Source organism: Panthera onca, chromosome E1, assembly GCF_046562875.1.
Source record: "Panthera onca isolate mPanOnc1 chromosome E1, mPanOnc1 haplotype 2, whole genome shotgun sequence".
Classification (NCBI taxonomy): domain Eukaryota; kingdom Metazoa; phylum Chordata; class Mammalia; order Carnivora; family Felidae; genus Panthera; species Panthera onca.
The window spans coordinates 40,734,502-40,856,397 of record NC_138352.1 but is presented as its reverse complement, the minus strand read 5'-3'; the positions used below and the strand labels follow the sequence as shown (position 1 = coordinate 40,856,397).

General features: G+C 39.3%; 3 protein-coding genes and 1 long non-coding RNA gene across 19 annotated transcripts in view; 2 read left to right on the top strand and 2 right to left on the bottom strand.

Annotated features, from left to right (window-relative positions):
- Positions 1 to 8,279: 8,279 nt before the first annotated feature.
- SYNRG (synergin gamma) lies at positions 8,280 to 101,901 on the bottom strand. 15 transcript variants are annotated; one of them, XM_078437434.2, is made up of 23 exons: positions 101,731 to 101,899; positions 94,665 to 94,705; positions 90,998 to 91,119; positions 77,127 to 77,257; positions 76,378 to 76,483; positions 75,730 to 75,841; positions 67,750 to 68,052; positions 66,609 to 66,842; positions 65,620 to 65,697; positions 62,709 to 62,905; positions 61,621 to 61,869; positions 59,355 to 59,488; positions 54,081 to 54,199; positions 53,820 to 53,882; positions 49,012 to 49,959; positions 38,836 to 39,429; positions 36,904 to 37,067; positions 36,052 to 36,105; positions 35,102 to 35,198; positions 33,134 to 33,282; positions 19,340 to 19,450; positions 18,947 to 18,982; positions 8,280 to 17,935 (listed from the first exon to the last, which is right to left on the bottom strand). In XM_078437434.2, exons 1-23 carry the CDS (start codon positions 101,805 to 101,807, stop codon positions 17,804 to 17,806), a joined length of 4,251 nt encoding a protein of 1,416 aa, XP_078293560.2. In that variant the 5' UTR covers positions 101,808 to 101,899; the 3' UTR covers positions 8,280 to 17,803. The 15 variants fall into 15 exon arrangements, with proteins under 15 accessions (XP_078293560.2, XP_078293565.2, XP_078293566.2 ...); XM_078437439.2 differs by having other exon boundaries at positions 38,836 to 39,294; XM_078437440.2 differs by having other exon boundaries at positions 38,836 to 39,291.
- Positions 12,670 to 13,266, top strand: DUSP14 (dual specificity phosphatase 14). Its single transcript, XM_060628367.2, has one exon. The coding sequence runs from the start codon at positions 12,670 to 12,672 to the stop codon at positions 13,264 to 13,266; it is 597 nt and encodes a 198-aa protein (XP_060484350.1).
- LOC132675940 (uncharacterized) lies at positions 22,286 to 28,552 on the top strand. The gene is made up of 3 exons (XR_009608905.3): positions 22,286 to 22,766; positions 27,428 to 27,504; positions 28,330 to 28,552. It is a non-coding gene; the product is annotated as an uncharacterized LOC132675940 (long non-coding RNA).
- A 3,683-nt stretch (positions 101,902 to 105,584) lies between the features above and the next one.
- DDX52 (DExD-box helicase 52) overlaps positions 105,585 to 121,896 on the bottom strand; it is a 21,668-nt gene continuing 5,356 nt past the window's right edge. For both annotated transcript variants that reach the window (XM_060646639.3, XM_060646640.3), the window contains exons 3-15: positions 121,138 to 121,265; positions 120,012 to 120,197; positions 118,074 to 118,217; positions 117,303 to 117,414; positions 116,379 to 116,451; positions 115,671 to 115,874; positions 113,935 to 114,025; positions 111,332 to 111,454; positions 111,048 to 111,198; positions 110,781 to 110,856; positions 109,363 to 109,434; positions 108,693 to 108,785; positions 105,585 to 106,174 (exon numbers count right to left, since the gene is read on the bottom strand). In XM_060646639.3, the coding sequence (XP_060502622.1) occupies positions 106,117 to 106,174; positions 108,693 to 108,785; positions 109,363 to 109,434; positions 110,781 to 110,856; positions 111,048 to 111,198; positions 111,332 to 111,454; positions 113,935 to 114,025; positions 115,671 to 115,874; positions 116,379 to 116,451; positions 117,303 to 117,414; positions 118,074 to 118,217; positions 120,012 to 120,197; positions 121,138 to 121,265 (1,511 nt within the window). In that variant the 3' untranslated portion in view covers positions 105,585 to 106,116. The remainder of the gene's footprint in view (positions 106,175 to 108,692; positions 108,786 to 109,362; positions 109,435 to 110,780; positions 110,857 to 111,047; positions 111,199 to 111,331; positions 111,455 to 113,934; positions 114,026 to 115,670; positions 115,875 to 116,378; positions 116,452 to 117,302; positions 117,415 to 118,073; positions 118,218 to 120,011; positions 120,198 to 121,137; positions 121,266 to 121,896) is intronic.

Sequence of the window (121,896 nt, the reverse complement as noted above, 5' to 3'; positions counted from 1 at the left end):
TGGGGGCTAGAATCATCAATTTGTCTTTACTCACATATTTCATAGCTGATCCTGGCTATCAGCTGGGCCACTGGCTAGAAGACCTATGTATGACCTCTGCACATGGTAACCCTGTTGAGCATAGCAGCTGGGTCCTAAGAGCAAGTCCCAAGACAACAAGGTAGAAGTGTGTGCCACGTTTATAATCTAGCTTCAGAAGGGTTATTCCTGCTGTACTCTTCAGGGTGAGTTGGTCACACAGTAAGAAGTTCAAGTGGGATGGGGGAGATACTGTCATTTGTGGCAAAGACATCTTGCCACAATCCTCACAACACTTAGAATAGTGTTGAACACATGACTTGAACTCAGTAAATACTGTTATGTAAATGAGTGACAAGTAATTTAAACACCTAAGTGGATGAAGACTAAATTAAAAGATTCAGTTCCAAATATGAACAGATTACCCCAGGATACCAAAATAAGTATGTGTTCTCACTTTTTATAGTTATTGACAGTCTCTTCTCCATACACGGGAATAATCTCTGAATTTACAGAGCTGAACTTTTTTTTTTTTTTAGAGAGTGTGCAAGTTGGGGAGAGGGCAGAGGGAAAACCAGAGAATTTTAAGCAGGCTCCATGCTCAGCACAGAGCTTGACATGGGGCTTGATCCCATGACCTTGGGATTATGACCTGAGCCAAGAAATCAAGAGTTGGGCGTTCAACTAACTGAGTCACTCAGGCGCCCCTGGAGCTAAACTTCATAAACCTGCTCTCTTCAGGTGGACTGCCCATGTCATTCTTTGGAGTGTGGTATATTCTCCATCCAGCAGCTGGTTACAGCCTTAAAATGATTGGCCTTTTAGTTCTTGGGATGGTGGTCCACATGAGGACATTGAGATGGCCAGTCAGATCACTACACAGGCAGTTGCCGTACAGCACATTACATGTGCTCTGTGTGTCACACTGGGACAATATCTGTGGCCAAACCAGAATGGTGTCTCTGTTGTTAGCTTTGTATGTATTACGGATATTTATCCTCATTCCAACACACCTTCCTATCAGTTAATTTATGTAGTGGGAAAAGCAAAAACAACCCTTCCTCCAGAAGTAAGATGTTGAGGTGGTTTAGCCAAATTACTAAAGCTTGACAGATGAGCAAGAACAGATTGTGAGTATCTTTTATTTCATTTATTTTTTTTTAATGTTTATATTTGAGAGACAGAGTGCAAGTGGGGAAAGGGAAGAGACAGGGAGACACAGAATCCGAAGGAGGTTCCAGGCTCCTTGCTGTCAGCACAGAGCCTGATGGGGGGGGGGGGGGGGGGTTGAACCCATGAACCATGAGATCATGACCTGAGCCAAAGTCGAATGCTTAACTGACTGAGCCATCCAGGTGCCCCTCATTTTATTTTAATACAAATCTAACTCAGCATTTGTTTGAATTTTATTCTTAGTGTGCTATCAGAAGGGTTGAAAGATTGCTACATTATGATTTTTATTTGTAAGAGTATTTTAATTTTTCCCCCAATGGAACACATTTCCAATTTAATCATGAAAATTAATGAGAAGAGTAACATTTATTTATTTATGGCAATGGAGGCTAACATGCTTCTATTTTAAAAAGGGTGACTTTATCTAGTTCTTAAAAAAACAAAAAATACCTTGAACATTTAACTGAAGGAGAAAATGTGATTACATACGCTTTTCAGGTATTAAAAAAATAACACTGTAGGCCTCCAGTATATACTATGCCCTTCTGAAATTCCTAAAGTTAAAATAATTTAGATCATTTTACACAGTCATTTCTAGCATCATTATGGCCATTTTCTGCTTATTCAATGTGAGAAGAGAGAAGGCAGTAGATACAATTTCAGTTTTAAATTGCTAATTCTAGTGGTTATTTGCTATGACTTAAAAAAAAGAAAAGAAGAAGAAGAAGAAGGAAAACTAGCCCCTATGGCCTGGGGATGGATGCTCTGAGTAGATTGTGACTCCAGGTAGCTCCAGGTATGGATACCCAGTGCTAACTCCAGGCTGGTGCCCCAGGAGTTCTCCAGTGCAGGGAGCTATCAGGTGTTAATAGCTTATGCACTGAGATTACAGGCCACCTGGACAGACACTAATTCTGCATTTTGCTTAGCACTTTAGTGCTTTGATGGTTATTATTCAGACCAGCAAGATGTTTCTTGTAACTTGTAAACAAAGAAGTACCTTTCTGGGGTTGGCTTAGGACAGCTCCTCCTTTTTGTCTTGCATCACACACCCCTCCCACCCCCTTTCCCCTTGCCAGGAAAGCATTTTTTCCCTCCAAGAAGTAAATGCAGCTGCCACAGCAACTTGGAAGAACTTAGTTGAACACCATGGACAGCGACATGGCCATTCCTTGGCGAGCCCTCTGGTCATCTCAGAGACAAGTGTGCTGCAGGGGGAGTGGTATGTTCACTCAGTACCTTGCAGTCTTTGATCCCTCAACCATGGCTCAGTCTCTTACTCCGCTCGCTAATAGATGCCCTTCCTCTGTCTTCCAGTACACATTTACTAAGTTGATTTTGACAAAGCTGTGATGGAATACACATGTATCCTTCATGATCAGACTCTCCTGAGCTTGGCACTGACACTAGGGCTTCTTGTTGTGGAGCTGCTCCTTGGTGAGGTCCCTCTGCTGTCAGGGAGCTTTCTGTGTCCTGAAGGGTATCTGGGTCTGCAGCAGTATGTCTGTCCCTCTTCTGGGCGATAGGAGAAACTGGAGTAGCTCAGCCCATCTGGGCATTTCTGTAAGTAGCACTTACGCACATTCTTCGTAGGCAGATCCAAGACCCTTTGGACGCACTGAAGGCGTCGGCTGGTGGTGTTGGGAGTGCTGTAAGGCAGGTGCTGAGCCACTCCCCACAGTCTCACAGAAAGGCGGTGTGTGGGCTTGAGCTAGGAGCCCGGAACCTTGGTTCTCTTCCTGGTTCTGTTATGTATCTTCTCTGAGTTGAAATCATCTCACCCTTTCTGAGCCTTCTATTTTCTGATCTGTAAAACGGGTCAGGAGTGTTTGTCAGAGGAGCATCAGTTATATTTGTGCCCTCTGAGTGCTCTTTGGCAGACGTTGTTTTTCTAAACCTTGGACCTAGCTTTAGCATTTTATGCAGGTTTGTTGGCACAAGACTGACTAGCAGCAGCAGGGAGGGAGCATCATGTCTGTCTCACTTGGATTCTGCCCTGAGGACTCACAATCTGTTGTCTCTGCAGTACCAAGTGGCTTAGCACTGCCCAACAAAGGAGAGTTAACAGAGTAAGTTAGGCTTCCAGGCCACCCATTACTTATCCTTGATGAAAAGACCAGCAAGTCTGGAACCCTTTCCTCAGGAGGGCAAGTGACTTCCCAAACAGAATGATGATTTGGGAGACCATAAGACTGAGTCACTATTAATTAGACAGTAACCAAGTAACCTGGTTGGAAATTTGATTAGCATCTTCCAGATTTTCCACATTCAGGAAGGGAGTGATCACCAGCAGTTTGAGAGCCTAATTCTGTGTTTGTTACTGCAGTGACTTTGCTTTTTAAATCACTAGGATTGTGCCAGGGAAAAACTTGGAAGTGGCACGAGACTGTGTTCTGCGGCAGGACAGGATGTTCTCATAAAAGTTCTGCCCATTTCCATTTACAACTAACACACACATCTGTACACATTTCCTTATGCAACTATTTCTTGTTTCTCTTCAGGATGCGATCTCACCTATACACTTCATGTGTGCCGCCATCAGAAGGGGTCCCCAAGAAAGTTGTAATCTTGGGTGGGGCAGGACCCTTCAGACAAGGGCTCTTTCTGGGGAGGGACTTAGGATCTCTGTGTTCCAGCACTCTGAGTGCCCCAGTCTTGAAGCAGGGAATCTGGGTGGCTCACTGCAACATTGACCTCTACAGGATGACCTCTACAGGATGTGTCCTCTGACTGGCAGCATCACCTACAAAATGCCAGTTACTGAGTTCCAGCTCCACTCTGGAACTACTGAAGTGGAAACTCTTGGGGTGTGGTTCAGCAGTCTGTGTTTTAACAAGATTCTGATGCATGTTAAAGTTTGAGAACCACTCCATTATGAAGCTATAACTTTTATTATTTTTTTTATTGAGGTATAATTGATATATAACATGTTTCAGGTGTACAACATAATGATTTAAAAAAAATTGTTTTTAAGTTTATTTTTAGAGAGACAGAGACAGTGTGAGCAGGGGAGGGCAGAGTAAGAGGTGGGGGGAGAGAGAGAATCCCAAGCAGGCTCCACACTGTCACTGCAGAGCCCAGTGTGGGGTTTGAATTCATGAACCGTGAGATCATGACCTGAGCTGAAATTAAGAGTCGGATGCTTAACTGACTGAGCTACCCAGGTGCCCCCAACATAATGTGATACTTCTTTTTTTTCAAGTTATTAAAAAAAATTTTTTTTTTAACGTTTATTCATTTTTGGAGACAGAGTATGAGTGGGGGAGGGGCAGAGAGAGAGGGGCACACAGAATCTGAAGCAGGCTCCAGGCTCTGAGCTGTCAGCACTGAGCCTGATGTGGGGCTCAAACTCACAGACTTCAAGATCATAACCTGAGCTGAAGTTAGACGCTTAACCAAGCCACCTAGGTGCCCCTGATTTGATATTTCTATTAGTACAAAATGATGATCACAATAAGTCTAGTTAATATGCATCACTATACATAGTTATAAGTTTTTTGTGTGTGATGAGAATTTTAAGGATTTACTCTTAGCAACTGTCAAATATGCTATACAGTATTATTAACTTGTACATTACATCCCCATGATTTATTTATACCTGGAAGTGTATCTTTAAACGCCCTTCACCCATCTAGTGCTCCTTCCCCCCACTTCTGGCAATGATCAGTCTGCTTTCTGTATCTGTGAGCTCCAGTTTTTGTTTTCTTTTTTGATTCCACATACAACTGATACAGTATTTGTCTTTTTCTGACTTATTTCACTTAGCAAATCTCCCTCAAGATGTGTTCATGTTATCTCAAATGTAAGATTTTCTTTATGGCTGAATAATACTCCACTGTGTATTTATACCACATTTTCTTTGTCTCTTCAATCTGTCAGTGGATCTTCAGGTTGTTTCTGTGTCTTGGCAATGAACATGGGGGTGCATATGTTTTTTCAAGTTAGTGTTTTCATTTTCTTAAGATAAATACCTGCAAGTGGACTGCTGGATCATATGGTACTCCTTTTTTTTTTTTTTTTTTTTTTAAAGTAACCTCTGCCCCCAATGAGGGGCTCGAACTCATGACCCCAAGATCAAGAGTCACATGCTCTGGGGCGCCTGGTTGCCTCAGTTGGTTGAGCGTCTGACTTTGGCTCAGGTCACGATCTCATAGCTTGTGGGTTCGAGCCCTGCCTTGGGCTTTGTGCTGACAGCTCAGAGCCTGGAGCCTGCTTCGGGTTCTGTGTCTCCTTCTCTCTCTGCCCCTCCCCTGCTTGTGCTCTGTCTCTCAAAAATTAATAAACATACAAAATTTTTTTAAAAAAGAAAGAGTCACATGCTCTACCAACTGAACCAGCCAGGTGCCCCTGGGAGTTCTATTTTTAATTTCTTGAGGCGCCTCCATACTGTTTTCCATGGTGTCTGCACCAGTTTCCATTCTCACCAACAGTGTACACAGGTTCCTTTTTCTCCACATTCTTGCCAACACCTGTTATTTCTTGTCTTTTTGATAATAGTCATTCTAACTATAACTATGAGATATCTAATGATATCTCATTGTGATATATCACATTGTTTTACAGATGTTGAACCATCCATGCATCCCTGGAACGAATCCCACTTGAGTGTGATGTATTGTTCTTTTAATGCATTGAGTTTAGTTTGCTGATACTTTGTTGAGGATTTTTGTATTATGTTCATTAGGGATATTGGCCTGTAATTTTCTTGTGATGTCCTTGTCTGGTTTTAGTATCAACATAATCCTGACCTTGTAAAATGAGTTTGGAAGTGTTCCTTCTTTTTGTATGTTTTGGAAGTTTGAGAAGAGTGGTATTAATTCTTCTTTAAATGTTTGGTAGAATTCACCAGTGAAGCTCTGTGGTCCTGGACTTTTGTTTGTTGGAAAGTTTTTGTTTTTGTTTTTGTTTTTGTTTTTGTTTTTGTTTTCGTTTTTTATTTATTTTTGGGACAGAGAGAGACAGAGCATGAACGGGGGAGGGGCAGAGAGAGAGGGAGACACAGAATCGGAAACAGGCTCCAGGCTCCGAGCCATCAGCCCAGAGCCTGACGCGGGGCTCGAACTCACAGACCGCGAGATCGTGACCTGGCTGAAGTCGGACGCTTAACCGACTGCACCACCCAGGCGCCCCGGAAAGTTTTTGATTACTGATTCAATCTCCTTACTAGTTACTGGTCCATTCATATTTTCTACTTCATGATTCATTCTTGGCAGGTTGTATGTTTCTATGAATTTGTCCATTTAAGTTGTCCAGTTTGTTGGGATATAATTATTTATAATAGTCTCTTATGATCTTTGGTATTTCTGTGGTATCATCATAACTTCTTGCATTTCTGATTTTATCGAGTCCTCTTTTTTTCTTAGCCTAGCTGAAGGCTTGCAATTTTATTATCCTTTTAAAGAACGAGCTTTCAGTTTCATTGATCTTTTCTATTGTCTTTTTAGTCTCTATTTCATTTATTTTCGCTTTGACCTTTGTTATTTCCCTCCTTCTACTAATTTTGGGCTTTTTTAAAAATCTAGTTCCTCGAGGTGTAAAGTTAGATATTTTTTGAGAGCTCTCTTGATTCTTGATGTAGGTATTTGTCATTATGAACTTCCTTCTCAGAACTGCTTTTGCTGTATCCCATAAGTTTTGGTATGCCAGATTTCCATTTTCATTTGTCTCAAGGTAGTTTTTTATTTTTTATGACCCATTAGTTCAGTAGCATGTTGTTTAATCTCCACATATTTGTTAATTTTATAGTGTTCTTCCTGTAATTGATTTTTAGTTTCATACCATTGTGGTCAGAAAAGATGCTAGATATCATTTCAGTCTTCTTTATTAAGACTTGTTTTATGGCCTAATGTATAATCCATCCTGGAGAACGTTCCATGTGCTCTTGATAATATGTTTTCTCTTGCTTTTGGGTTTAAGTCCATCTGGTCTAAGGTGTTGTTTAAGGCCAATGTTTCCTTATTGATTTTCTAACTTGGATCATCTATCCATTATTGAAAGTGGGGTGTTAAAGTCCCCTACTACTATTGCTGTCTATTTCTTCCTTTGGGTTTATTAATATTGTTTTATATCCTTGGGTGTCTCTATGTTAGGTACATAACTACTTTTCATATTTTTAAAAAGTAATCTCTAAGCCCAACATGGGACTTGAACTCACAGCCCTGAGATCAAGAGATGCATACTCCACCGACGGAGTCTGCCAGGCACCCCTGTATCATTATGTCATGCCCTTCTTGTCTCTTATTACAGCTTTTGTTTTAAAGTGTTTTTTGTCTGGTGTAAATATAGTTATCCCAGCCTCCTTTTGGTTTCCATTTACATGTAATGTCTTTTTCTGTCCCTTCACTTTCAGTATGCTTGTGTCCTTACATCTGAAGTCAGTCTTTTGTAGGCAACATGAGTCTTTTTTCATTCAGCCATTTTATCTTTTGATTGAAGAATTTAGTTCATTTATATCTAATTACTGACAGGTACATACTTATTGCCATTATTGTTCATTGTTTCCTGGCTGTTTGTAAATTCTGTTACTTTCGTCTTTGTGATTTGATGATTTTGTGGTATGCTTAGATTCCTTTACCTTTTGTGTACCTATTATAGGCTTTTGTTTTGTGGCTACCATGTGGCTTATTTGTAACAACTTACAAGAGTCTGTCTTAAGCTGATAACAACTTAAGTTTGAATACATGCTAAAGCTCTATGGTTTTACTCCCTCCCCCCCCCCACTTTATATATACATTTTTTCCATTCTATATTTTTGATGTCACATTTTACATCTTTTTTATCTTGTATATCCCTTAACTAATTATTGTATTTATAATTTTATTTGTTTTTTTAACCTTCATACTAGCTTTGTAAGTGATTAATCTACCACCTTTACATTGTTATTCTACATTTTACTATATTTACCTTCACCAGTGAGATTTATATTTTTACGTGTTTTCCCATTACTTTCTTTTTGGCTTAAAGAAGTCCTTTAATATTTCTTGCAAGGCTAGTTTAGTGGTAATGAACTCCTTCCTTTGCTTTTGCTTGTCTGGAAAACTCTCTCTCCTTTACTTCTGAATAACAGCTTTGCTGGGTATTCTTGGAAGTTTTTTTTTTTTTTTTTTTTTTTTTTTACTGCCCTATGTTGTGCCACACCCCTCTGGCCTGCAAAGTTTCTGTTAAAAAATCTGATACTCTTGGGGGGGGGGGGGGGTTCCCTTTTATGTAGCAAGTTGTTTTACTTTTATTCTCTCCTTGTCTTTTAACATTCAACAGCTTGATTATAATGTGTCTTAGTGTGAGTCCCTTTAGGTTCTTCTTTGGAATTCTCTGAGCTTCCTCAGTCTGGATATCTGTTTCCTTCTCCAGCCAGGTTAGGGGAAGTTTTCAGCCATCATTTCTCCAAATACATTTTGTGTTACTTTCTCTATAATGTGAATGTTGGTCCACTTGATGTTGTCCCATAAGTATCTTAAGCTGTCTTCACTTTTCTCATTCTTTAGCTGTTCTGATTGTGTCATATGGGTCTCCTGTTGAAACCCTCTAATATATTTCTAGTATGTTTTTCAGTTCAGTTAGTGTGTTCTTCAGTGCTATGATTTCTGTTTGGTACTTTCTTATATCATCTATCTGTTGAAGCTCTGTGTTCACTCTTCTCTCAAGTTTAGTGAGCATCTTTATGACCCTTATTTTGAAGTCTTTATTAGGTAAATCACTTCTCTCCAATCTCGTTTCCTGAGATTTTATCTTGTTCTTTCATTTGGAACGTATTCCTGTTTCTTTATTTTCCTCAACTCTGTGTTGATTTCTATGCATTAGATAAGACAGCCACCTCTCCCAGTCTTGAAGGAGTGGCCTCGTGCAGGAGATAAACCTGATTGTTCAATACTGCCTTAGTTTTGGTTTTCTCTCAAACCTTTGTGATTGTCCAAGCAGCCTATTTATTTTTAGTGGCTCCTAGTAGTTGGCCATGTGACAGGTGATGTTCTAAAGGGGAGGATCTCAGTCAGCAGCTTTTAGCATATGCAGATACACATAATAATCCTGTGGGACTGCAAAAGTTGTCCGTCCCACTGGCCAGCCAAGCCAGGTGGTCTAGAGGTGCCCCCCTGGGCAGCAGTCACAAAAATCAGGGCAGCAGACAGGTATACAAGTTCCTTTCCAGGAGATACTGGAGACCTAGAGTGGAGCAGAGGGAAAGCACAGAGACGGTATCCCCTGGCCTCCACCCAAGGCTCAAGCTCCAGAACAAGCAATAGCCTTTTTCACAGAAAGGCAGAGGGTTATGTTTCAGTTGGCTGTCTGTGCAGTGCCCTGGGGGTGGTAGCCAGCTGAAGTCTCTTCAGTTCCAACAATCTCATGGGGTGCAGAGGCGCAAGCCCTGCTGACCACCAGAGCTGGCAGGCAGTGGGTGTCCCCTGGTGGCAGCCACCAAAACCAGGACACCAGACACATGTCTGGGCACTTAACAGTTAATCCCAAGCTCCTCGCTGGGAAAGGAGGGAGAGGAGGGAGAGGATGACAGTGGATGCTTATTACATCCATGTGTGTTTAATTAGAAGCCTGCCCCTCAAGCCGCATGCTATAACTATTTTTAAAGCTTTTCAAAAATGTTAAATAGGAACCTTGTCAGATGATCCAGCCCTTCTAGTCCTAGGTATTTAACCAAGAGAAAGGAAGGCATACCTCCACAGATACCTATATATGAATGTTTTACACCATTTTATACATCAGCTTTGCTTGTAATAGCCTCAAGCTACAAACAACCCAGTTTCCATCTGTAAGTGAATAAACCATCTGTACCATGGAATACTACTCAGCAGTAAAAAGGAATGAACTGTTGATACATGCAACAACATAGAGGAATGTCAAACTATGCCGAGTGAGAAAGCCAGGCCAAACAAACAAAAAAACCTATATTATCATTCTGTTTTATAAACATCTAGGAAATGTAAAAATAATGACAGAAAACATCAGTGGTTGCTTGGGAATGGGGCTAGAGAGTGAGGGAGGAATGAATTATAAAGGAGCGTGAGGAAATTTGGAGGTGGTGATGGATCAGATTATCTTGAGGTCATGGTGTGTCGAATGTACACAGAATTCAAAACTCATTGGCGCCTTAGTGGCTCGGTCGGTTAAGCATCTGACTCTTGATTTCGGCTCAGGTCATGATCTCAGAGTCAAGGGATCAAGATCCATGCTGAGTGTGGATCCTGCTTGGGATGCTCTCCCTCCTTCTCTCCCTCCCCTGCACACATTCTCTCTTCCTCTCTCCAAAAATAAAAAAGAATTCAAAAATTCAAAACTCCTCAAGTTGTACACTTGGTCAAGTTGTGTATCAACTTGTATGTCAGTCATACCTCAACAGAGCTGTGGAAAAAGTTAAGTGTGATGGTTACCTGGGAAAAGCAGAGGGACAGGTAGGGGAGGAACCCATTTTTAACAATGCTTGTTGGTGGTCATCATACTGTTACATAAACAAAAAACTAAGATGTCCAATTTGGAAGAGAGAATGAGATTTCCGATGCTGTCCGCAGCACCAGCACCTCCTGCAGGTGGCATTTGTGAAGCTGGCCCCCTGCGCCTGGCTTAGCTGAGGGCATGTGGAAGAGACTCTAGCTTGTTCTGCCTCTCTTCTGGGCCCATTGAGCAGTGCCTTACATTTCCTTTCAAAAAACTTGTTGTGGCCCAAACTGCACTTAACGTTTGTCACACCGTGGGTTACATGTCATTCACAAAAAGCTGAGACTTAGATTGATACTTCCAAACTGGCACATCCTTTAAATGCACATCTAGATATATTTAGCGTGCTTTCCACTCCCTAGATTTATTCCAGTCAAACCCAATTTAGTAGTAAAAACCCAGGAGGAATTCTTTTGAACTTCCTGATTGGCTACATTGTTGCCTCTTTGTCTTTCTGCAGATCTGATTTGTATCCACTGTGATCAACACTCTGAATTAGGACTTTCCAGATCCTGACCCAGGACTGCAGAGTAACCAGATTCCGCACAAGTGAGTGGCTCCAGCACCACTTCTGTCCGTGGAACTGAAAGTGTTCTTATTCACCTGAAATCACTTTAGGTGCCCCTACCCTACCCTGGGTGGGGATGAACACACTTCCCAGTGGGCCCAGACTATAAAGCAGTGTGAGAAAGTGATGTGTCTGAAATCTCAGGAAACCAATATTTTCCATTTCTTTTGTTACTGGTTTACTCTATGGGCATTATATAATATTAAAGTCTTTTATATCAAATACTCTACTAATAAAAATGTAGATTTTCAAATATTAAACTACATTTTAATTTCAACACGCATCTGAAGCCAGTGGGATTCATCTTGCTGCTGAGAATTGTCTGAGGAAGGTGACGTTCTCATTTAACCACACCCAGGGTCAGGTCAGCCGAAATTGCTCATGAACTTAGACTGATGTATTTTTTTAATTATGTAACTCATCTAAGTAATCTCTATACCCAACTTGGGGGGGTCGAACTCACAACCCTGAGATCAAGAGTTGCATGCTCTGCTAAGAGCATGCAAGCTAGGGAGGGGGAGAGAGATGGGGACAGAGGATCCAAAGCAGACTCTGCTTTGATAGCAGTGACCCTGATGTGGGGCCCAAACTCTCGGACTGTGAGATCATGACCCCTGCTGAAGTCGGGCGCTTAACTGACTGAGACACCCAGGTGGCCCGAGACTATTGTATTTTTGAGATAATGGCCTTCAAAGTGCCTTGGGTTATTCCCATGGAGACACCACAGCACAAGTTACTATTTAGCTATTTTGTTTTTTAAATAACGAAGGGCTAAGGTGACCAAATGTCCTGGCTTTTCTGGAACTCATTCTGAATTCAGTATCTTTTTAGTTCATAAAGGCAGTTCCTTTAATAGATTACCTAATGTGATCATTTTTATACCTTTATAAGATTGCTATGTCTAGAACTAGGTTTAGGAAGATAATAGCAATCATAGCAGCATAAGTAGGCAAGAAGTGTATGAAAGAACATGGCTACAGGAGTGATCAGAATTTCTCGTTTCTTCCTAATTACCAAGGAACACCACTCCCTTCAGTTCGAGCAAGGCCCTGCAGGATTGCTGTTCAGGAACCAGTTGGGCATGTTTCTGAGTTTAGACTATTTCTAAAATAGAATGACTATTTCCATTTAGTGCCTCTTCTTTTTTTTTTTTTTAATAGAATCACCAGAGAGCTGGGTTTTAACCTTGATTTTAGGCTACTTTTCCTGTTAATCAATAGGAAATGATTTGTCTACATCCTTGAAAGAATGGAGTCTATTATAGAAAATGACCACTTCTAATCCTTTCACCTTCCCATTCCACAAAACTATAGAAGGCCGTGATGAATCAAGAATTGATAGCATTTAAAGTACTGACAGATACCTGTGTTTTGCAGGAAGAACACTGACTTTGGATTCCTTGGTGGAGGAACACAAAACCCTCTGGTCTTGCTGCCAACGATGCAAGTGTGATTGCTGGCATCTTCATGGGCTCCAGAGGTCACAGCACGCTCCCACGGACTCTCATGGCCCCTCGGATGATTTCTGAGGGAGACATAGGAGGCATCGCTCAAATTACCTCCTCTCTCTTCCTGGGCAGAGGCAGTGTGGCCTCCAACCGGCACCTCCTCCAAGCTCGTGGCATCACCTGCATCGTTAATGCTACCATTGAGATCCCCAATTTCAACTGGCCCCAATTTGAATATGTTAAAGTGCCTCTGGCTGACATGCCCCATGCCCCCATTGGACTGTACTTTGACACTGTGGCCGACAAGATCCACAGTGTGAGCAGGAAGCATGGGGCCACGTTGGTGCACTGTGCCGCGGGGGTGAGCCGCTCGGCCACTCTCTGCATCGCTTACCTGATGAAATTCCACAGTGTGTGCCTGCTGGAGGCGTACAACTGGGTGAAAGCCCGTAGGCCTGTCATCAGGCCCAACGTAGGTTTCTGGAGGCAGCTGATAGACTACGAGCGCCAGCTCTTTGGGAAGTCGACAGTTAAAATGGTACAGACACCTTATGGCATAGTTCCAGACGTTTATGAGAAAGAGTCCCGACACCTGATGCCTTACTGGGGGATATAATGCCACCAAAGCCTGCATCAGCAGCCCCTTGAGCAGTACCAGCATCTGCTACACACCGTCTGTTCCCCTCTTCACCTTTCTTTTCAAATGGTTGACTCCTGGCTCTCCCTGAAGTGTTTTTTACACTGGGTGTTCAGGTTTATTTTAAAAGATGGGGGGGGGGGGGGTGGAACATAAGGGGAATGCATACATTGCTAGTAACATTTTTAAAGCTAACATTTTGGAATAGTGTTTATGAAAATCTTTAACTGGCTTTTAATCATTTTTAACAATTTGAACAGTTTAATAAACTGTTTGGTTCTGCTATATTCTGAATCCCATGCCTTTAGGCATCATGGCAGGTGCCAGAGGAGCTCAGTGCAAAAATCACTTTGGGTCCTGATTAACCCTTTAGAGACAAGCTTTGCCCAAGGCTGCTGACCACACAAATGCTTAGGGAAGATTGATACCAGCTTCAGTCTCTACTGGATTAGCCCTACTCTTTCCTTTCCTATTTAGTGACTCTGTAAGTAAGTTAAAAAACAAAAACAAACAAAAAAAACACCTTTGTTATCTAGTTGTTAAGTAATTATAATGAAATCTGCTGCAAACACCCTCTTGGAATCATTGTGCCCCAGGACTATATTAGCGTTATTTTTAATAAATATATCTGCATAACCTATTAGAATTTTTACTAAGAACTCCAGGGTGTGTGTATGTGTGTGTTGATGCTGGAAGAAAGATGCTCTCCAGTAACTGCATTAAAATCTGGCTCCGGTGACAACTATGCCACTTAAAATAGACCTCTCGGCTGAACTGTGTCAACGTTTCACATCCTTGCAGATGGGCAGACGTTAATATCAGTCACAGTGCTAAAGCCGTGGAAAACAGCACAGAGTGTCCACTCTGATAAAAGATACAGTTTTCGGATGTCTTTGGCAACTGGAGTGCACTAAAGCAGTGAGTCCTCCATCAAAGAAATTGTTTTTTAACAAAAGCTATGCCTTTGCTCCACACAAAATGTCCTAAACCAAACCTCCACAGAAGTGACCATCAAACAACAATGACTTCTTTTGTTGAAACTTGGAACCATGTCATCCGGTTCACTGCTCCTAATAAATATGACAGCATAACTCATCAGGGACTTGGGAGAAGTTTAATTAGTTCTTCCCTATTCCACACTCCTCAAAAACTATTGGGAACCATCAGATTGCCCCTGCTCAGTCACAGTGCTGCTTTATCTTTCTTCATTTGCCACGTAGGTTGTAGCTCGCTTCTCTGTGGAATAATTTTCTAGGTTTTTGGCCCGTCTTGACAAGAAGCCATAAATATAATGCCGGTGGTTACGTATTTATATAAATTATATTTTCTAGATTTTTATCTGGTCCGTGGCAGTGGTTTCATCCAAATTCTACCTTTTATTCCCAGTCATTCACTTTTATAAACATGTACTACAGTCTAAATAGGAAAATTAAAATGAGGTTAATAGTTTGGGAAATCAGAGGAACCCATAAATGAATGCTGCATCAATTAGCACATGATCGAAAAGCAGTCAGAAGAACAACAAAGCAATTCGTGGCTGTGGAGGCTATGGCTTCTCTAGTATGAAGGCAAACTGTAAGTCCTGTAGTCTTTGGATAAGAGTCCAAAAATAACCACTGTACTACAGTAAGAGAACACTGGGTGACAGATGTTCTTGGTAGGAAAATTTCCGGCAGAAATCCCGGCCAACACCACTACTGGGATGTAACTAAGCATTCTTAGTACTTAAGAAGCCTAACACCTTTCTAATCTCAATGTCAGAGTTTATTAGCTGGTCACAAAAGGAAGGCGTGTGACCTAGAAGGTGTTTGTTAGGGGAATTTCTGTGGTGATCCCCAGTGCAGGGCAAGCATTTCAAGTTTCTATAATGTAGAGGCCCTATAATCTTACCAAAGCTTAGGATCACACAAGTTATCAAAAGGCAAGTAGAAGGCATCTTGAAACAAGACATAGGTACATGCATACAAAATATTCAAGTAATTTAGAATATGCAACCTATTTGGAGTGTTAACTAGTAGTCACAGGACAAATAAGGCATGGATAATAACATACCCTGTGCCGCCTCTACATTGAGCACGTCCAGACAAAAATTAAGTTACACGCTAAGCCATAAAACGTCTAAAAGCAAAACACAATACCAAAAGAGAAAAGCGCTTATTCACCGCCACTCAGGCAGCAGGGTGGGAGCTGCCGGCACCTCAAGCAGTACGGAAAGAAGTAACCTTGGTTACTGTTTCCAAGGACACTGGACTCTGGCGCGTCAGAGCCGAGATGCAGACGAGCGCAGTGTTGAGTCGTCTGAATAAACTTGCACACGTAAAGAAAGTGCAAGGGTATGGTTCCACACTCTGGAAATCCTTACTGGTGGTATGTGAGTGAACATTTCCACTACTAAACAGTATTTTTCATAGCAAAGCCTTTTTGTTGGTGTCTGCTGTATATGCCTCTAGCGCCTCCCATGGAGTGACCAGACCTGCCGTACCTGGTGAGGCCGGCAGTGATTATCCTTGCGCTCTGCAACCTCTCTAGGAATGGAACCATTCTGGTTAGCAGGTGAGCACACGTTAAAAATGTCATTGACACAGGCCACTGCGACAGAATAATAGCCCATATGGCATTTCCAGAAACTCTCAGCACTGTGAATCCTGTCAAACTGGGAGACATTCTTAGCTGCAAACAAAGGCAGATTCGGTCATCCTGCTCTACCATGGAATGTACCAGACGGGTCAGAGGCCCGCTTCAATCCTGGCGCCGTGATGAAACTCTAGGTGCTGCTCAGGCTGAAGTGGAGACAGAGGCCTCAGGGAAGCCTGAGGACCCAGCCTGATGCTGTGGGTACTAAGGTAGCCATGTGGAGGACAAAGGCCCTGAGGGTAATAACTCAGGCTGTGTCAGTCACCCAGCTGGAAGGGAGTCTGGAGAAAATGAGAAGCAGATTTACCTCGTCAACACTTCCCTGTGCATTCTGGGGCCCGGCAAGGTAAAGCAGAAGCCTCATCAACAGCTGTTTAACAAAAACGTCCTATACCTTCCTTGGAGAAGACACCACTAAGAGGGAACAGAACAGGATCCCCTCAAGTTTAGTGCCAGGAAGGGAAAACCACCTACTTAATTATGTAAAACGGCAATTTTATACCCAAAATGACCTTGTTCAGTTCACAAATAAAAACTGACTCGAGGTCAGAGAGCCTAAGTCACACAACTTGTGAAACACAAGAGTCAAAATCTCCTTGTAGAGCACAGAATTTACAAGTCAGAGACGTGTATGTCCTAGGTTGGCCTGTTCTTCCCAGGGCTTCACAGCTTCACAGTCCTTAGCCACTTCGCCTTTTTTTTTTTTTTTTTTTTTTTTTTTTCTGATTTTATGCATTCAGTTCTAAGCGGCAAATTCCCTACACCAGATAGCAAGCATGAGCCTTTTCCTTCCAGAATTCCATGCAGTTTTTGAACACTGTGCTTCCACTGTTTCTAAGTCATGTACCTCAACCATAAATATACATACATCTGTTTGCCTCAGTAGGCCAGGAACTCCACCTTCCAACTGTGAATGAATTTTCAGATCTCTCACATAATACTGTGAAGTCAGGCAGTACTGGTCCCTATGCAGTCAGTCATTTCTGGACATTTGGACAAAGGCCACTGCCAAGAGGTTTCATCCAGCTGCCTTTCCAAAACTTGTCTGCAAAAATACCATGTTCACAGTCTTTGAGGTAAAAGAAAGTTTTCAGTGAAGGCTCCGAAAGGGGAAGGGTGTTTATTCATCCTGATACACAAAGATTTGGGCCTCTGTCAAAATGAACATTCAATCCATTGCAAAGTGCCCAGGCGTGTTTTGAGAAAATACCTTCTTGAACGCTGATAGTTTGAGAAATGAACAAAAGAAGAACTGGTTCAGCTGTGACCACAAAGTCGGTAAATCTGCCCTCACCCACTTCCATCGTCTGATGGAGATGAGCAGAAGTTTTTCGATAAAAAGAACATCAGTTTAGTCACAATGTCCCCTTTTTATTCATTTCAGATATCAACAAGCTACATGTGGGTAAATGCATTCTACTTCACAGGACAGCAGGGTTCTAGATAGAAGCGAGCACTGGCTCAAAACGTTCTTGCCAATTCCAAACCTATTACAATTTATTTTTCTTCAAACGTCAAAATGTCAATTCTTCACAGTTTCAATATACGGCAGCAGCAAATGATTCCTTAAAGAAAACCGTGCCATATTTTAAAACATCTTAGCAGAACTAGAGAGAAGTTAGCAAACTTCTGGTGCCACATGCAGTTTGGGCAGGGCAATTTTACCTCAAATCCCTAAGACTTGCGGTGGGACCTAGGGGACAAATGTCTGCAGGAACGACTGGAGCTCGCAGCTTCTTTCTTGCCCCTGACCGTGCAGGGAACTCCTCCTATAGCTTCGTGGAAGCGAACTGCGCAGTCCTGCATTCTGTTCATTGGTCCCTGTCTCCTCCTGGGGTATGATGGGAAAACAGACCCAGTAGGTACTTCAAAGAGGTACTTTTCAGAGCAAATCAGGCAGGATGAGACCGGGAGGTTTTGGTTCAACACAGTTGATCCAGAAGTTGGCACAGCTGGCGTGATACTGGTGTCCTCCATATGCCAGCTTGAAGCTGTCCGTTTCGGAGTTGAATGCCTGCCAAAAATAAACAGATATGTGGGGCGAGTCAGGCTGCTTCTGCACCTAAGAGCTGGTCGGCACCCTGCACGCATCCCTCGCCAGGTCACAGAGGCTGAGGCCACACTGGCACACACACAAAAGCTGAGCAGGTGGCTACAGGGCTTCAAGTGAGAAAGTTTTTTGCTGCTAATTAAAGGCATAAAAAAATCTTTACCATTAAACCCAGTTTCAGCAAAAGAAGGCCGAATGGTTCATAGCAAAGGCAGACCGAGGCTACAGGGGGTTGTGTGTGGGGGTGTTCATGTTACGGGGAACTAAAATAGCTGTGGAGGATTTTTATCCCTTGTTGTGCCGAAGGGAGCCCTGCCCTCAGGCTGGCATTGAATGATACATACAGTCCCTTCCGTTTCTGGGGCTGATTACAGTCCTCTCATGGAAAAAAACAAAAGATTAAAAGCTCTCAGGGTCGAATGCCACTGGGACCTGATAACGGAATCCACGTAATTAAAAAGTCCAAATAGGTATAGGATTTGTAAAAATAAAGACATTGAACAGGTCAGAATTACTTCCAGATGACTAATGCTTACAGGTAAGTCACAGCCAGCCAGTCCTCACCTCAGTTCCCTGGAGGGTGTCCTAAAGCACTACAAGTAAACAAGTAACACAGAACTCTAAACCCCAATTTGTTTTTGATCACTGCCAAATCGTGATGCTCTCTGATCTCGCTCCGTGTCACAACTTCCAGTCTTCCAGAAGTTGCTCATTCTGTTACCTTGTTCATCACAGAGGGAAAAATGACTTGTAACACCGGAAGCCAATTACAAGAGCTACGAGCATGCAAACAAGACAAGTGGACCCACACAGACACACTAGCTGGTCAAATCAAACACTATGGGAACAGACATGACTCAGTAAAGGAAGGATTCATGGTCACAACAGTTCAGGATGGCAGTGGAATCATCTGATTGGCTTTCCACACTCAAAATTAAGATGGAGATGCTAAGATCGTGTATAACTGGTTCATACTTTTTTGGGATGTTCTTCTGCAGGCTTCTCTTCTTTCTGAAATAACGTTGAAACCATAAGGTCAACAAAATTCCCAGGACAGGGCCTCCTGCCCCCAAACAAAGCCTTACAGGCTTCACCTCTCTCTACCACCCCACTGTGCACAGGGCGGGGGCACAGTGCAGACAGCTTTCTGTTAGAGAGGGAGGAACTACCTCCATTCACTCAATGGCTTCCCCTACTGCCCTTTTGTAAGAGTACATGTACTTCCATGTCAGACTTCCGTGTCAGGCTTTATAAAAATCCCCACCTGTGGTCGTAGACCTTGCAGTGAAGTGGGCTGGATGGGGTCATCCCCAGGGGTCATGTCAGGGAAGCGCTGTGCCATCTGCAGGGGGAAGGTGTATCACTCACCCGGCTTCTGGAGTCCACATTTAAAAGGCACACCCCACAGGCAAGTTCCTGAGCATTTTTAATCCCAGGCCGTAGCATACAAGAGGAAAAATCCAGTGAATTCTCATCGGGCTAGGAGGACAAGACAAACGAGTAAGGACTCGGCAATTCCAAATGCTGCTGGCTTCACTCCCTGATCACTTATCCCCAGTAGGTCCAGCAGCAAGTGAAGTAACTTCTAATACCATCGATACAATTGTTCAATTTCCCAAACATTTACTGAGAGTTGCTGTGTTCTAGGTGCTCGGGACACTAGCATGAGCAAAACCTGGTACCGTCCTCTGAGAACTCACAGTCGAGGGTGGGGACAGGCGGGTAGCAGGCAGCACAGGGCCACAAGGACTACACCAGAGCACATGGGCTGGGCAGCACTTACTCCAACCCAAGGGGAAAAGAGCTGGATGACAGAAAAAGCTTCCTGGCACTTACAAACATCCTGAGTCTTGACAGGTAGATGCTAGGTGAGGGGACGGGGAAGGGCGAGGTAAGGGAGGGGATGGTATTTATTCTGTGTAGAACAAGCAACACAGGCAAGGGCAAGGCCTCTAAGCAGAAGATAGAGTGTGGGAAGAACACTCATAAGCATGTGGGAGCCGTGCTTATGAAAGGAGGGAGGAGATGGAACTCCAGCATGAAGGTCTTGGAAGGACTAGAAGAGACTGTATCTTGGGAAGCCATTAATGGTTCTGACTGGACCGGGACAGGATCAGGATTGTGTCACGGACAGATCCCTCTGGGTGAGGTGTGGGCAATGAACTGTGGATGGCAATCCTCAAGGCATGCACCTCAGTTACAACGCCACCGTAAGGGGTCCAGGAGACAGCGAGGAAAGTTAGAACTAGGGAAGTAACAGCGGGGGCCGGCCACCTGAAGAAGCCCGGGTCATGTGTGGGATGTGCAAGGAGGGGTGAGGCTTAGGCAGCTGGGAGGGCTTGACATAGTAGGCATGCGAAAGGAGACCCACATTTGGGGCTGAGGGCTGGGAGGAGTTCGGTTTGGTCTAAGCGGAGTTGGAGTTGTGTGAGGGACAGCCAAGTTCCGACATCAGAGAAGCAGGAAGACAGATACATGGGCCTACTGCTCAAGGATGGAAGAATGAGGCATTATCAGCTAGAGAGTACATACACATACAGCTATTATCAGTGAAGCCCTTACTTGCCAGGCACCACACTAAGCTCTTCAGGTGCATTATCTAATTTCTTCCTTACAACAAATCTGTGGAATATGGGGTAAGAGGGCAGCCCCCAACTTTGGAAAGCTATCAGTTTTTTTTTTTTAATTTTTAAAAGTTTTATTTATTTAAGTAATCTCTACGCCCACTGTGGGGCTTGAACTCACAGCCCCGAGATCAAGAGTCACACGCTCTACCAATGGAGCCAGCCAGGCACCTGTGGAAAGCTGTTCATTTCTTAAAATATGTATCTACTATATGAACTTATATGCAATTCCACTCCTTGGTATTTATCCAAGAGAAACGAAAACATGTTAACAAAAGTTTGCACAAAAAGTGCTCATGGTAGCTCTATTCACATAAGCCAAACTGGAAATAGCACCTATCTATAAATAAGAAAGTGGGTTAAAAACTCATGGTATATTAGTACAATGGAATATTACTCACTGATAAAAGGAACCAAATTGATACATGCAAAAATGTAGATGAATTCCCCCCACCCCTTCTTAAGTAAGTGCCATGCCCAACGTGGGGTTTCGAACTCACCCCCTTAAGATCAAGAGTCACATGCTCTACCAACTGAGCTGGCCAGGGGCGCCTTTTTTTTTTTTTGTTTTTAAATGAATTTTTTTCTTTTTAGATGAATTTTTAAAACATGTGAAGAAGCCAGACAGAAAAGCACATATATATTAATTTTATATAAAGTTCTAGAACAGGCAACTCTCTGATGACAGAAGTCTACGGAAAATGGTGGTTATTTCTGGAATCAGATCAGGACAAGAGGGAACTTTAGGAGGTGATGAAAATACTCCATACATTGCTGGGGGTGTGGGCTTACATGGCTAAATGCATTTGTCAAAACTGATCCAACTATATATTTAAGATCTATGCATTTCACTGTAAGTTATCCCTCAATTATGAAAAGCACTTGAATTACAAAACAAAAACAAAAAAAGGAAAAAAAAGTTTCAGAAGAGCTGTATATATTTTTTCAAGATTTTCTTTTTAAGTAATCTCTCTACACTCAACACGGGGCTCAAGGAACTCACAACCCCAACTTCAAGAATTGCATGTTCCACCAACGGAGCCAGCCAGGTGCCCCAGAAGAGTTACATTCTTAGTGTACAAAGTGTTAGATGTACCGAAACCAATTTGTTTTGCTTATATATGCCCTAGAGCAGAGGCTTCTCACACTTGGCACCATTGACATTCTAAACTGGATAATTCCTTGTTGTGGGGCCTGTCCTCTGCACTGTAGGATGTTTAGCAAGACCTGTGGACAATTTGGGGGCAAAATCATCCCCTTCTTCCACTTTCCAAAAAAAAAAAAAAAAAAAAAAAGACTTTCCAAAGAGAAAGAAACGTGCACACATACAAATACACACACACACACACACACACACACACACACACACACACACACGCGTACATGAGCTTATTATAAATTCTTATTGATATAAAGACTGAGTAGCACATAATTTACAAATAATAAATATACAATTATCTTTACTGAAAATTCCATATAATCCTTTGATTCTCACAATGCTTTCTCTGAAAATGTCTGCCCAATCCTGGGATCCACAGTCAGCCTGTGCTTGCTCTCACCAGAGTGTGTATGCTGTAAGTGCAGGCTGGTGTTTCTCAGTGAAGGGCTAAGACTGAAATGAGGCAGCACATTTCAGAATGTCCCCCTCTGTCAAATACGTGAGTGACTATGTTGAATTGGGTAACTGTTCTCAAATGCTGGAGAACATTCCCTCAGCTTTGTGATGTATTCACAATACAATGGCTATAGACACAGTATACTTTGATGTCTGATCTGCATTATTAACATCTGCTCGATAACCTTCATAAGTCTAGACAATCAACAGTACAACAAATTAAACACTGATCTGTAGCAGTTGCGGATTTCCATGGTATAAAAATACTCCCACCATGGCTGATGTCAAGGCACCAATGTGAGGTCACTGAACCTGGCACTGGGAAGGGATGCTGACCAGGGTGACCAACTTCCTAGTTTGCTCAAGACCGTCCCAGTTTCAGCTCTGAGAAAATCCCTCAGCAATAAGCAAACTGGCATCAGGGGTCGTCCAAGGACAGACACAAAGAACTGCTAAGGACTAAGCAGGTAGAAAGGAAGTGAGGATGGGAGTCGGTAGGAACGAAGTAAAAGGATCAAACAACTGTCCTATCTTGAGGACCTGAAACAAAAGCAGTGTAAGCCAAGCATAAGCAAGTTAGAGGGTTACCAATCTGGGTTCAGAACAGGTCTGAATTAAGAGGGCACAGGTACTGCGGTGTGATGTGATCACGTGAGTGGGTGGCCGAAGTGCCATGGAGACAAGGGTCCCGGAGTCCAGAGGTCAAGGATCTTAGAGCCCGGCATGTTGGCTGGTTTGTCCTAAAGGATACTGATGTGACCCAGGATGATGGCAAATTCCTGCCAAAATAATGGCCACATTTTCTATAATTAGTTGAGGCTGAACCACTGAGGAGTTATTATTTTGTATTTGAAAAACTGTATTATTTTTTCCCTAGGAGAAAAAAATGGGATTCTCCCTATAAAAGTGTATACATTATATATGATGTTTGTCCCTTTCTAATTTGAAATAATAAACCATGCATTAGGCCCACAAACCTTTCCTTTTTTTTTTTAAGAAACAGATGATATTGTTTACTTGTTTGTTTGTTTGTTTGTTTAGAAAGGGGGTGGGAATCTTTTTTTTTTTTTTTAAATGTTTATTTATTTTTGAGAGAGAGATAGAGCATGAACAGGGGAGGGGCAGAGAGAGAGGGAGACACAGAATCGGAAGCAGGCTCCAGGCTCTGAGCCATCAGCCCAGAGCCCGACGCGGGGCTCGAACTCACGGACCGTGAGATCGTGACCTGAGCTGAAGTCGGACGCTTAACCGACTGAGCCACCCAGGCGCCCCAAGGGGGTGGGAATCTTAAGCAGGCTCCATGCTCAGTGTGGAGCCCCACTTGGGGCTTGAACCCACGACCCTGGGATCATGACCTGAGCTGAAATCAAGAGCTGGATGTCAAAAGACTGAGCCACCCTGGTGCCCCCCCCCCCCACCCCCACCCCACAAACCTTTCTTAAACTAACTTGAGCTGCATTCAGATCACACCTAGGGAAGGAAGGACAGACAGTTCTCAAAGAAAAGAAGAGGCAGATGTTTCAACTATATGCATGAGGACTCTGACCTTGAAGTGAATCTACATGGTCTTAACCAATCCAGATGATAATCCACCCACCTCCCACACTTTTTCCCTTTTTTTCTTCTCTAGTGCAATCATGACCAAGTCTGGTCAACCCTAGAGGCAGCTGGTGCTATTATTTGTTTGCTGTCCCATTCTGTCACCTTTAAATGGTTAACAGTTTCATTGTCTTACCTGCCTTCCTCAGTTGCTGTTGGGACCTTCAGAGATATATAAAAAGTGCTCTGAGGGACGCCTGGGTGGCTCAGTCAGTTAAGCGTCTGACTTTGGCTCAGGTCATGATCTCGCGGTTTGTGAGTTCGAGCCCTGTGTCGGGCTCTGTGCTGACAGCTCAGAGCCTGGGCCTGTTCGGATTCTGTGTCTCCATCTCTCTCTGCCCCTCCCCTGCTTGCTCGTGCTCGCTCTCACTCTTGCTCTTTCTCAAAAATAAACATTAAAAAAAAAGTGCTCTGAAATGCCCTAAATGATAAAAATTACTCACTTTGACAAAATCTAAAAAGCTTTTTTAAGAGGTTAAAAACATAGCAGCACTTCCATAAACCTACGTTATAGATATTTGTCATGTTACTGAATAAGGACTATTTGAGAAATAACTAGAATCTAGGAAAACTCTGAATCTTGAAATCAATCCAATACCAGCCCTTTAGGTATCTGTTTGACCAAAGGCATAAGGAAAGCGAATGAAAAGGTCATTTTGTAATCTCCCATAAAAATCATAAGACTCTGCATAAACTATCCTGTGGTCAAATTAATCTTTGAAATGATAAAAATTAACCTTTATAAATACACTGCCATAACCCGGGGGGGGGGAGGGGGGGTTGGGGGAGGTTGCTATAGTACACAGTAACAATGTGACACCAATTCTCGGCCATAATTCTTTAAGAAGGTACGCCCTCTACAGGCCATTTTAAATTGAACATCATCTACATCAGCTAGCAAGTGTTTTATGCATTTAGTAAAGATTTCTAAAAGTAGTTGTATTACAAATGACCTGCATACACTCAGTCCCAGAGTCAGACTGGGATACATAATCCTGAATCTTTAGCCAATAATAAGCTGCTAAAATAGTGTCCGAGAAAATCATTATTGAAGAAGAAGAATTTGGTAGTAATTAGTGTTCTTTACAAACATCCTCATTATAATTCTTCTGGACAAATGGTAGGATGGGCCTTTCCGATCCCCTTAAATTGTGCAGAGCTGCATAATTTGCACATGTGGGTCACATGTGGCACTTCTGGGAGGAAGCCTTTAAAACTGATGTGCTCTTTGTCATGTTCCCTTGACCCTCTCACAGGAATCAGCTATGATGCACGTGGTAGAGGCTTTGTCAGCTAGGTTCCTGAGTGAAGGACCCGTCCACAGATGGACATGTAGCAGGAGCAATACAGCTCTACTGTGTTACATCACTAAAACGGGGTTGGGGGAGTTGTTACTGCAGCATAAGCCAGCCTAATCTGATACAAAAAAACTATCTGGACACAGGTTCCACAAGCAATTCTAGACTTTTGATTTAGATTGTAACCATCTGGATTCTTAGTTGCAATGTTTTGTCTAATTTTTCCTATAGCTGCTATAACAAAGTAGCAAAAATTTAGCAGCTTAAAACAACACATTCTCTTAGAGTTCTGCAGGTCAAAATTCTAAAATGGGCTGGAAATACAGCATACTTTCTGGAAATTCTATGGGAGAATCTGTTTCTTTACCTTGTCTAGCTCCTAGAGACTACCTGTACATTCCTTGAATCACGGTCCCACCTTCCATCTTCAAAGCCAATAGCGCAGAATGTGCCAGTCTTTCTCTTTGCTCTGTCATATCTCTATTTCTCATGTTCACTCTCCTGCCTTCCTCTTTGTGAGACACTGGGCCCACCCAGATAATCCAGGATAAATCCCCTATCAAAAGACCCTTAATTTCATCACATCTGTAAAGTCCCTTCTACCTAAGGTAACAAATTCAGGTTCCAGGGATTAGGATATGGTTATCTTTGGCGAGGGAGGGGCACATTATTCCATCTACCATATCACCTTCTGTCAACGAGGACAGCCATGCAGAAACACAATGAAGATTCTGTCTCGGGGTGCCTAGGTGGCTCTGTTGGTTAAGCATCCAACTCTGGATTTCAGCTCAGGTCATGCTCTCATGGTTCATGGGTTCAAGTCCTGTATCGAGCTCTGTGCTGGTGGTGCAGAGCCTGCTTGGGATTTTTTCTCTCCCCCTGCCCCTCCCCTGCACACACACCCTCTCTCTAAGTAAATAAACTTAAAAAAAAAAGAGATTCTGTCTCTAAAACATTGTGTGGCACTGGCAAGATGACAAAAATGTTATCATTACTAAAAATAAACTGATCTCCTAAAATGCCACAGCAACACGAAGTATATACTCTGAAACTCACTGTTTATTTCATGTTGAAAGGAAGTACAGGGGGCCTGGGTGACTGAGTAGGTTAAGTGTCTGATTCTTGGATTTTGGCTCAGGTCATGATCTCATGGTTCGGGAGTTCGAGCCCCATGTCAAGCTCTGGGCTGCCGGCGTGGAGCCTGTTTGGGATTCTCCCTCTCCCTCCCTCTCTGCCCCTCACCCAATTGTGAGTGCTCTCTCTCAAAATAAATAAACAAAAACAAAAAACAAAAAAGAAAGGAAATAAAGGATTATATTATACTGAGGATAACAGTGACATCAAAGCCTGTGTGATTTTCAGTCGACTAGAGGTCAGGAGAAGAAGATTGCAGTCTCTTTTTGGAGATTTTATATGGCAAAAGTGGATCAGTTTTGTTTTCCAGGGATGAATCTCTCTTTGTTCCAAACCTACTGAACTTCAACCCTTAGGCAACAATTCACTCATCTCCCTGAAACTGGTGATTCCCACCTCCCGAGAAACAACCAGTACCTTCAGTCTGTGCCCAGAGGAGATGTACTTGTACCACAAGGGGGGGTTTTCGTCCACGATGACATGCGTGCTGCAGGGAAAGGGAAGCAGGAAACTTTGCACTGTAACTTCTAGCTTCAATAAATATCAAGGAGCCACAGTTTGGAGTTTAGGATTGTGTACTTTGCTTTCCTTAGCCCAAGCATTACTACTGTGATGTAGCACTAATATTCTAGGACTTTTTCACTGAAGAGAGGCAATGCGGTCACTTTTTGATGGGAACAGTTTCATGATGTCTTCATGGAGGAAAAGCATCCTCGAAGCTGGCACTGACACAATAAGAAAAATGGACTTTTAAAACTACGATACACATTCAAATCCCTGCTCTGTCAGTTTCGGGCAAGTTTCATCTCTGAGCCCCAATTTCTTCACCCGTAAAAATGGGGATTATACTACTGACCTTACAGGATTGTTACCAGGATTAAATGAGAATGAATGTCAAGAATATGGCACAATGCCCGGCAGGATTCAGGTGCAAATAAACTATTATATTACTGGAATCAAAGAGCCTGGCACTGGCAATTTCGTTTATTAAGGAACTTTAAATTCTACCTAAAACGAAGCAGTGATATAAAGAGTTAAAAGCTTCCACCACAACATCAGCCACACCCCTCTCTAGTGACTTCTCGGCTCCCAGAGTCCCTGGGGCTTGCACAGTTTTGCTGCAACTAAGTGAACTCCACACATGTTGGTTTGTGTCATTTACATTCACACATCTATCTATTTTTAGGGTAAAAGCTTCTTTGTGACAAGACTTAGACTTCCTCTGGAGACTATATGCTATTCTTCAAGCAGCAGGCAATTCAAGTAAGTTTTATAGACCAAAGACCTATCAGTTATCAAGAGAAAATGACACGGTATAATTAGGAATAATATCTGAGCAGAGAATGGTTGTTCTTCTGTCACAGCTAATTCGGTGAAGAAAGGCACTTATAGCTGGAAACGTATGGGTAAATACAACAATGAATACTCAGCGGTGTTCATATACAATTTGAATGCATTCCTGTGTTGTGTAGTTGCAGACTAATTAATCTCTATACTGTAATCCAGTGTCTAAAAAAATGTCAGGTAAAATCACTTGCTAGACCCTGATGCTAGATATGAAAGTTCCTTAGGGGAGTTTGAATGAGAGGGCATGAATGCCTGGCAACTCTTCCCATTTACTGAGGGATTAAAATCACCATATGTGAACAGGGCAACACTTCCCAGGTTAGATGGGTAACCAGACCCAACAGGCTTTCTCCAAGATCACAAAAGCAAATTCTATGTTTGTTTGTTTGTTTGTTTAAGATTTTATCTTTAAGTAACCTCTATACTCCATGCGGGGCTCAAAGTTACAACCCCGAGATTGAGTTGCAGGCTCTAACGACTGAGCCAGCCAGGTGCCCCTCTATGGTTTCTTTAAAAAGGTCTGAACAAAACTAACCCTTGGTATAAAAAATCAGAATAGGGATCACCTCAGAGTGGAATGATGACGAAGAAGGAGCACAAGGAAACCTGGAATGATGGGATATCCTCTAACTTGTATAGGGGCATTGGTTATTGTTGGTTATTATTTGGGGTGTGCACTGAATGATTTAAGTAACAAAACTTACTGAATGATACAACTGAGCTTTTTGCATTTTCCTACAGGAAGGAAGGCAGGAAGGAAGGCCTGGAAGGGCAGAGTCCAGAAGGCAAGCCTTTCTCATGAGCAGCGGTGGCACTGTGGGGCGCTTGGATGTCTAAGAAGTTGTACAAGGATGAAACTGGCTTCCACCTCACCCAGTGGCAGCAGCTACCTCAAGAAGGAAATACAAGATAGCAAGCAACTCAAGCCAGGATTCTCCTCAATTATCCTTTGCCCCAAACTGAAAAGGATTAATACATAATGAATGAGCTTGGTTAGTGCGCTGGGTCTTTTGTGATAATTTTTCTTCAAAGAGCTCATGGCAAAGAAAGAAGCTTTGCTATCGTGGCCATTTTTTTTCTACCAGCGCTAGAAGAGAAGAGATGGGTGGCTGATTTGAGGGTCTGTATAGAAATCTAGTTTTCAAAGCATTGTACAATGAAAAAAAATTAAAAGCTTTAATTATAAAAAAAAAAAGAAAGAAAGAAAGAAAAAACAAAGAATCTTAAAATCCAAATGGAAAAGGGGAGGCTAATCTTAAGCTGGTTTTTAGTCCTGGGCTGTAACAACAGGGAGGAAATGTACAGAAAAGAACTTGACTCTTTCTATCAAGTTGCTGCCAGGAGAGATGCCTGGTGTTTCACCTCATCGACTAAGTAAGTAACAACCCTCTTTCCCCAGAAAGGCTTTTGCTCATCTCTGGTTTTACCCACCCAGCTTGCCCATTTCAAGGAGGCAACAGAGTATAGTGGGGGAGAAGCAGAGGTCTGACTTTTACATTGAATCCAGGTCTAATACCTTGGTGCCCCCATTTTCTTCATCTGTAAAACGTGAAGAATAATAGTATCTACCCTCAACACTTCCGTATTAAGTAAATTATACACATATAAAGAGTTAAGAATAGGGTACAGCACATGGTAAGCACTCAGTAAAAGTTGGCTAATCATGATGAAAATATTCAGGCTTCACCTGGTTCATACCAGCACAAAGTTAGGAAGCAAAAGATGGGTGAATCAGGAGAGAACCAGACACGTGCTGACCTCTAGACTGCTAATGCTTGGTCTTATACATCTTGTTGCCCTAAAAACATGCCACGAATGAGTTTTGAGGTAAGACCTCTGTAAGACTGGGTACAGAGGCTCTGATGAAGCAAAGGTAACAACACACTGAACTCTACGATCAACAACTGGTAACAGAGCCTCCTCTATTCCACAGCCACCCTTGAATATGTCATTAGTCAACCCACTTTATTTGTAGCTGGAGCTTAGAAATATTAAAAAACCCATGGTTTCATCATCCAAGCACAACCCTGTTGCCACTCTGGCACATTCCCTTCCAGCCCCATAGGAACAATTCTGTGTTATTTCAAACTCTGTGTTCCTTTAAAAAATGGCTGCACAACATCCGAATATATGATGCTTCACACAATTTACTTGATTGACCCTCTCGAGTTCTCACTTTTACAAAGAACAACTTGTGCATTTAACTTGCTTCTTTTTGTGAGCTTGTATTAGAACTGCTGCCTTAGGAAGTTATTCTATAAGTGAAGTTGCTGAGTTAACTACTCAGAATGTGAGTCCTTTTATTCATTCAACTTTCATTGGGTATTTATGCAGTGCCTGGCACTGTGATCAGACTGAGAATAAAACGTGGTCTTGGTCCTTGTCCTCAAGGACTTCACAGGTGGGGGTGGGTGTGGGAAGTATATTGCTAAATACCCTTTATATAGGGTGGTACCAATTTATGTTTTCTAATAAACAGTCCCCATTTTACCACATCAACACTATTAGGATTCCAATAAACAAGCCAAACAAAAACTGGGTTTACTATTAGGTAAAAAAATGAAGTCTTGCTTGAATTTGAATTAATGTTTACTGGTTAGCTGTGCCTCCTCTTGTATGAATCACTTCATGGTCTTGCTCAGCTTCTACTGGGATATTGGTGTATTTCTCATGGATTTGTTATGTTTTCTTTATGGAGCAAAGATGTGAGCCCACCATTAGGACGCACTGCCGTGCTATTTCCTAGTTTCCCGTTTAGTCTATTTTTCCACACTTGAATGACTCTCACTAATTTGTACTTGGAGCTCTGCAAATTGGCCTATACTGAGAAATTTCATAAGAAATGACTCAGTGAAACCTATTGCTTCATCTGCTGAAAGGATGTTGAGGATAACACAGGTTACATTAGTTTCCTCTTTACAAGAGCCCACAAAAGAAATTTCTTTCTGGTATCAGTACCAGGAATAATTATGTGTCTCCTGAGTAGTGGGTTTATTTTTATGTTATGAACACAGTGAATCATGGAACTCATCGTGTCTTCCTTACCCTTCCTAGAAAGGGTAAAGTCAACTAACTACCGCTCACCACTAGCAAATGTAAAGCACTTTAAAAGCACTTCATCTTCTCTCTCTTCCTTTCTTTTTCCCCCATTTCATTTTTCTTATGCATTTGTTTAAAAAATTTAAACCAGGGGGGCGCCTGGGTGGCTCAGTCGGTTAAGCATCCAACTTCGGCTCAGGTCATGATCTCACGGTTCGTGAGTTCGAGCCCCACGTCGGGGTCTGTGCTGTCAGTCCAGAGCCTGGAGCCTGCTTCAGATTCTGTGTCTCCCTCTCTCTCTGCCCCTCCCCCACTCACACTCTGTCTCTATCAAAAAAATGAATAAACGTTAAAAAAAAAATTAAAAAAAAAAAAAAAAGGACACAGTCTGGCTTTTAAGGGGCAGACAATCAGGCAAGAAGCAAGCACACGATTACCAATAAGCGCAGTAAGTGCGAGGACAGAGAGAGGCGCTGTGGACACACACCGGAAGGGCGTTGAATTCAGACTGAAGGGCTCTCTGGAATGACTTCTGGGGAAACGATGCAGAGGCCAGAGGGAAAAGCAGTCTAACAGAGAATGAGAGGCAAAGGCAATCCAGGGGATAGCAGAGGCCTTATACACTGACCTAAGGAGCTGAAACTTGATCCTGAAGACTATGGAGAGCCCACTGCGATTTTAAATGGGATTTGAATGACATGACCAGACTTGCATTTCAGAAAGAATGGGCTAGAAGGGCGTGCAGAATAGATTACGACAGGGGATAACAAAATGAACCAGCAACTCCAGCTATGCGGTCAGAAGTGATAAGGACTGGAGTGATTGAATGCATTAACAAAATAAGGTTCCCATTTTTATTACACTTTCTAGCTATTATTAATATGTAAAAATGCTATGAATTTTTGCCAAACTCAATAAATTTAACCTCTTGAATTCAGATTTCTATAAATATTTCATATCACCAAACAAGCATAATTTTATCTCTTATTTTCAAATATTTATATTCCTTATTGTACTGGCCAGAGCTGTATTTTTTTTAACAAATAATGACCCAAACTATAGAAACTGAAAAATAGTCCAAGGGAACAAAACAGAGAATTTGGCAATGATTTAAACTCTTTAAGAACTTAATACCGCAAACCAGAAACAATGAACACTGGGGAGACATGTGCTGGGACAGCTACTCCCTGCCTGGCTGTGGACACAGCTCAGGGACAACTGCTACCTACCACGTGGCCCCAGTCCTGCTCAGATGGGCCACCTAGTTATATGTAAGGAAAAAAAGAAAGAAAATGGAATAGCGTATTTCTTCCAGCTGTGGAAGGAAGATAAATTTCTGACTTTTGTGAAATAAAGGATATTATCAGAGAGACAAACTGAATGGTGTGAATATGTAAAAATAAAGTAGTTTTACCCAATGAAATGGAAAACGAAGGGAACAGGTGACGAAAATAACTGATATAAGCTTTCCCATAGACGTATGTGTGCGTGCGCGCGCGCGCGTGTGTGTACATCCATTACAAATGTGAAATACGTAAGGTCAATAACCATATCTCATTGAACATATGGTCAAATGGTCAAGACAGGTAACCAATTTACACGTAAAGGAAACAGAAAGAGTAAATTATCATTTGGAATACCGCACAGCTCCTACAAAATGAAAGACCTATAAAAACACCGTTAGGGACTCAATATACATTTGCTAAATGAAAAAGTGGACAAAGAAAGCTAGAACACAGTATAAAGAAAAGTATGCTTGCATGTTGCTGGCAGCACTGCCAACTAGCCCGAGCTCTCTGGAGAGCCACGCAATAAAAGAAACAGCTACATACGAATGCATGCACATCTGTGTGCAAACACACACTCTGACCTCTTAGGTCTTGGAGGAACTATATCCCTGAAAGGACACAGAGTCATTTGTTTAACGATATTCAGAGTAGAACCATTCAGAACAGGAAGAAGTGGAAATAATCCACAGACCTAAAAAACGGAAAAGGCGTTTAAGACAGTCACACTGAACAGTTTCTGAAAAGACACATGTAGGGTCATAAAGAACTAGAAGTGCGAACAGAGGAACTCACATCCATGCTTTGCAAACGTGCATATATGCATGTGACTTAAGAAGGATGCAGACAGGGAGCCTGGTTGACTCAGGCGGAAGAGCATGTGATTCTTGATCTTGGGGTTGTGAGTTTAAGCCCCACGTTGGGTGTAGAGATGACTAAATAAATGATCTCTAAAAGAAGAAAAAAGAAGAAGGATGTTGACAGAGTGAATGTCCTCCTACAGTCTTATTTTATGGAGGCCCACAGGCCTTTGTGCAATCCAGAAGCCGAGCTGGTGCTACTCAGTGAACCGCACAATTATCTCCTTCCTTTAACGTAACACGACCCAGCAGGCACCTCACCGTCACCCTTCAGTCAGGGCCACCACAAGAACGTACATTTTGCTTTACCACTGAGGTTTCTGGAAAGGAAAGCAAGTGCTGAACATCTAACGGACTTACCGTGAGTGTGGCCAGGGACATAAAGCCAATAAGGTTATTCCACACTTTATCGATGTCCTTCAGCAGCTGCTGGAGTTTCTCACTGCACACCGCGGTGGCTTTTATACCCAGCTCCACACGCTTGGTCACCCTGTACACCTCAACAACACCTACAGAGTGAGAGAGTGGAGTTGGGCGCGGGCAGTGCAGAAAGGTGGGCGGCACAAGGCGGCACTACTGCGTGCAGGTATCTTAGCTAGAAATATGGATTGTTTCTCAACAGAAGTGAACTTACCACTCCTTGGGACCAGTCCACCTCCAGTGCTGCAGGGTAACTTACTGGTAAGAGCACAGCCTATAGCTACACTACCTGGGTTCCAATCCCAGTTCTGCCGCTTACTAACTGTGTAACCCTGGGCCAGTCACATAACTTCTCTGAGCCTCACTTTCCTCATCTGTAAGATGGGAATACTAAAAGCACCTCACCAAAGAGGATTAAATGGGTTCATACTGTAAAAGGCTTAGAAGAGTGCCCATAGAACATTAGGCACTATGCAGTATTAGCTCATTTTCTTTCTGGCTTCTTTCTTTCTGGCTTTAAGTTTGGGAAATCCCATTTAACTGGCTGAAAATGGGAATATCAAAAGCTTAAAAGAATCTGAATGTCAATATCACCACAAAGTAATTAAGAAACAACTCACTTCTTCGAATGCCCAATGATTTACAAACCCTGTGGCTTCACGCATCATTTATAAACATAACAGAACACAGGACGGCTCTTTTCCCGTGGTCTCTGAATTGTGGCTGAGTTCGTCAAGCAAGGAGGACAGGTGCCAAGTATCTTCACATTCTAAGGATGGTCACCAGACACATCCCCAACCTTTACCCGAGCCTCTAGAAGCGAGGACTGGAGGAGTTGTCTGCAGAGCAGTACCTCATCAACCTGTGTACAGCCCACTGTGGCTTTTCCTCTTCTTTCCCCAGAGGAAGGGCAGGAGTCACTGCCTATCCTACACCAAGTGAGGGGACTTCTCAGACAACCCCTCACAGACACTAGGCGATGTGTGCAAGGAAAGACAGGCGCCCTACCACCTGGTGTGTTCCCGCAGTAGAGCCGTGGCTGTCTGAGCAGGAAGGAGGAACAAGAGTGCGGCAGTGGAACTGCAGGAGAGACCACGTCTCCCTCCCACCCACTCATCCAGCAGGTATTGGTGAGGGACTACTACGTGCCAGGCGCTCAGGTATAGTGCCTTACAGACATTCCCAGGGGACAAAACAGACCAAATCACTCCCTTCTTAGAGGTTCCTTGCAGGGGAGGGAGACAGATAACAAATAAGAAAAGGTAAAATATACAAGATATTAAAGCTGACGGGACAAAAGACAAATCAAGCAGAGAATGGGAGAGGAAGGATGAGGGTGGGGTGAGAGGGCACAGTTTTGAGAAAGAGAGGCCAGGGAAGACCTCCCTTAGCGGGTGACACCTGAGCAGAGATGTGAAAAAGACTAGGGTCCAGTGCATGTGGCTCTGGCCACGGGCCAAGCGGGAGCTTCAGGAGGAAAAGAACACCAGATTGGACAGAGACCGGAGTTTCAAGCTGGACTGGGACATTTAACAGCTGAAGGTAGTCAGGGAGGTAAGGAATCGGTGATGTCGTGAAGGGGTGGAGAGGAAGAATCGACAGAGCATGGTAAGGCATTAATTAGAGACCCAATGTTTTCATTCTAGTAAACCAGTAACACAGATGCAATTTTACATTGTTGCTGCTAGTATGTGTATAGTAAGGACTGAAAAACTTTGCCACAGATACTTTAAGTCAAATAGTGTGGTTTCTGTCTGTGACTTAAGCATCTCACCCACAAACACAGATACTACTTAGTGAAGTCATATGTAACTTGAAAGATCTAGATTAAAATACTTAATGTAAGGGAAAACTGAAAATACTATCAAGTGTCAGGATTTTGAATAAGTAAAACATAAATGAACATACCTAATAAATATTCCATGCCTTGGGCTGACTGAATTACTTCTGTGCACACAGAACTACTACTGATTCCATTTAAGGTATCATTTGCCTTCTTAATGACCTATAAGAAATGAAATCACATCACCTTATATAATTGAGAAAAGTCATTGCAAATCAATTTACTATTAGTAGAGAACCCAACAGAGAAGCCAGGAGGTGTGAAAAAGCATGACTGACTGATATATGTATATGATCATGCTGAAACAAATGTGAGAATTTAATTTTAACCTTGAAGAAACCATCCTCCATTTCTTTGGAAAAGACAGAGGTTCTTTAAGTTTAAATATTATTTTAATTTAGGCAGCATTAATGATATCATTTTGTTATTTTCTTTTTTCTTCTTTAGAGAGACAGAAAATGTGCTCGTGTGCATGTGAGAAGGGGAGAGGTGGGGGGGAGAGGGAGGGAGAGGGAAAGGGAGGGAGGGGGAGGGAGGGGGAGAGAGGGAGAGAGAGATAGAGAGAGAGAGAAAGAGGGAGGGAGGGAGGGGGCGAGAGAGAGAGAGAGAGAGAGAGAGAGAGAGAGAGAGAGAGAGAGAATCTTGAGCAAGCTCCATGCTCAGCATGGAGCCCGACAAAGGGCTCAATCCCATGACCCTGGGATCACGACCTGAGCCAAAATCAAGAGTCAGATGCTCAACCAACTGAGCCACCCAGGCGCCCCTCACTGTTATTTCTTAAACACAGTGACAGGTGAGGGCACAAGGGACAAATGAGCCACTTTTGCTATCATACACGTGAAAGAAGCCTCACTTAAGCCGTATGGCTTTCCCTCCAGCTTCCCTTTGCACAAGGCCATGGAGGAAGAGCTCTCCTCAAGTTTTCCTCTGTCCATTCAAAGGCACCACGGAGAGGGCAAAACGGCACAAGACAGCACTCACACATGTGAAAGCACCGCAAAAGTGACATACTCACATCTAGGGCGCTCCCCAGGCACCTCTGCCATTCATATGCATATCTCTCATTCTCCTGTGAAATTTGTAAAAACAACGGGGTTAAACAGGCAGGACTGGAGTCCTCTATGATTTCTGTCAATGTACAGAGCATTGGAAGGCTTTACTTTTTATTAAAAACACTCTACTTCAAGCATGGTTTATCTCTTGAAACCACTGATGACTCTTCACAATTACTAAGTGCACCTTCTCAGCACATGATCTGTGAGTCTGAGGGGAATGTTTTGTAGCAGCTTCCCTCTGCAAATGCTGGCTCACTGGTTCTAGGAATAGTTTAAGCTTCTCCAAAGGCACTCGCCACATAGGTGTCTAGTACAAGAGCTAATACTAAACCACCAGCTTCCCACTCCACAGTTATGACGCTGTGTGTGCGTGAGCATGTGTGAACGACAAGAAGGGCACAGAGGAGAGATAAGGGTATCGGCTGTAGGAGGAAGACAGCGTGGGACTAAGACGCAGCAAATGCAGACTTTCCTCATCTCCTCTATCCGGTGTTTTAACATTCACTAAGTCTAAAGTGATAAAGTCCAAGTGCTCAAAGAAAAACTCCCCCAAACACCCCTCCTCGTGAAGTCTCCTGAACAATTTCAATTTTAGGGCCGCTGACTCCTTTCAGCAGATGTCCCACCTGAGAAGTATTTTTATCCAGGGCTAATGCTGCCATTCTCTCACTTTAACTGAATATTTTGTGTCTGGTGCCTTGTGACTTTCTGTCCCTCGCTTCCCCACAGAAAGTTGAAAGCAGTTTTTCTTGAGGCCCTCAGTGATCAGTTGGTCTTTTCCCTGCCCCTCTGTAGAAAACTCCCCTGCTCACCTCCACCTCTCCTGTCAGATCTTTGTATTTGTCACGGATGACAGGCAGAGCCGGCTTCTCACTCAGAGTGTTGGAACGGTCCCTGAAAGGCTGCTCCAAAGCCGGAGAAGGAGAAGAACGGCTTATTTCTTTATCACCAAGGCTCAAACTCCTTTTGTGTGATCCTGGAGAAGTGGATGGCACAAAGGTTCTGATTACTCAGCTTAATTCAAGCCGAGGCTCTTCCTTGCTAACATGACCCTCTTCTTTAGATGCTTCTGTCATGAGGCATTCAGAAACATAATCCGTGTTCATTCTCCTCTGGCAAGCTATCCAGGCATATCTCGGAGATGTTGCGGGTTTGGCTCCCAACCACATCAATAAAGTGAGTATTGCAATAAAGTGAGTCAAATGAATTTTGGGGTTTCCCAGTCCAGATAAAAGTTATGTTTGCCCTACGCTATAGTCTACTAAGTGGGCAATAAATAGCATTATGTCCAAAAAAAAAATCAATGTGCAAAGATTAAAAAATACTTCATTGAAAAAAATCACAAGCTCAGCCATCATCTGAGCTTTCAGTGAGTTGTAATCACTGATCACAGATCACCATAACAATGTAATAATGAAAAAGTTTGAGATGTTGCAAGAATCACCAAAATGTGACACGGCGACACAAGTGAGCAAACGCTGTTGCAACAATGGCACTGACAGACTTGCTTGACTTAAGGCTGTTTCAAATCTTCAAACTGTAAAAAACACAGTACCCAGGAGGCGCAATAAAATGAAGTATGCCCTATGTTGAATCCTTCTGGTTGTTCACTTCTGCTTGGTTTCCCTGACTTTAATTTTCTCCATTACTCTTCCCTGATCTAGCACAAGTGCAAAGCCACTGGAGTCTGGAGGACAAAGTGTCTTTTTAAATATCAGTGCGTAAGAGTCGTGTTGCCTTTCCAGTCATTAGTCACGGATTTGCACTGAGCTCCTACATACTCTCGATCCAACAGAAATCAATGATGCCTTCTGTCAGGATGGGCTTAAAGCAGAAGGGGCAAACTCAAATGCTTTCAGAGAGCAGGCAGGTCAAGTGCATGGCTGAAGTGGGTCAGCCAGAGAGAAGAGGTGATGGGGACTGTGACAAGGAGGACAGCATACCCCATCTGTTAGAGGGGGCAGTGCCACTCAGCTCTACCTGATTGTCAAAAGGGGGAATACAGGCCTAGTATTGCCAGATATTACTTTTCAAGAAAAGCTAGAAATCCAGATTGTGAAATCTCATGATTCTTATTGGCTGGCAGCACATTAAAAAAACCTTCTGTGTGGCTCAATCAAAACAAGTCTGCAGAGGCAACCTGGCTGGCTCGGTCATTTAAGCGTCTAACTCTTGGTTTTAGTTCAGGCCATGTTTACACGGTTTCGTGAGTTCGAGCCCCTCATCAGGCTCTGTGCTGACAGTGCAGAGCTTACTTGGGATTCTCTGTCACCCCCCTCTCTGCCCCTCCTTCACTCGTGCTCGCTCTTTCAAAATAAATCAATAAACTTAAAAAAAAAAAAAAAAAAAAAAAAGTCTGCAGACTGGATCCAGACCCACGTTGCAGCCTCTGGATTAAAAAACACAGTCCATAGCCAGGGAATAAGAGCAGGGTTGACTTGTCCCCAAGTGCATCAAATCCATTTCTCTGGCTCTTTTAACACAGTACCCCTCTAGCCAACAAGCTAATGAACAGACTGTATGCTGTGCTTGTTTTTAGCCCAAAAAGCAATTATCTGAGGGATACTGCCTTGACTTCAGTTTAGCTGCAAACCCTTTTGTATACCCATCTATAATAGACCCTGATTTCAGAGGCTGCAAATCCATTTCCCACTAAACCAGAGACCAACTTTCTGTTAGAAAGAACACCTAATATCTCAGTGGAAGAAACCACCACAGTACAGTCGACACTGAAAGCAACTCACCTTGAACAGAAAGGTCAAAGGTCGCCAGCTCACTTTTGATCATTTCTTCACTGGATTTCATTTTGCTCTGTGAATTGGCCACCAAAAAGTCAAATTTGCTGATTTTGGGCTTTTCACTTTGAAACTCTCCAAAGTCATCTGCACATTCTTTGGGAGTGTCGTGAGAAGTGCCGCTGGAGGCCAGGCTTGGACAGGTGGCGTCCGGGCTTCGTTCGGCTGTAGGCAAGTCCTGTCTCGTGAAATCTTTATAGTCCCCACTTTCATATTCCTTTTGCTCACTGGTCTGAGGAATCACATCTTTAAAACTGGCAAAAGCTGGGAAGGTGGCCTCTGGAAGAGCATCTTCATTTGCGAAGGTTGTTACTCTGGAGAGAGAGGTCATGGTGATGTTTTCGGAACTGCCGAATGAAGTCTCTTTCTTTTGAAGAACCGAGGCAGCTGAGGAGGACCCGCTTCCTGCTGAGAGGACAAATGGAGAGAGTTTTCTGCCCTGAGACGCATCATCCCTGTCTGACCAGTCATAGCTCGTAAGTGTGCTCACTGCAAAATTGCTACTGTAGGTTCCAAAAGCAGCATATTTTAAGTCCTCTATATCTGAAAGGGAAATAAGACCCCACAATTAGAGGCAAGCTCATGATTTAGGCAAAATGCCCTAAACTCTGCAGAAGCAAAATGTCTAGCATATTTGATTAGTTTTATGCTATGCTGGAGTTAACTACATTTAGAGCTTGTACTAAAATTAAAGGAATTGGGCTATAAAATCTGATCTTTAAAAACCCACATTAGCTTTGAGTTGGCATTTATATTTAGTTACAGAGTTATTTTCTTTGCATATAAAGATTACTATAAAAGACAGGAGTATCATCTACCAACATATGACATGATTAGGGTTATTTGATAAACTGTTCACTTACAAGTTTTAAGATGTACTTACAATACCCCCTGCCTACAACTGGTGCCTTTTGTCCCAGCTTGGTTGGGAAATGTTCCTTTAACACACGGATGGACAGAATGTACATGACAAACTAGTGAAAAACTGACAATTTCTCAAAAGTAAAGTGCAAGTAATGTCACCTAACTTTTAGCCAGTTCTCAGGAGTCTCTGTCTCGCAAGATCGAACAATAGATTTTAATTAAGCAGTTACTTACCTAGTTGTTATTTTGGTCAATATGATGTCATACTGCTGTGATGGAGTATGAGGAAAGAAAAATCAACCTAATCTACTTTAGCCTCTAAAAAATAGAATCAAAGGTCTGGGTCCTGGTGGGCTCCTGTTTCTCCTTCAACTATGTATCAGCCCCTCATTAAAAAAAAAAAAAAAAAAAAAAAAGAAAGAAAAAAGAAAAGAAAGAAGAAAAAGAAGGAAACGCTGGGGCAGAAGACTCATTTCACAAAGCATTCTTAGTACACGTTTAGATCATCTGAGAGACAGCATAAAACACCAGAAAAAATGTAGGTTTTTGATTTAGACACATCAGGGTTCGACTCTAGTGCTGCCACCTACTACTTGTGTGACACTAGGCAAGTTATTTAACGTTTCTTAACCTTGTCCTGCTCACGGAAGGGCCTGTGTTGTGTCGACTCCCCAGTAATGTGTGGAAAGGGCCGCCCCGCTCGATGCCGGCTGAGCACTACATAATAGCAACATCTGTACAGCATAGTTGCCCCGGGCCTCCATTTGACATTTAGGTGCGGCTTTAGGGTCTACCATGGAGTTATCTCAGAGTGCAAATGAAGGGCCAACTCATCACTTTAATGGTCTGACAAGGGAAAGTTTCTTGCCCATTTTCAAAAAGCACACCCAGCTGAGGCCGAAAGCCGCTCGTGCGGAGTGCCCCGGTTTCAGCAGCGCGGTCTATGCAGCCTGGCTGGCGGGCTGAGTTTCATCCTGGTCGCTGTCTACGAGGCCGGAGGGCCAAAGGCAGACTCCCTCTCTCTGACGGCCACAAGTGTACTTTACAAGGCAAATGCTCACGAGTTTGGTGATCCAGGTTTTCCGAACTAAGTCAACAGGTGAACCACACTCGGTCATTTTCTCTTTTTTTCCTCTGAGGGTTAAGGGGCTCCTGTCATGTCCATGGCTCTCCTGACAGTATAAACCAAACCTCTCTCGCTTTAAACTCAAGTAGGAAAAGGGTACTAAATGAATAATAACAGTGGAAAACCCTAGATTACACAAAAGGCGAACCAGCCAAAAGCGGGTACCAGCTTTCATAGAACAGTATATTTTAAACCTCTGTGGTGCAAATGGTACCCTTTCAAATTTGGCTTATTGAACAAGAGGGAGACAAAGATTCAGGTGAAAACTGTACAGTTTAGAATGAATAAAACAAGGCTTCAGGCAAAATGCTTTCTTAATCTCCGGCTGTAGCGTTTTGTGCCTCCCACCCCAGCTACTACTATTTAAAGGGATCAGAAGGTGCCCTGACTCCAGTGAGGGAAACTTCAATCAAGGGGCAGACGCAGTGACACACGAGAGTGGTCTTCAACGTGTGTGTTCAGAAAAATGTCTCAGAATACGGATATTTTTATTATTGGACCCTACCAGAAAGCTTTTTGGGGAAGCTGTATTATGAACTGCTTTAAGAATCTCACCTCCTAAAAGGGTAGCAATTTTCCCAAAGACTGAAGGTAAATTTATTAGAAAGTTAGGCTCTAGTTCGAAAACCACAATCCAGTTGCTATGGTAATAAAAAGACCCTTTTGTGCACTTATGCAATAAGAAAAAAAGGGTTAAAAAAACAACCAGAAATGATTGCAATATAATGAGGTAAAAGGCATTATAAGCAATAAGGGATTACCTTAGCTGAAGAGCTTTTAAATATTTTTATAATACTACAGATCTTCAACAAATCTTATTTTTATTAAAAATGAGAGACATAACATTTTGCCTTTTGGAGCAACTCACAGAAATGACCAAATGAAAGATTTTTAAAAAATGAATTATGTAAAAAAAAAATCATATATAAAAAAAATGAAGTGTAAATATATAAGATATACCAAAATCCAGCTGATCAAGCTGGATACCAAAATCAAGGCTGGTTTTAAAAGTTTACTTTTGCTTATTTATTGGCCATTATTATGTAAAAAAAATTTACTGAAGTGCAATTCATTTGAACGCATAAGGAAATACTAAAACTGAATTACATAAGGAATATGAGAACATGGTATTCCTAAATCTTAGTATCTATAAATAATATTAAACTGAGTAGTATTTCCTGGCATGGTGAATATTAGTAAACCATTTTCTAAGAAAACTGTGGTAAATCAATTCACTGAGGGTAGGGTAAGCCAAGGAAATTTCTCATTGCCCATGATAACTGTTTTACATTTTCTAAGCAAATTACATGTATTATTGTATGACAGTCTTCAAAATATTAAAGATTCTGGGAGAACTACAACGTAAGTGATGGAAGCCCTGTCTACAAAAATTATATGGAATAACCCACACTTTGTAATCACTGAAGTTTCTATTGCTGGGTCTTCCATTCGATAGCTGAAGTTTGAAAATTGCAAAAGAAAAAGGAAAAAGAAAGCAGAAGGGCTGCAATAAAACGAACAGAGAATCACTACTGTATCTCCAAGTCTACAGGAGAACTCTTACTTAGGCTGTGCTAGGTTGAACTGCTATTGCACACAGATAATAGGCCAAATTGTGTGCTGTAATACAGGTATTTGTTTGCAACCAGGAATGTCCTATTACAGAGGCCAAAGGAATAAACTATGCTAGCTCCTTTCCATCATGGATCTTAAATCAAGACATGGATTTCTTGCTTATGCTGGCAAGTAACCCTATCAGTCTTTTCCATAACCTCTATTCAAATCCCTTCTGAACGGATGTTGAACACAAAAACAAGGTATTTCTTGGAACAAAGAATGTGAGCTGCCACAAGACACAAAGGCCATACCAATTCCCATGGACCTTTTCTAAAGCCGTAAGCATATGCCCAGATGATTACGTTACTGGCTTTTGAAATGGGGGTTTAGAAAAAGAAGAAAGGATACATGTGCAAAATCCACTATTCTCCAGTGTTTTATATAGCAATAAAAATGTACATCGGACTGAGGAAGAAATATCTTTTAATTTCCAATGCTGATTTAATCCAAACTTCACTTACCAACACAAACCATGAAATATGTGTACATTTCAACTTCTTTCTACCCCTGGCCCTATTCTGCCTTTACATTCTCTATTAACTATAAAACCTGGGTTGTGTCCTGTAAGTCTCAAATACTCTGAGAGTTATTGAAGAAAAGAGGAAAGTGATCACACTGTTAAGTATGACAAGCTACAAAAGGCTGCTGTATGATTGCCTTCTAGTTTTTCTAATTTGCACAGAGACCTCCCATTCTTCATTTGTATCGACTCACATACATCCAGGGTTTTAAATGATACCCATGCTATCTGTAAGCACCTTCAGGTTCCTGTTAGTGCTTTAAGTTCAATAAAGAAAAGCAGTTACTCTGTGGGTATTTTAAGTCAGAGGGGGCTGGAAGGCTAAGGAATGGTGTCAGGACATACAGCTGACCCTTGAACAACATGGGTTTGAACTGCATAGGTCCACTTATACATGGATCTTTAAAAATAAATACAGTTTAGTACTGTAAATGTATTTTCTTGTCCTTGTGATTTCCTTAATAACTCTTTTTGCTAGCTTACTTTATTGGAATACAATATATAATACAATACATGTGTTAACCAACTTTATATACGGTAAGGCTTCTGGTCAATGGTAGGCTATTAGTCAAAAGTTGTATGTAGATTCTGGACTGCACTGGGGGTCAATGTCCCTAACCCCCATGTTGTTCAAGGATCAACTGTATGTACAGCAGGACTGCTCATGGTCACCATTAACGATCTCACCAAATGAGCATAGAAGATGGCAATTACATTTAGGGCCTTTTGGCCATACAAGGGAGAGAGCAGCACCCAGAAGACCCTCTTACAAGCACATAATCTTATCATGCTCTCAAAGCCACTGGGCCAACATTTTCCAAAACAACTTATCAAAAGAGTTCAACTGATGGAAAAACAAAGCTAGAAGCAGCTCTTTAAACATAATTTGATTCTGGGGCACCTGGGTGGCTCAGTCGATTAAGTGTCTAACTCTTGGTCTGGGCTCAGGTCATGATCTCCCGGTTCACGAGTTTGGGCCCTGCACTGTCAGTGCAGAGCCTGCTTGGGATTCTCTCTTTTTCTGCCCCTCCCCCACTTGTACTCTCTCTTTCCCAAACTTTTTTTTTTTTTTCTTTTTTAAATTGGGGTGCCTGGGTGGCTCAGTCAGTTAAGCGTCCAGCTTCTACTCAGGTCATGATCTCACGGTTCATGGGTTCAAGCTCCATTTTGGGCTCTGTGCTGACAGCTCAGAACCTGGAGCCTACTTCAGATTCTGTGTCCCCCTCTCTCTCTGCTCCTCCCCCACTCGTACTCTGTCTCTCTCTCAAAAATAAACATTAAAAAAATTTTTTTAAAAGACTAAAAATAAATAATAAAAATAATTTGATTCTTTGGATTATTTTTGTATTTAGCCCAGCTTCTTCAATACTGCCAGCATCCCCTTCCTGTTCATTTGCTACTTTTAAAAATCCATACAGATTTTCATGTGAACAACAGAGTGAATGTAGAATATGAATACACTTGTACATTTGCTCAGGCACTGATGTGTGACACCAGCACTAACTGGATTACTTTACTTGGCATGGGAGTAAACACAACAGTATTTGTTTGTTTGCTTGAACCTGTAGCATAGAGTTCTTCAAGTCTTTGTTGCAAGTTTATATTACCATGTTATTAAGACTTCCTCCCGAAAAGTAATGTTACTCTAGAAAAATTAACTGCTCAGTTTATGAACGTGATTATGTTTTACACACAGTTCAGCCTGCTCAGATAAATGCAGAAAGGACAAAATAAAGCAGTCCCAGATGGACCAATTTAGCATTAGATAATTCCATTGACAAAGCAATTTCTTAGCCAAAGCCACCACAAGATTAGTCTCATACACAGCGCTGGAAAATTCTAAATAAAGGGTAGTTGGTATTATCACTAGATGGAGGCTACACCAAGAACTCTTTCTTCCAAATTAGTTAGCAGCATACATCATAATTAAAATGTAATATAATTTACACAAGGTTTCTGAAACCAAGTATTATCCAACTTTCTAAAGCATTAATTTCTGGAAAACACAGTAGTTTGAATGGCAGATTCAGCTTTTCTTTGCATTAATCTAAACATTACTTTAAAAAAAATTTTTTAAATGTATTTATTTTTGAGAGACAGAGAGAGTGAGAGAGACAGAGCATGAGAAGGGGAGGGGCAGAGAGAGAGGGAGACAAAGAATCTGAAGCAGGTTCCAGGCTCGGAGCTGTCAGCACAGAGCCCGACGCAGGGCTCAAACTCACGAACTGTGAGATCGTGACCCTAGCTAAAGTTGGACGTTTAACTGACTGAGCCACCCGGGTACCCCTCTTTGAATTAATCAAACCCCCAACATGCAACTTTTTTCTTTCTCAAATGGCCTATTGCAGATACTGTAAGTGATCTCTCTGGAATCCTCTTCAAAATCCTCATTTTCAATGGTTTAATTTCTTACTGCCTCAAATTCTTAAAAAAAGAACTAAAATTTCAAAATATAAGAAAAAAATGGAAACCATGGAAACAATCCTTTTTTCCAAGGTTTTTATTGGTCTTGGGTTTATGATCTAAAAAACAATAGTATTCCTAAGGTTTTTTGCTATTAATATTCTCTAAGATAGAAAAAAATATTTTCCAAACTTAGTATTCTCTTATTGCTAACTTTTGTGCATCTTTCTAGAATTATTTTCTCAAAAAATGAAAGTGATTTAAAGCTTGCTTTGAAGATATCCTAAAATCGTTTTAAGAACTTGCTTTATGGACTGTGAGCTTTATAATACATTCTGAAGTTGGAAAGATAACAGGCTCTACAAGTAGAGGGTGAGCACCTATTTCAGACCCACACTGAATTCAGACCTGAAGACTTCCTGATATTAACACTGAACACTCTCCATTACAAAGATTATCAATTTAAATTCAGTTTGCATGTACTGTGCTCAGAAGCCCATCTCAACACCATTTCATGATTTATTTTAAATTTACAGACATCTAGTTATTAACAGATGTATCCCCTGTCCCCAACACTCAACTATTAGATCTGTCCCTCACCTGCCCCTCTTCACAGTATAACTCCTTGTGGTGGTGGGCTCTGTGAGGTTTACTAAGCAATAAAATTGACTCCCATTTTCTCACTAGAAGAAAGGAGTAACTTTTCCCTATTACACAGTGTGTAAGGTTTACATTTATTTTTTAAACATTTAAAGTTATGTTTTAATCCAGTGCCATGTTAAAAATTTATATCAATGGGATTATTAGGGGAAAGGGCTAAACCAATACTTTCTTAGGAGAAAGGTATTTGAAGAGACAAAAGGGAAAACCCTTTAATCACAGGAAGTGCTATTGTTTTACATTTGATATGGACCAGGTATTTCTTTGGTCTAATCCTGAAAAAGTACAAATTACACACATCCCCACACTTTCAAAATATGCCAAAGAATTATTTATTAACATAGGACTTACAGATCACAAAAGAGAGTGGTACAGAAGAGCTGGAAAAGAAGTCATCAGAATAAGCATGCAGATCAGTATTTGCAGAGGAATATACCAAAGCAAGTTCGAAAAGGCACATTCACACAGAAAATGTCTAAATTGAAAAAAAGACATCAGAAAAGCAGCCAAAAAGAAAAAAATACTGATAATAAGGCGCTGATTAAAATACAACGATTTTCAATGTCAAAGAAGAGCTACTTTACAGGTAGGTAGGGAGCTACAGAAGTCTCGCTAACCCTTTGAGAGTGTCACAAATGAGGGTAAGCTCTTGCTGCCAACAAAACCAGATGATTGTAATGACTGCACATCAAGATGCTTTGGGGCCATATTAAATTTAGTGGTGGGGATAAAGCAGCCTAGATGAAATTATATTGCAGCAAGGGCTCAAAGGGTTAAATGTAATAATACGCAGAGAAATCAGGCAATGTTATTATTAGTATTATCTACCTTCCATACAAAGAATAATTGCAAGAGTTAAAAGAGACAGTATCCCTTTCAGAGTTAAGTTAGGGTTCCTCAACAACACTAAGGTCCAGAGATAGCAATCTGCTAGGTTTTATTCTCTTTTCATCAGCCCAGTTTTTATTTCTCCAATGAGAAGTTATCTTTAACCCTCAGACCAAGAGAGCATGAGATACTGCAGTCAATGGGAGGATAAAGAAAAACCAAACTGCGTTGAAGAAGTCCCTGCCATTTACCTTCTACAGTACATTTATGCAGCAGTTTTGCCCAACAACAATATAGCCCATTGGTCAGACATCAACCCCTTGTGACAACCGCTCTAAAGGGATACTGCTCTTTCTGACAGGAGGTTTACAGATCAAAAAGAGGAAACAATCTGCTTTTAAGGATATCCTCAAACTGAAGAGACTTGGCTTGAACATTACAGGTTCCAAGCTGGGAATGTTCCAAACATACATAAAAGAACATGTGCACAGAAGATTATTTTCACAGGTCAATCAGAACAAGCTCAGTCAAAAAACCTCCCCTCCCCAAATAAAATGGAAAAATTTAAAAGAAGGAAAAAGAAAGACATCACAAACCTGATTAGACTCATCTCATAAAGACATCTAGCTTGGCACTATGAAAGAATATAGATTCACTTTCAGAAAAATAGCTTCTAATTAGTAACTTGAGAGTCCAGAAGGCTAGTATACATGTTATGAGATTTTTAAATAAAAATCAAATATTGTTCAAAAAAACAGAGCACTCTGCAACCAACCACGGTGGCTCAAGCAGCTCGTACAAAAAAGAGAAACAAAATCACCCTATCAAACAAAGAGCAGCAAAAAAATAGGAAAACGTCTGAGGAAAAGTACAAAAAAAGGAAGTCAACAGTCAGGGGCACAAGGAGCCCCGCAGACAGCCCACCGCCCTTAGACAAAGCCTCAGCAAGCCGCCACGGGAGACACACACGGTCTCTGAACACCTGCTCTCGATTCGGCACCCCATTTAAGGATACCTCCAACATTTCAACAGCCAAAGGACGGATGCGATTTTGTTTTCTGACTTACCAATGTGATCTATGCAAAAGCCGTAATACTCTTTAACATTTCTGCTGGAATCTGTAAACTTGGAAGTGTCTTACATGTCCCTCTCTAGTTAGAAAAACAACAAACTCTTCATATGCATAATACGTTTTCTAGAATAATACAGTAATATTGAGATAGTTCTCATTATTAAAGGCCACAAAATGGGTTTATCTTTCTATATAACGTAGCAAATAACAAAACAAAATAAAAACGAGGACACTTGGGAATCTAGCTTTTATGTCAGGAAGTTGGACTAGAGAATAAACTGCTACATGTAAATCCATACAGAATTTAAAGAGGGCTCCCTTATAGGATGTTTTCAAACATTTTATGAGAAAGTGAGTAGTTACCCTATTCTACCATCTACAGACGTGTTACAATTTAATACTTTCAGTAATAGAGTTAACGCTGAAAACCATACCTGAACTCCACTAACGACTCATGCCCTCCTCCTTGCCAGACCCTGGCACACAGGACATCCACACACAAGCTCTTTCCATCCTCTCTTGCGGGGATGTGGCAAACCACAGTACGACTGGCTAAACTAATTTTTACTAAGACTTGGCCTAACAAGAATCAGTTCTGTCAGCCAAACAGAATACTATATTGGCCGCTGCCAAACAGACCCAAGAGAAGAGAAAAGGAGAGGAAAACACTGACCTCACTCACAGAAATGGAGGAACAGTACCCACACTGCAAAAGTCTTTATAAAATTCCTGGTGATGTAGGGTTCATTTAGCAGTGGATTTTTATGTGCCTCTAACACCAAGTTGGGGTTAGAGTTTGAAAATAAAAATATTTTAGCTATCCAGTCTAAGTTCCAGAGTATTCATGGGATCCATATATCCAAGTACCCACAGAATTGAATTTAAACACTGCTTCAATGGGACTGGCAATGAAGAGGTTATTAGAAATCCATTAAGGTTAAGAGCCAGAGCCTTACTCTACTATAAGTCAACACCCACCGAACCATCTTTGAAATCTACATCACCATTACCAGAGTAGTCTCACCAATTCCTCACCTGCAGCAGGAGGATGCTGGCCACTAACTGTTGGTAAATCCAAAGAGCTATCAGACATGACATGCTTAAGATCTCCTCCCACATCAGCCAGTTTCATGTCAAACTGAACAGAGAGTGCATCTTCAGAGTCCTCCTTGCCAACACTGCTGCCACCAATGGAAGGGAGATCCAAGGACTTCACTGAAGCAGAGTCTTCTTTGGTGTGTCTGAAAGCCACTGATTTCTCACCCAGAGATTTGTCTGAGTTCATGGAAGAAAATTTACTAGAGTGGAAGTCAGCAAAATCATCATCACTTTTTCCTGAAGGGGTATTATCTTTCAGTTCTTCAATACCCAGTCCAGATCCTTCCAGAGAAAGTTGTTTGAAGACATCGTATTTGGTGGACGTGGCAGCGGAGTTTTGTCCACTCTTCACTGTGCTGCTCGAGCTGCCACTTAGAGGAACAGGACTAGCCTCCTCTTTAAGGGCGTCATATTTATCATCTGCCTTTTGCTCAGATGAAACAGAGCTATTACTGAAAGCCATAAAATCTGCAAAGTCATCCTGTTCCCCAACAGATGCTGGACTAGAATATTCCCCAAAAAGGTTGAATTCTCCAAAATCATCAGCCAAACTAGACATCTTAGTTGATGCCAGTGCTGTCGTAGCTGCAGCAGATCCTGTTGGCTGTGGCCGTGTGGAAACAGATTTGGATGCACTAAAAGCAGCTGAAAAAGATAATGGTTTCTCGCTGCTGCAGTTAACTGAGGAAAACATATCAAGGTCTGCTAAGTTCAGAGGATTCTTCACTTGTGTTTGTTGTTTCTGTTGTACAGCTCCTGAGGGGAAGGATGCTGGAAAAGTTTGGTCTTTTGTTGGTGGCTCTAGTGGTGATAGACTATCGGCAGTTTTAAAATCGGTGAAACCGTCATCAGTGCTCGCAGATCTGAATTCTGCAAAGTTTTCTCCTGAAAGAGAAAAATACGGCAAAATAAATAAGAATGCTGAGCTGAACACCACATGATGCACAGCATATTAAATTACAAGCATACTTTTAGAGACTTGCCCCTCACTAGCTTGACATTATTCAACCGCAGCTTACACCCTACCAAAACAGCTCTTTGGACACTACACATCTGTTTCCGTGCCAAAGGCTAGTGATGCCAAAATAAATAAAAATCAAACCGAGAGCACCTAACCATGTCAGTTTCGTTTGCTCATTTTAACGTGATAACGTGTCCTAGTGCCATACCCTTCAAGTGGCCAAAAGCACTGCTCTCAGGACTTTTTTCTCACTACAGCCAGCTGGCCAAGCACACAAGAGAAGAAGAAATGGGTGCTGGAGGTTCCTGAAGAGAGAGACATTAAGATGATCCTTTAAAGATAAAATGTTTTACATGGTGATCAATCAGGAAAAAAGTATCATGGGTGCTCTAGTGAAGTATTACGAAAAATCCTGCATCTAGTATTTAGGATGTGAAACACCTTGCTCAACTAGGTACTTCAGGCATACTGTTAGATAATTAAGTGGTCTTGCTCAAGTGCGTGGAGGCATTAATTTGAAGCTAACTTTGATGAAAAATTATGAAAATGTATCTACTTATTTGCAAAGCATTCATTCCAGCTAAGGACACATTTTAAAGTGGCTTCTCTATATAACAAATAAGCCGAATCGCACAGAAAAAAAATCTGTGAGCACTTGGGCTTATCTCGAAATCAGCCATGTCACTGTACCAACTAGTATTTACTCTTATTTATTAAAATTCAAAAGGATTTGAATAAATACCAACTCCACTATTAAAAATTTCAAGGGACAGTATTTAAACTTTATACTGTGCTACTCTGAGAAAGGAGTTACTGAAATGTTTTTCTTATTATTTTTTAGAGAAAATAGGTACTAATGTATTTCTAATAAATAATTAAATAGACTCAGTTAAGATGTTGATAAAAATCTGAATCCATGATTCTAAACAGAGTTTCTTTTCTTTATTATGAGAGTGACGTTATCACTCTTAAGTATGAGGTTAGGAAGCAGATGATCTCAATTTTTCTAATGGTGTCTGAAGGTCTTCCATAAAATCTACTAGATTTTACCAGGTAATGAAAATCAGAGCTAAACCAAATATAAATATAGCTACACCAACATCACTTATTATTTAAAAATATTAATGCTATTCTAAAACATAGGCTGTAATTCTTTATCCATTTTTCAAATTCTATTTGTCCCTAAAAATGAGATATAGAGACATATGAGCCATAAAAGTATACTTCAAACCAAAATCTGATTCTTAAAACTGTCATTATAATAAAACAGGCTTTAAATATTTAGTGCTTATAACACGATACATACTTTAATAGAAGAAAAAAGCATAGGAAACAATGGAAGCTGATTTTTCCTCTTAATCTGAGACTTAATTCACCAGCATAATTTATCAACACAGAGAAATCTATTTAATATTATTAGGGAAATTTTAGAAAGAGAGGAACAGCATTCATAATTTCTGTATTTTATGTTTTTAAGACATACCACTAATAAGACTAAAGTCAATTTCACAAATTGACAGGAGAAGCAGATGTAAAACTTAAAAAAAAATTACCCTGTTTTAGGTAAGTATATCACTGATAATATTTGTATCATTTCCCTAAATGAAAACGTCATAAGCAGCCGATTTTGTCAGTCTAAATTTTTGATGTGCTACTTTGAAATATCTGTGAAATTGACAAGTTTTGTTTTGTTATTTTTAAAAAGAAATCACCACAGCAAACTAAACTTACTGAGGAATTGTAAACGTTTCCATTAGAAATGTAAGCTGGGTGAAAGGGTCAAAAAGAGATAAAATGGGTGGGTTTACAAGTTCAAAAGCAACATGAATTTGGGAGCAAATAAATTAGTTGCAGTCATTGGAAGCTTGCATATCAGAGGGTACATTAATCCTCTGAATCCTTCTGAATCCTCATAAGTTCCCCTCTCTACTTGTCACTTTTTACGTCTTAAAAACATTTCAAAAGAGATCACATTTGTCATCAAAATGTAAGCAGTACCTTAATGCTGCTTTTATAGTACTTTAGTAACAGAACCCCAGATTGTTGCTGACATTTTTGTTGGTGTGCTTTCATTCCTGACTTAACTTTAAGGACTTCCAGTAGAGGTGCCAACTTTTTGTTCATTTTAGGAGAATATATTTTATTTTATTCTCGTTAAAAATACATCGGCCTGAATGCATCAAGTGTGTTGGTGTCTTAGAATTTACAAAAAAATCATATAGTATTGTGTTCAGAACTGTGCGTTTCGTAGGTTACTAAGTGACAGAGCTTAGTGATATTTCCTTTTTTCCCAGGAATAACACCCCTATGATATGATCATTAATACCACACTACACAAAAAACTCTGATAGTAAACCATGCTCTTTACTCCAAACTCACTTTGGTCCAAGAGGTGATGAAAGAACTGCTAGGAGTCAAAGACCAATTAACAAGCCAAAAGCTCCTCTAGGGTTTTATCTCTGTACTCCTAGTGCCTAATATAGGCACTGAGGAACAAAGTTATTACATCCTAAAGGCTTGAATGCAACAGAAGGAAATACTTCTAGAACCTGACAGCTATAAGGGATTGAATATTTTTATTTTTTTCAGTGTTTTATTTATTTATTTTTGAGAGAGAGAGAGAGCGAGCACGCACACACGAGAGCATGTGCACGCGCAGGGAAAATGTGGGGTTGGCGGTGGTGGGGGGTGGAAGGGGGGCAGAATCCCAAGCAGGCTACCTGCAGAGAGCCCACACGGGGCTTGATCCCATGAACCGTGAGACCATGACCTGAGCTGAAATCAAGAGTGGGACATTTAACCAACTGAGCCACCCAGGATTCCCAAGGAATGAATATTTTTAGGACAGGTGGATTTTTCCTTTTTAGAGATATTTAAGTAGTACACTTTTTCCTTGAACTTTTACTCCTACATTACCTTTCCTACAATCTCCTCTCATCCCCCTCCCTTGGACAGAAGGGTGACAACAAATGAGTGAAGGATATTCTAAATTTGAGCATTCAGTACACAAAGACAGTCCCCAGGAAGAAATCCTCATGAGAGTATGCAAATTTCGTAGCATGCGCAGTTAAGCTGTGAAGGACATGATTTGACCTATGGATTATTTAAACCCTACACATCCGGTTAGGATTTAACCACAAACATAACTTTCGGTCTTCACACATACGGTTCTTAAACTATCATTCTGTATTCCCTTCTACTCTCTTTAAGCCCTTCTATAAATCCCGCTTACTTCATCTTATTAAATTATAGCCACGTTTGAAAATCTTGAAAAGACTGGTTGCTGCAAAACTTCTGCACAGTCCACAGATCGCTGCACTGCCAACAGTTCCAGTTCTTGTTAAACATTAAAATAACTGAGGACAGTCACAGCCTTCCATTTGATACAGAAGTCTATCCGGGCTTGAAGGTTTCCAGTGAAAGGGAACATAACTAGCTTCAGAAGAAATTGCCTCAATTTGGAGTTTGCCCTAAATTTTAGAAAAGAATTTCCAATAACTGAACCATATTTTGTTTCCTTGTAATTTCCAGAGGCACAAAGCCAAAAAACCTCACCCACACAATATAATAAAGACATGTTCAGGAGTGTCCCTGAAAGAATCATCAAAAATATCTTTTATTAAAAACTGAGGGGCGCCTGGCTGGCTAAGTCAGAGGAGCACATGACTCTTGATCTCCGGCTCGTGAGGTTGAGACCCATGTTGGGTGTAGAGTTTACTTAAAAATAAATGAATACAATTTTTTAAAAATTGAAATTTATCCATTTAAGGAATCAAAAACTTACCTGAAGTTTTACCCTCTGTTGTCTGTTCAAGTTCTCTGAAAGCACTGTATTTATCACCAGGCTCTATGATGAAAAGACAGAGTCTATTAAGAATACGAAACTTGAGATTAAAACTCAAGGAAATAAGGCAGACTGGGTTAACTGCACATACTTGACAAGTGGTGTAAGCATTTTATACATTTCTCATAAAAGGCCACCATTAAAAAGGTGTACATTCATAGGTTACATTCATAAGTTTATGAACTGACAACGTGTTTTTACCTCCAAATGGAATGTTACTTTCAGAGGATTTGTCAGCTGCAATTCCTTTAAACACAGCATACTTATCCATCGAAGCTGATGCTTTAGTGCCAGGAAGGGGCATCAACAAAGAAGGGGCACTAAAAGGGAAAATGAAATATTTCTTAATGACTAGAACATTGAATCCTTCCCTTATCATCAAGTAGGAGCTTAGAATTAAAATGGCAAGTAGGTACCTGATTAAAATTCATGGTTCCCTGCCTTAAAACTCAGAAACTATATATATTCACCACAGAGGTTTAAACCCTTTCTCTTGGGAAAATATATTGAAATACCTCCCATGTGAGAGGGATTATTGATTATTGATTATTTCAAGATTTCAATCAAATCTTGATTATTTCAAGATGGGTCAGACCGATGCTGACCATCTAATCATCTTTGTAAACCACGAAAACAATTGGAATGGCACTGGAAATAGATTCTCATAGAATGATGACCTCCTAGAATGTTAACTTAAGGTCCGTAACACTGGAAAAGTAAACTGTTCCAAATATGTAAACCCAATATTTTAGAGTAAATTATGTTAACCTTAGTACAAATCATTCTTTAAAATGGGTTCAGAATGCAGAGGTGGAATAGTTAAGATAAAAATCTATTTATGAAATGTTGTTCAAGCCAGGATGTAAATTGTTCTTATTTGATCTTACTGCATTGCTTACTGGCAGAAGTTCACACATCTGATAAACAGCGGTGGAGTTAATACAATTTACATTTTTACAAGGATCACATCAGCGGTTCCAGAAGCTATCTTTATAGCAAAACAACAATCACTTCAAAATTAGATAAAGATACTTTTGCCTGTGGACATATTTCTCGCTGGATGGAAAAATAGTGTAATGAGTAGTATCTGTGTGGGTAATTCTTGGATGGCTTAAACACATACTATAAAAGCATTGCCTTTTTTTTCCTCCTTATCACACCCAGGCAGCTCCCTGGAAGAACAACTTTACATATGAATGACTACCTTCCCCCACTAGTTTGTGTCATTCAATACCACACACACAAGTTATAGAAATGGATTTCTATTGAGTTCTTTGCCCTGAAGCAAAAATCTTTCCACAGTCATTTAAATCGTCTTATCAGGCGCCTACAAGCAAGGTAAAAAACCCAGCTCTTGCACAGGCATGCTAATGGAGGTCCACAGTGCTTTAGGACTCAGTGTATCAAATATTAGAATTTCACATCACTACCAAATAGCTGCTACATATTTGATCTTGACAAACAGGTCATCGCCTCTACATCATAGGTGGATTTTTAAGTTTCATAAGTAATTAAACTACAACTCATTGAACAGCATGTTACATATAAATAAAAGTAACTAATATTTGAGAAAAAACATCACAAAGTTGAACAATCAATTTGTTTTTCATGAATAGCCAACTTTAGTTGTGGTCTTATAAAGCCCATTGGTAAAATCTTCTACTAAATGTGACATTTAATTGATGATTATTGTTTAAAATTCTTTTCAGAATTGGAAAAAAAATAGAGGAACTCCAAGGTAATGAAATACTGACGGAAGTCAACAAAATAAAATTCCACTCAAAAAAGAGCAGACTCAGACTGTAATTTTATGCATATTACAAATGAGTAATTCATTCTAGTTCCCTGAAGTTATTTAAAAAAACCCAAAAAACCGTAATCACCATGACAGTGTTTATGCCAGTTATATAAAGTAGTTATCTATTCCAAACATGAGAACTGTTACTTCTACTCTTTAATACTAATGAAAGGTACTCAGTGAGGAGGCATACTGTTTTAAAATTTAAGAACCTTAAGAGAATTTGGCCAAAAAAAAAAAAAAAGTATTTGCTTTTTCTCTAGTGAATCCATTTGTTTTACAATCACTCCGTGTGGCTGTAGTAGATGCTTTTACTTAGTTGCTTACCCTGCTAAATGTAGAGACATTTTAGAAAACAGGCGTGAGCGATAGAAATTTGATCAAGGCAAAGGGACCCACAGCAACCACCTGGCTGAATAGACATGCCCATGGGGTGACCACCTCAAATTATCTATAGGCCCTAAGGGACCAATGGGCTACTTACAACCAGGCAGGCACAGTTACCAAAAAGGGCAAATTCCATTCTTCACCAGCCATAACTACTCCTCTTCCCCCTTTAAAAACGGCCCCCACCCACTGCCTCCTGGCAGATGGTCTCTCCTTTGCAGTCTTGCCTGCCCCTCCCTTGCAGTGTATTCAGTAAACTATCTTTGGGTGAATCCTTTCACCTCCCCACATCACCAGCTTCCACCAGATCATTGCCTGGCATTTGGGGGCTCCCATACGACTGGACAGACACCACACTAAATACAGCCATTTAAAAAGTAAAATGAAACTAACCAACTCAAACCCCTACTACACCTTAATTCTTTGTGAACTGTTTTATTATCAGTGCCCCATATCTGTGATGTTTATTGTTCTAAGCTCCCCAGTGCCCAGCACACAGTAAGTATTTTCTGGATGGATAAATGAAAGACATTGCTGACTTCCAGATCCCCTTTCATGCTGGCTCAAGTGCTCTTTCTCCTTTGACATCCAGTTCAACCCTGAGCCTGACCAATTTCTCACACGCACACTTTTCAGTGCCTAACTCTAAACCCAGAGTACACCTCAACATCTCACAACAGGATTACTATGGCAGCTGAATTTATCCCACACAGTAGCAAGATCACTTTCATCATGCCACTTCTTATTTCTAAAATGCTTGACAGATTACGTCACAAATCCTAAGACATCCCACATTGGTGCTGCCCTTAACTAATGAGATTTTTTTCACAGACTAACAATACTCTCTACTCCAGCCTACTTCTAACACCATACTTGCCTTTTCATCTTCTCTGACAAATAATGCCCATTTTTTGCTTTAAAATGCTGCCCAAAGCAGTCTCACTTAAGCTCAGCTATTTATACCATGATTTAATAAATATCCCTTAAAATAAACTCATAATATGCATTACAGATCATAAACTAGGGAATTCATTATACATGTGTACACACACACACACACACACACACACACTGAGGGACCAATTCTAAGAGAATTTCATCAGATAATATAAATACTGAGATAAAACTAAGCTTCTTTACAGCAGGAACTGTGCTTTCTGCTTCTGTATTTCTAGTGCCTACCCCAATGTCTGGCATAGAGCAGATGGTAAGTAAATGTTTTTGAATGAATAAATAAACAGTGAATGTGGATTCTTAGACATGAGCAAAATGTTTTCATGTAAGCATGGAAGTAATCAAGTCAGAACTGAAAAACAAGTCTACAAAGTATGACTGTGTATGAAAGTAAACTATTATGTGGAGATAATGCCACACAAAATTGCTAATATTCCATATATCTCATGTCTGGCCACCATCTTACAACTTTCTATGCCCAAATTTCAATTCCATCTACTGTTTTTTTCCAGAGGAGTAAACCACTAATTTGGTCAATCTGGTTTTTTTTTTGTTTGTTTGTTTTTGTTTTGTTTTGTTTTTTTTTTTAATTTTTTTTTTTTTTTAATGTTTATTTATTTTTGAGACAGAGAGAGACAGAGCATGAACAGGGGAGGAGCAGAGGGAGAGGGAGACACAGAATCTGAAACAGGCTCCAGGCTCTGAGCTGTCAGCACAGAGCCTGACGCGGGGCTTGAACTCACGGACTGTGAGATCATGACCTGAGCCGAAGTCGGACGCTTAACCGACCAAGCCACCCAGGTGCCCCTGGTCAATCTGGTTTATAACCTTCATGCTACATCACATTCACCCAACAAACCTTTATTAATTATATATCATGGCTAAGTACTACATATGTAGCCGTGAAAGACTATCTTCAGGGATGACAGCCAAGTGAGACAGAGAGTCAGATAAACCAGTAATTATAATCAGGGCACAGATGTCCATAATGCACCAGGGCAGTAAGTGGCCCTCATCTTTGAGGTGGGGACTGAAGTGGTGAGGTTAGTAAAAACTTCCTATGTTAAACTGATTTTTGAAATAGAACTAGAATTAACTATAGAGAGAATTTCAGATTGAAGAAGGTAAAGGGTCAGAAGCCTGAAAGAGCATTAGTCTGGAGTTGCTCTGGCATGGTTGGGACATGAGCTGTAGGGAAAGGGCAACAGTCAAGAGACTAGGCAGGAGCAAGATCAGACATAGCCTTTTTCCATGGCAAGCAGAGAGTACAGAGTCGATGGTGGTTAAAGGAGAGAGTGAGGAGCCAAAAATAAATAGCATGTTTCTGATTTAGTGACTGGACATGGTGACATGATTCACCAAGGGAGGGAATGGTAATTTAACAAATTTTTATTTAGCTGAGTAGCAAAATAATGAATCTAATTTTATGCAGGTAATGTGAGATGCCTTGGGTCATTCAGATATGTTATAGATAGCAGAACTTACACATTTTATTCAAAGGAAAAGATCTGAAAAATATTACGTGTCTATCAGGTCAACATGTGTGTGCTGGTGTAGTGGGCTTGGAAATCCCAGTACTTTATAGTCCCACCACTCAAATGTTTCTATGTGTCATTCCCTATAATGCCTATCCCTTGGTTCTTGTTACAGTGTACATGCAGGAAGCATCAAAAGATACTCATTTCGTTAAAATGGAAAAGATGAATGATACTGCACAAACAAGGAACATAAGAAAAATGATGCATGTATCCTGACAAAAACAAGTTCCAAAAATAACTGAAGAAATTCATATTGCTTGCTCAAAGTCTGGTATATTCTACTCTGTGGAAGAAGTACTATCTAAAAACTTTTAAAAAATGATGGAAAGGTATTGGCGACATATTTAGATTTCTGAGTTAGGATTTCTGTGGAGAATCAGCAGTACATTATATTACAAAAATATCAAATTATGTTCCCCTGCCTAAATAGCCAAAGGCTTGCATTTGCTACAAGTACATGAAGTCATCACTGCAAAGGTGCACTCTGCTATAATCAGGTTTAGGACAGGCAAAAAAAAAAAAAATAAATAAATAAATAAAAATTAAATTAAATTAAAAAAACATATATATATATATATATATTAGCAAGCAGGTGTATACTGGGAGGAAATGGGGGTGCTCAATTGTTAGGTGGACTAAGGGGAGAGAAGTTTCAAAGGTACAAGTATGAATAAAGAGGGAATAATCAAGGAAAGCATGAGAGTAAGAAGTCTTAATTTTCTTACTTAGGCTTCTCACTATTGATGCCTCTTTCTCAAGTATTAAATACAATGTTAACTATATTCAGCTCTTTTCTACCTGCTTCCATGCTGGGAATTACTTGTTTTTGAAGAAGCAGGCAACTCTTGGAAATCACTGAATGAATCATCAAGGGATCCTGACTTAGAAGCATCTTGAAAATCCTGGAAGTCGTCTTCTTCTGGTTTTACCACCTAGATTTGTAGAGGACATTTAAATAGAAAGACTGAATTGACAAAATCGTAACTAACAAATTCATAACTGTCAACCTCAAAAATTACCTTTTAAATCTCCCCATTTAGGTACCTATATTAGGTAGGTGTGACTGCCTAAGTTTAGAAGAATGCACTTTAGGGGTGCCTGGGTGGTTCAATCGGTTAAGCATCCGACTTCAGCTCAGGTCATCATCTCTCAGTTTGAGGGTTCGAGCTCTGCGTCGGGCTCTGTGCTGATAGCTAGGAGTCTGGAGCCTGCTTCAGATTCTGTGTCTCCTTCTCTTTCTGCCCCTTCCCTGCTCATGCTCTCTCTCTCAAAAATAAATAAACATTAAAAAAAATTAAAAAAAAAAAACGCACTTTAGATATAATACCAATTCAAGTATCTAGGACAAGAATCTGTCTTGAATTTTTAGATACTCTCTTGCACAAATTGTAAAAGACTGTTTAAAGAACTAATCTATACAATTTTTTTTTTTTTTTTAATTTTTTTCAACGTTTTTTATTTATTTTTGGGACAGAGAGAGACAGAGCATGAACGGGGGAGGGTCAGAGAGAGAGGGAGACACAGAACCGGAAACAGGCTCCAGGCTCCAGGCTCTGAGCCATCAGCCCAGAGCCTGACGTGGGGCTCGAACTCACGGAGCGCGAGATCGTGACCTGGCTGAAGTCGGACGCTTAACCGACTGCGCCACCCAGGCGCCCCTCTATACAATTTTTAAATAGACAAATTACATTTAATAGATTACCGCCATCTTTAAAAAAATATTTTATACATGATGTAAATTATATGAGTAATGCAAGCTTGTTATAATCCATCATGTGTATGTATAAAGTCAACAGTGAACACTGACTCCTAATCACATGATCTGGAAGTAAGTACTGTGAATAGTTCATTTGTTTTATTAAAAAATGAGTTTATACTACATTGTTCCGCTCTTTAAAAAGATATAATAATATCTATAAAGTGGACTTTTCCACGTTGCACATGTAGTAGTTCATTCATTTTAATAATCAAATGTTTACCACTGTATTAATGAAGCAAATTTTATTTAACCTTTCTTTTTGTTAATGTTTGTTTATTTATTTTGAGAGTATGAGAGAGAGAGCATGAGTGGTAGAGGGGCCGAGAGAGAATCCCAGACTCTGCACTCTCAGCTCAAACCCATGAACCATGAGATCATGACCTGAGCCAAAATCAAGAGCTGGACGCTTAACCAACTGAGCCACCCAGGTGCCCCATAACTTTCCTTCTTTTTTTTTTTAAATTTTTAAAATGTTTATTATTTAATTTTTGAGAGAGAGAGAGAGAGGGAAAGGGAGAGAAAGAAAGACAGTGTAAGCAGGGGAGGGGCAGAGAGAGAGGGAGACACAAAATCTGAAGCAGGCTCTAGGCTCTGAGCTGTCAGCATAGAGCCTGATGAGGGTCTTGAACTCACAAACCACAAGATCAAGACCTGAGCCGACGTTGGATACTTAACCTACTGAGCCACCCAGGAGCCCCTAACCTTCCTTCTTCTGATGGACATTAAGCTATTTATAACTGTTTACTCTAACAAACAATGCTATAACAAATATCTTTGCATATTTTTGCTAATTTAAGTTACTATTTCTGTAGGATAGATCCCTAATAGTGTGACTGCTAGGTCAGAAGATACAGACATTTAGATTTTAGGTAGCTATTACCAAACCTGCCTTCCAAAAAGGCTGTACCAACAAACTATTTTCCCCCACATTTTCACTAAACATTATGTTTTCTAAATTTTTTGCTAATCTGAGAAGTGAAAAATAAATGGAAGCATTTAAATTTCAGGTTTAGTAGCTTCCCCAAAAGACACAGTCTAGGAATTTAGTTAACCTTATTAAGCTTGATGTTTAAAACGTATATACTATAAAGAACTATAAACTTCTAGCCAAAATTCAAATCTCTTAAGGCTTAAGAAATTTCTTTTTTTTTTAAATAAAAAATTAAATTTTGTATTATTTTAATACTGCCTAATTTCACCTCCAATGTCCATCATAATACAGCAATCTTCTCTGCATCCTTGGAAAAAAGCTGCCCAGATTCACTTTCAGGGATTCTTTGGAATACATATAGCTTCTGCATTTACCTGATTCGCAGGGTAAGTTGGCATGAAGCCACTGGAAGCCTGGGCTGCAGCTCCCCCAACTGGTCCAACAAGGTTAATGCCCATGACCGGCTGTCCAAGGTTGAGGGGTATGGAGCCGGCAGGGCCTGAAGACATCCCAGTTGGCTGACTCACCGCAGTAGGCAAAGTCATAGGAAATCCACTTAAAGTTGGAACAGGAGCAGCTGGAAATTGGTTTAAAGCATCAGGACTCATGGCAGGAACACCTCTCTACACAGAGCAGAAGGAAAATGGAAACATTTTAGGGGACTGCAAACCACATACAGTCTAAATCCAGCAGAGAGACCTAAGTGTAAAATCTGTAATCCTGGTATGTTTCCACTCTGACTCCCAAAACTCATGAATTTGATATAAGAAAAGAACTTACAAGGTTAACGTAGACCTAGTATCAGGCAAAGAAATGGATGACATATAACAATTGTGGCAATGCACTCTCTGACATGTTTGGTTAATTCATTATAATCAAATCATTTAAAGTGATTCTGTATTATGACAAAAATTGCTAGCAGATCAAGAACACTTTAAGGAATTTTAAACAAGGACTTCAAAAACATAAAGAGTCATTTCATCTATTACTAACTTTCAAGTTCATAAAGGATACAGTTAGGTCAGAGAATGTTAATACATTTAATAGTCTTTAAACAAAGGAACATTTTACTAGCATGTGCATGATGCAAACTGTACATTTTTGAAGTACTGTATCCTAAAAATAATCTAAACTTTAATATACAAGGAGTTCTACATGGTTGTAGTCAAAAGGATTTATATTGAAAAGTTATTTGATCTAACTTAAGAAACAGTGTCTTGGGGCACCTGGGTGGCTCAGTTGGTTAAGCGTCCGACTTCGGCTCAGGTCACGATCTCGCGCTCCGTGAGTTCGAGCCCCGCATCGGGCTCTGTGCTGACTGCTCAGAGCCTGGAGCCTGTTTCGGATTCTGTGTCTCCCTCTCTCTCTGACCCTCCCCCGTTCATGCTCTGTTTCTCTCTGTCTCAAAAATAAATAAACGTTAAAAAAAAAAAAATTAAAAAAAAAAGAAACAGTGTCTTACCTGTGTTACTGCTATCATGGCGAGAACAGTATAAAGTTCTTCCTTAGTAAGTTTGCCAGGTGTAGTTCGATTAGCCAAGGCCCATATCTGTCCAAGAGTTTCCCTGGGCAGTCCAGATGACATCAGAATGGGATAAAGTTTAGCAGTATCTATTCCAGTTGGGGTCACTGTGATTTCTAAAATTTTCTTATAGGCATCTATCAAAGGAAAGACCAGATTACAAATGTAAACATATTATAAGTGATTGCTATTTTCTGTTGTCATTGTTGCTTATATAAGAATAATCTTGGGTTGCCTGGGTGGCTCAGTTTGTTAAGTGTCCTACTTCGAGTCAGGTCATAATCTCATAGCTCATGGGTTCAAGCCCCAAGTTGGGCTCTGTGCTGACATCTCAGAGCCTAGAGCCTGCTTTGGATTCTGTGTCTCTGTCTCTCTCTGTCCCTTCCCTGCTCACGCTCTGTCTCTCTCAAAAATAAACAAATATTAAAAAAAATATTTTTAAAAAGAATAATCTTAGGTCAAACTGCTTTAATAGAACTGAAAATGTGTCAGGGTTTGAAATGCTATAAAGATCATTCAATTGGAAATATCCAATATAATTAGGGTCTGGAGCTTAGAAGACAGGATGGAGCGTGGTAAAATGAAGATTTGGGGCCAAAGGTCAGAGAAAGTCTTATAATTCAGGAGAGGATAGTAACAACACTAAAATGGAGGTGGTATAAACAGATGCTTTGGACTTTATTTTTAATGTTTATTTATTTATTCTGAGAGAGAGAGAGAAGAAAAATAGCTCAAGCAGGTGAGGGGAAGAGAGAGAGGGAGAAAGAATCCCAAGCAGGCACTGCACTGCCACTGCAGAGCTCAACACAAGGCTCAGACTCACAAACCGTGAGATTGTGACCTGAGCCGAAATCAAGAGTCAGACGCTCAACTGACTGAGCCACCTAGGCACCCCTAGATGCTTTAAAAGACAAGTTGTAGAATAATGATGGTGGGAATAGTTTGAAAACAGTGGTGGGGAGGCAAGAATTATACCAATACCACCTATCTCCTGCCCCAGTCAGAGTCTGTGAGAGAAAACATCACTGGGTAAGGTGCTATGGGAATAGAGCCTTCAGAGAAAGGCAGTTTCAGTAAAGGTGAGAAAGCAGAATACATGTTTGAAAAAAGGAAGGGACTGTTGGGAGTTTTTCCACAATAAAATGGGGTTTCCAAAGGACAAGTTGGGAAAGGCTATTAGAGACGAGGTTGTCATATAAAATTTAGGATGCCAATACTGCATGGGACACACTTCTATACTAATTAATAATTTACTATTTACCTGAAATTCAAATTTAAATTTTTTTAATGTTTGTTTATTTTTGAGAGATAGAAACAATCAGCATGTGAGCGGGAAAGGGGCAGAGAGAGAGGGAGACACAGAATCCAAAGTAGGCTCCAGGCTCTCAGCTGTCAGCACAGAGCCCCACGCAGGGCTCGAACCCATGAATCGTGAGATCATGACCTGAGCTGAAGTCAGACGCTCAACCGACTGAGCCACCCAGGTGCCCCTACATCCAATATTTAAATATGGATTATAGGTTAGTAGGCTGGCCATAAGAACACATATTTTGGCTAGGAAACTATGTGTGCATGTATGTTCACAAGGAGGGTACAAAATGAATATAAGCTGGCAGAAAATGGACAGAACTCCAAAATTTACCAGATCTGGCTTTTTGTTTGTTTGGCTTGAAGACAGAGAAGAAGATGATGCAAATTATCTAATGGGCACTTGGAAGAAAACCTATTGTTTTATGTACAGCTGAAGTCTAACAGGATTTGGGGAAATTAGCCTTTCAACTGAGTATGTGATAATGATGTAAAGTAGATATTACTGGTTTTTTTCCAAAAGAATTTCAGGGACCCTTGCATGACTTTTATTTAATCAAGCATAGAACAACTTTAGTCTAATGATCAATCTAGAAAACCAAAGATCTGATGAAAGTTACCTTTAGATTTCAAGGGGTTGGCAAAATAGAGCAAAATGAACAAGACACAATATATTAAAACTGATTAACATATGCTGCTGTAATAGTCATTACTGTATTCACATCAGCCATGGCTTAGACTATTTTCTGGTATCAACTGAATACTATCACAAAATATGCACCTTTGTGATTTTATTGGCTCAACAGTAATAATCTCTATAAAGAGAAAAGTAAACATCACCTCCCAATGTTGACTGAAAAAGATGCCACTTAGTCTTTCACTTCATATATTACATGATAAGTCATAAGAATAGATTTTTAAAATATATAACCACCAAGAGTTCATAAAATTACATTAAATGTATTAATACTATTATTGGTAAGTTATTAATAATCTATGAAATAAATAATAATCTTTTATTTATAATAATTTTTTTTTTTTATTTTAGAGAGCGCATGCATGAAAGAGAGCATGTGCATGTGTGAGCAAGAGAGAGGGGGAGAGAGAGAATCTCAAGCAGGCTCCACACTCAATGTGGAGACTGACACAGGGCATGATCCCATGACTCTGGGGATCATGACCTGAGCCAATATCAAGAGTTGGACATTCAACCAACTGAGCCATCCAGGCACCCCAATAACCATATCTTTTAAAAGCATGGTAAATCTAGGGAAAGCTTTTAGAAATAAAAGTCTATGATGGTCAATAAAACATTAAAGCAAAACATTTCTCCTACATTTATATAGCCATTTCACCTATAAGGCTGTCTTAAATACTGGATCCTTTTTAATTTTCTGTACTCTTTCAGAAAAGAATAAACAAGAAAAAAGTAAAAATTTCTTCTGCATATTTTGTAATCACAACAGTAAATATTCACAACTACGTTTTCAACATCTGAAGCAAAATATCCAGATGGGAATCCTAGACAAAGTAGCTTTTTTACCTGGAACCAAACTCTCATTGTAAATCCAAGGCGGCATTCTGGGCTGAACAGGATCCTGTGAGGGAAATACTCCCACACCTAGAAGATAAGAAACATTGTTTAATGTACATAACAGTCCATGCAGAAGATGGGGAAATCGCAGAGTCACTGTTTTTTATAAGAGCGCTGGCTGGAGATACTAAAAAAAAGTCACCAATACAATGAAAATATTTGGTTTCTAAATTTCTCTTGTACGTTAACTATGTCCTAAAGAGTAAACAAAAAAAAAACCCTAAGATGTACCAAATCAATATTCTGAATCATACAAGGCTTGCACCATTTCATGTGTGTTACAAATTAAAGAAGAAAACATGACAGCTGGTGGTTTAAAAATTACCTATGTAAAAAAATGTAATTGCTCAAGCTTTACCTGCAGCTTTTAATAATATTTCTTTGTACACTCTGACTTTTTTCCACCTGAATATGACACTGCTGCCTTGGATGTATAGGATTTTTTATTCTGTTCAGTAAAATATCCTCCAAAAGTTTGCCTCCTAGGCTGCCCAAATTCTAATTCATCTCTGCAAGCTAAGTTTATAAAAATTTGGACCTTTTAGGCAGCAGTGTGTATGATTTATTTCACAGAAGCAAAGTCATATTCTCATTGGTGACTTTTCCAGTTAAATTTTAACTTTCAACCCTTATGGAAGAATAGAAAGTGTAAGAAAGGAAAAAGCTTTTATAAAATAAAAGGAAAAGAAATTTTAAATCAGGAATAATTCTGATTAAAAAAACTGGTTATCAAACATTTTTAAAAGGAATAACTGCGGAAAGAATTCAGAGCAAAATCATAGGGGTTAATTGGAGAAAGGAATGCATTAAAAATATTTTAAGCACAATACTGATTAGCAAAAATCAAGCAGCATTCATTTTAAGATTAATGCTTAAGGTGTTAGCATTTGAGCGATATTTGGTTAAATAAACTTTGGCTGAATATTTCATGAGCTCACCACTCTCTTCAATGGATAGGTTTTGGTCTGAAGTCTTTTCTGCCTCTGCAATGGTGGTACCACTTACACGTCCATCTATAGCACCCCCGTTTTTGGCCGTTAAACTGGGATGGTTCTTACTGGAACCTGGGCCTAGGGCTTTGTGACCAACGTCAGAGGTATTTAATTTAATTTGTTCCTGCCCAGATGAACTTATATCACAAGATACTAGGAGCTTCTCCTCCAAGGAAGGGCCTAAACAAACAGCATGAAGGGTTATTTGTATATAATTGCAAATTTCTGATTTTTTTCAATCATCCATTTCCACCCCCAGGTTCTAAAGGGTAGACTCTGCCACACATAATGTAGATTTTTGAAATAATCCAATCACCACACACTTGTATAGGACCTGAAAGGCTTTAGAGAGTTTAGAGAACTTAAAACATCATTACCTACTTTGGTTCTCAGGAATTCTGTAAGCCAGCAGGTCGAACGGTATAGTGGAAGGAGTACTACCTTAGAAATCTGGTGACTTACACCAGAGAGACACTTCCCCTCACGGCTGGGGAGGCCCCTGGCCAGTAACATCACCTCTGGGTCTGTTTCTACATCTGCCAACTGAGGAAGTTTGGACTAAGTCCATATCTGCTACGATCTTTCTCAGCACAATGTCTCAAGAAGCAGTGTATTAGTGCCTCCCATCCCCTTTAGTTCACAAGTGATACACCTGAGGTTCAGTTTCAAAATTTGTCCAAGGACACACTGACAATAAATGGAGAACCAGGCATCTGACCCCCAAGTGCTCTACCACCGAACCAGAGAGCACTTTCTAAAGCAACTCTTCTTGGCTCGTTACTCTGAACAAAATATTGGTGATTTTCCCAAACAAGAGAAATCTCATGTAGAAATCAGTTTGCTTTTAAAGTTCGAAAGTGATTTAAATAGCTCCTAATTTAGGAGCCAAAGTTTTAAATCATTTTTCCAGAATGTGAAGCTCCCAGAATTAAAAAATCGATATTCTTATTTTGGTGAATTTCAATAGTACTCATATATTCCGGTACACATTTCCTTACCAACATCAGTGTATTACTCTACTTATATAAGAGAAGTAAATTATCCTAGATTATTTTAAGAATACTTTCATTAACATTCTAGGAGTTACCTGCTTTCTGTACATTGTATGAGGCTGCAGCAGTAGAGAAAGAAGGAATTTGCCCAGGGACACCATGTAAGGCAAAAGACACTGGAATCTGACCTGGAGGGAGAGGCTGTGCTCCAGCCTTCTGTGTATGCAACTGGCCAAATGGGGTGGTGGGATGGAAAGACTGAAAAGGCTGGGAAGTGGAAGAAGGACCACATGTGGGAACTTCAACGGGCCCCTGCATAAAGTCACTGAATTCTTCTTCATCAAGAAAGGCAGGTGATGGGGAGACAGTTTTAGTAGAATGAGATGGTGTGGGATAATCTGCAAAACGGAAAATGGCAATGAAACACACGGAAATGAAAATCAACAAGGAAAAAGAAATTAAGATGCAGTACAATCCCAAAAGAATATACTGAAACATGAATAACAGAAGTGAACAAGAAATAACATGTAATGACAGCCAAATGGAATTATTAAGTGAATGAAAAACACTTTGATGGCTATTTACACACAATTCATTTCTTTTCAAAAAGCAGTTTTATAGCTATTTTGCATTTTGTTCAAAAACAGAAAAATGTAAAACTCAAAACTTCTTTCCTTCTTTTATTAGGTTAATACCACTTTTTTCCTCTGAGACCACTAGTAATTTACATGAAAGTAGTGATTACTTTTTTTTTTTTTAAGTGGTGATTACTTTTGACACCCAAGTGATCTGTTGCATAATATCCTCTCAACCAATATGTTCCATATATTAGAAAATCTACCTATATGTTGCTGAATATGTTTTGGACAAATATATACTCTGATGATTAATTATGCCAGTCAGAAACAATGCATGATACATACTTGTCATTTTTGATGTATCATGACTAATCCATACACTTTGCATATGTAGTTCACATCAGTGAAGTTACCACATGAGGAATGAAAATTACAAAAGAATATTACACACATTACCAAGGTGATATTATAAAAAGCATCAAAATCAGGATGCCATAAAGAGCTAAATCAAACAACTCAACAGTCCTTTTAAGAAAGTAAACCCTGAATGAGGACTGTGTTTAAAAGATCTTTGGCTCTAATGTCTATCAACATCATTGGGGCTTTTTACTGTTAAATGTGAGATTTACTTACTTACTTTACCTTCTCTACAGGGGCATCATTTAACAATATCATTTTTGCTTCTTCATATTCTTTTTTCGAAATCCACAAAATTTAAATAAAGCAACTTTAAAAAACTAGAGTCACATAGAGGGGTGCCTGGGGTGGCTCAGTCAGTTAGGCGTCTAACTCTTGATTTCGGCTCAGGTCACGATCTCGCGGTTCATGAGATCCAGCCATGAGATCCCCCCTCCCCCTCCCCTCCCCACCTCCGTCAGGCTCTGCACTGACAGTGCGGAGCCTGTTTGGGATTCTCTCTCTACCTCTTTCTCAAGATAAATAAATATTTAAAAACTAATACATAAAAACTAGAGTTACACATAGGCAGATAAAGGCAACATCATCCCTATCTCCATCTCTGTCCCTCCATCATCCACATCCAGATTCAAACTGGACTAAGTACCTCTCAATCTGCCCTTTTTATTACTGTTGAGGTACAGCTAACACATAACATTATAGTTTCAGGTGCACAACACAGTGATTCGATATTAGTAAACACTGTGAGATGATCACCACAGTCTCATTACCATTTCACCAAAGTTACAAAAAATCTTCCCCTCATGAGAACTTTAAGCCAACTTTCAAATATGCATTACAATATTATTGACTACAGTTCCCATACTGTACCTTACAACCCCATGACTTATTTTTTCTTTTTTTTAATTTTTAATTTTTTAATTATTTTTTAAATTTACATCCTAATTAGTTAGCATATAGTGCAACAATGATTTCAGTAGTAGATTCCTTAGTGCCCCTTACCCATTTAGCCCATCCCCCCTCCCACACCCCCTCCTGTAACCCTGTTTGTTCTCCATATTTATGAGTCTTTTATGTTTTATCCCCCTCCTTGTTTTTATATTATTTTGTTTCCCTTCCCTTATGTTCATGTGTTTTGTCTCTTAAAGTTCTCATATGAGTGAAGTCATATAATATTTGTCTTTCTCTAATTTCACTTAGCATAATACCCTCCAGTTCCAACCACGTAGTTGCAAATGGCAAAATTTCATTCTTTTTGATTGCCGAGTAATACTCCATTGTATATACATACCACATCTTATTTGCCCATGACTTATTTTATAATTGGAAGTTTGAACCTCTTGACTATCTTCACCCATTTCACCCACCTCCCCACTCCACCCTGGCAACTACCATTCTATTATATTTTTGTTTGTTTTTTTTTCTCAGATTCCACATACAAGTGAAATCATATGGGATTTGTCTTTCTCTGTCTGACTTATTTTACTAAGTCTAATACCCTCAAGATCTATCTACATTGTTGCAAGTGGCAAGATTCCATTCTTTTTTATGGCTGAGTAGTATTCCGTTGTATACATATACCACATCTTCTTTACCCATTCATTCATCAAGGTACACATAGGTTGCCCCCATACCTTGGCTATTTATGGCTGAGTAGTATTCCATTGTATACATATACCACATCTTCTTTACCCATTCATTCATCAAGGTACATATAGGTTGCCCCCACACCTTGGCCCCATACCTTGGCTAAATAATGATGCAATGAGCATAGGGGTGAGTATATTTTTTTGTTAGTGTTTTCATTTTCTTTGGATAAATATCCACTTGTGGAATTGCTGGATCATATGGTAGTTCTATTTTTAAGTTTTTGAGGAACCTCCATGCTGTTTTCCACAGTGGCTGCACCAACTTATATTCCCACCAACAATGCATGAGGGTTCCCTTTTCTCCACATCCTTGCCAACACTTGCTGTTTCTTGTCTTTTTGATACCAGCCATTCTAACAGGTATAAAGTGGTATCTCATTGTGGTTTGCAATGTGATTTGCATTTCCCTAATGATTAGTGATGTTGAACATCTTTTCATGTACCTGTTGAACATCTGTATGTCTTCTTTGGCAAAATGTTTATTCAGATCCTCTGTCCCATTTTTTTCCATTAGATTTTTTTTGCTATTGAGTTGTAGTTCTTTTATATTTTGGATATCAGCCCTTATGGATCTATGATTTGCAAATTATTTTCTCCCACTCAGCTAGTTGCCTTTTTATTTTGTTGATGGTTTCCTTTGCTGTGCAGAAGCTTTTTAATTTGATACAGTCCCGTTTTTTAAAAAGATTTTTTAAAGCTGGGGCGCCTGGGTGGCTCAGTCGGTTAAGCGTCTGACTTCGGTTCAGGTCATGATCTCACGGTCTGTGAGTTCGAGCCCCACGTCGGGCTCTGTGCTGACAGCTCAGAGCCTGGAGCCTGCTTCAGATTCTGTGTCTCCCTCTCTCTCTGACCCTTCCCCATTCATGCTCCATCTCTCTCTGTCTCAAAAATAAATAAACATTAAAAAAAATAAAAAAAAAAAAAGATTTTTTAAAGTAATCTCTACACCCAATGTGGGGCTCAAACTCACAATCCCGAGATCAAGAGTCATATGCTCCATTGACTGAGACAGCCAGGTGCCCCAAGTCACTTGTTTATTTTTGCTTTTGTTGCCTTTGATTTTGGAATCAGGTCCAAAAAAATATGGCCAAAACCAACATCAAAGATCTTATTGCCTATGTTTTCATTGAAGAGTTCTATGGTTTCAGGTCTTACATTCAAGTCTTTAATATATGTTGAGTTCATTTCTGTGTATGGTGTGAAACAGTGCTCTACTTTCATTCTTTTGCATGGGCTGTTCAGTTTTCTCAACACTGTTTATTGAACAGACTGTACTTTCCCCATTTGTGTGTTGCTTCCTTTGTCATAAATTAATTTACCATGTACAGTTGGATTTAATTCTGGGCTCTCTATTCTGTTCCACTAATCTATGTTTCCATTTTTATGCCAATATCATACTGTTTTGATTACCACAGCTCTGTGATATAGTTTGAAATCAGGGTACATCACGCCTTGAGCTTTCTTTCTTAAGACTGTTTTGGCTATTCAAGGTCTTTCGAGAGTCTATACAAATTTTAGGATGGTTCTATTTTTGTGAAAAATGCCACTGGAATTTGATAGGAATTGCGCTGAATCTGTTGAATGCTTTGGAAGACATTTTTAACAAAATTAATTCTTCCAATTCATGAGCACAAAAACATCTTTCCTTTTTTTGTATGTGTCTTCCTTAATTTCTTTCATCAATGTCTTAAAGTTTTTAGCATACAGGTCTTTCACCTTGTTGGTTAAATTTATTACTATTTTTATTACTATTTAATTCTATTTGATTCAAGGGTAAATGAAACTGTTCTCTTAATTTCTCTGATAGTTTGCTCTTAGTATATATAAGCACAACAGATTTTTGCATGTTGACTTTGTACCCTATAACTTCATTGAATTCGTTTACCTGTTCTAACATTCTTTTGGTAGTCTTTAGGGTTTTCTATATGTAAAGCTTTTCACATTTTTAGCTACTTTAAGTTGTTTTAACATTCATGAAAGTCTAATGTCACAGAAGGAGTCTTTTTTTTAAAAAGGTTCTCATCTGCCAGACTTCAAGCTGTATTACAAAGCTGTAACCATTAAGACAGTATGGTACTGGCACAAAAACAGACACTCAGATCAGTGGAACAGAATAGAGAACCCAGAAATGGACCCACAAATGTATGGCCAACTAATCCTTGACAAAGCAGGAAAGAATATCCAATGGAATAAAGACAGTCTCTTCAGCAAGTGGTGCTGGGAAAACTGGACAGCAACATGCAGAAAAATGAAGCTGGACCACTTTCTTACACCATCCACAAAAATAAACTCAAAATGGAGGAAAGACCTAAATGTAAGACAGGAAGCTACCAAAGTCCTTGAGGAGAAAGCAGGCAAAAACCTCTTTGACCTTGGCCACAGCAACTTCTTACTCAACACGTCTCCAGAGGCAAGGGACACAAAAGCAAAAATGAATTTTGGGACCTCATCAAAACAAAAAGCTTCTGCACAGCAAAGGAAACAATCAGCAAAACTAAAAGCAATCAATGGAATGGGAGAAGATATTTGCAAACGACGTATCAGATAAAGGGTTAGTATCCAAAATCTATGGAGAACTGATCACTCAACACCCAAAAACCAATCCAGTGAAGAAATGGGCAAAAGACATGAATAGACACTTCTCCAAAGAAGACATCCAGATAGCCAACTGACCCATGAAAAAATGCTCAATGTCACTCATCATCAGGGAAATACAGATCAAAACCACAATGAGATACCACCTCACACTGGTCAGAATGGCTAACATTAACAACTCAGGCAACAACAGATGTTGGTGAGGATACAGAGAAAGAGGATCTCTTTTGCACTGCTGATGGGAATGCAACCTGGTGCAGCCACTCTGGAAAACAGTATGGAGGTTCCTCAAAAAATTAAAAATAGAACTACCCTACGACCTAGCAATTGGACTAGTAGGTATTTATCCAAGGGATACAGGTGTGCTGTTTTGAAGGGGCACATGCACCCCAATGTTTATAGCAGCACTATCAACAATAGCCAAAGTATAGAAAGAACCTAAATGTCCATTGATGGATGAATGGATAAAGATAATGTGGTATATATATACAATGGAGTTTTACTCAGCAATCAAAAAGAATGAAATCTTGCCATTTGCAACCATGTGGATGGAACTAGAGGGTATTGTGCTAAGCGAAATTAGTCAGAGAAAGACAAATACCATATGGCGTCACTCAAATGAGGACTTTAAGATACAAAACAGATGAATATAAGGGAAGGAAAGCAAAAATATAAAAACAGGGAGGGGGACAAAACATACGAGACTCTTAAATATGGAGAACAAACAGAGGGTTACTGGAAAGGCTGTGAAAGGGAGGATGGGATAAATGGGTAAGGGGCACTAAGGAATCTACTCCTTAAATCATCATTGCACTATATGCTGACTTGGATGTAAATTAAAAAAAAAAAAAGGTTCTTATCTGAAAAATGGGAATACTACATGCTTCTCTTTCAGATCCATGAAATAGAACCTTTAATGCTTCCAGGTAATGCAAAATGAGTATCCAAAATTAATTAATTTTGTTAAAAAAAAAAAAAAAGCTATGATCCAATGAATTCCAACCCCTCCCAATAATGGTTAGGAGAGTGTGGATTTAAGCTCTCAATTTGGGTTCTCAGAGCAGCACTGGTAGAAAACAGCAGTAATGGAAAACTAAGAGCTACTATGAGTATTAAAAAAAAAAAATTATGTTTATTTATTTTGAGGGAGAGAGAGACAGAGTACAAGCAGGGGAGGGTCAGAGAGAGAGGGAGACACATAATCTGGAGTAGGCTCCAGGATCTCAGCTGTCAGCACAGAGCCCGACACAGGGCTCGAACTCACAAACTGTGAGATCATGACCTGAGCTGAAGTCGGACGCTCAACCAACTGAGCCACCCAGGTGGCCCTACTATGAGTATTTTTTAAATGGATCCTACTTAATAAGCAATAAGGCTGCAAAGGCTAAACAAATGTTTCTTTGCATTTGACTGGAATTATGTTAATCCTACGTGGTACATATTTTGGCTTATAAACTCTCACAGTTATATATGTGATAAGTACAAAATTATGTGATAATTTGTATAGTCAATATTTTATGATACGGGGGGAGATTAAAAGATGACTTTGGTGGGTAAAAGGCTGGAAACTCTTTTTATATACTTTAGGCCTAGGTTAAGTCTCTAACTGGAGAAAGTCTGGAAACTTCTTGGGTTTGTTTCAGAAAACTATTTTTTTGGATAAGAAGCAACTAACTGCATGTATGTTGACTGAACTCATGAGACTATTTAAATATCAAAACACCAATTTATTATTTAACAATGAGATTGTTAAGCTACACCTAGTTGTCCAAAAAGGTCATTCTCTACGGTCAGAACATGCCCTAACAATGACCACTCCTGTCTTCTCCTTCTTCTAAGTTCCACGCAGGGTTCAGTTTCAGCATTCCAAAATCTATTTTTAAATTACTTCTTGACTAGCTTATTCAGCTTAAAATTTTCATTTTTACTTATGTTTTTCCTCTCTGAACTCAATCTGATTCCTAATATCCATTCTCTTTTCAATCTTGCTGTATATTTTACTTTGCATCCGAGTATATAATCTAACAAGTGAAATTACTAGGACAGAGTTAAAGCTGTCCCAGAAAGTCAAGAACTGGTTACTGTGCCAATATTAGATTATTCCCTCCTGATCCCATCTATAAAAGGTACTACAATATAAGGGTTTAGGATAAAATTTATTAATGTAGTATATGCCAGCAGAAAAAAGTACTTGGTTGGCTGAATGATTTGACAACTCTTCACCTATTAATGATATGTTATTCTTAACCCCCTGTAAATTTTAAACATCCAAATCTTCCCTTAGCTTGAAGGATTAGATGAGCACTGACATAATACCCACACATACTGGTCAATTAAACACACAGAAAATCACCTTCCAACAAAAGAAAAAAGTTTTTTTAAGTTTTATTTATTTTGAGAGAGAAAGAGGACACATGTGTGCATGAGCAGGAGGGGTGGAGAGAGCGAATCCCACGCAGGCTCTGCACTACCAGCGCAAAGCCTGATGTGGGACTCAGACTCACGAACCTTGAGATCATGACCTGAGCTGCAACCAAGAGCCAGATGGTTAACTGACTGGGCCACCCAAGCGCCTCCAAAATAAAATTAAAAAAAAAATTTTTTTTAACGTTTATTCATTTTTGAAAGACAGAGAGAAACGGAGCACGAGCTGGGGAGGGGCAGAGAGAGGGAGACAGAATCCAAAGCAGGCTCCCGGCTCTGAGCTGTCAGCACAGAGCCCAATACGGGGCTCAAACCCACGGACTGCGAGATCATGACCTGAGCCGAAGTCGGACGCTCAACAGATTGAGCCACCCAGGCGCCCCTCCAAAAGAAAATTTTAAATTAATATTACCTGGTTTCTTAGGGTGCGATGCTGGAGTAGGATGCATTTTAGCATCTCTGGAAAACCCATCTAAGTTTCCTTTTATGGCTTCCAAAGCATCATCTCTACTCTTCTCTCCTGTCTAGAAGACAATAAATGTATGGATATATCTTCACTTATGTCTCACTTCATCCTAGATCCTCCCAAATTAAAAGTACAGAGATTGGTCTATTTTCAAAATTTTTACCGCATACTTCTGATAGGGAATTCTCTGAATCAGAAAAACACTGGTAAGTGTTATAAGTATACCAAAGGCATAAAACAACACTATAAAATACAAAAAATATTAAAAGGTCCATTTATAAATACTTCAGGATACAACTGATATTAAGTATCCTGAATTAATTAATATCAAGATCCATGATTAACCTTCCCAAGAAAAGATCACAAACACCAGTGGTAGTAAAAAGGAGTTGAGAAGATGATGGTTGATAGCCCACCCTCCTCAACCATACAGCATCTTATAGGAAAAGGAGAATTCTTCACTTGTGGAATCAGATAAAGCAAAATCAACCAACCACAGCATAAGCTTGGGCTTGTGCCCCAGTGACAGAATCCACTGAATGAGCATGAGGCACATGCAAGGCGTGTGTGCGCTGTGGCAGTGGAAAAGATTACCTTGGGTTTCACACTACTCAAAAGCCTGAGCTTTTGCTTCTGCTCTTCAAACTGGCGTCTTTTTCTTTCTTCTTCTAAGAGCTTCTGTTGCTGTTCAAATCGTTTTCTGAAGGAAAAGCAACATAGTAAAGAACTAACTGCAGGGGCATTATCAATTGTGTTCTATTCGTACTTCTCAGTTTCAGCAGTATTGCCTTACATTTCTAGAACTAACAACTTCATTGCTAATTAGATCTAATTTTCTTATGACAATACTATTTCCCCCAATATATTAATTTCAAAATATATGAAAGGTGTCCAAAAAAATATATGCTTAAATTATAGACATGAATTTATTCCTTGTCTAATTTGGAAGGGGAAGAGACAAATCTTTTGCATTCAAAAGTAATCTCAAAAAACAGGCAAGTAGACAAAAAAGAAAACTCCAACTTGGGAAGGCAGTGTCTCACAGGAGAAAGAACAATGCTTTGGGCATCAGGAAGTCTACATTTGCTAGTAATTATGTAATCTGGCCTGACAAAGTTGCTTCATTTCTCTAAACTGTCCTTTCTCTAGATGTAAAATTAGAGAGTTGAATGAGAGGCTCTCTAACGTCTGTCCTTGCTTAAAACTTATATGTAATGAAGTATTTCACGAATCTTAAAGGTAACATGACTGTTTGGGCTTCAAATGTGCATTAGAAACCATGTGACTGTTCCTAAAATAACTGCTATCATGCGTCCTCAGGTTTGAATCCCGAGGTCTCTTACTGCTGCTCTTCAGCGAACTGCTTCTGCATGTCTGGGGTGTACTGTGGGCCCGGGGGACGCATTCCCAGGAACGGTGTTTGTCCAAGGTAAGGCATTCCTGCTGCTGGCATTGGCCCCATTGGTATCCCTGCCTGAAAGAAACAAAGGCTTAGAAAATACAATTCTTCCTATTAATTATTACAAAGAAAAACTATAACTTCCATAAATTCTTTCTTAATATTTTTATTAACAAACTATAGGACTTTCTTAAACAATAGAGTCAAAAAACACAGGCAAAAAATGGAAAGTTCCCCTTACTATCTCACCCCTTTCATTTCCTTCATTGTCTGAGATGTGACCACTGCTAACAGTCTGAGGGTGTGTATGCATGGAAGCACACGTGCACACACGAGATATATTCTACTCTTTGAAAAGAGGTATCATATCTTACCTGTCTTTGTATTTTCCAGCAACAGATAAGAGGCTGGCATACAGTAGTTAATCCAAAAATGAGATTAAAACATGCTTTTCTGATATGTATGATAGGATAATGAATATTTTGATGTTCAGTATCACAGGCCTGATGGCCAAACTTATACAGAAAATAAAATATATTTAATCAGTAATAACTTACATACTAATACCACAGTATAAAGTTTACTCAAGTGTCCAGAAGTAAAAATAGTATCACACTATAGCTAATCACAAAATCTAATAATAATGATGATGGCACTGATAAGAATGATAATGAATAATTTATACTGAGTGGAAATTCTCCTGTGCCTCAGCCTTCTCCCTGAAAGGCTCCCCTTCTGTTCCCTAATTGAAATATGGCTATCCCTGGAAGCCCTCTTATCTGGAGATTGCTGCTTCTCTTCCACGTTTCCTGTAAAAGGGGAATATTTCTCCTTGATTCTTCTAAACCTATCCTCTCTTCCTTCAAAAACCTGACTGCATGCATCCAGCTACGTTAGTTGCCCAGATTGCCTAGTCTATGATTCCAGGATTCTTTCAGTTATAGTGAGTGAAGAATGTGTTTGCAATAAAGTGCAACTCCCCTACTTATATAAAATTAATGTAAACCACCAAAAGTTAAATTACCTTAAGGTAAAGATTATATTCACACTATTGGATTTAATATATTCAGACTTTCATCAATTCATTTTTAGTGAAGTGTTTTTTTTTTTAACAAGACTAAGATATCAAAATTAAAAAAAATTTTTTTTAACATTTATTTATTTTTGAGAGACAGAGATAGAGCACAAGCAGGGGAGGAGCAGAGAGAGAGGGAGACACAGAATCCAAAGCAGGCTCCAGGCTCCGAGCTATCAGCACAGAGCCCGACACGGGGCTTGAACTCACAGACCACGAGATCATGACCTGAGCTGAAGTCAGCCACCCAACCGACTGAGCCACCCATGCACCCCTAAGATATCAATTTTAATCTAACAATGTTTGTTGAAGAAATCCTGTTAAGTGTTTCCCTCAAAATATTTGTTTTAGAAATTATCAAAAATACCACCATGGGGTGTCTGGGTGGCTAAGTCAGTTAAGCATCCGACTTTGGTTCAGGTCATGATCTCACAGGTCATGGGTTCAAGCCCTGCGTTGTGCTCTGTGCTGACAGCTCAGAGCCTGGAGCCTGTTTTGGATTCTATGTCTCCCTCTCTCTCTCTCTCTGCCCCTCCCCTGCTTATAATCTCTGTCTTTCTCTCTCTCTCTCTCTCAAAAATAAACATTGAAAAAAAACTTAAAAAATGTCACCTCATACTGAATCTTGAAAAAAGTGCACCTCCCTGTAATAGCAGAGGATTGGAGGATACAAATAATATAGGTAAAGCACTTAGAGCACTGTGTAGCATATATGAGTAAATAGCAGCTATTATAATTATTAAAAGTTACTGACAACAAAGAAGTACTCTCTCAAAAACAATAATGATCCCATTTTTTCCCCGGAACAAAATAAGATTCTGCAAGCAAATACAGAATTAAGGCAACTAGATAAGAAAAATGAACACTTAACAGTTATAATATAGGTATCATTTTATTGTGTTCATGCCATATGCCAGCTATAGAATTAGGCATTTACATACATTATTCTCAATATACGTAAGATCCTTAGAGTTAGAGAATTTCTGATAATGATCAACAAGAATATCTTATTAATAAGAATGTCTTATTAATAACACTAATGAAGCCCCTACTATGTCCCAGGGACTTTTCTAAGGGTTTTATGTATATTAATTAACTTAATCCTTATAACAAACCTATGCAGTAGGTGCTACTATTATTCTCATTTTACAGATGAGGAAACAGAAGTACAAAATAGTTAACTACCTTACTTACTGCTTGTAAGTGACAGAGCCAAGATTAGAAACAGGCAGCTTCTGGTTCCAAAGTGCATATTCTCCATCATTATGTTACACTGCCTCTCCAATTACCAACAACAACCACAGATTCAGACTTAAAACAAATTTTAATCTGTTTTTGTGTCTATTCATATGCTCAGGCATATACCTGCTCAATGAATAGTAGTAGCTTGGAAGCCTTATGAATGGCTTTAGGACTTTACAATAGGAGTTATAAGTAATACATATTACTTAATTACTAACACTCTCTATTGTAAATCTTGAGTGGGGATGGCAATGTATACTTACTTTTAATCACAGCGTGGTTCTCCTGGTGCTAAAAATTAGCACCATAGTCCTAGGACTACATTTTTTTTTCTAGCTTTATTTAAATAAAACAATTTACTTAATCAATCCCCTACTTTTTTCAGCTTTACTGAGCTACAGTTGATATAACACTGTAATTTTAAGGTATGCAGCCTATTGGTTTGATACACTTATATACTGCAAAATGATTACCACCACAGCATTAACTAATATCTCCATCATGTCACATAATCACCATTTCTTTTTTGTGGTGAGGGATTAAGTTCCTTTTTAAATTGACTTCATTTACCCAAGGCACATAAAATGCAAAAGAAACCACTCAACTCATACAGACTAACAGACCAGATATTCCACAAAAATAATAAAGAATAAAAGAAGGAAAGGTATTATACACTTTGCCTTCCTATTTAGAAAATTCTGTTCTTCAAGAAGATTCAAACTTGCTAAATGGCACTTTGTCTTTTTCGAATTCCTGAAAAGTTAGTTTATACATTCATACAGTCTAATTCTTTTAAAATCTAGATAAACCTAAAGGTTAAGAAATACTAATCATTAGTTATATGCTGGGTGAATGACAGGACAAAAGAAATAACTCAGAAATCTGAGATACATCTAATCAACTGCTAAAGACATTCAAGATAAAGAAGTTCACTCCCAAGATGAAGAATATTGAAGGCTACTGAAGATTTGAGTGACTGGAGAGATATCACAGACCAAAAAATTTAAAAATGTCAGTTTCAATAAAAATCCCAGCAGATTTTATGTGGAATTTGACAAGCTGATCTTAAAACTTATCATGAAGAGGAAAGAACCATGAATAACTATAATTCTTTAAAAGAAGAACAAGGAGGATCCACACTAGCAGATATCAAGGCTTATCTTAGGCTAGATTAGGAGACTAAGATACTTATTGATGCAGGGACAGACAGAAATAGCAATAGGACAAACAGAAGAGCTCAGAAACTAATCCAAAGCATATCAAGAAATTGGATAGTACAGCAGTCATCTTGGAAATCAATGAGTAAAGAATGGGATATTGATAAATGATTTGGAGAAAACTGGCTACTCAAATGGAAAATAATAAAATTAGACCTTTAGACTCACATATCTGATAGCACAGAACAATTCCAGGTTGATTTAGTAAGAAGAATAATATTATGATCGCAGGGTAGGACTAGGTCTAATGAGGCACACAAGAGATCAGACCATAAAAGAAATGATTTATCCATCTGACTTAACTTCTACATGACCTCACCAAAAAATTAAAAAACAAGCCAAAGTATAGGAGGAGATATTGGGAACACAAATAACCACAAAGGTAAGAATCTGGAATATATAATGAACTCTTAGAAATCAATAAAAACAAAACAAATAGCAACAAATTGGAAGCAACTTACATGTCCACCAACAGAAGAATATATACTCATGCAGTGGAACACTACACAGTAGCTATATGAATATATTTGGCAGCACTCTATAACAGGGATAAATTCTGGGGCAAAACAATGTCAACTAAAAAACTCAAATGCAGAAGGGTACATGCTTACATAAACCTTTAAAACCTGGACAATATATAATATTCATGAATATTCAAACATGTAAAACAGGAGAAGTACAAGAAGACATATGAAAACACTAAGCACTCAATTCATGATAGTGATAACTATCTCTGGGGAAGTAGAAGAAGGAAATTATAACTGTTTTGTTCATTTCTTTTAAAAATGTGAAGCAAATACAGCATGTTAACATTTGATGAAAGGACAAGACTATCTCCATAGAAAATTCCAAGGTATCTAGAAAAAAATTCCTAGAATAAGTGAGTTCAGCAAGGTTGCAGGTTACAAAACAAGTATGCCCAAATCAACCACATTTCTATATACTGGCAATGAACAGAACATTGAAATAAAAACTACAATGCCATTTATAATTACTCAAAAACTTAGATGTAAATCTAACAAAACATTTAAGGAACTTAAATGCCAAAAACTATACAGTGCTGATGACAGAAATCAAAGATCTAAATAAATGGAGAGACATACCATGCTCATATATTGCAAGAATCTACATATTAAAGATGTCAATTTTCCCCAAATTGATAAAAAGGTTTACCGTAATTCCTATCAAAACTCCAACCAGACTTTTCATAGATAGATATAGGCAACGTTATTCTAAAACTTATATGCAAAGACAGATAAACCAGAAGAGTTAAAATAATTTTGAAAAGAAGAATAACATGGGAGAACTTGTTATACAGCTACACAGATTTAGTCAGTAATCAAAATCTCCCAACAAGAAAAGTCCTGGACCTAATGGCTTTGCTATTGAATTCTACCAAACGTTTAAAGAAAAAACAAACAACTTAGACTTCATGAAACTTTAAAAATTTGTACATTAAGAGACACTACCCACAGAGTAAAAGGGAAACCCACAGAATGGGAGAAAACATTTGCAAATCATATATCTGATAAGGGATTAATATCCAAAATATAGACACGACTCTCACAATTAATTCACCAACAAAAAACCCAATTCAAAGAAGGGCAAAAGACTTAAACATTTCTCCAGTGAAGATATACAAATGGCCAATAACCACATGAAAAGATACTCAACATCATTTACTAGAGAAATGAAAACCAAAACTACAATGATACACTACCTCACGCACATTGGGACAGCTACTATAAAAAAAACAAAAAACAAAACAAAACCAAAAACACCAGGGGACACCTGGCTGACTCGGTTGGTAGAGCATACGACTTGATCTCAGGGTCCTAAGTTCAAGCCCCACATTGGGTGTAGAGCCTGCATAAGGAAAAAACAAAACAAACAAACAACAACAACAACAACAACAACAACAACAAAACAGAATGGGAGTAGTTTGGGAAAGATAGCAGAGTAGGAGGATCCTGAGCTCACCTCCTTCCATGGGCACATCAAGACAGGAGCTACATCTATGCGACTAATTCTGAAAACAACCTGCAGACTGACAGAATAGACCTTCCACAGTGAATTACAGAGAGAAAACCACATCAAAAGGGGTAGGAGGGGAGCTAAATGAGATGGAAATAAGCAATATGCCTGATGAAGAATTCAAAGTAATGATCACAAAGATACTCTCTGGACTTGAGAAAATAGTGAGAATCTAAATGAGACCATCAATGAAGATATAGAAAATATAAAAAAGAACCAGTCAGGGCTAAAGAATTCAGTAACTGAAATTTAAACATACACTTGGAGAAATCAACAGCAGATTAGAGGAAGCAGAAGAATGGATCAGCAACCTGGAAGACAGAGTAATGGAATGCAACCAAGCTGAACAGCAAAAACAACAGAGTAATAAAAAAATAAAAACAGGTTCAGCAGACTCTGTGACATCATCAAGCGTAGTAACATTCGCTGTACAGGGATCCCAGAAGGAGAAGACAGAGAGAAGAGGTCAGAAAACTTATTTGAAGAAATAATACCTGAAAACTTCCCTAATCTGTGGAAGGAAACAGACATCCAGATCCAGAAATAAGAGACCCCCCAATAAGAGGAACACAAGAAGGTCCACACTAAGGCACACAATAATTTAAAAAGTAGTGATAAAGAGAGAATTTTAAAAACATCAGAAGAAAACAGTTTACATAAAGCTATCAGCTGACTTTTCAGCAGACACTTTGCAGGCCAGAAGTGAGTGGCATGAAATACTCAAACTCAAAGTGCTGAAAGAAAAAATCCTGTGAACAACATACTCTACCCAGCAAGGTTATTATTCAGAATAGGAGCAATAAAGAGTTCCCCAAACATACAGAAGTTAAAGGACTTCATCACTAAACCAGCCTTACAAGAAATGTTAAAGGGAATTCTTTGGAAAGAAAAAAAAAGCCATAATCAGGAGTAAGAAAATTATGAAAGGAAAACAATTTCACAGGTAAATACAAACATAATAAAAGCAGATTAATCACTTATAAAACCAGCATGGAGGTTAAAGCTCAAAAGCAGTAAAGCGAATTATAAGAATCAGTCAAGTGATTTGCAAAATAGAAGGATGTAAAATATGACATTGTATTCATAAAATGTGGGGGTGGGGAGTAAAAATCTAGTGCTATTAGTATGGGCTCAAACTTAAGTGACCATCAACTTCATATAGACTGCTACATGCAAAACATGTTATAAAAGAACCTAATGGTAACCACAAATCAAAAACCTATAATAGAAAAAAATAGAGAAGAATCCAAACATAACACTAAAGAAAGCCATCAAACCACAAGGAAAAAGAGCAAGAGAAAAAGGAACAAAGAATGACAAAAACAACCATAAAGAAGTAACAAAATGGCAATGAGTACATGCCTATCAATAATTATTTTATTTAAATTATTTTATTTTATTTATTTATTTTTTAACATTTATTATTGAGAGACAGAGAGAGACAGAGCATGAGCATGGGAGGGGCAGAGAGAGGAGGAGACACAGAATCTGAAGCAGGCTCCAGGCTCTGAGTTGTCAGCACAGAGCCCAATGCAGGGCTCGAACTCACAAACTGTGAGATCATGACCTCAGCCAAAGTCGGACACTTAACCGACTGAGCCACCCAGGTGCCCCTGTTTTATTTTTTTAAAGTAAGCTCTATGTCCAACAGGGAGCTTGAACTCACAACCCTAAGGTTAAGAGTTGCATGCTTTACTGACTGAGCCAGCCAAGAGCCCCTCAGTAATTACTTTAAATGTAAATGGACTAAACTTTCAAATCAAAAAACATCGGGTGACTGAATGGATAAAAAACAAGATCCATTTATATGCCGCCTACAAAAGACTCACTTCAGAGCTAAAGATACATGCAGACTGAAAGTAATAAGGGATGTAAAAACATTTGCCATGCAAATGGAAGTCTAAATGTTGTTACCTTAGCTTTCTTTTCATCGTACAAGACAGACTTTAACAAGAGACAAAAGGACAAGGGAATATAACAATCGCCAATACCTATACACAACATAGAAGTACCTAAATACATAAAGCAAATATTAACAGACATAAAGGGAAAAAATTGACAGTAATACAAAAATAGTAAGAGACTTTAACACTCCACTTACATCCATGTAGAGATCATCCAGAGAGAAATCAACAAGGAAACAGTGGCTTTGAATGACATGTGGATCAGAGGGATCTAACAGACATATTCGGAACATTCGGCCCCAAGACAGTGGACTACACATTCTTTTCAAGTGCACATGGAACATTCCCCAGGACAGATGACATATTAGTCCACAAATCTCAATAAATTAAAAAAACTGAAATCATATTATGCAATTTTTCCAAACACAACAGTATAAAACTAACAATCAACTACAAGCAAAAATCTGAAAAAAAAACAAAAACAAAAAAACAAAAAAAAAAAAACAACAAATATATGGAGACTAAATAACATACTTAACAATGAATGGGTCAATCAAGTAATCAAAGAGGAAATCTCAAAATAGATGGAGACAAATGAAAATGAAAACACAATTGTCCAAAATCTTTGGGATGCAGCAAAAGCTGTTCTAAGAGGGAAGATTATAGCAATATAGTCTTACATCAAGAAACCAGAAAAATCTCAAATAAATAACCTAACCTTACATCTGAAGAAACTAGGGAAAAAAAAGCCCAAAGACAGTAAAAGGAAGGAAATAATAAAGATTACAGCAGAAATAAGTGAAATAGAGACTGAAAAAAAAAAAAACCACAACAACCCAATAGAACAGATTAATGACACCAGGAGCTGGTTCTTTCAAAAGTTAAACAAAATTGATAAGCCTTTAGCCAGACTCACCAAGAAAAAAAGGGAAGACTCTAAATAAATAAAGCCAGAAATGAAGGAGAAAAAAAACACACAAAGGATTATAAGAGAATACTATGAAAAATTATATACCAACAAATGGGCAACCTAGAAGAAATGGATAAATTCCTAGGAATATGTAACATTCTAAAACTGAATGAGGAAGAAGAAATAGAAAATTTGAACACTGATTACTTGCAATGAAATCGAATCAGTGATCAAAAACTCCCAAAAAAACAGAAGTCCAGGACCAGACAGCTTCACAGGTGAATTCTACCAAACATTTAAAGAAGAGTTAATGTCTATTCTTCTCAAACAATTCCAAAAAATAGAACAGGAAGGAAAGCTTCCAAATTCATTCTATGAGGCCAGGATTACCCGTATACCAAAACCAGATAAAGTCACTACCAAAAAACAAAAACAAAAACAAAAAAAAAAAAAACAAAATAAAAGAGAGAGAGAGAGAGAAAACTATAGGCAAATATGTCTGCAAAACATAGATATAAAAATCCTCAACAAAATATTAGCAAACCAAATCTAACAACACGTTAAAAAAATCATTCACCATGATCAAATGGGGTTTATTCCAGGGATGTAAGAGTGGCTCAATATCTGCAATCAACACTGATAAATCACATTAACAAGAGAAAGGATAAAAACTGTATGATAATTTCAGTAGAAGCAGAAAAAGCACTTGACAAAATACAACATCCATTCATTAGTAAAAACTCAACAAAATGTGTTTAGAGGGAACATATCTCAACATAATAAAGGCCATATACCCAAAACCCACAGCTATATTCAACAGTGAAAAACTGAGAGCTTTTCCTCTAACATTAGGAACAAGACAACAGTATTCATTCTCACCAATTTTATTCAACATAGTATTGGGAGTCTTAGTCACAGCAAACAGAGAAGAAAAAGGAATAAAAAGCATCCAAAATAAGGAAGAAGTAAAACTGTTACTATTTGCAGATGACATGATACTATCAATAGGAAACCCTAAAGACTCCACCAAAAAACTATGATAACTGATAAATGAACTCAGTAAAGTTTCAGGATACAAAATTAATATACAGAAAACTGTTGCTTTTCTACACACTAATAATGGAAGTAGCAGAAAGAAATGAAGAAAACAATCTCATTTACAATTACACCAGAAGTCATAAAATACCTAGGAATAAATTTAAACAAGGAGGCAAAAGACTCATACTCTGAAAACTATAAGATACTGATAAAAGTAACTGAAGATGACACAAACAAATGGAAAGATAGTCCAAGCTCATAGATTGGAAGAATTAATGTTGTTAAAATATTCATATTACCCAAAGCAACCTGCAGATTCAATGCAATCCCTATCAAAATACCAACATTTTTCAGAGAACTAGAACAAATAATATACTAAAATGTATTTATATGGAACCACAAAAGAGCTCTATTTGCCAAAGCAATCTTGAGAAAGCTGGAGGTATCACAATCCCAAATTTCAAGATATATTACAAAGCTGTAGTAATCAAAACAATATGGTACCAGTACAAAAAGTGACATAAAGATCAACTGGAACAGGACAGAGCTCCTAGAAATAAAGCCATGCTTATACAGTCAGTTAATCTACAATAAAAGAGGCAAGTTCATACAATAGGGAAAAGACAGCCTCTCCAACAAATGGTGCTAGGAAACTGGACAGCTACATGCAAAATAATGAAACTGGGCCACTTTCTTACACCATACAGAAAAATAAGTTCAAAATGGATTGAAGACCTAAATTTAAGACCTGAAACTGTAAAACTCCTAGAAGAAAACATAGGCAATAAGTTCTTTGAAATTGGCCACAGAAACATTTTTCTAGATATGTCCCCTCAGGCAAGGGAAACAAAAGGAAAATTAAACTTTTGGGACTACACCAAAATAAAAATCTTGCGCAAAGCAAAGGAAATCATCAACAAAATGAAAAGGCAACCTACTGAATGTAAGAAGATACTTGCAAATAATATATCTGATAAGGGGTTAATATCCAAAGTACTACATAAAGAACTTATATACTTCAATACCATAAAAACAACAAGGCAATTAAAAATGGGACCTCAATAGACATCTTTCCAAGGAAGACATCCAGATGGCCAACAGACACATGAAAAGATGCTCAACATCCCTTATCATCAGAGAAATGCAAATCAAAACTACAATGAGATCATCACCTCACACCAGTCAGAATGGCTGAAATAAAAAATACAAGAAATAACAAATGTTGACAAGACGTGGAGCAAAAGAAACCTTCCTGCACCTTTGGTGGGAATGCAAATTGGTGCAGCCACTGTGGAAAACAGTATGGAGGTTCCTCAAAAAATTAAAAATAGAGTTACCATATGATCCAGGAATCCCACTATTGGGTATTTTTTATCCAAAGAAAATGAAAACACTATGCACTCCTATGTTTAGTGCTGCATTATTTACAATAGCCAAGATATGAAAGCAGCCGAAGTGTCTACTTATAGATGGATAAAGATGTAATATACATATATATGACATCTTTTATATATACATATAATGTAATATTACTCAGCCAAAAAAAAAGAATGAGATCTTGCCATTTGTAATGATATAGAAAGACCCTAGGGATTATAATGCCAAGTGAAACAAGTCACTCAGAGAAACACAAATACTACATGATTTCACTCATATGTGGAATTTAAGAAACAGAACAAAGGAACAGCTCCCTCCACCACCCCCAACCAAGAAAAAAAAAAAGAGAAAAGAAAAGAAAGGAGAGACAATCCAAAAAAGACTTTTTTTTTTTAATTTTTTTTATTAGTTTTCTTTATTTTTGAGAGGCAGAGAGAGACAGAGCATGAGTGGGGGAGGGGCAGAGAGAGAGGGAGACACAGAATCTGAAACAGGGTCCAGGCTCTGAGCTGTCAGCACAGAGCCGGACATGGGGCTTGAACTCACAGACCGTGAGATCATGACCTGAGCCGAAGTCAGACGCTAACCGACTGCGCCACCCAGGTGCCCAAAACAGACTCTTAAATAAAGAGAACTAGGGGTGCCTGGGTGGCTCAGTCAGTTGAGTGTCTGACTTCAGCTCAAGTCATGATCTCGCAGTTCATGGGTTTGAGCCCCGCACGGGGCTCTGTGCTGACAGCTCAGAGCCTGGAGCCTGCTTCGGGTTCTGTGTCTCCATCTCTCTCTGCCCCTCCCTCCCTCTCTCTGTCTTTCTCTCTCTCTCAAAAATAAATAAGTGTAAAAAAATTTTAAATAAATAAATAAAGGGAACTAGTGGTTGCTAGATGGAGGTGGCTGGGAGGAGGGTTGGAAAAAAGGGGATCAAGAGTACACTTATCTTGATGAGCACTGAGTAATGTATAGAATTGTTTTCTTTTTAGTTTATTTATTTTGAGAGAGAGAGATAGCACACAAGTGGGGGAGAGGCAGAGAGAAAGGGAGAGAATCCCAAGCAGGCTCCCTGTATAGAATTATTTAATCATTATACTGTACACTTTTCAATAAAAAACATAATATTGCATTCTCTGGTAAACTGTTTCCAGTTATTTGCTGCCTTTACTCTAAGATTACACATTCCTATGTGATGTGCATTCTTCCTGGTATGTTCTTCCCCTTACCCTTACTGATGTTCATTTTGGTCACACTACTTTGGTTAAGTAGAAGTGACTAATGAATGCCACCTCTGAGAAGAAGCTTTAAAAGTTATAACAGTGTTTGGCCATCTCTTTGCCCTATGCCAAAAGTCTGGGATGTCCTAGGTAAGAGTCTCAGGATAAAGAGAACACAGAGCGGGGTCATAGCCAACCTTCCAAGGACATGCCTTTGTTTTTGTAAGTCAGAGACTTTGGGATTGCTTTTTCTACAGCATAACCTAGCAAAAACTGAGTAACACGGATTTAAAACCTACAAAAGTTCAGGGTGCCTGGGTGGCTCAGCTGGCTAAGCATCCAAATCTTGTTTTTGGCTCAGGTCATGATGTCATGGTGGGATCCAGACCCACATCTGTGCTAAGCATGGAGCCTGCTTGGGATTCTCTCTCTCTGTCCCTCCCTGCTTGTGAATGCGCACTCTCTTCCACTCAAAATGAATAAACGTTAAAAAAAAAAACCTACAAAAGCTCAATTTATTCCTATTTCTTTCTATTAGAGAGGAATAAGGAATGATTCCAAAAGTCCTCCCAAATCTTTACATACAACACAGAAGCCTCATTTGCCTATACAACTTCAACGTAACAAGTTTCAACTTAAATTCTGCTTATAAATCCCAAATATTACTTATTTATAAATCATATATATGTGTTTATACATGATAAACGCACTGAAATAGAAAATTTTAAATAATTGGGTAAAATCAAAATATATGGCATGAAAATATTTTTTAACAGTATGGAAACTTTTTATTCTGGCTGATTTGTGAATGAATATGTTTATTTAAAAAATAACACCATAACACTTTGCATTCAACCATTCAAAGATCAGACTCCTGGATTCAGTTTATTTGGTTACTTGGTTTAAATGGATATCATAGCTAGAGAAGATAATTTACAAAGACATGGAGATCCAAAATGAATCAGCCCATCTTAGGCTGTGCTTACTAAATCCTGATACCATCAATTTCATTTACCGATTCTAAAATAAAGATGTAATAGTATTTGCTTTAATCAGTCAACATCTCACCTGCTCTCACTACATCAGCCTTTTAATGATTCTCCTTCCATCCATTTTTGCCCTCCTCTCTCCCTCCAATCATTCTCTAGTCAGCAGTCAGGATGATCTTCCTGAAATACAAATCTCATTGTGTCATTCCACTGCTTCAAACTATTCAGTGGCTCCCTAATGCTCTTAAGAGAGAATTCAATGTATAATTTGGATAATACAAACTTACTCAAGACTTAGGTTCAAATCCCAACTTCCTATGCAATGTGAGCATCCTCACAAAGCTGCAGATTCCTCCTCAGAAAAATGGAGACACTACCTCTTAAAAGTTGTTATGGGGATTACATAATTCAATATAAAGAAGGCCCTAAGTCTTCCAAACAATGACACTGTTCTTTTCATGAGAATAATGCTACTTCTATCAATGCTACTTCATGGCATTAGGTCCCTGAACTTCCCAAGATGTCATTCTAAAATTCTTCTTCTTCTTCTTCTTCTTCTTCTTCTAATAATAATAATAATAATAATAATTCTAAGTCACTAATCAAATAAAGTAGTCACCAGATTTTCCTTAAATGATTTATCTTGGTTTCCCCCCACACTCTTATGAACATATCTTCATTTCATTTTGAAGGAAGCCACCTAACATTCAGACTACATTTACTGCCAAATAGAACATTAGGCTCCTGGTATGCAGCTCTTAGTATGTGACACGTACCAACAAACAATAACTGTGTAAACTATTGGTTAAAGAAGCCAGTACCTGCATGGCCATAGGTCCTTGGGGCATCTGAGAGCTGTAACTCATCCCTATCATGCCCTGCATATTAGGCTGCACAACAGAGACCATAGGAAATCCTTGTTGCTGCATTGGCATCAGTCCTGCTGAAAAACATAAGGGCATCATTAAAGTCAATATATTTTATAGTCTATTTTCCAAAAACTGTAAGTACATAAACAACTCGTTACTTGGGAAGCAGCACAGTTTAGCGGAAAAGCACAGGCCGTGAAGTGGGACAGACTTGAATATGAATTCCAACTCCATTAGTTAATTACTTAGCTATGAGATCTTAGGCAAGTTACAAAACTTCATCTGTAAAGCGAAGATAACAGAATTTTTGTGCATATTAAAAAAACTAATATATGACCTAATTGTGACATTTGGCCTTCAAGATGGGCTCCAGCAATCTCTGCCCTTTGGTATTCATACCTTTTGTAATTCCCTCCCTCATTGAATAGGGCTCACCAGTATAACCAATAGGGTATGGTGGAAATGACAGTGTGTAACTTCCAAGGCTAGTTCTTAAAAGCCAATATATCTTCCTTCTTGCTCTGAGGAAAGCTACTGCCACATCATAAGAATACTCAAGGGGCGCCTGGGTGGCTCAGTCGGTTGAGCGTCCGACTTCGGCTCGGGTCATGATCTCGCAGTTGACGAGTTTGAGCCCCGTGTAGGGCTCTGTGCTGACAGCTCAAAGCCTGAAGGCTGCTTCTGATTCTGTGTCTCCCTCTCTCTTTGCCTCTCCCCCGCTCATGCTCTGTCTCAAAAATAAAGATAAACATTAAAAAAAAAAAAAAAAAAAAGAATACTCAAGCAGTCCTACAGAGAATCCATGTGGCATGGAACTGAAACCTCTTGCCAAAAGGCAGCACAATTTGTCATCCATGAGAGTGAGCCATCTTGGAAACAGACGACCCAGCCCTAACAAACCTTAAGATGCCCACAGCCCTAGTTGACATCTTTACTGCAATCTCTCTGGCCCTGAGCCATAAACCACCCAAGTGAAGCCATTTGCAGATACCTGATCTGCAGACACAGTGTCAAATAATAAAATGGATTTTTAAAAAAAAGTTTTGGGGTATTTTTTACACAGCAGCATATAACTAATACAATAACACATATACTAAATAGCATGAACTCTGGATGCCAACTAGAAATGTCACTTGGTACCTCTGGGACTTTGAGTAACTTGCTTAACTTCTATGCCTCGGTTTCTCATCTGTATAACTGTTTAATACCTAATATGCTTGAAGGAATGATCTTCTTCTTGTCTTTCGTTATATGAATAGTTAATATAACATTTACCACAAATAGCCATCAGCATGACAATTAAATGATGCAATGGCAGGAAAATGATCCTGAGAATAGTATCTCCCAAATTTTTTCAATTTAGTATTCCCAAGAGGGGAGGAGACTGAAGAAACATCCCTTTGGGAATTTAATAAATACTAAATGCCTACTATATTTTAGGCACAGTTCTAGAGAGCTGGTATTCAACTGTGAATAAAATAAAATCCCAGGGTGCCTGAGTGGCTCAGTTAGTTAAGCATCTGGCTCTTGATTTCAGCTCAGGTCATGATCTTATGGTTCATGAAATTGAGCCCCATGTCAGGCTCTGAGCTCACAATGCAGAGCCTGCTTGGGATTTTCTCTCTCTCTCTCTCTCTCTTTCTTGAAATAAACAGATAAACTTAAAAAACGAAACTCCCTACCTGTGCCGAACACAAATTTCAATCCAATTTTGCATTTTATTACATCTATGTTGGTTCTAACTAGTTAAAAAAAAATTAAAGGTCTGAGAAAGTAACCATGCTTATCTTTTTTTTTTTTTTTATTTTTTTAAATTTTTTTTTTTTTTTTAACGTTTATTTATTTTTGAGACAGAGAGAGACAGAGCATGAACGGGGGAGGGTCACAGAGAGAGGGAGACACAGAATCTGAAACAGGCTCCAGGCTCTGAGCTGTCAGCACAGAGCCCGACGCGGGGCTCGAACCCACCGACCGCGAGATCGTGACCTGAGCTGAAGTCGGACACTTAACCGACCAAGCCACCCAGGCGCCCCGTAACCATGCTTATCTTGTGGGTTCCGTGTACCTTAAAGGTTACTTATTCACAGTTTAATTTTAGAAGCATGAACATCCACATTTATAAGTAACAGAAGTATTGGCATTCACTTATTCATTCAATCATTTATTCAAATATTTGAGGGCCTACTCCTTGTCAGGCATCATTCTAGGGACATGGCAGTGAACAAGTTCCAAGAGGTCCTTACCCTCATGGAACTTACATGTTTTCCCTTTTGCCTCTTTGGACCTACAGTCTTATTCATTTGAATTATTGTTATTTAATTCTTGAATGGGTAATTTAGGTATTTGGTACAACGTTTAAAAGCATAAAAGTATGCACAGTGAAAACTCTTGTCTCTCTCGTCTCCTGTTCACCTACTCATGATCTTTTGGCGACTCTTCCTGTCAGCTTCTTGTATATGCTTTGAGAAACAATCCATGCATAATTTAAAGTCTTCTAATGACTGAAAAGTCTACTCTAACATACTTCATGAAAAGAAAAAAAATCTCAAAACAATTCCAAATTCCAAAAGAAAAAATATCAGGCAATCTTTGGGGCTCTCTTCTTGCTCTGCATACAGAGTCTTACTTTAAAGTTTATAAAAATGCAAAATCTTGAGCCATGAAAATGAATAACTGTAATGCTTTCCTAAAGAACAAAAGATCTCAAACTATTCTATCCAAATCTGGGACATATCTAATTACAGATAGCTTAAATAATGCATAAATGTGAGCACAATGAAAGGAATACAACTGACTCCTGGAAAAATTTACCTGAAACTCAACCTCCATCACTGATTACAAATGGAGACAAAGTCAGTATGAGCCACTGACCACCTGCTACTGAGCCACTCGTTATCCTTCATCTCTATTGGTGATCTGGGAGTCTCTGTTTCTCCAGCAATTCTACCATAAGCAATCAACATTGGCTTTGTGAGAAGGGCCAGCTTTCAGAAGCAGACTGGTATGTGTCGGGGGTACAGTGAAGAGGGTGTGAGCAGAAAGAAGAGAAGGGCAGACATATTCTTTCTTCGACACTGTGTCCCAGTGGCACAGTACCATGAGTCAAGATTAGATCAGTTCACTATGGTTTCCCTGAAGACACAGCTAGAACTGACTTTGGTGGGGCCTTGTCTGAAACAGAGAGAAGGAATATACCCACTAAAGAAACTGAAGAGAATAAAACTGAGACTTAAAATAATTTATACCGAATCAGAATATGTGATCTCTTATATACATAAGACCAAATTCATACAGAGAAAACACGGTAGTATCAAACACTTAAAGAGGTTCTTTTATCCACTCAACAAACATCCACAGAGCCCCTATAATTTTCTATCAGCATACCGGGTGCTGTAGATACCGACTAGCATAAGACAGACATAGCCTCTGCCCTATGGAGCTAACAATCTAGAATTACACAATTTTTGAGAAATTTCAAGCATAGCTGGCATACAGGTTCAAGACTATAGGAAAATTTTACTCTATTTCGCAGCAATAGGACTTCTTTATCCAATTAGTTCCCAAGTTCAGAAACATAACAGTGAAAAATAAAAAGTTTAAAATTTCAGCTTTCACATACCTTGTGGGGGTCTTATTCCACCTGCAACTGGAAACATGAAGCTAAAAACAGAAGAAAAACATATCAGGATCTTCTATGTACAAAGATTTCAAACAAAACATGTAATTCTTTATATACACAAAAGAACTGTGGACAGGGTCCTGCCATTTGTTCTGTAGTACGATACTGAACTACCCGATAGCAACACAGATCGAACATCCACAGGACGCATGACGGCAGGCATGTCAGTGCAGGGAGAAAAGTTGTCAACTAGAAAACAAGACATTGAAACTAGTCCTGGTCTGTCACTATGTGACTTCCTTGGATTCCAATTTCTCCATCCATAAATTGAGAAGGTTGGATTATATTCAGTTTGGCGAACATTTACTGAGTAACTACTACATGAGGGAACTGAATTAGTGCACAGTCTTGTTGAAGACACGCACGCAAGCTACTAACTGCAGCATCAAATAAAGTGTGCTAAGTGCTATGAGAGGCCCCAAATACTAATAGAGATGAAAAGAAAAAGATTAATTTGATGGGTTATATCTCGGGGACTTTTGTGAAGTTATCTTTTAAACTGAACCTTGAAGAGAGTCATACTATATAGTTTGAGCAAAAGCTCTGAGGCCAGAGCTTTGTGTTTAGAGATTTAGGATTGAATATAAGATACAGGATTAGAGAAGCAAGCAGACAGTAGAGGACCTTTAAGCTGTTTGATTTTACTTTGAATATTGTATGAAGTCAGAGATTATTAATTGTGGTACAACACACGACAAAATTTTACCATTTTAACCATTTTTAAGTGTATAGTGTGTACCATTAAGTACACTCACAATGTTGTACGACCATCACCATGATCCATTTCAAGAATGTTTTCATTATCCCTAACAGACTATACCAATTAAACAAGACCTCGCGATCACTCCCTCCCCCAACCCCTGGTAGCTACCACTTTTTGTTTCTATGAATTTGCTATTCTAGCTACCTCACACTAAGTGAAATCATATGATACTTTTATACTTCATAGCTAGCTTATTTCACTTAGCATAATGTTTTCAAGGTTCATCCATGTTGTAGCAGGTATTAGCATTTCATTCCTTTTTATGGCTGAATAACAAATACTCCATTGTGTGTACATACCACCTTTTGCTTATCCACTCATCTGCTGATGGACACTTGGGTTGTTTCCACCTTTCAGCTGTTGTAAATAATGCTATGAACATTAGTATACAAGTATCTGTGTAAGTCCCTCTTTCAATTATTTTGGGCATATATCTAGGAGTAGAATTGCTGGGTCATATAGTAATTCTGTGTTTATTCTCTGAGAAACTGCCAAATTGTTTTCCACAACAACTGCACCATTTTACATTCTCACCAGCAATGCATGGGGTTCCAATTTCTCCACATCCTCACCAACACTAGTTACTTTGTTTTTGTTTGATAATGGTTATGCTAATGGGTATGAAGTATTATCTCATGATTTGGATCTGCATTTCCCTGATGTGAGAGGTTCTAAGCAGGAGAGTGAAATGATCAGAAATGTAGTTTAGGTTTTTCTAGAAACACGGTAAGGCAGAGCTTTGAAGCAAAAAGAATCAGCAAAGAAACTAGCACGATAATGTTTTTTTTTAAAGTTTACTCTGGGAGAACCTATTTATTTTGAGAGAATGTGCACGTGAGCAGGGGAGGAGCAGAGAGAGAGGGAGAGAGAGAATCCCAAGCAGGTTCCATGCTGTCAGTGCAGAGCCCAGAGTGGGGCTCAATCTCACAGACCATGGGATCATGCATGAACTGTGAGACCAAGAGTTGCACGCTCAACCAACTGAGCCACCCAGGCACCCTCTACCATAATCATCTTAATAAGAGATGAAAAGAGCTATAACCAGAATAGTGATACTGGAAAAGAGGCGGTGAATGAAAGCTATTCAAAAGGAAGAATGAAGAGGACCTGGCAATTGGCAGAATGGGGAAAAGCAGTGAAGCAGCAGAAAGAGCTGAAGACGTTGCTGAGATTCTGAGCCTGAGCAAATGGCAAGGATGGTAATACTGTTTCCCAAAAGAAGGAACCCTTGAGTAGGTTTGGGGGGAAGGGCAGTAGATGTGCATCCCTGAGGAGCGATCTAGCAGGCAATCAGAAAAGTAACTCAAGCTCAGGAGAAGAGTCCAGATCAATCTAGCTAGGCTCTTTTAACATTTATTTATTTGAGAGAGAGAGAGAGAGAGAGAGAGAGAGCGCGAGCATGAGCAGGGGAGGGGTAGAGAGAAAGGGAGACACTGAATCTGAAGCAGGCTCCAGGTTCTGAGCTGTCAGTACAGAGCCCAACGCAGGGCGGGGCTTGAACCCACGGACCTCGAGATCATGACCTGAGCTGAAGTCCGACGCTTAACAGACTGAGCCACCCAGGGGCCCATGGCTAGGCTCTTTTAAATAAAGGTTAAAAAAAAAAAAAATTAAGCTCTGGTTGTGAATGAAATAGCCAAGGGAATGTGCATATATAGGGAGACGACAACAAAGAGCAACTTGGAGAATTCTTATGGTGAAACTGAGTAGAGAATGGTCATTGAGAACCAAGGGACTTGGTTATAACTGCAAGTTATAACTAAGGAAGAACCATATTTCAGGAAGAAGGAAGTAGTTACCAGTATTTAATGCTGTAGAAAAGCTGATCAGAATAAGGATTAACAAAAAAAGATCACTGCTTCCGAAAATGCCGATCTTTGAGTAAACAGTTTTAAGAGGAGGAGAAACTCTTGGACCTGTAGGGAGAAAGGTTTAGGATACAAAAGATATGCTTAGACACAGCCTGGCAGCAAAAGGGATCTGCTTTGAAAAGGAAGAGGGACTTCTTTCTTTGAGAATGGAGGGAAAGAAAATGGAACAATTCAAGGAAGAAAACGTCTGAGTGGGAAAGATTCTTAATCTGGGAGTCAAGGATCTGAAAGGGGTTTCAGGCAATCTTTAGAATCTAGTGAAAGCTAGAAATTATTTGCCAAATTTATGTATCCTTGCATTTTTCTAGTGTGTAATACCCCCCCTTCCCAGGAAAAAGGCTAAAACCCAAACTTTCCAGTCTTTTGGCTCTAACATATTTTTAATTAAAAAAAAAAAAAAAGTTGTCAGGTGGTTTACCAAGTTCTAGTTGGACATCTATCTGACTATATGTTATTTATAGCTTTGAAGAGGATCTGAACTGTTAGCAAATTCTACTGCTGACAAGCAGGCCTGCACCCAAAGAGAGGACTTTTCTGTACTGCACACAAGATGTATTAGCTAAGTAATTTGTTAACTGGATAGAATGTTTAAACTGAAAGTTGAAATTCAGTAGTATCGTTTTTTTTAAAAGGTACTCACATACACTAAGATTTATAAACTTAGAAACAATGCATTTAGATAATCAACTTGTCAAGACTTTTCCAAATCTTAAAGATTTACAATTACCAGTATGTCTTAGTGGCTAAGTAAAAACTGGAAACTGAAGTTACATTTTTTCCAGTTCAGCCATAAATTAACTGTAAAGCTCCATGCAAACCCCTTCACCACCCTGTCCTGTTTCCCCTCTGTCAAATGAGGACACAGAACTACAAGTCTGCCAAGGTCCCAACTAAAACAATCAAATAGACAAGAATAAATGTACACACATAAAGGTTACCTTGAAAACACAAACAAAAACTGAATGAAGAACATTACTGACAAACATGATTTGCTCCAGTAATTATTTAGCAACCCAAACTCCTTAGTGACCTATGTACCATTCGTATGATTCTCTGGAATGTTTAGACTAACAGCAACGTGCTTCAAGACTGGTTGGACAAGCAGCTAAGACACTGATAAGAAAGCATAAGTTTGGCAAAAAAAAAAAAAAGCCAAAACCAACCAAACAAAAGCCCCCCAAAACTGGGCAGCAAGATGACCAACAATTTATTTTCAAAGGTAAAACCCACTATTTTTACTGATAGCCTAGCATGAAAGCAGAACTGAGGTCTACTTGCCACATGCGTACCTCACTCATTCCCCCTTTCAGGTACCTTTGCTACTAACCTGCACTTCTCAGGCATGGACTCCAGCAACACTTCCTCAAGGATCTCCCTACCTCCAGACTCTACAAGATACAGCTCATATAGCAGAGGTGAGGCGCATCTTCCTAAAGGACCATTTGATAAGGCTATTCCTGGGGTTAAAACTATGTAATGATTCCCCCTTATATGGAATTTCCTTAGTTTATATCCAAGGCCCCCTCCTGTTTCAGCACAATTTTTTTTCAGTTTTATCTCATAAATCTCATCTCCCACTTAGTGTCACAATCCATCTGGCCTATGTGCTATTCCCCTTGCGTTCAGTAGGCCTTCACATCTCCTATGACAATCCCTTGACCACTTCCTCTTCCTCCAACTGAGGCCCAGATAAAATAGTCCTTTGCTTTTGATGTGCCTTGAATCCACAAATATTTATAGAATGTTTTCTTTTTAAAAAAAAATTTTTTTTAATGCTTATTTTTGAGAGAGACAGAGACAGAGCATGAACGGGGAAGGGTCAGAGAGAGGGAGACACAGAATCCAAAGCAGGCTCCAGGCTGTCAGCACAGAGCCCGACATGGGGCTCAAACTCACGGACCGTGAGATCATGACCTGAGCCAGAGTCGGACGCTTAACCGACTGAGCCACCCAGGCGCCCCTAGAATGTTTTCTATGTTAGAATGTGCCAGAAGCAGTGGAAGAGAAAGTGGAAGAGAAAAAGATGAGGAAGCCCTTAAGGAGTTTATAAAAGAGCAGGAAAAAAATAGACAAATGATAATATCCCAGAAGGATACAGACTAATCAAGATCTTTCAACAATTTTTTCTCTGTTGTAGTTGTCTTAAAAATTTTTTTTTTCTACTTCACATCTCTTGGGTAAATTTTGCCCTTTTTATATAACTCTACCATTTATTTTAAAGTAGCCCAATCAGGATACCTATCAAAAGTAGGCTAACATTAATAAAGCTGGAAAATGCCACTGTTTTTTGTTTAGTCTCTCAGAATAGAAACAAGTATCTAAGAAAAATGGTACCTTACAGCTTCTGGATTTTCTCCACTAAAAGCTAAGAAACGATGCCTGGCTCTTCCCTTAGAAATATACTTAGGCTTGGGGCGCCTGGGTGGTGCAGTCGGTTAAGCGTCCGACTTCAGCCAGGTCACGATCTCGCGGTCTGTGAGTTCGAGCCCCACGTCAGGCTCTGGGCTGATGGCTCGGAGCCTGGAGCCTGTTTCCGATTCTGTGTCTCCCTCTCTCTCTGCCCCTCCCCCGTTCATGCTCTGTCTCTCTCTGTCCCAAAAATAAATTAAAAACGTTGAAAAAAAAATTAAAAAAAAAAAAAGAAATATACTTAGGCTACCAAAATGTTAAAAACCATACTATCCTTTCTTTATTGAGCATACAGCTTTTCAGCCCCAGAAAGTTTCCAATATATGTAACGCTCACCACACATTTTTTGAGGCAAGGATCATTTTAACTCCTTTTCCTTCTCATATATATCCTCTAGTTTTAGAAGGCAGATGTTACTCTAAACAAATTTTATAGATGAAAGAAATTTTAAAATCAATCATTCTAACTTCTATCACAACTCAGGCCACACTTATTTTTTAAAATGTGTGTTCATGGACTGGTGATATTAAAATACTGTAAACTAAGGAGAATGATCCACTCAACTTTCTGCACCTAAGGTCTTCCCCACCCACCCAAAACAGAAACCAAACCAACCAACCAAAAGAAAACCCCTGGGCCTAAAATACCAAATTCTTTTAAGTTTATATTTTTCCCAGAACTTCGTGCTATGATTAATCATATACTTGATCAAATTAATGCCACTCGAGAACATTTTAGAAACTGTTATCACATATAGAAAAGACATTATTACACATGTGTCTTCTGCAGCCAAAACCTGACTTATATCAAGTATTCATAAAAGACTGCGATGAAACAGCGTAAATCAGAAAAAGTTTTAAATCTAAAGTGAAAGATGTGTAGAGGAAACGGAAAATGGGGCTGCACACAGGTGGTTTATTCAACAGCCACTGCCTTTTTTTCCTAGCCTATATATAAACACTTGCAGGAGGTGATAATTTTAAAGACTACACTTCAGTAGTGTTTGTGACTCCAAAATTAAAACACTGCCTATCAAAAAACTAACACTTTGTTTTCCAAAAATAATTTAGGATGCTGAAGATAAAGCGCTGATTTTATCTTCAAATGTGTATGCATTATGTGTTGGCTAGCAAAACAAACTCAGCCTAGGTCATTATACAAGTGGGGTGAAAACTTCCCAGAACAAAATTATTTCCTTCAGTGATGAACTTGTCAAGTTGCAAACGTTCTTCTCCTTTATCATTCTGGATATGAGAACCACAGGCAATTACTTATATGGCAGAGGGCAGATTTGTTTAAGGTCTAAGTAAAAGCCTGGAAGCTTTGTTTTAATAACTGCGTAACTGCTGTTTAATAGTGATTTGATTTTAATAAGGAGACAAGACTTAAGAGTTACGTCTACACGAGCCCATTCAAACGTCTTCAGAATTTCCTGCTGTTTGTCGTGTGTTAAGGAGATAAAAAGGACAGAACATTCTAAAGGGGGGGGGGGGGGGGGAGACGAATAGTACACACACACCTCTTGCAAACAGCTATTCAGCTTTGTGACCAGATCTTTCCCTTTGTGAGCAGAGCCTTCCCGACTCTATCCCTGCTCAAGCCCGGCAAGCCCTGGAAAAGGGAAGTCTGGTCGCTCGGAGCGAGGCGTCGGGTTGCTGCTCTCCCCAGCCTGGCTGGGTGCCAGCTCAGCCAAGCGGACCCTCACCTCCTGCTCCTCCTCCCCGCACTGGGACGCTCTCGCTCACTGCTCGGCCCCAGCACCAGTGCCCCTGAGCCTGGGAAACAGGACACGGATGTCGGGCTCCTCCACCCACTCGGCCTAGATCCCCGAGGGACCCCTTTCTCCCGTAGCCCAGTGCCAAAGGAAAAAGGGTTCGAAGCGGGCGAAAACCGTCAGAACCTCCAAACAGTCCTCGCCCCTGCGGAGCCAGCCCTGGGACCCAACTCGGCTCTTCACACCCACCTGCCTGCCCCGGCGGCCCCCGCGCCGGCTCCCGCGGCCCCGCCGCCCCCAGCTCCCGTTCCCGGCCGCAGCGCCATCTTTCTCCGGGCCCGCCGTCGCCACCTTACAAGCAGCTGTCAGCTGAAGACAGCCACTTCCGGGGCAAAAGCCAACCCCACCAAGCCGCGAACTCGGCGACGGGGCGGGGCCTGCGCCCACGTGATCCCCCGCGCCCCAGAGGCGGAGGCCGGGGCGGTGGCCGCGCGCTCTCGCCCCGTGACTCAACCGCCCCCCGGGGTCCTCCACGTGTGTTTCTAGTTCTGAGGCTGTCTGGGCGGCTCGGGTAGCTGATTCATTGTCTGGCAAGGCTCACTGCAGGGCCCGGCTGGCGGCCCAGCGGTAAAGCACTGTCGTTCCTCAGTTTGAAAAAGCACCTTGTTGGTTAGTGAAGGGAAGATCGAATCCTGCTTTGAAAACTGCAATGATGAGTGCACGGGTATTCCTTTATGATTTTTACCCGTAAAGAATAGATGGATCCTGGACGCTCCTTTGATAGCTTCACAGCGCTGATGAGTGATCATCTCTCTCCCCCAGAACCCGGCAGCTTCCATTTGGTACCCACCCCAGAAGATGAAGGTATTTAAATTTTAACTTAGTAAAGCAGGCTAACTCAAATAAACCCAACCCATGTATAAACCTCCAACGTGCTTGTGTTTGGTTCTGCCACCAAGCCACCCAAAATCCGCTTTCCCTGTACTTGCAAGCAGGGCAAAACATCGGTGTTTGGAAAGCAGGTCATCATTATTCTGAACCCACCTGGGCATATTTTTACTTTTATTTTTTTTCCCCTGTGCGAACTACTGTGAGTAAAATACAAAAGTCCAATGTAAACTTTTTCAAGTCTTAAAGCAGTTTGCTTATTAGCAAGTAGTGGATTAATTATAACTGGCTTTATCTTTCACTCTTGCCTCAGGTGTTTTACAAGGAAACCACTTTTTTTTTTACGGTTTATTTTTGAGAGAGAGCACGCGCACACGCGGAGCTAGGGAGGGTCAGCGGGAGGAAGACAGAGGATCTGAAGCGAGATCTGCTCACTAAGCAGAGCCCGATGCCAGTCTGGAACACACGAACTGTGAGATCATGACCTGAATGTAAGACGGATGCTTAACTAAGTCACCCAGGTACCCCCAGGGAAACCATTTATAATAGTTATCCTTTATTGGGCACAAATCATTGGTGGGGAGCCTTACTGCATTTTTTCAAATCCTCAGTGGCCCTAAGAGTTAGTATTGGAATTTTACAGATGAGAAAACCAAGGTTAAAAGAAGTTGTAATTTGTCCAGGTCATAGAGCTGTAAAGCAGCAGCACCAGGATTCAAGCCCACATGTTTCACATAAAAGTCCTTGCTCATTTCACTAGACCAGCTATTTGTTATCACCTGTTCTCTTTTCATAACTAATTTCATTCCTCCTCTTTAGGCAAAACTGAAATTTGTGTAGCATATAGTTCCAAATGACATAAATATGCTAAATTCAGTATGAATCCGTTGACAAACCAAGTTGATGTCGCCACTGTTATTTAAGGATGGGTAGTTACACAGAAGAAAATAGTAAAAAAAAAAAAAAAAAAAGAAATAAAGTCAAATGAAGGGACTATATGAAGGATCAAGATGTGATCTCTTGTTTCTGCCTGGATACTTTGTTCTCCTTTGCCTGTGGATTCCTACATCTGCTAGACTCAGCACAGGATGTCAGCCTTCCATGACATGTTAGATGCCAATCCTCCCTTGCTTCAGCACCTTGGCCTTACGTCTAACACAACATTTGCCACACTGTTTGTTCCCTTACTTTATAGCCACTGCTACACTCTAAGGGCACAGACTGTGTTATTAAGCTTTGTATTCCTCACCAAATATATCATGTTTGTTTAAGGAATATTTGGCAGGAGTTTGTAACATGTCAGGCAGAGCCGGGTCCTTCCAATGTTGAGACATAGTTGATATTACCCCCATTTCATACATGAAAAAACAGAAGCTCTGAGAAATTAAAGAACCTATTCGAAGTCACACAGCTGGCAAAGAGGTGGCACCATCACAACTACCTCCAGGATATATAGTGTCAAGGATGTGTTTGCAAGAACAGAGAAAAATCACATGCTTGTAAGTTATTTTTTTGCACCTTATAGCAAATGGTCTCCATTTGCATAAATTCTGAAGGTGAACAATTTGTCTCATTTAAAATACTTAAGTTGGAATCTACCTGTTCTGACTTTCGAATAAAAGGCTGACAATAAAGGAAATTATTAAGTGTAATTCAAATGCTACTAAGCTAAGATTATTTAAATTATAGTACTGTAGTAGTACTGATAACTAGCAATCTTCTCAGATGCCACTCTAAGTACTTCACATGTATGGAGTTGATTTTTTATTCCAGCTGTACAAAACTAGCAACTAAGAAAAATCTGCTAAGAGTGAATAGTCTCCATCACTATATAACCTTAATTCTTTAGCTTTGGCAGAGACCTGTTTACTAAATGGATACAGGGCCATAAAACCTCAGGAAAGACAAGCTGTAAGAGAATGCAGCCACAGGTATATCAAGTAACAGGAACATTCTTCCTTATCAGGATAAAGTGTTTATCAGTTTTCGAGCAAAGTAATCTTGAGTGGAAAGAGACAGGAAAGGGCATGATTAAGTGATAGAAAATGGAAGAAAGAAAGGGAGAGGCTGACCATAATCTCGCAGTTGCAACACTATGACAAATAAGGTATACGCTATCTTACCAATGAGGTAGAAGGATATTTAATAGACCAAAGAATTTAAAATCCTAGGGAACTTGAATAATCAGCCACAGAAGAGGCTGTTTGTTGTGGCTCATGCCACAAAATGCCATCAACAAAGTAAGAAATAGTAAAATAAAGAGAGCAGTAGATGGTTTAATCTTGGTAGACAGCCTGTGCTGCTTCTTGTCTAGCACCCTCCCCTCCTCAAAAAGTGAGGGTGGAATGGGTGGTGGTGGTAGAAAGGGGCATTCAGTCTCAAGGCTTTACTTTTTTTTTTTTTTTTAATGTTTATTTATTTTTGAGACAGAGACAGAGCATGAACGGGGTAAGGTCAGAGAGAGAGGGAGACACAGAATCTTTTTTTTTTTTTTTTTTTTTTAGGTGCTTAATACATTTTTTTTTTTTTTTTAATATATGAAATTTACTGTCAAATTGGTTTCCATACAACACCCAGTGCTCATCCCAAAAGGTGCCCTCCTCAATACCCATCACCCACCCTGCCCTCCCTCCCACCCTGCCCTCCCTCCCACCCCCCATCAACCCTCAGTTTGTTCTCAGTTTTTAACAGTCTCTAATGCTTTGGCTCTCTCCCACTCTAACCTCTTTTTTTTTTTTTTTTTTTTTCCTTCCCCTCCCCCATGGGTTTCTGTTATGTTTCTCAGGATCCACATAAGAGTGAAACCATATGGTATCTGTCTTTCTCTGTATGGCTTATTTCACTTAGCATCACACTCTCCAGTTCCATCCATGTTGCTACAAAAGGCCATATTTCATTTTTTCTCATTGCCACGTAGTATTCCATTGTGTATATAAACCACAATTTCTTTATCCATTCATCAGTTGATGGACATTTAGGCTCTTTCCATAATTTGGCTATTGTTGAGAGTGCCGCTATAAACATTGGGGTACAGGTGCCCCTATGCATCAGTACTCCTGTATCCCTTGGATAAATTCCTAGCAGTGCTATTGCTGGGTCATAGGGTAGGTCTATTTTTAATTTTCTGAGGAACCTCCACACTGCTTTCCAGAGCGGCTGCACCAATTTGCATTCCCACCAACAGTGCAAGAGGGTTCCTGTTTCTCCAAGGAGACACAGAATCTGAAGCAGGCTCCAGGCTCTGAGCTGTCAGCACAGAGCCCGAAGCGGGGCTCGAACTCACAGACTGTGAGATCATGACCTGAGCTGAAGTCGGACGCTTAACCGACTGAGCCACCCAGGCGCCCCTCAAGGCTTTACTTTTAAATCTGGTTCCAGATGACTCTCCACAGCATACATCACACCTTCCTTCATACTTGAAGGGAAAAATCCTTAAGAGTTCACCACATTTGGGTGTTAATTTTAGCATAAGCTTTTGTTCTTCTATAAGAAGTATCTCTCTGGATTCAAACCACAGAAATGTCAATGAATGTTATTTCCATTGTGTAGTCAGTTAAAAGTCACCAACAAATTGAAATTTGACATGATGCATTGATAGTTTAGGATCATTTTTCATCAGTCCCATGTTCTTGTAGTTGCTTTCAAATGTTACAGGTGATTACAGGATTTGAAGTATTCCATGAAAACAACATTCATGCTGGGATCATTAAACTCCATTTCTGATAAAGTCTTTTAGAAAATTGGTTTTTAACTTTTGTCTTCAAGAGCTACTTTCTTCTTGCTGTTCTGACCAGTGACCTTTTTCCTGTGACAAGAAAATTAGAGAAAGTTGAATCTAACATTCTAGATATACGTACTGTCTAAAACTCTGCCAGTTTAATAAACGTTTCCTGAAGCCTACTGTATAATCAAGTACATGAGGCACTAGGAACACAAGGATGCATTAGATGTGGTTTTTGCCCTTTAGAAAACCACAACCCCCTAAGTAAGACAGAACATCACAGGAAACCACACTACAACATGGTATAAAAGACAGCCTGACGGTGGCCTAATAAGGGTTCACATTGATTAAGAGCTAGATACTACTATACGTGCTTCATATGATCAACTCAGATAATCTCCCAAACTTATGAAAAAGATTCGATTATTTGCCTCATTTTATGAGGCAAAGTGGTTGAGTAACTTGCTGATTATCACACACTGGTAATTAACGTTAAATATGAACCCTGACTGATTTTAGAGTCTGATGAATCCCATCAATTAGGTGTTTAACAAAGAAAAAGGAAAAAAGTTTTGAGAAGATAACCAATGTTTTCCTACTATAGTTTAGTAATGCAAAGCTCCTGGATGTATACTAACTCATTTAATCCTCAACCAACCTTGAGTAGCAGAGTTGGCAATGATTTACATACTTATTTCCATCAGACATAGGGGTAAGTGACTTGTCCAAAGTCACTAATACCCCAAGAAAAGGTGGTATTAGAGCCAGTTCTTCTGACTCCAAATCCAATTTTTCCCTCCACTGTACCAGATTGAGTTTATAGAGACTAAAGTCAGGTCCACTGGGCAACAGGATTCAGGTTGATATGGAAAGCTGGGCCTGAAGATATGAACTTCAGCGTTATCAGCAAGGTGTGGGTAGGGTCATTAAAGGAACATCTAGTGTTGGGTCTAGGGTCATCTAGGGTCATTAAAGAAACACCAAAAAGGTGAGCAAGGGTCAGATCAGGTGTTGTTTACATGCTCTATGAAGAAGTATGGCTTTTAAATGTAAGGACAATGGAGACAGCCATAGCATTGTACATGGGGGGCTGCAATGACGAGATTTATACCAAATGTCCTCAAAGTCTCAAAGCACAGCTTGAAGCTTTAACACCTCAAGTGTAAATGCTACAAACTTAAAAAATCAACAAAGTATAATTCTTTAAAATACTGAAGTTTCTTATTAACATTCAACATACCCAGCATCTTATACTCCAGTTGATTTCTGACTTTTGTTAAAACTTTCATCAGCTGTTGCTCAGTGCCTGAAGAGATTACATTTCTAATTCTTGCTTTAAGATCAAAGAATAAGGTTCTGATGCATACACAACAGTTATGATACAGCCCACCACAAGAAAACGTCTAACAAGACAGGTTAGGTGACCAAGGTGGCCAAGCAGGGTGACTGTTTCTACCAATCCACTGGTTTAAGTGTTACCCAGAACTGCTGTCACAAAAAAATTTAAAAACGTATTAAGAATTAACACAAATAAGTACAAACAAAATGTTTTAAGTTTTCAAATGACACTTTTGTAAGTTTGTAGCATTTATTCTTACCAAGTTATTAAAGCTTAAAACTTCACTAAAACTTTGGGACACTGTGTTCACTCTATATACTTGAACCAAACATCACTTTCTCATAGTCAATACAAAATGTCAAGTAAGACTTAGAAGGAAAGTGCAATGCCAGTTTTCATGCCTGTCTCTTTTATATGGCCTAAATGTTACCTGTCCTTAAAGACAGTTCTACCTCCTAGAAGCTTTTTGTAATGACACCAATTCAAAATATTTCTCATCTCTAAACTTTTATTTAAAAATTATTCTCTAATTTTTTTCATGTATACTAATCTCCTTTCCCAAACTCTAGGAAAGGGGCCTCATTTTATATTCATTCATTTATGCAAGCACCTGGCAGGAGAAAAGGTACTTGGTAAATGCCTACATTTTGTATATATTATATGTTAACTGGTACCAGTAGAATTTGAAGTGTCATTTTCCTTCAATAGTGTGAAGAGTAGCATTGATTAGCATGGTTTTGACTACCTCTATCAAAAGGTAGTCTTGTGTGTGCCAAAAAAAAATCAATGCTTTAACATCCTCATAAAACTCAGCTAAACCACTACAAATTTACCCAAAGCATACTTTTTAGAGGTGTTACAGTGTGCTTCAGCATAAGCCTAAGATCGTACTGAAATCCTGCCTGAATACAGAGCTTCAGGGACGACTCCATCAATGTGAGTCAATAGCCCTAACTGCCTCAGCAAAATGTCCTGGTGTAGGCTGTGTGGAGGTGGTGGGCAGTGCAATCCTAATTCAAAGTGAACTGAAATCATACTTTCAAAGATAGAAAAAACCTGAGTATTAATATACAAATACAGAAAAATTCCAAGATTGAATCATCCAAGTTCCCAAATCACAGGCAACCTAAGATGTATTACTTTTATCACATTCTATATAACAGACTGAACCTATCAATTCTACCTCAAAAAATTTATCCTAAGGAAAAATAGCGTCTACTATATGACAGAGTCGAACAGCAACTTTTCTCATCATATACTTACTGTTTATTCTTAGCTTTTTCTAAGAAATATTTTGGAGTTGTACTAATGCTCTCCCTTTCCAATGGCTTCTTAATCATCTTTTTCTTTTGTTTGCTGAAAGTTACAAAGAGAGGAAAGAATTAAATTCAGTGGAACTTAATCAAAAATAGCTAAAGCTAAAACTGGTTTTGATTCTTGATCATAAAAATTCACTTTTTAATCTACTTACGGGTTTATGATGACACTGTATCCACTTTAAAATGCCAAATTACCTAATAGCATTTAGAGAGGTAACCCAAAGGGATGATAAATTCAATTTCTTAAAAAGCCACTGATTATGATTAAAATATGTCCTGTGTCACACTTATAGCCTGTGCCAACAAGCATTACAGTTTGATTTTGAGCAACTGTTTTCTATTAGTGCTATGAACTAAAATCAATTCTAAGCATATTTCGTCACTTACATTGAATACTTTTTTAAAAATCTGAATACTTAATATTTCAAGAATGAAAAAACTGACAAGGGAAGAAGATATAACATTCACAGATATTAAAAAGGAATTAACTTTTATTTTAAAATTTCTAAAAGTAGTAGTATTGCTAGAACTGTAATTGTAAGAGTGTGAAAGCAAGAATGCATACAGAGAGAGAGAAAGAGAGGGAGAAGATCTAGGTAAATTCAAGACTGTACCTTGGTAGTTTTTGGAAACCTTTTATGTATTCTGGTACAGGACATCCGGCCTGCTGTATAACATTGGCAACACTGAAAAAGGAACCCATAAGCATAAATCTGTATAAACCCATAAAGCATTAAAGTGATGTTTATGCATTAAACCCTCTGTGCAACTCAAGAGGAACTAAAACTACACAAAAGAAACAAATGCAGTATAGTGTTCTGCTGTAAATTACCACCAGATGTAATCACACTGAATTAGAACTATCTGCTGGACTGAAATCCATGTGACGATGAGGAATTTTATCTAGCAGCTATTTCTTAACATTTATCAAGCCCCAAAAAGCTACTAAACCCGATCCTGGATGAGGCATGAACTAAAGAAGGCACAAGCTTCAATTTATTAGATACTAGTGCTTACCTATGCACTTGGCATTATCTTAGGCTTTTCACGTATATAATAACTTAGTCAACATACACAACAACCCTTTACTAATGAAATACTATCATTATCCCCATTTCCCAGATGGAAAACTGAGAGGCATAGTTATGTTGATATGGAGGTCATCATATTCACATGCTTGGGAGTTACTGAGGAGACTGTATATCAATCTAGGCTGTTGGAATATACTACTCTACACATGAACTTGTGAAAAGTCTGCTCAAAGTGAATCCAAGGCTGCCAGAGCCAAGGTTCAGAAGGCACAAATTGAACAGATCAAAGTACAAACTGCCTTTGGCCATAACTCATTTCTTAGAAATGTGAAGTGCTATCAATTATCGTGAGTCTAAATTCACTGTAGGCAGCTAAAATGTAGGAAACTCTGCTTTTATTTTAAAATCTATGATGATGGGCTAAATTAAGACCCAAGGTTCTAAAAGTATATCATATGTTACCCAGGCTTCAAGGGGCTGCAACTGAATAATACTGGAATATATTACTAAAATAGTTTTTCCTAGGACTAAACATAAAATTCCATATGCCCCTAAGATTAAAGGGAAGGATGCACCATGGTTAAGGGATAATTTTGACTGGGATGACAAGACTCAGGGGTTAACTTTATTCACTAAACCAAAAACCTCACTATTAAATTATAAGTAATATTAACCAATGGCTATTGGGAGAATCCTGAGTCTGAAATTTAACAACGAACATTCCATTATGAATACTTCCAAAATCTAATAATGGATAGGCAAAATCAAGGCCCTTTGATCATTTTTCCCTTGGTCATGGCTAAAATCTGGTTGACTAACACCATAAAGGCAAAATCAAGGCCCTTTGATCATTTTTCCCTTGGTCATGGCTAAAATCTGGTTGACTAACACCATAACAGAATTTGGGACCTGACCATCTTGTAATTATCTGTTAATTGTGTGTGCATATACTTATGAAGTGATCTTGCCATCTTAATACTAAGTTATTTTTCCTAATTTACCTTCTTAATAATGGCTTATCATCCTCAGTGAAAAATGTAACAGCTTTTCCTTTATGCCCTGCTCTTCCAGTTCGACCTAAGGAAAAAAAAATCAGACCATAAAAACACTTTTCTGGGGAAAGGGAACTTCAAGATTTACATATAAGTCACTGACTTTTCACTAAAATGAGCACTAAAAAAATAAGCACATTGGAAGAGAACAGGAGGCATTAAAATGAGTGGTGCCCAACGGTGGTGGCAGGGGTGGGGACAGGAGACACAACTCACCGATCCTGTGGATATATTCCACTGAGCTGGTTGGAAAGTCATAGTTGATCACCAAGTTCACACCTTTAAAATCAATCCCTCTGGCTAGCAAGGCTGTACAAATAAGAACCCAGATTTTTCCAGCTCTGAAGCTGTGGACTGTGTTATCTCTCTGTTTAATAAAACACGTGTTATATGTTTTAGTACCACTCTGGGAACAGAAAACAAGTACTTCATAAATTTCATGCCAATATTTTAAAATTTAGTCGTTCTTTATCATTTTCAAAGTACACATTTGGCTTTACCTGTTGCTGTGTTCTCTCAGCATGAATAACATCCACATTTATACCTTCATATATGAGCTCATGAAATAGTTCTTTAGCCCTTTCAATGGACTGAACAAAAACAAGAACGGGTGGGTTGAAACCCTAAAAGAAAGGCAAAAATCAGCACATATAACCCATAATCAAGAATAAAATCACAGTATTTCATATGATTTTAGTTCATAAAAGCACCAAATTCAATTTAATGCACTTTTTATTGCCAATTTCTCAGATCAGTGGTCTACACCTGCCGTCATCTTCTTCACCATCCATTCTCAGCTTGAACTCTTATTTCATCTTGCTAATTCCAATAATATCTAATTAATCCCCTTTACTCTTTTACAATGATAGATGCCCACTCCTTAAAACAATCATCTCTTGGCTTCTGTGCCTCAGAGATTTTTAAATTCTGCTAAAATGTATTAACTCTCTTTTTAATTCATTGTTTATCCTAATTGTGGGTATTCCTCCAAAGCTTAGTCTTTGGTTCTCCGGTCTCTCAATATAATCGCTATCTTATTATGTTAGACAGAATCTGTTATCAACTACCAGCTCTAACCAGATGTTTACATTTCTATCATCAAACCCCACATCTCTTTCAAACCAGCTTTCTATATTTTCAACTGCTGTATTAGGGCTTAACCTTTTTTTTTAAATTTTTTAAATTTTTTTTTTTTTTAACGTTTATTTATTTTTGAGACAGAGAGAGACAGAACATGAACAGGGGAGGGGCAGAGAGAGAGGGAGACACAGAATCTGAAACAGGCTCCAGGCTCTGAGCTGTCAGCACAGAGCCCGATGCGGGGCTCGAACTCACGGACCGTTGAGATCATGACCTGAGCCAAAGTCGGATGCTTAACCGACCAAGCCACCCAGGCGCCCCAGGGCTTAACCTTTTTACTTTGGTTCACAAACTCCCCTTTCGGAATCTACCGAGGCTATGAAGCTAATAGGCAACCATGCATTCACACAAAATCTGACATATCATCAGAGGGTTTACAGACTTCCTAAGGACCAGACATGGCTAGAGATCCCTGATGTATAATCTCTAGGTTGAGTATCCATGTGGAAAACCTTAAATTTCCTAGAGCCAAATGATATCTTTAAGAATATTGATGAAACTAATGCACAAGCATCATGTGCCAAGCACTATTGTAAGCGCTATATTTCTATTAACTCATTAATACTAAAACTATTCCCTGAGGGAAATATTATTATTTCCATTTTATACAAGACAAAGGCATGAGGTTAATTTGCCTAAAGCGAGAATTCCAGTCCAGGTAGTCTGGCTCCAAAGTTGAAGCTCTTCACCCCTTCTATAGTCACTAGATACTTGCAAACACCTTTCCCTTTCATCCTCCAACTACTCTTAATTTTCCACCACTGAGGCTGTCACCCTCATTTCCCTCATTTATTTCCTCCTCATCTCTAAGCAGCCTAATTTAACAACGTACTAATTGGTTTCCTTACTTTTAGTCACTGTTTAAGTAATTTTCCTTAAAATTCATTTCCTTAAAATGTCTGGTGGTTTCTCTTAAGGTGACCCCTACTTTCCTGTCCAACTTGATCTTTAATTCTCACCTTAAACTCTTTGCCTTAGACAGGTGACCTCTTCATGAGTCTCCCAAACCCACTGTGTTCACGTGCACTGCTTAGACTTTGCTCTAGTTACTCCTCCAACCACTAACTTCCCCCACCCTTTTATCTCACAGATCCTTCAAGGCCCACAGTAGTAGCATTTCCTCCATAAGGCTATCCCCAACCAATTCAACTCTCCCTCTTGGCCCCAGGAAGACTACAGGGATGCTTAAGAAAAACGCTTTTATGGGGCGCCTGGGTGGCTCAGTCGGTTGAGCGTCCGACTTTGGCTCAAGTCAGGATCTCGCAGTTTGTGAGTTTTAGCCCCACATCGGGCTCTGTGGTGACGGCTCAGAGCCTGAAGCCTGTTTCAGATTCTGTGTCTCCTCCTCTCTCTGCGCCCCCATGCTCATACTCTGTCTCTCTCTGCCTCTCAATAATAAATAAACGTTAGGAAAAAATTTTTTTAAGAAAAACCCTTTTATGACACTTTATTGCAAACTATCTTACACAACTATATTTCTTTTACCCCTAAAAAAGAACAAATTCTAAGGACAGGGCTTAGGATTTCTATTTGTTTTATTATTCCCTGCCCTGACCCCTCATAGTTAACTTTTTAACTATGGCTTCTACTCAATACTTACTGAAGGGATAAAAACAGAAAACCGTACTCAGTGTCCTACTCGTTCTACAGTGCTCCAGTTCTATAAGAAACCAGCAGAAGGATGGCGGGAGATGAAGGGAGCCAATACAGATGTGGAAGATGTGGAAAAAAGAGGCTTTCAGGGCAGGAGGTAGGTCTTTTCCTAGCCCACCCTGAGCTGGAACAGAAAACTTAGCATATTCTAAGTGGTGAGCCTCCCAGCCTTGGGACAACAGTTGACCTAATGTGCTTACAAATTTACCACTGGATTGCTAATATGATATAGGAATAGTGCTCAGCCTCCCACCAGTCATCTAAGACTTGATGAGTTTCATCCAAATTCAAGAAGATAGTCCAAATATACCTTTTTAACAAGTTCTCTCATGGCCAGAAGCTTCCCAGTCTCAGACCCAACAAAGAGAAGCTCTTGTTCTACAGTCTCCACTGCAGAATTCCTGAAAGGAAAACATACCTTGAAGATTGCAAGAACCAATTTTTGTTTCCCCACAGCCTGAATTCTAAATAAATGAAAAAACTTACATATAACCCCCAAAGAATCAACCTTTCCATTGTCAATATAAGCATTTAATTATTTATACCTTAATCTGAAGACAAAATAAACCCTATACCCAAGGGGGGACTTGAACTCACAACCCCGAGATCAAGAGTTGCACAATCTTCCAACTGAGCCATCCAGGTGCCCCAAAGTTATTTTTAAATGTTTTATTCTAACTATAAATGTTATCTAAAGAAAATTTGGGGCACCTGGGTGGCTCAGTCAGTTAAGCGTCCAACTTTGGCTCAGGTCATGATATCATGATTCGTGAGTTTGAGCCCCGCATTGGGCTCTGTGCTGACAGCTCAGAGCCTGGAACCTGCTTCAGATTCTGTGTCTCCCTCTCTCTCTCTGCCCCTCCCCTGCTTGCACTCTGTCTCTCTCTCTCACTCAAAAATAAACAACCAATTGTTCATAATTCTACCATTTTAGAATAAATTTTGACATTTTTTTGTAGTCTGGTCATAAATTTTCATGTATTTAATTACAAAAAAATTCTAAAAATAAAATTACTGGATCAAATAATTAGAACAATTTTAAGGTCGTTATTACTTGTCTGAGCTTTTTTTCTTAACGATTAGCAAGTTTTTTAGTAGACAGTTGTGGGGGAGGTATCTTAAGGCTTTATAAACATTGTAGGATGCTGTAGTACATTACACTATGTCATAAATATTTTTTCCCTTCTGTTGTCTGCCTTTATGGTGAATTTGTTCTGCTTTCTTTTTTTTTCTCAAGTTTACTTATTTTGAGAGAGAAAGAGTTATTTTGTGCAAGAGTGGGGGAGGGGCAAAGAGAGAGGGAGACCAAGAATCCCAAGCAGGCTCTGGGCAGTCACTGCACAGCCCAATGCCGGGCTTGAACTACAAACTGCGAGATCATGACCTGAGCTGAAACCAAGAGCCGGACGTTCAACTGACAGAGCCACCCAGGCGCCCCTACTTTCTTTTTATATAACAGAAGTTTTAAGTTTAAAGTAGACAGGGTATTTTTTATTCTCCCATTTGGCTTTTTTTTTTTTTTTTTTTTTTTTTTTTTTTTACTTAATATGGTATTATAAAGAACTTTTTCATAATAATTTTCATACTTATCATTTCTTAGGTTGCACAATATTCTATCAAGTGGCTATAATTTCCTACAACTTTTTTCTACTAGTGCACATTCACTTAGCATAAAATGCTCCCCCAAGTATTTTTTTAAAGGAATTATAAATCAAGGGGCTTGGTAATATCAGCTTTCTCCTCTGTCGTCCTACTTAATTAAGCCATCCAAGAAACTAAATCCCCTGGGTGGCTACAGAACTCAGGTCATGCTTTGTGGATGGGAAAAATCAACTGAATGACAGAAATACTAACATGACAACTTGAGAATCTCCCCTTGGATTATTCTAAAATAGAAAATGCTTAATCAATCTTGACTTTAAAGAATTCAGTAAAACTTTCCCTGTTATTAATCTAAGGCCAAACAACCTATCTCCTTGAATCTAAAAAAGAAAGGACTTGTATTAAAAAACCAAAAATCAGTGGATAACACAGAAGAACAATTACCTTGCTCCAATGGATACAGTGATGACATTGTCCAGGTTGAGTTTGCACCACTGCTCCACATCATATGCAAAAGTTGCACTGAACATAGCTCTTCTGACCTTATGGGATGTGCAGGCCAGGAAAATGGAAGCCAGCTGGTCTCTGAACCCAGTTTTGCCATCTTCAAACAGTTTGTCTGATTCATCTACCACCAGCCACTCAACACTAAGAAATAACAACACAATTTGTGGGTATTGAACTGGAAGATCTAAGACGCTTCACTAAATTGTGGGGACACAAGAAGTCAAACCATTATGCTCCTTCTCAGATCCACACAGCATACCAGAAAAAGGTAAAATAAAAATCAGCAGGAAAAAGGTAAAAACAAGATAAACATAAAGTAGTGTTCTATTCTGTTAGCCTCAAAGAAAGGAGGTCCCATTAGCAACAACAGAGCTTCACATAGACCTTATAAACTCCATCACCACTGCTGAAAGCTATGAAAACATCTAAGGGAATTCTGTACTAACTACTTATCAGAATCTGTAACTTTCTTCTAGACCAGACAGTTATTTTCCTGTGTTTAATAAAAACCATGTTCTCAGCACAAATACTGACTAGAAGCTGGTAGATTGCAAGCTCCAAAAGGCAATAATACAAGCAATCAAGGACAAAATATAATCAACCAAGTGAAAATACACATAAGAGAGATTAAAATGTTATCTGTACCTTGTTAAATCTATTCCTGGAGGATCCTGCTTTAATAAGTAGATTAGTCGATTTGGAGTAGTCACAAGAATATCTATAGGAGAAACAAATAGTACAGATTGTAAAAGCAAGATTCATTTCCCTCAAACTAGGGAATTAAGTCTCCTGAATTTCAGTGAATAACCTGAAGAGGGGAGAGGAGGGGGAGGTTATACTCGCTATCTTACTACACCAACACAAGTTCTTTCTTATTTGTAAGCTAACATATATATTTTTTTAATCCATCATAGCACAAATTATGCTTACTCTCCTTTTATATTTGATCTGCCTACTCAACTTCTAAGAAGCAAGAACACTATAATCCAACAGTGTTATTTTCAAATACTTCATTTTGTTTTTCAGAAAAATCCTTTCTTTAAATGAAATTTTACTTAGAAGCTCAAGATGAAAGACAGGTAAAAGCTGGTTTTCTGACTGATACAAGGGTAGGGATGTGAGCCATTCTTACCTGCAGAGTATTTCCACGGCAGATTAAAAATCAATAGTATAAGGCAGGGTTTCTCAGCCTTAGCACTACTGACATTATGGTCCAGATAATGTTTTGTTGTAGGGGACAGTCTTGTGCATTGCAAGATGTTTAACAGCATCCCTGGCCTCTACCTACCACAGGTTAGTAGCACCCCAGTTCTGACAACTTAAAGTGTCTCCAGATATTGCCAAATGTCCCTGGGGTGGAAGGTGGGTGGGGGCAAAATTGCCTCTGGTTGAGAATCACTGGTATATATTTATATAACTACTGAGTGGGAACGGGGAGATCTCTTTTAGCTTCTCTAAACACCAAACTGATTGTGTGCATGCCTACATTTTTAAGAACTCTTAGGTGACAGAATATCTGTAATTTGCAAGTCCCTTGTATGCTCTACAGCTCAAACATGAATCCCTTACCAAACTTCTTAGATGATTTAGGTCCAAATTTCTTGGCTGCCACTGCTGCTTTGTGTATCATGTGTATCCTGAATCCTGTTCCCTCAGAGATTTTTACTAACTCTCGGTGAATCTAAAATGGAAAATGATAAAAACATTAGCTGTTAAGATACTTAAATGAGATGTACTGTCTTGTTTACATTATTAAAATAAATCTATTACCAACCCATGAATAAGTTATTTATTTATCTTAAAGTTTTATTTATTTAAGTAAACCCTATACTCAATGTGGGAAATTAAACCCATAATAACATGTACATTAACCTGGAATCTTGGCATTTTCCAATCTGCTATGTACTGTTTTTAGAACATAGTGCTATTATAAAACTATTTCATACTTGGCATGTATTTTCTATTAAGCACATTGGAAGGGTAGAACACATCACTGTATGTTTTTTTTTTTCCTCTCAAAAACTGAGATGAGGTTTCATTCACCTAGGTGAGAAAAATACATTTTAGAGAGGAACTATATATTACCGTAGCCTAAGCTTAAAACGTCTTAGAGCATTTACCAAAGAATCATTAATGTTAAAATCGTTGTTTTAGAACATCATAAAAAGACAAAAAACTTGCCCATGAACAGTAAGATACAGAATAGAGTGCCTGTACAGAATACTTGCCCATGCCAAAAAACAAGGACCTTACTCTTTTTGAGATCTTTTTATTACCCTCATAAAAGAAATGACTGAAGCAAACACCAAACCCATCCTCTTTCAAAGCTACAAGTCATACCTGGTTGGCAAGTTCTCGTGTTGGTGATATAATCAGGGCTCTGAAGCCTTTATTTGTGGGTTGTTTTAGTTGCATCAAAATGGGAATGCTAAAAGCCAAAGTCTTTCCAGATCCAGTAGGAGCAGAAGCCAGAAGTTCTCGACCCTAAAAACAAGGCATATTACATATAAGTACATAAACTTTTCAGAGCGTGGTTAAGTAATGCAACCAGCCACAGAAATAATAAAATAATCATAACGAATGCAGTCATTCATATTCCCACTGCTAATCTAACTTTTCCCACATTTGCTTTTCTAACATCATCCACCAGTGCCCCAGTGGAGTTTCTGAGCATTGCCACCAAATTCCATTTGAACTGGGTAAAGAATATGGATAACTAAAATCCAAAGATAATTCAAAACCTCAAGTATTTCCATTACTTCAATTTTTCTTTTGCACTAAACTCTTATCAAAGCAAAATTCTAAAACCAACTTTTCCCCCCAATATCAGTATTGCTCAATCCCTAGGGAAGATGTTTTTTTTTTTTTTTTTAAGTTTATTTATTTATTTTAAGAGAGAGCGAGTTAGCGAATGAGTGTGGAGGGAGAAGCAGAGAGAGAATCCTAAGCAGGCTCCATGCCGTCAGCACAGAGCTCAACTCGTGGCTTGATCTCAGGAACCATGAAATCATGACCTGACCTGAAAATTAAGAGCCGGACACTTAACCAACTGAGCCACCCAGATGCCCCTCCATAGCGAAGGTTTTAATAAATAACAGAATGGCTGAAGGTAATAAATAAAAACTGGCAATATCCTGAGTGACAGTAATTTATGTGACAGTCTTCAAAAAGTCACTATGATTTTAAAGCTTTAAGTTGCAACAGAAATAATCTTAAATGAAAATTAGAAGCAAATTTACTATAATGTGAGTCAACATCATTCAAAAGTACTCTCACTTCAGTTCCCAAAGAAAACAGAAAGGACAAGTATGGATGAAAAGGTAACACATATCTTTTGGCTACCAGAACCGAAAGGCCATCTTGGCTACCTGGGGGGAAAAGTCAGCTCTCGTTAGTACAAAAAGAAACCTCAGAAAAATTTCATTTCCAAAACTCTTAAATTAATCCATACCTCTATCAACCAGTAGATAAACAAATTGTGGTATTTTCAAACAACAGAATTCTACTCACAAATTACTGATCAATGCAACATGGATAAATCTCAAAAACAATCTATGCAGAGTGAAAGAAACCAGAGATAAAAAAATAAAAATAAATAATGGACGATACCACTTACATGACATTCTAGAAGAGGCAAAACTAATATACATGCAATAGAAACTAGAACAGTGGTTACCTCTGGGCAGGAGTGAGGACTGAATGGAAAGGGCACAGAATTTTCTGGAGCAACAGAAATGTTACACATCCCCACTGGGGTGACAGTTACATAGGGTATGCCTTGTTGGAATTCACTGAACTGTGAACTTACAATGTATGCATTTTATTATATAAAGTATACTTCAATAGCAAAAAGTATTGGGGAAAAAAAAGTCAGGCTGTACAAGAATTCTATATTTCAGAAATAGTTCCTGGGAATTATAAATTAATCAGGGATGAATAAACAGAACAGTCCTTATCCTCAGAGGGTTTACACTCTAGAAAAATGCAAAAGGTAAACATAATTAGTATAAACATAAAGTGTAAGATAAATGTGGTAAGAAAAAGAACACACTGAATACCTTGGAGAACTGGTGGTAGAGGAAACAGGGTTGGTAAAAGAAAAAGATCACATCGAATTATAGTGATATGGTGGCACAGACATTTGAGATGGACCTTAAAAGTAAAGGGAGGATTTCAACAGGGGGAGATAAGGTAGAAAGGAAAACTTCAAATATGGAAGAGAACGGGCTAATACACAGAGGAAGGAATGTTAGAGGCATCATAGACCTTCATACTCACATGCAGCATAACTGGAATGGCTTGCATTTGGATTGGTGTAGGCATCTGGAAGCCTGCATCTAGAATGTTCTGAAGTAGTCGAGAATTGATTTTATATTCCTGGTCAAGTTGCTGAAATGTAGCAATTGGGTCAGGAAGATCAGTTCCTTGGACATGAATTTTGTGTTTATTCCGGAAGAAGTTTATCTGAAAAGTGAAAGAAAGGGGTCACCATAACTATGGTCATATACTTTATAAGATGTTATAAAGCAACAGTAACAGTTTCCAGCATAAGCTTTAGTAGCATGAAACTTTTTGGTGAAATTCCAAGCACTAAAAGATACAGATACTAGATATATTTCATGCCCTTTCATAGACAGAAGACCTTCATAACAATAAAACCCATCCATCCACTTTCTTCATATTAATGTGTCAATACCATGAGTAATGTGTTATTCATATTAATATGCTACCATGATAATTATTAACTTGTAATTTTATATAAGCTTCTAGAAGGCAGAAATTGAATCCATCTAGTATTTTTCTTTATATGCCACTTAACCACGCAAGTGCCAATGCTTTTTGATGATTTACTCTAAACTCTACTTATTAAAACTGAGGACCAAAAACAGAGTCTAGAGTGTTGATTTGGTTTATTTTCCATTCTCTGATAGAGAGCCAAATTCTGGATTCTGGGTTCCTGAAGTGAGCTGAACAATATTCTCCATCTGTAACATGGCAGGCGTGCAACAGACATGACAATGATATATTTGTTGTTTTTTCTGTATTCTACTCCCCCTAGTCCCAAGGTATAAAATAGGTTTCTTAAGAATTCTAACTCTCAAATCCCTGTCAGAGGAAATCTTTCTAAACCAGCTTAACAAAGAGAAGAAAGGGGGAAAATTTTGTTTATCAAAGGGGATATGAAATTTAAAAAGATTCATTCCAAATACATTATCAATCTTGAAATTTGAACAGGTCAAAAAATTACATAGTATGTAGTATATAAATATAGTATACTATATAAGAATAGTATGTATGTGTGTATACACACATACTGTATTCACTTTTACCAACAGAACACTCCAAGGACAAGGGAAAATTCACTAGGTCAGAAAATCAACTGGGGCTAAGACATTTTTCTAACCTTTTCTTTTCTGAGATTCTCCAACTTCCCTGAAGTTAGTTTATTTTCTCTTTTAATTTTTTTATCTTCAATTTTTGCTTCCACAGATGATATCCACTGTATAGAACCTTCTTCTTGAGAAGTAATTTCTAAAATATATATCAAAAAATTAAAAGATTTTAAATGCAACATCCTTTTTTTTCTTAATGTTTATTTATTTTTGAGAGAGAGAGAGAGAGTGAACATGAGCAGGGAAGAGCAGAGAGAGAGAGGGAAACAGAGGATCCAAAGCAGGCTCCAGGCTCTGAGCTGTCAGCACAGAGACCAATGTGAAGCTAGAACCCATGAACTGTGATATCATGACCTGAGTCGAAGTCAGATGCTTAACCAACTGAGCCACCTAGGCGCCCCTTAAGTGCAACATTCTTGAGTGTAGCAAACAGGCCATAGCTTCACACTAAAGTAAAGCACTAGCTAATACAACTAGAGAAAAGAAAGTAATAAGAGGTATAAAAATTGGAAACGGAGAGGCAAGTTCTCTGTTGGTAAAATCAGAGCTCTGAAGTTATTTCAGCTGTGTAATATGTAGATGACTGTATACTTGAAAACAACAAGAGATCAAATTGAAAATACTTAAATAACAGATTCCAGGGGCGCCTCTGTGGCTCAGTCAGTTAAGTGTCTGATTTTTGATATCAGCCCAAGTCATGATCTCATGGTCCCTGAGATTGAGCCCCATATGGGGCTCTGCATTGACAACTTGGAGCCTGCTTGGGATTC

What these genes read in the sequence shown, in the direction of transcription:
- DUSP14 (XM_060628367.2), top strand. Translation starts at nt 12,670, where the DNA reads ATGGGCTCCAGAGGTCACAGCACGCTCCCACGGACTCTCATGGCCCCT.
- SYNRG (XM_078437434.2), bottom strand. Translation starts at nt 101,807, where the DNA reads ATGGCGCTGCGGCCGGGAACGGGAGCTGGGGGCGGCGGGGCCGCGGGA. An exon ending in TGGAATAAGACCCCCACAAG is followed by an intron (nt 91,120 to 94,664) that starts GTATGTGAAAGC and finishes TATGTTTTTCAG; the next exon opens with CAGGACTGATGCCAATGCAG. An exon ending in CCAGCATCCTCCTGCTGCAG is followed by an intron (nt 39,430 to 49,011) that starts GTGAGGAATTGG and finishes TTTCCCTTTCAG; the next exon opens with ATATAGAGGACTTAAAATAT.